General features: G+C 33.3%; 9 protein-coding genes, 1 long non-coding RNA gene and 1 pseudogene across 22 annotated transcripts; 6 read left to right on the forward strand and 5 right to left on the reverse strand.

The window, feature by feature from the left end:
* Nucleotides 1–5,329: 5,329 nt before the first annotated feature.
* Nucleotides 5,330–8,616, forward strand: LOC120117387 (probable LRR receptor-like serine/threonine-protein kinase At1g12460). The gene is made up of 2 exons (XM_039137666.1): nucleotides 5,330–6,837; nucleotides 6,924–8,616. Exons 1-2 carry the CDS (start codon nucleotides 5,660–5,662, stop codon nucleotides 8,404–8,406), a joined length of 2,661 nt encoding a protein of 886 aa, XP_038993597.1. The 5' UTR covers nucleotides 5,330–5,659; the 3' UTR covers nucleotides 8,407–8,616.
* Nucleotides 8,617–8,740: 124 nt separating this feature from the next.
* LOC120117389 (probable aminotransferase ACS10) lies at nucleotides 8,741–11,676 on the reverse strand. Its single transcript, XM_039137668.1, has 4 exons — nucleotides 11,082–11,676; nucleotides 10,862–10,993; nucleotides 9,699–9,859; nucleotides 8,741–9,623 (listed from the first exon to the last, which is right to left on the reverse strand). The coding sequence occupies exons 1-4, from the start codon at nucleotides 11,559–11,561 to the stop codon at nucleotides 8,777–8,779; spliced, it is 1,620 nt and encodes a 539-aa protein (XP_038993599.1). The 5' UTR covers nucleotides 11,562–11,676; the 3' UTR covers nucleotides 8,741–8,776.
* A 4,791-nt stretch (nucleotides 11,677–16,467) lies between these two features.
* On the reverse strand, nucleotides 16,468–19,077 carry LOC120117390. The gene is made up of 3 exons (XR_005515620.1): nucleotides 18,924–19,077; nucleotides 18,742–18,823; nucleotides 16,468–16,753 (listed from the first exon to the last, which is right to left on the reverse strand). It is a non-coding gene; the product is annotated as an uncharacterized LOC120117390 (long non-coding RNA).
* Nucleotides 19,078–21,253: 2,176 nt separating this feature from the next.
* Nucleotides 21,254–23,144, reverse strand: LOC120117388 (guard cell S-type anion channel SLAC1-like). Its single transcript, XM_039137667.1, has 3 exons — nucleotides 22,595–23,144; nucleotides 21,697–22,502; nucleotides 21,254–21,617 (listed from the first exon to the last, which is right to left on the reverse strand). Exons 1-3 carry the CDS (start codon nucleotides 23,126–23,128, stop codon nucleotides 21,269–21,271), a joined length of 1,689 nt encoding a protein of 562 aa, XP_038993598.1. The 5' UTR covers nucleotides 23,129–23,144; the 3' UTR covers nucleotides 21,254–21,268.
* Nucleotides 23,145–27,286: 4,142 nt separating this feature from the next.
* LOC120117391 (probable sugar phosphate/phosphate translocator At1g12500) lies at nucleotides 27,287–28,634 on the reverse strand. The gene has a single exon (XM_039137671.1). The coding sequence runs from the start codon at nucleotides 28,527–28,529 to the stop codon at nucleotides 27,459–27,461; it is 1,071 nt and encodes a 356-aa protein (XP_038993602.1). The 5' UTR covers nucleotides 28,530–28,634; the 3' UTR covers nucleotides 27,287–27,458.
* Nucleotides 28,635–36,357: 7,723 nt separating this feature from the next.
* LOC120117221 lies at nucleotides 36,358–38,229 on the forward strand. Its single transcript, XM_039137510.1, has 7 exons — nucleotides 36,358–36,474; nucleotides 36,556–36,642; nucleotides 36,729–36,935; nucleotides 37,029–37,184; nucleotides 37,271–37,324; nucleotides 37,418–37,564; nucleotides 37,870–38,229. Exons 1-7 carry the CDS (start codon nucleotides 36,361–36,363, stop codon nucleotides 38,227–38,229), a joined length of 1,125 nt encoding a protein of 374 aa, XP_038993441.1. The 5' UTR covers nucleotides 36,358–36,360.
* A 3,219-nt stretch (nucleotides 38,230–41,448) lies between these two features.
* Nucleotides 41,449–61,293, forward strand: LOC120117393 (protein NONRESPONDING TO OXYLIPINS 2, mitochondrial-like). Of its 10 annotated transcripts, none has more exons than XR_005515623.1 (5): nucleotides 41,449–41,471; nucleotides 58,811–59,009; nucleotides 59,123–59,296; nucleotides 60,349–60,413; nucleotides 61,221–61,249. XR_005515623.1 is itself a non-coding variant. In XM_039137675.1 (4 exons), exons 2-3 carry the CDS (start codon nucleotides 58,843–58,845, stop codon nucleotides 59,271–59,273), a joined length of 318 nt encoding a protein of 105 aa, XP_038993606.1. In that variant the 5' UTR covers nucleotides 41,449–41,471; nucleotides 58,811–58,842; the 3' UTR covers nucleotides 59,274–59,296; nucleotides 61,221–61,293. The 10 variants fall into 10 exon arrangements, 6 of the variants coding, with proteins under 6 accessions (XP_038993606.1, XP_038993608.1, XP_038993609.1 ...); XR_005515625.1 differs by having other exon boundaries at nucleotides 59,123–59,241; XR_005515622.1 differs by lacking the exon at nucleotides 61,221–61,249 and adding an exon at nucleotides 61,014–61,153.
* LOC120117392 (stress response protein NST1-like) lies at nucleotides 47,730–51,968 on the reverse strand. 3 transcript variants are annotated; one of them, XM_039137673.1, is made up of 8 exons: nucleotides 51,457–51,968; nucleotides 50,722–50,784; nucleotides 49,909–50,583; nucleotides 49,620–49,754; nucleotides 49,450–49,533; nucleotides 49,090–49,149; nucleotides 48,904–48,990; nucleotides 47,730–48,102 (listed from the first exon to the last, which is right to left on the reverse strand). In XM_039137673.1, exons 1-8 carry the CDS (start codon nucleotides 51,877–51,879, stop codon nucleotides 47,917–47,919), a joined length of 1,713 nt encoding a protein of 570 aa, XP_038993604.1. In that variant the 5' UTR covers nucleotides 51,880–51,968; the 3' UTR covers nucleotides 47,730–47,916. The 3 variants fall into 3 exon arrangements, 2 of the variants coding, with proteins under 2 accessions (XP_038993604.1, XP_038993603.1); XM_039137672.1 differs by having other exon boundaries at nucleotides 49,909–50,628; XR_005515621.1 differs by having other exon boundaries at nucleotides 48,050–48,102; nucleotides 49,090–49,133; nucleotides 49,909–50,628.
* Nucleotides 61,294–69,702: 8,409 nt separating the features above from the next.
* Nucleotides 69,703–71,310, forward strand: LOC120117395 (WAT1-related protein At5g47470-like). 2 transcript variants are annotated; one of them, XM_039137680.1, is made up of 6 exons: nucleotides 69,703–70,030; nucleotides 70,109–70,174; nucleotides 70,264–70,380; nucleotides 70,474–70,867; nucleotides 70,951–71,102; nucleotides 71,163–71,310. In XM_039137680.1, exons 1-6 carry the CDS (start codon nucleotides 69,831–69,833, stop codon nucleotides 71,308–71,310), a joined length of 1,077 nt encoding a protein of 358 aa, XP_038993611.1. In that variant the 5' UTR covers nucleotides 69,703–69,830. The 2 variants fall into 2 exon arrangements, with proteins under 2 accessions (XP_038993611.1, XP_038993613.1); XM_039137682.1 differs by having other exon boundaries at nucleotides 69,831–70,030; nucleotides 71,181–71,310.
* A 20,961-nt stretch (nucleotides 71,311–92,271) lies between these two features.
* Nucleotides 92,272–93,479, forward strand: LOC120117118 (zinc finger protein ZAT9-like). The gene has a single exon (XM_039137450.1). It carries the CDS (start codon nucleotides 92,382–92,384, stop codon nucleotides 93,345–93,347), a length of 966 nt encoding a protein of 321 aa, XP_038993381.1. The 5' UTR covers nucleotides 92,272–92,381; the 3' UTR covers nucleotides 93,348–93,479.
* Nucleotides 93,480–99,585: 6,106 nt separating this feature from the next.
* LOC120117396 lies at nucleotides 99,586–101,885 on the forward strand (annotated as a pseudogene).
* The last annotated feature ends 17,984 nt before the right edge of the window (nucleotides 101,886–119,869 follow it).

Here is a 119,869-nt window from a genome sequence, read left to right on the forward strand (position 1 = left end):
TAGTATTTTAACTATCATTTTTATTTTGTTTAATAATTCAATTTTTTTTTAAATCATATCTATCATTTAGTTTTGATTTTATTTTAATTATCCATTATTAAAAAAGTAATTGTGATGTTGACATATCATTAATTATGGTTTCCTCGACTATGTAGAATTGTGGGAAAAATGATTTTTCCATACAAGACATCCACCATATTATTTCTTAAACTAGGGTTTCTTATTGGTATGAAGACGCCATGTACTCCTAGGTCTTCTCCATTTACTTGAAAACGTCATGCAGTCGTGGAGTTTTCATATTTAATTTGAAGACGTATGAAACACCTGATGTCTTTGGGTTGGTACTGTGCAATTCACCCTAGATGAGGAAATAATCCCCCGTTGGATTATATTGGGAATTTTCCCCCAAATCATTTACTCAGTCATTTTGCCCAGTAATATCACGTCATTATCAAGAAAAAAATTTGGAAAAAAATTAAAAATATCATATTGATAGATTTGTTAACATTTTAATAGTTGATAATCCAAAAATAAAATCAACACATAACTTTGTTAACATTTTAATAGTTGATAACCCAACATGAAATCAACATATAACTTAGATATGATTTTAAAAAACAATTAAACAACCAAAATGAAACAAAAATGATGGTTGAAGTACTAAATGTATAATTATTCTTAATATAATTTAAATATTTTGAAATATATATATATATATATTGTATACTTACATACTCTCACTACTCTTTAAAACATTTTTGTGAATTGTTAAATATTTATTTTTTGGTCTTTTCTATTTTTATTGCTTTTAACATTTTGTCAAATAAATTATAGTAAATATTATTAATAATGATAATAAAATTTAAAATTAGTAAAATAATGATAAAAATTGTAGATCATAAATTTAGCTTAATAAAAATATTTTTTAAGATAAATTTAATAATATTAACATTAAATCATTCACTCTAAGTAACATTCAATCTCACCATATAACCTATAAATTTAAATAAATATTAATATATTAAATATTATTTAAATATATACATTATTATTAAAATATTTAATAAATTTGTACTACAAACAATTAGTTATCTAATTAAAAATCTCTAAGCAACATTCAATCTCACCATATAACCTATAAATATTATAAATATAATATTAATAAAAATATATTAAATATTATTTAAATATATACATAATTATTAAAATATTTAATAAATTTGTACTACAAACAATTAGTTATCTAATTAAAAATACATCAAATGATACCAACATGGGTTGATTTAAGTGGTAAGCAACTTGATATTGCTTAAATAAGGTATTGAGTTTGATTCTTTGTGTATGCGGAAAATCTCTGTTGGACACTCGCACACCAAAATCAGGTGTGCGACGGGGGTTGGTCTTGATTAATCAAGACAAAACCTTAAAACTGGGATATCAACAAAAAAAATACAAGAAATGATATATATATATATATATGAACAAAACTTTTTTTATTTTGGAAGCAATATGATCTAAACTAGTAGAAATTATATAATACCTAATAGAATGGACATTTAAGGCAAAAAGTAATGTTAGTAAAAAAATTATTACTTTTAGAATTAAATATAAAAATGCAGTTTCACAAAATATTATGATAATAATTTCTCAATAATATATGCGGTATACTTGAAGTGTAAGATTCATTTTCTTTTTCTTATTTACAATGTGTACCACATGTGAGCCTCCATTCTTGTGAATATACCATTCGTGCAAATCTCTAAGAACGTAGATGTAATATTGACGCGAACTCTCGTATGCGCAAAACATATTTCACAAATCACTGGAGACGATCACGTGTCAATTACTTAATGCTCCGTGAGCATTTCTTGCATATGATCTTAAACGATTACGCATTGATACATGTGATCTCTTTTGATGACTAAGTTTAAACTATCACTTCTTAGGACGTTTAATCAACATCAACGCCACAACAATTCTTAATCAATTCTTATCCAGTACACGGTAAATAACCATGCAACAAAAAGTAAAGACACGTACAAACTTTCACTCAAAAATACTAGACTCATACCACCAAAAAATATCCGACCTCCATCTATGGTTGTTGACTATTTTACTAGCCAACACAATGTAAAATAGTAAAAGAAAATTGTAGATTTTAAAATTCAAACTTTAAATTTATCAAGATATACATATCATGATTTTAAGTTTTTGTATGATGTACACTCGTTTAGAGTTTATGATTATTACATCTATGGGTAAAATTTTAATTATTTTAAACAAACATAGTGAATTACAACTCAAAGATTAAAGTCCAAGTGCAGTCCAACTAAGTACCAAAACTCGCATCAAAAAAGCAAGTAAAGTTGCAATTAAGAATGGGAAAAAAAGTTACCAACGTGTTAATTTAATTGGTAATTAGTTTGATATTGTTTAAATAGATTTCGAGTTTAAGTTCTTGTGTATTCAAAAAATCATCGTTAAGAGACTAAATTACCAAAATTAAATGTACTACTTGAGTCAATCTGCCTTAATCAAGACGAAATCTTAGAAATCGAAAGTAGAACGAAATAAAATGGGGAAAGGGCCCTTTTAGAGTTCAAATAAATATGTCACAGATGTTTGGTATTCTGTCTTTTAATACATCTTCTGTCATCTTTGCTGGCATACCTGAATACTGAAGAAATATTTAAATCCTCTGATTGATTTATGGTAATCAGAGAGAAAAATAAACTAAAACATAGAGAAATTTCATGGTTCTAAACAACAAAAATTGGTAAAAGAAAAATTGTTTTGCCAGCTAGGAGTTTCCCATTAAATACATGAAATATATCCAAGAGAAATACAAACTTGACGATTAGTTGGGTTTGTATCTATTTTGGCTATAAACAAGTAGATTCAAATTCTTTCAAATTTTCTCACCAACATTCATTAATGTTGAAAACTATTTTTATTATCATTAATATCTATGACACACATTTATAAGGGTTTTTTTAAACAAATTTTAAATCTAATTTTAATTTTATTTAGAGAGAAGGGGAAAGAACTCTTGAGGAAGAAATAAAGATGAACAATTTGATCATCCGAGTAAATGTGCTTGCTCAATTTAGATACTTTTTTTACCAAGAGATTATTTTGTCACATGTTTAGATATCTAACAATATCGAGTTTGCTTATGGCAAAAACATATATAAGAAACAATCTTGTATCAATGTAATGAGGTCATTAAGTTTTATATAATTTTATCATTAAATTTTAAAATATTTTAATTGTAGAATAAACTGTGATGTTAATTTTAATGTATGTATTGGGCAGTTAAATCATTAATAATATATTGTGGTTATTTTTTTGGGTGAATTTTAGTTCATACATGGATTTTATCATTAAATGTTAAAATATTTCATCACCTATCATTGATTGTTATTTGCAGTAATAACGATCGATTTTTCACGAAATCTACTAAAAATCAATGAAAATACATCTTAATATTCGATGTTCTCATACTCCAATCTCATATGACGATGGTATGATGAGATTAGTTTTGAGATGTTCATCTTAATATTCGATGTTCTCATACTCCAATCTCATATGACGATGGTATGATGAGATTAGTTTTGAGATGTTTTTTTTATTATAATATAAATATATTATATTTTTCGTAATATTTTTTTATTATAATAAAAAATATTTGATTATTTTTTTTGGGTGAATTTTAGTTCATACATCGATTTTATCATTAAATGTTAAAATATTTCATCACCTATCATTGATTGTTATTTGCAGTAATAACGATCGATTTTTCACGAAATCTACTAAAAATCAATGAAAATACATCTTAATATTCGACGTTCTCATACTCCAATCTCATATGACGATGGTATGATGAGATTAGTTTTGAGATGTTTTTTTTATTATAATATAAATATATTATATTTTTCGTAATATTTTTTAATAGTTTAATGTGTGGGTTCAATTGAGATTCTAGTTTGGTATTTGATTATAAAAATATTTTCTATAAAGTTGTTGGAAGAAGCTCTCGTGTTCAAGCATCTTCTTCGTGTCAAATTTGAGCAAGAGTGAAGTGGACAGCAAAGGTAATACCGAACTCAATCATATTTGCACTAATAACAAAATATATGTTGTTATATTTATTCCAAATTTCTTTCATAAATAATTGTTTTGTTGATTAAAATCTTCAAAATGAAAGTTTACAAAAAAATTCTTTTCATCAACGATTAGTACTTGAATTTGATCCGTTTGTGAAAAGTTTACTAAAGTCTAGAAAGATCTTCCTCTAAAGACTTTTTTTTCAAGTCAAAAGTCGTCTAAATTAGAAAGGATAAATTATTTATAATGTTCACAACTAAAATGTTGCTAGGAAAAATTACACATATAGTACATCAACTATCACTTTTATTCCGGTTTTGTCATTCTATTATCTTTTTTAAAATTATACTCAACGTTATGTTTTAGTTTCATTTTAGACATTCATCGTTAAAAAATTAATAGAATTATTGACGTGGTATTTTCTTAAAGGTTTTCAATGATGACATACCATTATTTTATGATTTTAAAAAAAATAGTTTGGTGACTAAAACAAAACAAAACGTATAGTTTACACGGTTACTATCATAAACAACTGTTAAGATTTTTTTTCCATTGTAAAATTCTGATGACAATATTGTAAGGTCCATGCTAATAGGTTGTTGGTATACGTTAAGGTAATCGGGTCCAAATATATTAATATCAACGGTTAATAGATAGAGTATACATATCTATAATTAAAATTAAATAAAAACTTAAACAACTTCACTCTATTCGACTTGTGAATTTTTAAATCAAATTTAGATTATAAAATTGAAAAAAATAAATCAATATGTCCTTCCAAGGTCTCAATCAGAACGGATACAAAGATAATTCGATATAATAAACAATATATAAAATTACAGCTCAGTCAACAGAAAGCCAAAAAAAGAAGAAGAAAAGAAATCGCCATTTCTTCTTAAGACAAGCTTGTATTTTGGGTTTTGCTTAATTTCCTGTATTTTATTCCTCTGCCAATAATTTGGTGGCGATGGAAGGCATGGGTTGGTGAGAGAGAATAAATGCTTGTACTTCACACGCAAAGCCAAGGCCCTGCCCTTCCTTCCATGGCGGTGAGTAAACCTAGCTAGACCATTGTGGGATTTTCAATTTTTCTTTATACCGTCTTCAAATTTATTGTAATCAAAAGACGAGAACTTTGAGACACAAAGAAATGCACATGCATGTGGTTCAGCTTCCGTTGGTGGCAACCGTATAGATATAAATATTTACATATTTGTTGTTGCCCTTTGTAACTCTCTCTTTTCTAGACCTGGAAAAGCTTCAACATTTTGAGATCCTTTAGCTGAAACCCCCAAGGAAAAAGATTAAACCTTTGTTTCTGACTTCTGGGTCTATTGCTTTTTAAGCTTGTTGAATTTTGTCTGATAGGAGGAAGTGAAAAAAATGGTGGTGTTTAACCATGATCGTGATGTTTTGTCTCTGGTCCTCGAGATTTTTACAAGTGCAAACAACAAGCTTTGCAATTGGAAAAGAAGGATAGGCTTGAATCTAATTCAATAATGCCAAAAGTGGTAGGCTCAAATTTTAGTGTATTCCTGCTTTTGTTTCGACCATGACAAGGATCCATCAATTCATTGTTTCCCATGCTTTGCTCTTCCTGGTTCTCGCTTCATTTGGGACGAGAATCCTCACCATTTCTTTAGCAGCAACCGAGAAGGAAATCTTGCTCCAATTTAAAGGTAACATCACTGATGATCCTTACAACAGCTTGCATTCCTGGGTCCCAAGTGGTAACCCTTGTGTAGATTTCAGCGGCGTGTTCTGCAATCCAGAGGGATTTGTGGACAAGATTGTTTTGTGGAACACTAGCCTCAGTGGACAACTCTCAGCTTCACTGTCAGGTTTAAGCTCCATCAGAGTCTTGACATTATTTGGCAACAGATTTTCAGGTAATATCCCCCCAGAGTATTCTCTGTTACAAACATTATGGAAGATTAATGTGAGTTCAAATGCATTGTATGGTCCCATACCAGGTTTCATTGGTGATTTGCCTAACATCAGGTTTCTTGATCTTTCAAAGAACGGTTATTCTGGGGACATCCCATTTGCTTTGTTCAAGAATTGTTACAAAACAAAATATGTTTCTTTTTCACATAACAGGCTGTCGGGTTCCATTCCGGGATCCATTATGAATTGCAGTACGCTTGAAGGGTTCGATTTCTCATTCAATAATCTTACTGGTGGATTGCCTTCTGGAATTTGTGAAATCTCTGTGTTGAAGTATGTATCTGTTGGTAGCAATGCATTAAGTGGTAGTGTGGTCGAAGAGATGTCGAAATGCCAAAGCTTGCTACATCTGGATCTTAGCAGAAATTCTTTTACAGGGTTGGCACCATTAGGGGTCATTGAATTTAAGAACATCACTTATTTCAATGTTTCACATAACAGGTTCTTTGGTAAGATTCCTTCGATTCGAACCTGTAGCGAGACATTGGAATTTATCGATGCTTCATGGAATAGTTTGGATGGGGAGATCCCAACAAGCACCTCAATCTGTAAAAGCCTTAAAGTTCTGGACTTGGGGTTCAACAGACTAAACGGGACGATACCGGTTAATATTGTGGATTTGGGAAGGCTTGTGGCAATTAGCTTGGCTAATAATTCACTAAGCGGGACGATACCAACCGGATTTTGTAGCATTGAGGTGCTACAAGTCTTGGATTTGCACAATCTCAACCTTGATGGAGAGATTCCTGCAGATGTAAGCAACTGCAGGTTTCTTCGCAAACTGTGAGTATTAACACTATCTTGATATCTTTCAGATTTTCATCTGCATAGCATTTTACTAATCGTTCGAAACTTACATGATGTTGTAGGGATGTTTCTGGGAATGCTCTAGAGGGACACATACCTGATACCATTTACAACATGTCACAACTGGAAATCCTAGACTTACATGGAAACCAGCTAAATGGAAGTATTCCATCTAGTATTGGTAACTTGTCAAAACTCCAATTTCTTGATTTCTCACAGAATTCACTTTCTGGGTCAATCCCCTCTTCGCTTGTGAATCTGAATATGTTGACGCATTTTAATCTTTCCTACAACAATCTCTCGGGTACCATTCCTACCATTCAAACCATCCAGTCCTTTGGTCCATCAGCATTTTTTAACAACCCTGGGCTCAGTGGTTTCCCTTTGACATCCTGCTCCTTAAGTGGCAGGTCTCCCACATCTGGTAGAACCAGAGTCCTTAGTGTTTCTGCAGTTATTGCCATCGTTGCTGCTGCTGTGATCCTTACGGGGGTTTGTGTGGTGACCATCATGAACATCAGGGAACGTAGGAGTAAAAAGGAGGAAGTGACAGTGGTTGTTGAGAGCACACCGCCAGATTCATCAGACTCAAATGTTATAATTGGGAAGTTGGTCCTCTTTAGCAAAAGTTTGCCATCTAAATATGAAGATTGGGAGAGTGGCACCAAAGCTTTGCTTAACAAGGATAGTCTAATAGGTTGCGGTTCAATCGGAACTGTCTACAGAACTAGCTTTGAAGGGGGAATCTCAATTGCAGTGAAGAAGCTGGAGACTCTGGGAAGAATTAGAAACCAAGATGAATTTGAGCAAGAAATCGGACGCCTAGGTAACATCAAACATCCGAACTTGGTTGCTTTTCAAGGGTATTACTGGTTGTCAACGATGCAGTTGATTCTATCGGAATTCATTCCAAATTGGAATCTCTATGATAATCTTCATGGACTGAACTACCCGGGTACCAGTACAGGCGTTGGTAATACTGAACTAAGTTGGTCTAGGAGGTTCCATATTGCCCTTGGAACTGCAAGAGGACTTTCTTACCTTCACCATGACTGTAGACCTCCAATTCTCCATCTCAACATCAAATCAACTAACATACTCTTAGATGAGAACTATGAGGCCAAATTGTCTGATTACGGATTAGGAAGATTGCTTCCGATTTTGGACAACTATGGTTTAACTAAATTCCATAACGCGGTCGGATATGTTGCACCGGAGTTGGCCCAAAGTTTGAGACTTAGTGAGAAATGTGATGTGTACAGCTTTGGAGTGATTCTTGTAGAACTGGTAACCGGGAGGAAACCAGTAGAGAGTCCAACTGTAAATGAGGTGGTGGTTTTGTGTGAACATGTTAGAGGATTGTTGGAAAGGGGCTCTGCATCAGATTGTTTCGATAGAAGATTGAGGGGTTTCACAGAAAATGAGTTAATACAGGTTATGAAATTGGGGTTGATTTGCACATCAGAGGTTGCTTCAAGAAGGCCTAGCATGGCTGAGGTTGTTCAAGTTCTGGAGTCCATCAGGTCTGGCATTGAATCATGGTGACCATGTAGAGAACTTGTGCAAAGGAGACAGTTGCTGGTTAGGGTAAAAATGGAGGCAAAAAGTAGAAAAAATTAATTCTTTTGTATTGATTGAGCTGACCATAGTAGATTGTTTTCTTCATTTGTAATTTTATGCAATAAAAAAAGGTATTCATTTATATGTATTTTTTATGTAATAAAAAGCATTTGTGTATGCATCTATTCAGTTCTTTGCCCTCTCTGCAATCTCTTTAACTGTATCTTGCATTTCCCTTTCTGTACATGAAGAAACTATCAGATTTCAAAGAAAAGAGCTTCATACCAGAAAGAAGATAAATAAAAATCTGGGGATTGTCTAAAATGACAGAATTAATCAACAGCATTTCAACTATTCAATTTACAGGTTTCAAAACTTTCTGAATCCTTTCCATAACAACAGGGATATCTTTCTCTGTCAAAGTGGCAAAACAGAAGCGGAACCATCCCCGTTCGATACAATGACAACAGGATCCTGGAGTTACATTGAGCTTGCCTATATTCAGCAATCTATCCCAAAGCTCAAATTCTCCTTTCTCACTGTAAGAGCTGATTAGCCCGCTCATGTCAGCCCAACAGTAGAAACCCCCACTGCTTTTTATGGACTTTATGCCCATTTTTTCCAGTCCTGCAACAAGCTGAACATACATCCTTTGAAGCCTCTCCCTGTTTGTGGTAATGAATGTTTGAATGAACCTCGTATCAGATAGCATGGCAATAAGCAGACGTTGGCTTGGAGCTGAAATGGCCGAGAATCTTGTCAACTTTTTAGCAGCAGCCATAACGTCGTCATTAAAAGAGTAGATAACACCAACCCGAAAGCCTGGAAGAGAAAGATATTTTGACAAACCATACACAATGTGGACTCTTTTCCTGTCAATATCTTCCTGCTCAATGATTTCTGCCATGCTTATGAATTCTTCATTTTCATGAGTAGAACCAGCCAATATTTCGTTAGAGACAATATGGATGTTCTTCTCTCTGGCAAAGTCTAGCAGGCTGTAAAGCGTTTCCCGACTTAGAAGACTGCCAACAGGATTTGAGGGGTTCGATATTATAATCCCACGCACTTTCAGCCCTCTTGTCTTTGCCTGGTTGAAGGATCTATCAAGAGCAGCTATACTTAAATTGAAGTTGTCAGCACTTCGGCAAGGAACATGGATTATTTCAACCCCAGTTCGCCATTTTACATCCCTGTCCAAACTGCATATTTCATCCAAAAGCTTACTTGACAGATATAGCTGGTTACCAGAATGAAGAGTGTGGAAAAAAAATTACCCGGGGTAACACGGTGTTGGAACAAGAAATGCATTTCCAGTATCTGCCAAGCAGAAGCTAAGAATCTCAATTGCAGGGTTTGCACCAGCAGTCAGCACTATCTGTGAAGGATTGAATGAAACATCTTTCTCCATGACTTGAGACATGAATCCTGCCACAGCCTGCAATGTAATAACAAGTCAAACACAAGGGTAGATTGAGAATTGAATCTATATCAGACAACTTAATTCTTCAAGTTAAGCTGGTTAATTGTGCCGTTAAAGGTGTTTTCCTCATGTAACATACAACCAAAAAATTTAATTTCTTCATATTATTCAATGCATGTAATCAAAATGCTTAATAAACTTTGGGAAAAGGAAAAAACATTTGTTTGAAGAGGTGAACTCAACTTGAAACTACAATATCTCAGTGCATGGACATGTTTTTAGTGAGTTATTCTTCTATCTACCAACATGTATATGTTACTGAATAAGAACAAAGAGCAAGTGCAGGTAGATTTATTGTGTTTCTCCATTAATCCCCTTTTATATACCTATGTTGCTTCAACACATGTGTTTCTCCATTTTTATTGTGTTGTGTGTGGATATGACCTCGAAAGATCCTTCAAATCCATGAAAAAAAGAAAAAAAAATTATACTCCGCGCATACCCGTGTCCGACAATCACAGCCAAATCTGAGTAACATACATTACAATCTTCTCGTAGTCTCCAACATTAAATTTATATATTTGGTGTTAGCAACTGAATTCTCACAATCAGGGATTTAAATAGCAGTCTGCTATCAGAATAATAACCATTATATAGCAGTAATGGTGTCGTACGAAACCGTTATTGTATGATCGCAATGACCGCAATAACATCCATTATGTCCGCACTCGCGATAAACACAACACAACCGAAAACGTGACTGCATCGGATATATAAGATATCTTATCCAGACTCGACAAAGGAGGTTCAATTCCAAACAACTAAATATAAAGGACTGCTAAACCATTTGGTGCCACCATTATTGACAGAGATCAGGAACTGATGACCATGGTCCATGGCAGCTCGGTTAATCTGGGTGCGATAACAGTTAAATCCCAACATAACATCTTCAAGCCACCTAAAACTGAATAATTGTTACTTTTATAGATGAGTTGGAAAGATTTTCACAATTTTTACCACTTTAAACTCCATCGATCCATCAAAAGGCTGGTAAGTTGCAATGCCGCTAATGCTCAGCTCTTTTCCGTTTCCCAATATCGCTTTGCTCGCATTCTCAGCTAGCCAGTCCTTAACCAAATCCAACGACAACTAGAAACGAAAAAAAAGTCAATCAATAATTGAAGTACTGAACCACGAAGCATGTTGACAACTAAAAGAAAGAAGTAAAAGAACCCACCTTGTTTTCTGCTAAACCCAGTTGGATGACCCCATTCGGATTATCCAATTCATCATAAGGATCCTCCTTGACCCGCCTCAATCCTATATAATATGGAGAATCCGCACCCTTCACAATCCCACTAACGCGAGCTGCAATCGGAACAGGTCCACTTGGATTTCTCGGCGACAGAAAAGCCCGAGACAGACTACGTGTTAGCGTAGGAAGCTCCGTCAGCTGGTCGGACGACGGCGTTGGGTTCTGGGGCGGGGAATTGGATTCGTTCTGGTCATTCGTGTCATCGCGGTTTCTCTTCAAATAGAATTGGAGAAAGTAAAAGAGCGCGCAAGGGATTAAGGAGCCTAAAACTAGACCTCCTCTTCCTTGAACAACGCCTTGTAGAGGAACTATTACTCTCATGGCGGTTCCCCCTCCTCCCCCTCTGCTTTTCTCCTTTTCGGGTTCGGGGCTCCGAGTTAGATAATATCGGGTTTGCGTCATGGCTGTGAAGTCATGATCACATATAACTAAAAAAAATACCGGAAAATGGATTTTTTTTTCTGCGTTTCCCGATTAATGTTTAATGGACGAATAGAAGCAATAGTTTTGTGGTCTCTTATTTTTCTGGGATTTAAATTATTGTCTTCTTCTTTTTCCTGGTTATCTGGGTTTTGAAGTTTGTTTTTTTCATTTTATTTTAGGGTGAAATATACAAATGGTCCCCAACTTTATAGTGATACTTTGTTGAGTCCCTCAACTATAAAAATTACAAAATAGTCTTCTGATTATAGAATGATTTTTTTTAGTCATTCGACTATTAAAAGTTACGAAATGATAACCTAACTATTCATATGTTTCAAACTCATTCTTTTTTTTGTTAAAAAATTTATGGTCGTCTGAGCTGGACGTTAACATGTTGAATATGATATGATAAAATCATACTTTAATGATGTTTATTGGCACAACCATTGTTTTAAACACTAGCTTGACTACATAATATTTTAAGCAATGGTTTGACGATATAATATAAACATAGATTCAATCAATAAAATGTAGTTCAAACAGTTTTGGGATAATATTTTATCATATATTAGCCAACAGGTTAGGTTAATGTTCAACTCAGACAATCGTTAATTTTTTAATGGAAAAGGATGAGTTTGGAACATATGAATATTCGAGTGATTATTTTATAACTTTTAATAGTCGGAAGCAGGGACAGAGCCAGGATTAAATATTGGCAGGGGTTAGAACATTAGACTATTTAAGAAAAATAAAATGACTTATAAGATATTTATACTCAAAATTCAACGTGAACCAAGAGACCTTAGTGATTAAAGAATTGTTGTTATCCTTGAGGTTTCAAATTTGAGCATTGCATATGTAAAGGTACGAGCGTTCATTGTCAAATGGTTAAGAGTCTTTGTACATATAGTACATTGTATTAATATATATATATATATATATATATATATATATATAAAACTCAAAATTCAAAAGACACCGCTTAATTTGTTTAATATTTAAACTTAAAATGACTTAAATTGTTATTAGACCAAAAATTTGAGAACATGCTATTATCATTCTTTAGTTCAGCCTCTACTCAATTAAATATTTAATAAATTTTTATATTTTTAATTTAAATATTTATTTTTACATAAACTAAAATACTATTAGAATAAAATTGTATCGAATATACTAAATTTTAACAGGGTCGGGGCCCCTCTGGCCCCAATATAACTCCGCCCCTGGCCAGAAGACTCAACAAAGTAGTGTTCTACAATTGAATGATCATTTTATAATTTTTAATAGTTGATGAACTCAAGAAAATAATATCATATAGTCGGGAGATCATTTGTATAATTTGTCCTATATTTTATTGGAGGGAAGTGATGGATGTAGATTATTTCTAAGCTGTTCCTTGATAATAGGTTGATATTTTTTTTGGAAGTGTAAAGGCTGTGAGATTACTGAAATAGCCTAGATATTCAAGTCGAAACTTTGTTCTCTTCTTCAATAATTATTGCGTAGGTGAAATTATTTGAATTCCACGTTCGTCTGCAAAAACAAGACAACAGATTTACTGGTAATGAAATAACATTTGCTTTCGAGAAGACCGAGGAGGATACCATTTGGTTTCTCATTTTTCAGTTAAAATTTAGTATAAGACTACAAGAATAATCATTTTGTTTTAATTTTATAAAATTTTCACTAAATTTTAAAAAATAATATTTGATCGTTTTATTTTTATTTATTTAATACATTATCACTTTTATTTAATTTTCTCATTTTTTTTCATTATCGACAGTTAAAATTTAGATACTAAGCATTTAAAAGCCTACCAGATAAATGATCACACGTTAATAAAAATCGAAAGTGATCAAATATTATTTTTTAAATTTAATAAGAAATGTATAAAACTAAATAGAAAATAATTAATCTTGGAGTTTACCCTAAAATTTATCTCAAAATGTCAGAATATTACCACATATCGCACATGATTAATATTTTGGGATCTAACATTGCCTGCAATTAATTAAAGTTAATATTTGTGTTGTATCTAATCTTATTAGCCAATGATGGTTATATGATAAGATAAAGCGGATCTCCTTGCTTTTATCAACTCATTTACTACTACTAACTTTACTCCAATATGAAGCTAAAAAATAATTTTAATATTATTATATTTCCTACATTTTTCTCGATGATGATTTACAGTAAGAGATGTATGATTCGTGAAAAAAATAATTATCAAGAAATATAATCTTTCTCAAAATAACATACTCACGTTTGATTTTGGAACATTAGTTAAAATTAATACAATTAACAAAATATTATTATTATCATAAAAATTATTCATAGAATATAAAATATTTATATAAATTTTCATTCAAATATTTATAATTTAATATTAAAAGTTTAACTTGTTGAAAATAACGTATATCACAAGTATAATTTGATAAAAATATGCATTCAAATAATCTTCTATTCATTTAAATGAACATTATAATCTTATATTCCTACTAAATAAAAAAAATAGTACAACATTCTAAGATTAATATTACATTCCAATAATCTTATTCCCAGAAGTAATCTTATATTATGCGAATCAAATGCCCCTCAAGAATAATAAAGCATTTCCTATGGTGGTATTCTTTTTGTTTTTCCCTTTGTTTTTCTTTTGCATTTTAATAATATACAAATAACACATTAAACATTTTAAAAATATATATATCAAACATTACATTATGACTTTTGTTTATATAAATTTCAAAAATATTAAAATACGATATGAAGTGTTAATTGATTATCATTTATCGAGAATAAGAGATTTGTAAGTTGTATGTAGAGTCGTAAATGAGACAAAACATATCATGAGCTATTCAAGATCAACTCGATTAAAACGTGATAAATATTCGGTTTGAATGAACTTGACTCGGGCTCGATTTCGACTCGAGTTCTTAATGAGCTGAAACTAGTTACTTGATAATTGACTCGAAAAGATCACGAGTAACTCTAAAAATAATATATTAAAATTATTTTTAAATAAATTAAATTATTAATAATATAATCATTTATGTGTTGATTTTTTTTAAAAGAATACTATATAAAATTTTCATGTACTTAATGTTCAAGTTTGAATTCGAGTTTGAGCTTCAGTAGATTTAAGTTTAAGATTTTTTTTATTCCGAGTTTTTTCGAGTTTCAATTATGATTTTGAGTTCGAGTCAAACTTAAAAATTTTAGACTCTAGTTTTAGAGCCTAGCTAAAATTTATTTTAGATTTTTTAGTCGAATCGAGCTCGACTTAACTCATTTACAACCTTAGTTGAATGAAGAATGACAATGAATAGAAATTAAGAAAAAGATTTATTATTAATGTTTAACTTTGAAGTATTCGGAGATTCATTAATTGATTAGGTGGTCAAATATTAATGTTATGTCATCTTACATAAGTTCAAGGTACGATGTTTACCTTAAAAATATATTAATTAGTCAAAAAGAAAAAACTTCGGAGTATTGTGATGATAACGGATAGGGATGTGTGAGGCTTGCATGTAGAGTTTGATTGCGTGCGTTATAGAATTAGAACAAGGATGCAGCCATTTATGTTTGGGTTGGGAAGTCTGAATCTCGACAACTTGAGGCCTATGTGCTGCATTTGTCAGACAGTGATGCCCCTGGATTGACCTTTTTTCACCACAAATAATTCTAAATATACAAATAATTCTAAATATACAAATAAATCTAAAAATATACAATAGTTTTTGGACCCAGCCATAATAATAATAATTACTTTTATTATTATTATGAAGTGACTATAATATAATATTTATTAGAAAGATTTTTAATTATTTAATAATGAATACTTAGATACTCTTGCAGATAGCATGCTCGAACTTAAAACCTCAAAAGATAACAATTATACTTTTAACCACTGAAATCATCTAGTTTGTACTTTTTATTATTTGAAATACATGTCATGTAAAATTATAAAATTTATCTCATATAGTATTTAACTTTATTATTAATTTTTATAATTTTAAATTTTAAACTTAAATTCTAAATTCTAAACTATAAATTTTAAATCTGAATTTTAATTTCTAAATCTTAAATAAAATCCTAAAACCTTTAATAAATATTCTTGTGTAAACTAAGGGTCTGTTTGTTTCATTAAAACAGTTTTCGAAAAATGAAATCTGAAAAATGTTTTATAGAAATCTAAATCATTTTCCAAAAAATATTTTCTAGTGTTTGGATGGTACATTGTAAAATGTTTACATTGTTTGGGTAATTTTCCTATAAACTGTTTTCAGAATCTGTTTTTAATGAAGAATGTGTACATATTGGATATGTTTAATCATTTATTAATTTTAAAGGTTCATTTTTTATATATAATTATATTTTATAAAAATATGTATTTTAGATAATATTAATAATTGATTAAAAATTTATTATAAAAGTTTATAAATCCTAAGAATGTTTAATTAATAGTATACCAAATTAAAACAACAATATTACATAACATTGTACTAATAATAATAGTGTCAAAATATATAATTAAAGGATTTATCACATTAAAACAACAATAATATCCAACCGTAATAATACATAGTCTAATTCATAATTAGTGCTATAACACATCAAATCAATAATACAAATACTTAAGTCTATACTACAACACATTAGAGCTAAAATATTGTCTAAGTCATAAATAATAATACACCAAATTAAAGTTCACATCTTAACATTGGATAAAACTTTGAATTGTTTATTATTTTAGGAATAGTTGACTCATCGGGTAACCTAATAGCTAATTTATATAGCTTCAGAATAGCCCTCAGCACAATCCTAAAGTAACAGTGAATTGTCTCAATTGATGTATAATATCTTGATCCAATCACTCGAAATCTTACATTATGACCAATTATATGTTAAAAAAAAAATTGTTCCTAGTAAGGATGTCACACAAATTAAAGAACGCAAGTGGTTGCATTCGTATTATGTCGATACAATTTTGATCACCTGTATATAAAATATTATTGATGTAATTTTCTCTTTCATCATCTCAATTCACATGACATTGACGACTTATTTGCTTTTTAGATTTTTATTCTGTGAATCCAAAGAGCCCCAAAAGCCAATGCTGAAGCAGCAACTCCCACTATTGTTTTATGCATAGAATTATGTTCCATCTACAAAGAAATGATCGTAATAATTTATGAATACTTGAACTGTAAAATAAATACTAATCAGTAAATTATTCACAATCTACATTCATTGTAACATACAAATCATCGGGTCAGTGACCAAAATGTAAGATAAAGAAGGAGGTAAAAGTAGGAATAAGTTTTTGGTAAAATTTCGAAATGGAAATGGTAATTCCGGGCATGGAGTATCGGTACTGAGTAGTTGAGGATGGTATCGATACCATTTCCATTGAATAAATTTACAGAATGTCAAAATGGTATCTGTACCGAAGGGGGTATCGATACCATAGAAGGGAAGTATCGATATTCTATTTGGAGTACCGATACTATTGAGCATGAAATGAAGTGTTTCCCTGTTAATGTGTGTTCCATGACAATGAAGTAAGCCCTTAGACAGAATCTAAAGTTGCTTGCTAAGGGATCATGAAGTTTATGTGGATTGAATGTGGCTTGTTCTATGTAAAAAGGGTTTTTTTGTGTCATTTATAGTAGCATGTATATAGGGGTTTTGTTCAATAAAGCCAATATGATTGTAATGAGGAATCTGTTTCAAGAATTTTCAGAATCTGACTGGTCATGCTCTAAATGAGATTTTGCATTTATTTGTGCATCTGCATATATAAAGTTTTTTATTCCCCCTAACAAAGCTACTGAAACATGCTTTGATTATTTATTTAATGCTAAATAAAGAGAGAACAAAACCAAAGTAACTTTTGTAAGCAATATTTTGATTGTTTAAATAAAATCAAAATGTAAAATAAACAATATTTGCAATTCAATTTTACTAAGGAGAAAATCTGAGTGATACATTTGCAGAAGAAACAAGCAATATTACTAAAAAGGAACAAAATAACATATGAATTTCGATAGTTCAATAAAGAAAGATAATCTACCATTACCCTATTGAGAGAAAGAAGCAACGAAGTTATCACAAAACTCGACAGCAGAGGATTATTTATCCCCATCATAAAACCTTATACTCATGTTTTCATCATTAATTGTTGAAAATCTGGGCTCAAGAGATTGTTATCTTTAACTTCTTGCAGAAGTTCTTTGCATTCTTTCCTCAGATTTATGATGATCAAATTAGAGTTTTCATGTAATAAAATCCAACAAGCTTTTTGCCTATCATATTTCCTATGCAATTTCATCTATTGCTTGCCCAGAAACAAATCAAAAAGGTACAAACGAGCAAATGAAAAATAAAACCCAATCAATTAAACTAACAGAGATCTAGAAACCTAGGCTTGATATAAGCAGGCTAACGATTCTCCAGTATAATGACTTCAAGGAAGATAGCATATTCATGCCTAGTTTGTTGAATGGAATGTAAACTTGAGAAAACAACTTATAACCATAAAATGTTTTCTATAGGCAGATAGATCGCTTGGTTGAGTGGACATTTGAAATTGACCTACTAAGACTGCTTTATAAATGATGAGCCTTGACCATAATTTCAATTTCTATGTGATAAACAGGTCCTCTCTGTGTATATGTAGTAAAGACGCAATTCAGTGACCCTTCCCCTGATTCTGCTACAGGTTTCTCGACAGTAAAATACTAACCATGGCTCCAGTATAATATTAGAATTACCTCCTTGTTTCCAATACATGCCATAAAAAATAAATCAATTTGTAAAAAAATGTTACTTCAAATCTCAATAGAACCATTAAGTTGCTTCACTCCAATGTTCATTACAACCAGAAATTAATCAATTTATTCAATTTTCCGAAAAGATGGAGCGAATTCTATATTCACAAAAACGTCCTTTAATTACATTCCTCAAATTTATGATGATCAAATTAGAGTTTTCATGTAATAAAATCTAACAAGCTTTTTACCTATCATATTTCCTATGCAATTTCATCTATTGCTTCCACATAACAAATCAAGAAGGTACAAACGAGCAAATGAAAAATAAAACCCAATCAATGAAACGGAGAAAACAATTCAAAGAGTGAGGGAGAGATAACCTCTTGGAAAGGTTGTTCGGTGCACCGCCGGTAGCCTTTAGCAACACGAAGAAGACAATTTCAGCTTTCAGATATTTGATTTCTGCATCGTCGGTGAAATTGAAAATGGAAAATGAGGGAAAGATGAAACAAGAAAAGGAGATTAAGGAAAAAGAAAAGGGAGAAGAAGAAACAAGACATACCTGAGAAGAAGACCGCCCGCCTCGCCGGTGAGAATGATTCCAAACAGTCGTCGGTGTGGAGCAAGGGACGTAAGAAAGTTCTGTGTGGAGCAAGGGCCGCGAGAAATTTGGAAAACGACTTACCCTTTTCCAAATGGTAAGTCGAAATATTGTGTTTAAGGATCAGTTTTCCATTGACCGTAAAACGTTTTACGTTGACCCAGGTGTTTTACGCGAACCAAACAACAAAAATGGGAAAACATTTTTCGTAAATTGTTTTCCCTGTCCAAACGACCCTAAAATTAATTTAATATCTATATAAAATAATTTTAAAAACTTAATAATTAAGATATCACTTCTTCAGGATAACAAGCGGTTGCATAACTTAATAAAAAGTGTTTATTAAGAAATTAGAGACTGAGATTTTATATTAGGAACAAATTTATACAATTTTAAAAAATAAGTTTATAAATTATATGAAAAACATAAGTTATCAATAAAAAAAATTATATTATATGAAAATTTTGGATGATCACATAATCTCACGGTGAACCCTTCTTGGTCTATTCAGTATGAAATAACCTTTTATTCGAAATTGCAAACTATAGGGATATAAAAAAATTGACATGGCCTATAAAATTGACTGAAATCGATTTAAGTTAGATTTGCTTGTGACTTGAGGTGATGATGATTCGAAATCGATTCGAGTCCAAATTGATGTTAACCTGAACCGAGTTGGACCTAATAATTTTGGATCTGAACATGGCTTGAACTTTGACCTGAAAATAACATGAACCCGAATTGAACTTGATAATGTGATAACCGAACTCGACCTGCATCATATCTGAACCCGAGATTAACAAATTAATAATTGTGATTGATAAAGGTAAGAAAACCAAATCTTCACAGTTATGTATGTATATATGTATAATTTATGTATGTATAATTTATTAATGCATGTATGTATGCATGTATCATGTTTGTATTTATGTATGTATAATTTATGATTTATTAATGCATGTATCATGTATTTATTAGTCCTTAAAATTATATTTTTAATAGAAATTACCTCAAAATTATTTCTATATTTTTTAATTTACTCCAAACCATATAGATTACATCATAAACTTTAAACCCTATAAATTATATCATAAATTCATAATCTCCAAATCCTATAAACTTTTGTTCACCAACTTTTCAAATGAATTTAATTTAGTCCATTATCATATTAATTTCAACTTTATATTTTACAATTGTTTCAATTTAATCCACGTGTTGTTTAATTTATTTAAATTTTGGTTTTTAATTTCATGTTTGTTCAATTTACTCCTTAAAATTGTATTTTTATTTCGAAATTGGCCTATAATCATTTCTATTTTTTTGTAATTTACTCCAAACCATATAAACCACATCATGAACTTCATTTCAAACCCTATAAATTATATCATAATCTTCATACCCCATAAACTTTTGTTCACCAACCTTTTCAAATGAATACAATTTAGTTCATTTTGATATTAATTTCAGTTTTATATTTTACAATTGTTTCGATTTGATCGATTCACTTTGTTTAATTTATTTAAATTTTAGCTTGTAATTTCATGATTTTTCAATTTAGTCATTAAAATTATATTTTATATGAAATTAGCCCATAATTATTTATATTTTTTTGTAATTTACTTCAAACTCTATGCAATTACAAGTTACAATTAGACGTTCGTGAAAGGCATAAAATAATTCACTCGAAAATGACTGACTTGAAGTTTACTCGAAACTAATATTACCCGACCTAAATTTTTTCCATCAATGATGTGATCCGATCTGAATAGGAATTGACCCGAAGTCCATCCGAACCTGAATTAACCTGATATTTAACCGATTCAAACCTGAAGCATTTTGACCTGAACTGATATTGATTCGAGTTGAAATTAACCCAACCCAAACACAAACTAAATCTAATTAAAATCAATCTAAAATAACAGAAACTTGAGTCGACTTGGACCCGACTTGATCCGAGTTGAACCATTGAATTAACATAATATAACCCATATCTGATTTAATCTAACCTAACATGATCCGACTTGAAACCTGAACAATTACCTCTTATCCCTACCAAACTATATATTCAGTTTCTTTAAAAACCCGCCCATGGCTACAGTATGAGTGAAGCTATAAAATATTTAAGGAATGAAAGAGTATATTATATATAGAATTCAATAAAATATATTTATCATCCATGAACTATTTTACTGTTTACATTCCATACATTGATTTCAATAAAAAAGATGATTTTTAGATGCAATGGTCAAATCCTTTGCATCAAGACTGCAGCCTTCTATCTTCTGTTAAATTATAGATTGAAGCTATTAAGCTACTTTATTTTCTCCATTGCATTGTTTTTCCCCAGAGTTGTTCTTGGTTAGGGCCTGCTTTGTCCAGCGTTTTATATCATAAGCCTTTTTGAAGGGCTTCTTCTCCTTGATAGGTCTTTGCTTTGTTATAGCAATGGCGAGATCGTTCGGAAACAACGTCTTCCAAACGAATGCGTGAAGAAGGGTGGACACGAATAGTACTGACACCATTGCTGATGACATGAATGAAAGGGAGAGAGCAAGCCCCTTGCTTATAACAGATGGTACCTGTTCGGCGTACTTGATCGTCGCTACCGACGCTGTTGTCATCGGGAAGGTGTATGACCACCATGCTACGGAGAATCTTCACAAGTATTGAAAAAAAATCAGGTAAATTTATATGACATGATGAATTTGTGATATTGATTAGGAATCTTGCTGACCTGAATCCTGTGAAGAAGTTGATCCTGACGACTAGTGAAATATAGAGGAACAAGGCAATGAAAAAGCATGTCCTAGAGCAACCATCAAACTCACCATAAATGCTTCCCCAAGCGATGCTAGCAGCTGATGGAGCTGCAATAAACATGGAGTACACAGGGTGTAACTCTTTAGGCAAAGTTTCACTTGTGGGCAATCTTTGATACAATGTCACAAACACCACGAGATAATGTGCGAATCCGATAGACCACAAGAACTTGGCTGGTTCCATCCATCCCACTTTTGATGCTAAGATTGCTCCGACGAAGTTACCGACTACAGAGAGATGGGACGACGGATTCGCAACCTTGCAAAGACGCCTCTTGCCACCGGAAAGCCATTGACCATAAATTTTAAGCTCGAGCAAGAAATAGGGTCCCATGAAAGCGCACCATACGGCAGGGTGCAGTTTCGCAGGTGCTAGCACTGGTGGTATGCCAATGGCGAGGAACATGCATACAACCCACGGAGCAAAGAAGAAATTGACTCTGACAGGATGGAAATATTCTCTTTTAACAGCTTCGAAGTAGTGAATGCATTTGAGCATGTAGGTGATGGAGACAGAGACAAGAACTGCAAGGGATAATAACCAGATGAAAAGATTGATGAATGGTGTAACGTGGAGAAACTTGGTTGCAGGGCTAGTTGATAGTGCACGCCATAGAACAGCTTGGCTGCTAAGTCCAAGACAAATACCAAAGCAATTAATTGGGAAACGAAGAAGAAAGGGCCATATCTCATCTTTTGGAAGGAGAATATCCTCATAGTCCTGCACAACAATGAAAAAGGAGTCATCATGCATATCAAATTCATGGCATTTGCATATATACATATATATATAATGTTAAATTATTAACTTACCTTGACTTGGTCTAATTCGGGGCCTCTAAGAGCAGCGAAGTATCTTCCTGCAGGAACACTTTTATTGGCAGACTCGTCAAGGCCAGTGGCACCTTCAGGTCTTTGGGTCTCCATCTCTTTCTCTTTCCTTGTAGGCAATAGAGAATTCTGCTTACTGAGAGTCGACTTGGTCCTGAAGATATTGAAGTCTCCTTTCCTTGCTTCTCCATTAACTCTGTTTGTCGAATCGAAACCTCCGAAACTACGACCACTTCTCCGAAGAATCTTCCTTTCATCTTTGGCTTTAGACTCCGTGTCCAGAACTGAAAATCCAGTCTCCAATGAAACTTGCCTACTAAAATTCCTTTGTGGCCTCTTTAATTCTCTCAGTTTAATAGGCTTCTGCAAACCCTTCTTGCCCGCCACTTGATTATCATCCGTTTTTATTACCCCTCCTCCTTCTTCTTCCTCATCTTCGTGTAAAACTTCATGGATATCAAGAAAATGAGTCTGAAATGCATTACGAGGAGGAGTCGCAGTTGCACCATTGTTCATTTTGTTTTCTTCAAAGATTCAGCAAATGAAAACAAGCAACTCATACAGGGTTTTATATTGTATCTTGCTGTTTAAAAACATCACGAAAAGTTGAAAAGATGCATGATTCTGGTTTAGGTAGTTGGGCATTTGGTTGATGAAATGGGAACCAATGCTTTATTATGGGGGAAAAGTGGGGTTGAATTTGGACGTTTCTCGTGACAGAAAATATATGAAGAAAGTTATTTGTGGTAAACTCATGGACCAAACAAGGTGGATGAAAGATAAACAAGATTTTGTTTGTTTTCAGCTGCTCACGGGAGGTGAAGAAGAAAACAGACAAGTGGATTTTACTTTGTTTTAATCGGACAAACAAAAAAAAACAATCCATGAAAAAACTATTACCTTTATTCTGATTCATACCTAAACTTTATTTTATTTTAATATCACGTTTAGATTTCAGTTGGTATAAAAACTTAACGGTAACATAGACGAGTCATCATATAATGTTATATTATCATTCAAAAAAATAAAAAAGTCATATAAACAGTTTTGTTAAGGTAGACTTGTCATATACTTACGAAAATTAAAATAGAAATTAAATAAAGTTCTACATAAATTCTAAGATAGTCATATTTAAGATTGTAAATGAGACGAGATAGATCGTGGGCTACTCGAGATCGACTCAGTCAAAGTTCAATAAATATTCGACTCGAGCTCAGCTAGAGTTCTTAAAAGTCGAAACGTGCTACTTGATATTGAATTCAAAAAATTCATGAACAACTCGAAAAAATAATATATTAAAATTTTATTTTTAAAAAAAATAGATTATTAATAATATTAACATTAATATATATATATATATATATATATATTGATTTTCATCTCAATTCTCACAAATCTGACACATACAATTAAAAAAAGAGATACAAAAAATTGACGATATTATCTTAGAGATAATTAAGATTGTTAAAATCACTATTTAGGGTTTTAGATAATTTCTAGTGTTCTAAATTGAGAGGTTCCCACACACCTATCATCTGTGAACGTGGGAGTAATGAAGAAGATCCATTTTGAAAAGAAAGTACTTTATTATGGTTTGATTTATTGTATTATATATCATATTGGCCCATTTTGAAAATAAGTTTTTTTTTTTTAACTTTTTCTTTTATTTTTTTCTAGTTTTTTCTTAAAACCGAACTAATATTTGCCCTCCGAGCTAGGCCATTATTATCTAATACATAAATCTTATAATCTTTACTCTATCGTCTTTATATAGATTCAGTTCGATAGAAAATTATATATTAAGAATTATGATAAGTTTATATGAAAGCATGTATGAATGATTTTTTAATCTCATAATTCTCACAACATAAGCTCGGAACGTAGAATAATATTTAAAAACAAGAAGCTACATTGACTATCAAAGTGATCCAGATTTAAAGATTCAACTACATGTACTTTTATCACATGACACTTCAAGAACTAAAAGAATTAAAGATTCAACTACATGAACTATTAAATCGAAGTTTTATACAACTGAGTGTACCGCCTTAGGTAGCTCTAGCCTTGTTCATGGAAAATGAAAATAATACCTTGCAATTTTTCATTGATTAACAAATTGATTGTGAAGAAAAAGTATATGTTACCTCGTATCGATGATTTTTTCTTCAATTTTAAGGTGACATTATTTTTTAAGATTTATCTAAAATCTGGATATTACCGATTAAAGGTGAAGGAGTTTGATGTCGCCAACTATTTTTCAAACTTGATATATGCATCATGAGTTTCTGATCCTTTGGTTTTATTAATGCACATGTCTTGTTCATGTGCCTACATGTGGAGAAGGATAAGACTTTGAAAAATCTAAAAATATGTTAACATCAGACATGGGCAGGCCTATGAACAAGTGCACATGTAGCTTTTGTTATTTCAGTTTAGGCTTATAAACCTCTACATACCTTTCTAGGTAAAAATGAAAGCGGGTCTCAAAAGATAATACGTAAAATATACGAATGGTTTTCGATTATAACGTATTGTTTTATTGAGTCTCGATTATTAAAAGTTATAAAATGATTCTTTAATTATATGATGTTGTTTGTTGAGTCTCCTGACTATTAAAAGTTACAAATTATCATCTGACTATTCATATGTTCAAAATCGTCTTTTTTCGTTGAAAAATTGATGGTCATCAGAATTGGACGTTAACCTGCGGACTGAGATATGATAAAGTCACATTTTAATGATACTGACACTGGCGTTGCTTTCAAGCATTGGCTCGACGATATAATGCTTCAAGCACTAACTTAACAACATAATGCAAATCATAGAGTCAATCCACAAAATACAATTCAACCGATTATGAGATCAGATTTTTATCATATCCCAATCAAGAGGTTAACATCCAACTTAGATGGTTGCCAATTTTTTTAACGGTAAAGGACGAGTTTGAAACATATAAATAGTCTGGTGATCATTTTCTTACTTTTAATTATCGATGGACTCAACAAAACAACCCCTATAGTTAATGGATCATTTTGTAACTTTTAATAGTTAAGAAACTCAACAAAACACCACCTTATAATCGGGAGAGTATTTGTGCACTTTACCCAAGATAATAAAGCTAACGTCATTACATCATCAGATTCAAGAGTCATGATAAAGTGGGATGAATCCTTAGGTACATGCTGCAAACCTTGCTAAGTTAGTCGCATACTCCGTTGCAGTATATACATATATAAAGGATTCCACACTGTTTCATGGGATGCATGTGTTGCAGGTGCAACAAAGTAGGAAAATTTGGTTCAATTTGGGGCGTCAATTGCTTGGTCTCTAATGTGTATACACCAAACCCTGAATTTTCCCTTCAACTAACGCAACAAGATTAAAGCAAGCCACTAGGAGAATAAAGTTCCAACAACCCTAATTACACGTCCACACTGATGCAACTTGCTGATTGCGAAATCCCAATCAACCAACACCAAGTGGAGATTTTGGAAAGCCTAGACCACTACTCACATATGTGGCAACCGGCATCGAGACTGATGAACCAACCATTCATAAATTCACAGTCCACTTCCAGAGAATTTCGTAACAAGCTAATAATCTATTATTGGAATGGTTGATGAAAAAATGGGATAGCGGTGATTTTTTAGTGATTTATTCATTTTAGTTTGGGTGATGAAGATGATAAACAATAAGAGAGATTTGAAGAGTGTCCTCTCTAGTCTTGCATGGTGATTTTTTTATTTTATTTTGGTGTCAAATCTAAGGTGAGATAACTATTTGTAGGTTGATAGTAAATATATTTAACGGTCAGATAATAGATTTAGTTGATATATCATATGACTATACCCGTGATAAAGTGATTGTAATTGACCGGATGATGCAAAAATCTGAAGACTTTGAAAAATTCCGTGAACTTTGAGATTTGATAAAAGAAAAAATAACAAAGATGGAACTTTTGAAAGGAATCTGGAGGAGGTACAACAAGAATCACATTTATTTGACCATAATAAAAAAAAACATTGTCCTAGTGATGCAATAAAAGCTAAGACTATAGGATCAAACTTAAGCAAGACTTAGAACTCTGTAATCAAGCCAAACTGATACACATACAAATCGAAAACTTAGCTTGCTTGCAAGATTAACTTGGTATTCCAAACTTTGCAAAGTTCTCCACAGTCTTATTGTAGCAGTAACAAACATCAATGGCTGAACCATGGTCCTTATTAGTGGCAGCAAATGACAAGCATGTTGAGAAATGAATTTGAAACGATTGACCAATTTTCATTGGATCGGATAAAACCACTTCATATGTCATAAAAATAAAAATGAAAACTCTCAAATGGTATACAAAAGAAAGTTGTATTCATATTCTCAAGACACCTGAAAATGCACCAATAATTCATTCTTTGGCTGTTCCATCATACCAGAAACATGCTTTTATGTTAAACCCAATTCAGAAGGTTGGACCCCAAAGTAGAATTACCAACAAATGAAGTTGTTCCAAACTCAGAAACAAAGGCTGACAATGTCAATAATCCAACATAAAGAAGTGGGAGAACTTTGTTCTCCAACAAATGAATATTATAAGATTACAAACAGGGGAAAAGTGAAAGAGAGAATTTTGTTCTCTTAAACCACCCCAATACCAAAAGAAAAAAGAGAGCATCTTTCCCTCCATTGTTCCTATACAATCCAATCACTATTTTCTTTTGTCCAAATTCGCTTTTTTTATTCTTTCCTTGCATTAAATCCAAATAAAAGCAAGAAAATATAAAGAAGAATTAAAAAGAAAAGGAAACAAAAAGAGCCCCACCCATGTTCCTGGCAAATTTTCAACTTCTTGTCAGTGTGTTGTGACCTTAGATCTTTTCTTTGCCTCACTGTAAAGCACAACACCCGTAATTGTAACACCGAATCCAGCCATCCCCATGACGGTCACCGGATTCCTGAAGATCATAACCGACACAAACGCTGCCACTGCAGCTTTGCCATTGCCCAAAACCTGCAGTGTAAGGGCACTTGTATGCTTGGTAACCAAAAAATTTGTTAGATTCACCAAATAGGCCACCGTAGCATTCCCAACCAACAAGTAAACAATGAAAGGATCAGTCCTAGCTTTCTCAAGCGTGATGCTTGCAACGTTCCCTTCAATGTAGAGAGTAAATGGTAACAAAATCATGGCTGCCATAGGCGCCATGTACAACAACAAGTTCATGGAATGCAGCTTCTCAGCTTCACTGGTTAACAAGATTCCTTGAACTACAGACTTTAAAGCACGACCAGCAGTAGACCCAACGCAAACCAAGAACCCAAAAAGGTTAAACAAAGGCTCACTGTTACTAGCCAATACAATCCCGAAAACCACAGGCAAAAGTGCACAATAAACCTCGGCGGATTCCTTCTTGCAAGTGATTAAGAAAGCGAAAATTGCAGTGAAAAAAGGGGTAGTCGCGCCAATAGCTTGGTTAAACGACACTGGAATGTACCTTAAAGAAGTGTTCCCACACACCACGGAGAAACAGAAAATAGCACTCAAAGCGAAGATCTTCAAGAACTGCTTCCTCGACACAATATGTTGCCTCGGAACTATTTCAAGGAAGTTTATGGCTATGTAACTGTAAGAGGCACATGAGATCATGTGAAGCATGGTGAGAAAGATTGGATAACGGTAGCCATAGAAGCTGAGGAGATACTTGTTGAGTAAAAGGACCCCAATGTTGGACATGAACCATGAGGCAACGATGAGTGCCGTTAAGAGGTTAGGAGAGAGATGTGATCCGACGCTGTAGATGCTGTTTCTAACATCCCCGGTTGGGGTTGCCGGGATGTCCAGAAGTTGGTGGTCGGCAGTGGCTGTGGAGTCCAACCTTGGGTTGCTCATCCTCCTTGTAGTCCATGTCTGCGCTTCCATCATTTGGGTCTTTCAGGATAACAGTAAAGATTGTAACTTTGAGCTCAAACTTTTTATATTGGAAAGGGTTCCTCTCTCCAAGAATGAGGAAATGGCAAGCAAAATAAAGCTGGTTAGATCTGAAGGAGTGATGGAAGAGTGAGGAGGATATGTTCGCTATGAGGATCTAATCAGAGGGTGCTGATTTAGATTTAAGAAAATGGAGAAATAAGAAGCGTTGGATGGGAAGAAAGCGTAATATAGGGAATAAAATTAACATAGCAGTATTGGTTAGATATTTGACATTGCTTCTGGTAATGGATTCGCACCGACAAAATAAAGACTCTTGTCTCAATCTGACCACATTTCTCCTCTTTTATTTTTATATCTTGAATTATTTAATCATCAAACTATAAAAAATTACAAATCAATCTTTAAATTATCAAAAGTTATAAAATGATAATTAATGGTTAATTTGTAGATAAAAAAACTGACGTAACAGGTAATCAATTAGCCTAGTAACAAATGTATCTCTCGACCTTTACATTTTGTTTTAATTTAATCTTAATTCTACAAAAAATAATTCTAAATATTGAAATATTATATCAATTTAATCTATACGAATCCATTTTTAACTTCTAATCCAATTCGAAATAATCAATGAATTTAAACGTGTCACATTGAATTATCGAGATAACTGATAATTAAAATAGTATCATTTTTAATTTAAATATGTCACCTTTTCATAAAACAAATCCAAGGCATTTGACTAATCCAAATAAATCGAGTTAAGAAAATTACTACAAAACCAAAGAGTTCCGTCAACTTAATAAAATAAAAACTCGTTATTTTAAAGCAAAGTTAATACACCAAATAACATGAAGGGTCTTAACAAATATACATGCTCAACAAAAAATAAATAAAGCATTGTACTCTGATAAATCTTTATATTAAAAAATTTCGATAAATGTTGTGACCCTGAATCAGTTATAAAAATCTAACAAACTATACATAAAAAAATAATTTTGAACATTAAACTGTACGGAGTTCATTGGTGCCAACTATGAAGTATATAAATCTATGTAGATTATGAGCAGACAATTCAAGGCTTTCATCCTTTTTAACAATTACCATCGTGGAATTATCAGTTCAGGCATGTATAAAACGACTAATACAATCGATCAATAATATAAGACTCGTTTATTTTATCTTAATCATGCCATTATTTACTTAATCATAATCGTTGCTATTTACTTATCTTTGAGTACGTTAACTTACCATTGCATACCTTACAATCCATAATTTACCTCTGATCTAAAGACGCTCAGGCCATAAAAAGTCACAAATAGTATTACAATTATGGTTATAAAATAGGTGTATCATCGCTAAGATAACCTATTATGTTTATCGCCAGTAAGGCCAACCTATGAGATGTATCGCCACTAAGACAACCTGTAAGATGTATCGTGTAATTTCCTAAACTCAACCCATTATATGCAGTGGGCTCAAGGTGTCATATTTTGATCTTTTGAGTGACTCAATTATTAAATCATAAAATTTTCGGTAAATAAAAATTTATTTATCATTCATGTGATAACTACATAAAATATGTTTTAAAAAATAACCCAAAATGACCTAAAAGAAATACAATTTTAGAGTTAAAACCGATATATAAGTAAGGTCTACATGAGTATGCATACCCACTTAGGCCAGTACATACATGTGTGTGTTGGTCAAATATGAATACTAGCAGCCGGTGGCTGCTTGATATTCAAAGGTGGGGGGGCTGCTTTGAATAAATGGGTGGCTGCCTAATTTTGTTGAATTTAGGTTTGGGTTAATTATTTTTGGTCACTAGACTTTAGAGTATTTTCAAAGATTAGTCCCTAAGTTTTAACTATAAATACCCTAGCTCATTTAGCTTCAAAATCATCTCAAAATCTTCTAGTTCTCTCTCAAGTGTGTTGTGTAAACACCTGTAAATTTTCTCTTAGTAAAAGATCTGCAGCAGCCCGGAGACGTAAGCACAATTGGCTGAACTCCGTTATCAATTTCGGGTATTATTTTTCCGCTTTTATTTCGCATTCTTACAAATCTGGTTATAGGGAAATTACTCGTACTCGGTTTATTTCCTAACAACTGGTAATCAGAGCTTTTGGTTGTGAATTTTGTCAATTTTTCTGCGAGGTTACTATTCATTACTAGTCACGTGAATAGTGAATTTCGTGAATAGTTAAATTCGGTCGGCGATACGAATTTGTCGACGGAGGTGTTTTAATACACGGTGGTTCGCAAAAATTGTCAAAAACGATCCAAACGAAGCCAGATTTGAGTGGGAGCGATGGCTGCAGACGAAGGGAAGGTGAAAATTGAAAAGTTCGATGGTGCGGACTTTGGCTTTTGGAAGATGCAGATTGAAGATTTTTTGTACCAGAAAAATCTATATCGACCTCTTTCAGGAAAGCAACCAGAGGGCATGAAGAATGAAGACTGGGCTCTTCTCGACAGACAAGCCCTCGGAGTTATCCGACTGACGCTATCCCGCAATGTTGCTTTCAACATAGCAAAGGAAAAGACCACGGCGGGTCTTATGGCGGCTCTCTCCAGTATGTATGAGAAGCCATCGGCCTCAAACAAAGTTTATTTGATGAGGCGATTATTCAATTTGCGGATGACGGAAGGGGCATCAGTGGCTCAACACCTGAATGAACTCAACACAATCACAACCCAGTTGAGTTCTGTGGAAATTGAATTCGATGATGAAGTTCGAGCTTTAATTCTCTTATCATCTCTACCAGACAGTTGGAATGCTACTGTTACAGCAGTTAGCAGCTCGTCGGGAAATAGTAAATTGAAATTCGACGATGTTCGGGATCTGGTACTGAGCGAAGAAATTCGACGGAGAGAATCGGGTGAAGCATCAACCTCCTCAGCCTTGCACACGGAGTCCAGAGGGAGAACTTCAGAAAGAAATTCAAATCGTGGCAGATCCAAATCCAGACGGGAAAAATCCAGAACGGGAAAGAAAGATTTTACCTGTTATAATTGTGGCAAGAAAGGTCACTTTAAAAGAGATTGCCGAGCACTGAAGAAAGATACCGGTGCACAGGAATCTGCCAACGTGACAGAGGAGACAGGTGATGCCATGATTCTAAGCGTCAACAGTCCGATTGAATCATGGATCTTGGATTCAGGGGCATCTTTCCACTCCACGCCATGCCAAGAAATCATGGAGAACTATATCAGTGGTGATTTTGGGAAGGTTCATCTTGCTGATGATGAAACCTTGAAGATCGTCGGAAAAGGAGATATCCGACTAAAGCTGCCAAACCAGACCACCTGGAAGCTGACAGGAGTGAGACATATTCCTGGCCTCAAAAGAAATCTGATTTCTGTTGGACAACTTGATGGAGAAGGATATAGTACAACCTTTTCAGGTTGTGAATGGAAGATTACCAAAGGAGCACTCGTCATTGCTCGTGGTAAGAAGACTGGTACTCTCTATGTAACCTCAAATTTAGAGAATATCATTGCAGTAGCAGATGCTGATGGAAAATCAAACCTATGGCACCAAAGGCTTGGCCATATGAGCGAGAAAGGAATGAAGATACTTCTGTCAAAAGGGAAGTTGCCGGATCTAAAGAATGTAGATGTCGGACTATGCGAGGATTGCATCTTTGGAAAACAAAAGAAAGTCAGTTTTGCAAAGATTGGCAAGGCACCCAAGGCAGAAAGGTTAGAATTGATTCATACTGATGTATGGGGACCATCCCCAGTTCCATCTCTTGCAGGCTCACTATATTATGTCACCTTCATCGATGATTCAACAAGGAAGGTGTGGGTTTATTTTCTGAAGAAGAAATCAGAAGTCTTTGATACCTTCAGAAAATGGAAGGCCATGGTGGAAAATGAGACTGGTTTGAAAGTCAAGAGGTTGAGGTCTGACAATGGAGGAGAGTACAGAGACAGTAGATTCAGAGATTTCTGCGCAAACAATGGGATTAAGATGGAGAAAACAGTTCCCATAACACCGCAGCAGAATGGCGTAGCAGAGCGCATGAACAGAACTCTGAATGAACGTGCTAGAAGCATGAGGATACATGCCGGATTGCCCAAATTTCTATGGGCTGAAGCTATCAACACTGCAGCTTACCTGATCAACCGTGGGCCCTCTGTTCCTTTGGATGGCGGAATACCAGAGGAAGCTTGGAGCAAGAAAGAAATAAACCTTTCACACTTAAGAGTGTTTGGTTGTATTTCTTATGTACACATAGACTCTGCTGAAAGAAGTAAACTTGATGCTAAGTCCAACAAATGTGCCTTTGTTGGTTATGGCGGTGATGAGTTCGGTTTCCGGTTTTGGGACTACGAAAATCGAAAGATCATCAGAAGCAGAGACATCATTTTCAATGAAAATGTGATGTACAAAGACAGGTCAACCGCAGAATCAAGTAATACCGAGGCTGAAACAAAGGAATTTGCTGTGTTCGAGGAGATTTCTAGAAATGATGTTCAGATCAGTCCTGAAGCAGTTCAAGAGGAAGAACCAGGCACACCAGAACTGAGACGCTCCTCCAGAATTCCTAAACCAACCCAACGGTATTCACCTTCTTTACACTACTTGTTGCTGACTGACAATGGTGAACCAGAGTGTTATGATGAAGCAATGCAAGTGGAGGATTCAGTCAAGTGGGAGTCTTCCATGAAAGATGAGATGGACTCGCTTATGTCAAATCAGACGTGGGAATTAGCTGAATTACCACCAGGCAAGAGAGCGCTCCATAACAAGTGGATTTACAGGATCAAAGAAGAGCACGATGGGAGCAAACGTTACAAAGCAAGATTGGTTGTCAAAGGCTTTCAGCAAAAAGAAGGTATTGATTACAATGAAATTTTCTCTCCAGTCGTGAAACTGTCTACAATCAGACTGGTGTTGAAAATTGTAGCTGCAGAAAATTTACATCTTGAGCAGTTAGATGAAAAGACAGCTTTCCTTCATGGTGATTTGGAGGAAGAAATCTATATGAGGCAGCCAGAAGGCTTCATAGAGGTAGGCAAGAAAAACCTGGTATGCAGGTTGAAGAAGAGCTTGTATGGTTTAAAACAAGCTCCTAGACAGTGGTACAAGAAGTTCGATAGTTTCATGGGTAGTAGTGGTTTTACCAGATGCCAAGCAGATCATTGTTGTTACATAAAGAGGTTCGACAACAGCTTCATTATTTTATTATTGTACGTTGATGACATGCTCGTTGCAGGCTCAAACATGCAAGAGATTATACACTTAAAGCAAAAATTGTCGAAGCAGTTTGCTATGAAGGATCTGGGCGCTGCAAAGCAGATTCTTGGGATGAGGATCAAGAGAGACACAAAGTCGGGGACTTTGATGTTATCACAGGCTGAGTACATCAACAAAGTACTCTCCAGGTTCAACATGCAAGATGCTAAACCAGTAAATACACCTTTAGGTGTTCATTTCAGACTCTCCAAAGAACAGTCACCAAAGACGGAGGAAGAACGTGCACACATGGTGAAGGTGCCGTATGCCTCAGCAATTGGAAGTCTGATGTATGCCATGGTTTGTACCAGACCAGATATTGCTCAAGCAGTGGGAGCTGTTAGCAGGTACATGAATAATCCAGGCAAAATACACTGGGAAGCAGTCAAATGGATCCTCAGATATCTGCGAGGTACCACAAACAAAGCACTTTGTTTCAAAGGTGGAGATACGATACTGACAGGCTATGTAGATGCTGACTTAGCCGGAAATGTTGACATCAGAAGAAGCACTACAGGGTATGTCTATACTCTAGGAGGAACCGCAGTGAGTTGGGTTTCTCAACTACAGAAGATAGTTGCTCTTTCCACAACCGAAGCAGAATATGTCGCTGTTACGGAAGCCAGCAAAGAGATGGTCTGGCTCCAAAGTTTCTTGAATGAGTTAGGCAAGAAACAAGAAAACAATGTCTTATATTGCGACAGTCAAAGTGCTATCCATCTAGCGAAGAATCCGTCTTTTCATTCCAGGACGAAGCACATACAATTGCGATATCATTTTATCCGGTCTCTTCTGGAAGATGGGATTTTGAAACTTGAAAAGATCAGTGGAGCTCAAAATCCAGCAGACATGTTGACAAAGATGGTGACCACGGACAAACTGAAGTTGTGTTCAACTTCAGTTGGCATGCTAGAGTAACAAGACTAGAAAAGCTGCTGCATCGATCGAGGTGTGAAGATAGATTAAAATCAGTCTTCAAGTGGGAGATTGTTGGTCAAATATGAATACTAACAGCCGGTGGCTGCTTGATATTCAAAGGTGGGGGGGCTGCTTTGAATAAATGGGTGGCTGCCTAATTTTGTTGAATTTAGGTTTGGGTTAATTATTTTTGGTCACTAGACTTTAGAGTATTTTCAAAGATTAGTCCCTAAGTTTTAACTATAAATACCCTAGCTCATTTAGCTTCAAAATCATCTCAAAATCTTCTAGTTCTCTCTCAAGTGTGTTGTGTAAACACCTGTAAATTTTCTCTTAGTAAAAGATCTGCAGCAGCCCGGAGACGTAAGCACAATTGGCTGAACTCCGTTATCAATTTCGGGTATTATTTTTCCGCTTTTATTTCGCATTCTTACAAATCTGGTTATAGGGAAATTACTCGTACTCGGTTTATTTCCTAACAGTGTGGCATGTGATACGTCATGGGGTTTCAAAATTTAGGGGATCCACACATGAATGTTATTTAGGCCTGTCCATGTACAACCTTTATACTCTAATGACATTTTCGTTTGAAGGAAAAACAAAATTTTCATTTGGTTCTCGGGAATGTGACAGAGAAAGTTACAAATGAAGATTTTGACAATATCTTTAATCGTTTTTTATATTGAATTTTAGTAAAAAGATCTCGTAGACCTCTTATAAATTAAATTTAACAAATTAATCCTTATTATAAAATATTTTAAAGGTCTCTTTTTAAAAGTAGCACAGTGTCGGTTAATCTTTTGGGACGAGGTTGTACCAACTAAAAGATCAAAGTATATTATGGATAAATGATTTTGAAGATTCTTTATCGGTAGTGCTCCCCTAAATCAAGCAAATTTACTAATTTACCTAGGGAAAACAATCGAACATTAAGCTTTATAAGCTTAATAATACACTTTATACTATTGTATTTTATATAAATCATAAATCATAAACATAAACATGCATATATATATATATATATATATATATATATATGATCCATGACATAAATGACATAAATACACATGGGTGATGAAGTTAAGTTTTCTATTATTAACCTTGTTAGAAGTTGTTTCTTTTCTCACTGCAGAAATTCGAACTCATCAATATTTCCTTGAATGGACCGCTCAATCGAGGTCAAAGGTGTATTTATGAAAAAGAGTTATGATATTATTGAGATACCGGACTATATGCTCAGGTGGATTTAATTATGCTGGCGTTATATTCAGATTGATATTTATGTTCTCCATTCATTATCGCTACCCAAGACTTACAATTGATTTATATAAAGCAGTAATTTACGGAAATTACTTGTTCAAAAAGATTCATATCCATATAATAAATGACACAACTGGAAGTCAAAAGCAGAAATGACTGACCAATTAAAGCACATTGATGTGTACGTTTTAGGAGTTTTAGCCAAGATTATCGATTTATATAAATGTCGAAGCCATAACATTCCATGTATTTAAATGACTAGACACTGCGAGAAGAACAAGAGCACTTGCGTTATTTGTTTCAATTGTAGTAATTTTCTGACAGAATATGGCAACTAGGTTCATGATAATGCCTGCAAGACAACCTAGAAATTTTGTTTTATTTTTTTTCTTCGTTCAGATAATGTTTGGTCGTTCACATCCAGTTCAAGAATGGCAGACAATGTCAGAAGAAGAAAACCTTGAGATGGAAAGACTACTCAATGTTATCAACAAACCTACCATTAAGAGCTTCAAGGTAAACCCTAAAACTTAAACCCGAAAAAAAAGCATTGTATTAGTATTACATGTTCCATGAGCTGTATTTTCATGTGAACAGACTGATTATGGGGATATCTTGGATTGCATTGACATTTACAAACAGCATGCTTTCGACCATCCTTTGCTAAAGGATCACAAAGTGCAGGTCACAATCATTTTTTTTCCTTGTAGCAACACCTTCAAATAATAATCTATTTGCATGATTTTTCTAACTATGATTTTTTAACGCAGATGAGACCAAAAAATATTCCAAAGTCGATGATGGAAGGCGAATCTCCAAGGTTATTGCCCGAGCACATAAAATGCCCACCAGGATCAGTGCTCATCAAAAGGACTACAAAGGAAGATCTAATTATGGCCAACAAATTGGAAGCTTTAGGATTGAATTATCCATCAACTTCCCATCTCCATCAAGCTCCAGCCAAAAGTGGCCATGCAGTAAGCAAATCTGCCATAAAATTCTTTTTTATGTACATACATATAACTTTACAAGTAGTATATTGTTTTGTTTGGATCCTTTTGTCTGCACAGTTTGCCACTCTTCACTACTACAGACACAATTTTGGAGCAAGAACAATCATGAACGTGTGGCGCCCAAAAACTTTATCTGATCAAGCTAGCTTGGCTAGTCTCTGGATTTCAAGTGGCCCTTTAAATAATCTCAACGTTATTCAAGCTGGTTGGGGAGTAAGTAACTGTTTCCTATTCTTTATATTGTACATAAAACATGCCATTCACATATCAGAGTTGATTTTCTGAATTTATTTTCCCAGGTTGAACCACAGCTTTTCTCGAGCAACTACACCAGGCTATATGCTCGCTGGACAGTAAGTTTTTTACTAATATTTTCCCTTGAAAATCTAAGATAATTCGAACCAGTAATATTCATAATGTTCTTTCTTTTGGTTTTTGTCAAACAGGTAGATAATTATAAAGCTACAGGCTGCTTTAATTATCTCTGTCCAGGATTTGTGCAAGTTCACCGTCAAATAAGTCTTGGTCTTGTTCTAAACCAGATTTCTGTTTACAATGGTAAACAAATAGACATCGATATCGCCATACTCAGGGTAACCCTTTTTGATCTTTTGGCTTCAAATTTGAGATAAGGTAAACAACATGTTTAGTACCTAAACTATTATATTTATTCCGTTTTAGTACCTAAACTTTATTTCTTTTTCAAAACTATACCTAATGTTTAGTTTAGATTTCATATTTGTACAGTGGTGGAACCACGTTAGGTATGATTTAAAAAAAATAAAATTTGAGTACTAAAACGGAACATAAGTAATAGTTTAAATATTAAACGTGTAGTTTACGCTAATTTTAAACCGTGTGAAAATCTTTAGCAACCAAAGGGCTTTGATTGTGATAGGATGGAGAATGGTGGCTCAAGTTATTTAACCAATTTATTGGTTATTGGCCTCAAAAACTGTTCTTTTATATGTATGGTGGTGCCAATAATGTTATTTGGGGAGGTCAAGTTATCAGCCCCACAAACAAGCCTAGTCCTTCAATGGGGAGTGGTCATTTCCCTAAACATGGCCTTCAAAACAAATCTGCCTACTTCAGGCAGACGCAAATATGGGACAACGTCCACTTGATTTACCCACGCTCAGACCGCCTTCAGTTAGTTTCATCTCTTCCCGCTTGTTACGAGGCTGTGGTCACTCATGGTGTTGCTCCTAATTCGATTGATCTTTACTATGGCGGTCCCGGCCAATGTAAAATTTAATTACGTGTTGACTGGTGAAATGGTCAACAATCGTGGATAGGATATCATCCGTCCCCTTTTTATGTCAAGACTCCCTTATAGTTGTCGATCATTTCACCAGTAAACATGACGAACAAAGTTGAGTTTAATGTATCTTTATGTTAGAAGAAGAAACGTTGAAACAACCATTTTAGTCTAGAATTAATGAATATGTTGGTTTTAACATTTGTGTGGAAGTTTATTTAAGATCTTTGAGCACTCAACAACATCAAATTTCAAGTAATTGACTATATGGTCGTAATTGTGGTTTTATTCTTCCTCACTACCATAAAATTGTTTGATTTAATTTTTTTTATTATAGTGTGGTATAATTTAATTTTTCATATTTTATTATTAGTATATCTAAATTGATAATATATTAGAGTGGTGACATGATTTTTTTAATTATAATAGTTTTAAATTTATTTAATATGAGAAATTGAAAATTTTGACAAAGTTTAAAATTCATGGGAAAAAACAAGTTTATTTCTCTTTCTCATTTTTAATATTATTAATCCCTTTTTTTACGAAGGCTTTTTACTTAAATATATCGGGAAAAAAATGCTTTTTTACAGGAAATGTCTTTTACGTAAGTGATAATATCATTGAAAAACACTTTATACAAGGAGCGTATTTTGCATGCATAACAACATCATTAAAAAGTGTTTGCTTCAATAAGAATTATGTAACATATAATAATTCTTATGTAAGAGAAAAAATCTAAAACCAACATCTCATTTGAGGCTGTAGTTTTTTTTTTATTCAATACGTCTGCTAATAATTTTGAGTGGAAAATGTGGTTGTTCTGCTTTCACCCTAGCTTTCAGAAAAGCTTACTCAAACGATAACACGTAGTTTTAACTAGGGCAGTTATAGCTAAGTTATAGGTAAATGTTGCATCCCCTTTGTAACACGATCTAGTCGTGAACTAGATCGGTGATATTATACTGATTGATCATAATAATAATTCTAATTTTATTAACCTAATTAAGCTATTGAATAATCATTTAATCCAGTTATGGTTTTAAGTATTAATCTACAAGTATTTCAAGATTTGAAGTCGTCATTATCAATCACATACAATTTCAACAAATTAGGAGGTTAAATCATAAATATTATAAAGTTTATGGACTAATTGCATAATTTAAACAGTTTATGTGGTTGGTATTAATATCATTGTATGGATATCGATATTGTATTCGTACAATATTGATACTATAGGATTGATAACAATACTCCTTATTAAAAGGAAACACTGAGCCTCAATCTAGTACTAATATCATTCTATTATATTGATACTCCTTAGTCCTTGCTTAAATAAAAACATCGAACTTAATTTTGATACTGATACCATTATCTAGTATGGATATCGTATAAGAATGATACTGATAATTGAGAATAGTATCGAAACCTATTTAGGATCTACAAACCTTGTCCCCTCTTTTAAATATTGATACTAAGTATTTAGTATTGAAACCTTATCAAGGCTCGTGTTACACACTATCTCGACGTCGTTACATTTTTTATGCAAATGTACACTCATCGTTCAAGTAATAAGTGACACAACTAAGCGTCAAGCTTGACGCTTAAGTATCGATGTCATAGGGATTGGGACCTGTAAATTTAGATCTAATGCATTCAATTAGTGATATAGTCTGTGAATTAGTTTATGACGACATTGGTTACAACGAAAGAGTATAAAAGTGGAAATCGGGTTTTCCACATACAAGGGCATTGTTGCGACGATGACTGAAACTTAGTGTAATGAAAAGTTTCAGATTCATTACTGATACCAATTTAACCTTACTGATGTGTCGAGTTTCACTTCGACAACCAACAGCGCATCAAAGATTCTCATTCTCTCGATGGCGAGAACATACAAGTTCCGCGGCTTCTCAGTGCCTCTAAGAGTTGTCGAGTACTTAACAGAGATGGCGTGAATATTCAGGGGCACTCAATCTTTCATGTTAGACATAGCTGAGCTGTGTTGCTCGATTGGTTGTAACTGAAGTAGTTAGTAGTTGAGGTTAGTAATGTTGTTAGGCTGTTCTGTTAGTTTAGTTAACAGCAGTTATTGTAGTTCTGCAAACTGTATAAGAACAGCATACAGAGTCATGTAAAGTGTGCTTGTGTATTCTTTGTTAATTCATGAAATAAGATGACTTTCCAACATGGTATCAATCGTCGGAGATCCTGGTGACCTTTTCTTGAATTTTCCGATCTGATCATGCCACTTAGTGAAGTGGTTTCCTTCCACTCCAGCAGAATCAAGATGTTTACGAATAAAAAGATCAACGTGGTGCTCGATGAAGTGAACTTCTTGCTATGGAAACAGCAAGTATTACTTACCGTTCGTAGTCATCGACTTGAACGACTGCTCACTGGTGCGTTGAAGCCTCCCCTGAGATGGTGGCTGATGAAAACAGTGTGATGGTCCCAAATGAAGAATACGAGGATTTTTTGGCCCAAGATAGCGCATTGGCTTCTTGGCTATTGTCAACGATTAGCAACCATTTGCTATCTCAGTTTGTTGGAGCAGAGACTGCTTCTGCAGTGTGGAATACCGTTTTACAATTTTTTGCTACAAGATCATCAACAACAATGATGAATCTGCATTGCAAATTGAAGTCTCTCAAGAAAGGTGAAGAGAGTATGTGGGTATATTTGTCACGAGTTAAAGAAACTTGTGATGCTTTGGCATCGTGTGGTAGTGTTGTTCCCATTGTTGGTCAGGTGGCAAGCATTCTAAAAGGCTTACTTAGGGAATACCAGCCCTTCATGGCAGTGATTACCACCAGTGGAGAAACTTTGTCTCTAGAAAAAGTGTCTACGATTCTTATTGACGCTGAAACTCAATTAGCAGGATTCACTACTCAAGAAGAGGTAGTGTTGGCAAGTGTGAATGTTGCTCGTGGTTTTGAGGCTACAAGGGATGGTTCTAATACATATTCGCATTATTATCGATCACATCAGCCTTCATATTCTGGTGGAAGATCTAATGGCAGGAGTGGTCGTGGACGTGGAAGGTCTTGGATTCAATGCCAACTGTGTGGAAAATCAAGCCATCTTGTTGATCGATGCTGGCATCGATATGATGAGAACTTTCATATTGTGTCATCTAATGCAAGTCAGTCATAGTCTTCAACCGATTCAGCCAGGGCTAATACTGCATCTTATGACAATGTTGCTTGTGAATGTTGTTCAAATAAGTCTCGATCTCAGTTGTTGACAGAGGGGGCTTTTCATGATCACATGGCTTCGATAACTATTCAAGATGATTGGGTAGTTGATTCGGGTGCCACTCATCATGTGACACCAAAGGCAGGTAATATCACTAATCGGATAGAGCGTGGTGGCCCAGGTAAGCTAATGGTTGGTGATGGTCTCTCTTTACACGTTAATATGACTAGTGATGCTACGTTAGAGACATCAACTAGGTCATTATCGTTGAATGGTTTGCTTCATGTACCTCAAATAACGCAAAATCTTCTCTAGGTGTCTAAGCTTGCTAGGGACAATAGAGTGTTCTTTGAATTCCATGCCCAGGAATGTTGTGTGCGTGATGTTGCTACTAAGGACATTCTGCTGCGTGGCCGTGTTCAGGATGGCTTGTATGTTTTCTCAGGAGATCGAGTTGCAGGTGCTTGTCAAAATGCTGCTGCCCATACTGTTGTTGTTGTAAATAGCTTAGAACTCTGGCATCATCGATTAGGACATGCAACGTATAATACTGTTGCTCGTGTTTGTAAAACACTTGATGTACTGCTTTCTAAAGATATGAATAACATGTGTGAAGCATGCTGCATTGGCAAAAACCATAAACTGTCGTTTCTTGATTATACTACTGTTTAGTTCACTGATATTTGGGGACCATCACATGTGTTGTCAAATGGTTATCGTTATTACTTATCATTTGTAGATGTATATTCAAGGCATTCTTGGGTATACTTCCTAAAGGACCGGTCACAAACTGTGGTTGTTTATAGACAGTTTCAAAAAATGGTATTGACTCAGTTTGGTGTGTCTATCAAAACTGTCCAAAGTGATTGGGGTGGTGAGTATAAGAGCCTCTCGTCCATTTTAGCTAAGAAAGGTGTTCTTCATCGTATAGCTTGTCCTCATACCTCTGAGCAGAATGAAGTAGTTGAGAGGAAGCACATACATATTGTAGAATTAGCCTTGGTACTTCTTGCTCAAGCTGGAATGCCACTGCGTTTCTGGTACTATGCTGCTATTACTGCTGTGTACATCATCAATAGGTTGCCAACGAAAGTTCTGGATGGTGTGTCTCCTCTTGAGAAGTTGTGGGGAAAGAAGCCAGAGTATGAGCTAATGAGAGTATTTAGGTGCAGGTGCTACCCTCACTTGAGGATGTTTCAAAAACACAAGTTGAATTTCAGGTCACAGGCATGCACATTTTTGGGGTACAACCCGCAACACAAAAGGTACATGTGCCTTGTTGCTGATGGAAAAATTTACATATCCAGGCATGTAATTTTTGATGATGCTATTTTTCCATTCATGAGTACTTCTGTCTCTACTACAACACCTACTGTTACGAGTTCGAAGTCAATCACACTTGAGCTTGTTGCTGATATTGGCAGATTAGGAGTTAGTGGTGCTACGGTAGGTATTCAATCGGGAACTGTCACTTCGAGGGAAGATGTAGCACTTGAAGATACGACTGAGTTAGCTGAGAATGAAGTTTCACATTTAAATAGTGAGGGTGGTCAGAATGGTGAAGAGGTTTCACATTTAAATAGTGAGGGTGGCCAAAATGGTGAAGCTGACAGTGATAATGTTGAGCAAGGTGGTGATGAGATAACTATGCGTGGTGAGTCTGATGCAGAGGCAAGTAGAGCTACTGAGAGTGTCATAAATCATCATCCCATGCTTACGAGAAGCAAATCTGGCGTTTTCAAGCCTAGAGTATTTTCTGTTGTTGGTGACTCAATGGAGCCAGTTAATGTACATGAGGCTCTTCGATCACCACATTGGAGGAATGTTGTGCATACAGAAGTTGAAGCCTTGAAGGCGAATAACACTTGGTCATTAGTTCCACTGCCTGAAGGAAGGTCTGTGGTAGGTTGCAAGTGGTTGTTCAAGGTGAAGAAAAATCCAGATGGGTCTATTAGTCGATACAAAGCTCGACTTGTAGCAAGGGGATATTCCCATGTGCCAGGCTATGACTTTAATGAAACCTTTAGCCCTGTTGCCAAATTTGCTACACTTAATATAATATTGTCTTCGGTTGTAACAAGGGGCTGGCAGCTTCGGCAGGTTGATGTTAACAATGCTTTCCTGTATGGGGATTTGCATGAAGAGGTATTCATGCAGCAGCCACCCGAGTTTGAGCAAGTGGCTGCTGATGGCACTATGCTGGTATGCAAGCTTCAAAAGGCATTGTATGGCTTGAAACAAGCCCCGCGTAGCTGGCATACAAAGTTGAAGAAGTGTTTGCTGCAAATCGGTTTTAAAAAATCCAAGACAAACGCGTCACTTTTTAAAAAATCGGTTGTTGAGTAATAAGTTTGCTCTAAAGAACCTTGGAGAACTCAGTTTTTTTCTTGGTATTGAGGTTAAACGATGTGGTGAGACTTTGATTCTTAGTCAACGCAAGTTTATATTAGAATTGTTAATGAAAACTAAGATGCATGATGCAAGTGTTGTAGCTACACCTATGTTGGTTACATCAAAGCTTGCACAGGATGCTGGTGAATTGTTAACTGATGCATATGAATATCGTAATGTGGTAGGTGCATTATTGTATGCTTGTCATACACGTCCGGATATTTCGTTTAGTGTTAATAAGGTTGCACAGTATATGCATAAGCCTAGACATGAGCACTTTGTGGCTGTTAAGTGGATTTTAAGATACTTGGTAGGTACGCTTAACCATGGGCTCGTCATAGCACCAGAAGTTGTAGGACTTCATGTTGTAGCTTTTGCGGATGCCAATTGGGGTGGCAATACTGAAGATAGAAAGTCTATCACAGACAATTGTATCTTTGTTGGTGATAATTTATTTATGTGGAGTTCCAAGAAGCAAAAATTTGTGTCTCGGTCCACCATGGAGGCTGAATATAGGAGTGTTGCAGATGCTACTGCTGAAACAACATGGGTGAGTGCAATGCTTGTAGACATGGGGGTTCAGCAGCCGAGGACTCCTGTGGTTTGGTGTGACAATAACAGTGTTGTTGTCATAACAGCAAATCCAGTGTACCATGCCAAGACAAAGCATGTGGAACTTGATGTTCACTTTGTAAGAGAAAAGGTTGCAGCTAAGCACGTATTGATAAACTATGTGCCTGCTAGTCATCAAATAGCTGATGGTCTCACCAAGCCTTTGCCAACTGCACAGTTTGAGATGTTTCGGGAAAAGCTTAATGTTCAGTCGTTCCTTGGGGGAGAAGAAAAAAGTAGGGGGAATGTTAGACATAGCTGAGTTGTGTTGCTCGATTGGTTGTAACTGAAGTAGTTAGTAGTTGAGGTTAGTAATGTTGTTAGGCTGTTATGGTAGTTTAGTTAACAGCAGTTATTGTAGTTCTGCAAGCTGTATAAGAACAGCATACAGAGTCATGTAAAGTGTGCTTGTGTATTCTTTGTTAATTCATGAAATAAGATGACTTTCCAACATTTCAGAATGTGTCTACAGCTCTCATGCATAGACCCCAAAGCTTCTTACGTAATATGGTGACAACTCTTTCGATATTGTTATGCTATTTAAGCTCGCTCGATACTTAAAGGATTTGGAACAAGCATCAAATAGAACTTATAAAAACCATAGCTATAAAAAGCAATAATTCAGTTCACCATAAATCCAAAACAGAAGAATACTTAAACAAACTCAATAATGAAGTTTATCGAATACAAATGGAAGGGTACAAACTCTCTAATATCATTACAAAGCCTATTCTATTGTATAATGAACGCACAAGGATTATTGTCGCGACATTATATTTAGTAAAATTTAGACAAAAAAATACTAAAAACTCACATATTAAAAATAAATGCAGTGCAAGATGAAATATGCTAATAAACCTAAATATCTATGCTAAGATGGCTTGATTCTAAGCAATTTTCTAAGAGAAATAATGCTTAATAATATTCCTTTTTAGAGTTATCACATTTTTTTTATCCTCAAGCAAATGTATGAATTTAAACCTACATAACAATGATGCGATGGTATCAAACTATATATTTTAACATTGTCTCAACATTACTAAATACAATCATTCTTCATTTTTAGAAACTTAGCATGGATCAAGTTTTAACAGGATACAGTGAGCACAAAGCATAAATATGTAAGCAATAAACTACCAAGAGGAATTTATTAAGCTACAAGACTAAAGAGGATACAAATCTAAAATTAGACAATTTTTAATCTCAATTTACTTAAGTCTTTTGTTTAATCCTTTTTATTAATAATTTTTTAATGCGTCGAGGAACTCGTTGCATCGTAGTGCTTTCTCCTTGAGAAGTAACGATAGGGTGCAACAAACCCTCAAATTACTCACACTACCATTGCATCAAGTGATGCACATTCATATGGCAACAATATTTGGCCTAAAAGGAATCATTGCAGAGAACACCATGCCCCTAAGTTATTTCATTTAGCCACAGCGTAATGTCCAGACATTATTCTTTCTATATGCACTCTCACCTACCTATTCAGTTATCGATAACGTCCTAATACGGTTTATATTTAATTTATTAGGTCTAGATTTTTGTACAACCTTAAATAAATTATTGCATCTTAATTGTTAGATTACATTTTACTTCATCATATTTAGTTCATGAAATAAAGGGGTTTAATTTGGCTTTCTACGCTTTTGTCTCTACATCATCGATACTTCCAATTCAAGATTACTGCATGTTTACTTAACCATGTTTTGAGTTTCATATACATCATAGTAAGTTGATGGTTGCCTAGGGATCGGGATTGGATAGAGTTGAAAGGACGAATTTGTTATGAGGGAAAATCCAATTATCTTGATTAGGGTCCAACTGTTACAAAGGACACCAAATTTGTTATGCCAAGACAGTGCTATTCAAAGGATGCCAAAGTCTGACATGGAGGAGTATATAGGACGATGCAAATATCTTCTTCTCTTTGGGCGTAAATGAAGTTGAGCCTGTGTTTCATAGGACATTATGCAATACTCGAGAGAGTTGGACCAATGATTTACCACTTAACCTTATCGCCAACGATGGAGTGCATTCATAATATGTTTGATGTGCCGATGCTTTGAAGGTATTGTTCCGACGCTTCTCATATTATTCTGGTGGAGTACATTGAAGTAAGTCACGATTTATAATACGAGGAGGAGCCATTGAGGATCTTGGCCCGATAGACCAAAGAGTTGAAAAACGAAAGGATTTCATTGGTGAAAGTCCTTTGGAAAAATCACGGTGCCAAGGAGGTATCATGGGAACCCGAGAAGGCTATGCAACTTCAATATTTGCATCTATTTCACTCGGGTAAAATTTCAATGATGAAATTTTTTAGGAGAGAAGATTTATAACACCCTGAATTTTGAGTTAATGATATTGGGTTGACCCGAGTAGGCTATGAATGGATATAATTATATAATTGGTTTGATTGGGTTAATTTTGGGCTTAATTCGGTTAGATTTGAGCCTAAATAACCATAAAAATTAGATTTTTATTTAGGTTCAAATGAGGAAGTATCAAGTAGGTAATTAACCAATCTAGTATTTTAAAGGTTGATTTCCATTTACTATAAATAATATCAATGTGTAACATCCTAAAGTTTGGGTTAGTAGTTCTGGTCGATAATTGGGTAATTCTATATTTTTTGGTAAAATCGTATTTTTGAAAAAAAATTCTAAAATGATTTTTAATATATTTTAATTGAATTATAAAGATGACCAAACTGAATTATTTAAAAATTGGATTTTAGTGATCAAAATGTAAAAGGATCAAGATTGCTTATTCATTTTGATTTATATTTTATTTTGCAATGCTTCCGTTGATGTATGAATAATAATAAAAGAATAGATATGCATGATTTTAAGTTTGGTTTGTTTCGAGTCACTTAAGTGACTAATGTGACAATTGATATTCGAATTAAACCATCCTAAATCAAATGTTACACAAATATCGACGATATGAGCAACAACAAACCGAGCAACAATGGAAATATGCAACGATGGTTCTTTTGGTTTGAAAAACAGTTTTCTAAAACCTATTATGAAATAAATGAAGAAAAATGAAAAAAATAATTAAATTAATATTTTATCTAAATTTTAAGAGTCAAATTATAAATTAATCATTCTTCTGTCATACCACGTCAACGCCAACTAAGGTAATGTACTATGTCAACTAGGGTAACGAGAATTAATGATTATGTGACCAAATTGTAACATCAACAAAGTGACTGAAACATATTTTTTTAAATTACAGTAGTCAAAATTGAATAAAATCAATATTGGTCACAAAGCCTATATATTGAGGTCATTCTATAAGTAATATTGGTCGATTCTACTTGTTTCAGCATTGATCAAGAATTCCTGCTGAAATCTCAATGCCAGACTAACCTTGATATGGATGTAATATATGTACTATGATGTACTCTGGGTCCAACTATCACTAGGGTCACCTTTCAACTGTACAAATGTCAATTTTGCTCCAAGCACAGCAAATTTCCTACTCTTCCTGAACTGTAGATCGCAAGTCAAGGGCACTAACCAGCTTCTTCTCAGGATTTTTGGGCTTAGTCATGGCTGAACCTACTGTACCAGCAACCTTTGCAGAACTTGAAGTCTCTATTGTAAGTGAAGATGCCTCATCCCTAGAAGCATACCAGGAGTTTCCACAGGCAATACATTCCAACTGAAACGAGAGTGGAAATTCAAAGAATGTTAATGGTTTCTGTCAACAAACCAACTAATTGCTTGGAATACTGTCATAACTCATAATACTCTTCCTTGAAGTTAGATAATATGCTAGCCATTCCAGTCATAACTTTCATCCTTCAAGTAAAATCATAATTATCAACTTTTTCAATTAAGTTTCAGTGTCTGTTACTCCATTTTTCCCCACCCTGAATATACTATCATCTCTTTTGATGTGTATTATGCACTTTATATATGTCTTGTCTCATCAAATTTTTAAACAGGAGCATATAGAGATTCACAGATGCAGGTTTCATGCCTGTATCCAGTTCAGATTACAATGAATGAACTATAACATCTTTTAAGTCTGATATATTAACTGAGCCTACATTTGCTCTAATAAAATGTAATTTCTACCTGAAAATATTTTCTTGTTCAATATCGTTAGTGAACCTACATTTGCTCTAATAAAAGTGATTTCCAAAAATATTTTCTTGCTCAATATGGTTGGTGAACTGTCATTGGTATGAAATCTTGATAAAATTCTAAAACTCGACATATGCAGACTAATCCACAAATAAGCTTGCATGATGCATAGCAATCCGAGACCCATGTCAGCAGGCTGCAGTTTCACATTAATGCTGCTGTTAAATAAACAAGTTCAATAATCTGTGCAGGTGCATGTATGACTACAGTACACGAGGAACATGAACAAAAAAGTGCTAGCTCAATCGAGTCCCAGCTTTCTTTAATTAAAATACTATCAATGACTGAATGGAAGAAGAAAATATGAGATTACCTGGTAACGGTCTCCGTGTCCTGCTTGGATAATGTCCCGTAGACCAACTTTAAATTCCATGCATCTTGAGCACCGAGCATCAGTCATCTGCTTTCATAGTAATAGAACCAGAGAGTACAGGTCAGACACATTACAAAAAGATCATTACATTCTATGCTTAAACAAAATTAGGTAGAGAGAGGTGACCTGCATGTGCTCTGACTCATCAGGCTCTTTTTTACTTGTTTCTTCTGCAGTTAAACCCTCCTAGTGTTGAAATCATTGTTATATATTTTTCCACTCAAAACAAATCAAAATCCTAGTATCAGAAATGCAATGAAGTGGTGAGGAGTAATAGTTACATGACATTGTTCTGAAAATTAAAAAAAAAAAATTGAACACATGCGTGCGAAAACTTAAAACGCAGGAGTACAGAAAACCATATTATGTTTCATGTGTTCAAGAGTCAATCAGATTTGGCACATTAAACATTTCCACCAACAAAAGGCATCAACCAGTCTACTCTCTCTCTCTCTCTAAAAAAAAGAATATAAACTCAGACTATACCTTTAACTCATTTGGTGACATGTTTAGTATTGTTGAAGGTTCTAAATCTCCATTTAGCAAACGTTGAGCTAGCAATGGGTTATTCTGCCAAAAGAAATAAGAATTAACCTCATAATAAATGCAAATAAGGCAAGCTATCTGCAGAAGTTTACAAGCAGAAAGCCCTCAACCTTCAGATTGAACTCAAGCTGCCGTAACTTCTGGTTATATTTCTGGAAATCAGAAGAAAGTGCATCATGTGAGGCCTTCTCAAGTGCAGTTACAGCAGGAACAGCAGCATTTGGCCATGTAAAAGATTTACCCATCTGCAAAGTGAGAAAGATATTAATAATTGTGCAAACCATTACATCTGATCAATTAAATACCTATTCTTATTAATCATAAATTTGCCAAAAATAAACATATTCCTACCATAGAAACTACTTACAGGCAAAAAAAAAAAAAGAAATCACTACACACATTTTTACTCTTCTCTTGAGATCCATTTGCAGTTTCTGAACTCTTACTGTCTCTTTGACGTTCCAAGCCATGAGGACTACACATGTAATGAACTCCTTGGAGAAGCCTCACCATCCACTTATCACGATGGGTTTCTCCGGTTAGCATGTTAGATTTTGACAAAATTGTGTAGTATTCAGTGCTATTACTTGTACAACTTCCAGGTGTTTCAGCATTCAGATTTTGATCAGACCTGGTAGTTCCTTCATCATTCCTCTTAACATCAAGAGGTGAAACGTTCTTTTTTCTGAGAGATCTTTTTGTCTTCAACTGCTCTTCCTGATCAACAACTGCACCAGCAGCATCAATCTCAATGTCAGCAAGCTCTCCCAGTCGTGATAAAGTTTTCTGAACAAGAAGATCAATCTCATGCTGTTTACTATCCTCGTAGTCTTTATCAGTTAGATTCCAAAGCTTTTGTTCCACTGTGTCATAAACTTTCTGCACAATAAAACCTGGATGCTGTTTACGATTTGGAAGCTGCTTGTGTGTGGGAACAAAGTGCACCACACACTTGTGCATCACAGATTCTGCAGGAACCTCATCATGGTGGAAACTATAGAAAAGCTCTCTTGTATCATTTAACGGCCAGCTTCCACCACCTTTTCTCTCAGCCTCTTCAGGGCGATAAAACCACTGCCCAGTAACCATAATGCTCCCTTCTTTAGTCTGACTAATGTCCTATTAATAGATAAAAGCTCCATTATTTGCAAAGGAACATGACTAAAATGTCTTTTGGAAATAAAGAAATGCTATAAAAGGAAATCCAATTACCTTAATGATAGCCACATAAGGTTTTTGTTTTGCATCTTCAGGAACTAAAAGAACTGGATCCTCCTGTAAACCAACACTAATAAACATAAATATTGACACAAAGATCAAAAGGTATAAATCAGAAAAATGGACCATGTATGGGAACAAATAATTAATATCAAGTTACCAAATACTAGCAACAAACAAAATAAAACAGAATACCAGAAAAATAGACCACAAGAATCTTCATTAACGAGTCTAAGCAGCTACAAACATAAAGTTATTCTTAACATTCACAAACAATTAGTTCTACTACCAGCATACAAAAAGACCAAATTATTTCCACCCCTACTACTACGACACAATCCAAATCCACCAAAAACACAATAAAATAAACATAATCCGTTAATTCTTGAGAAGGCACGGAAAGTATTATCACTCTTCATAAACAGAGATAAAAACCAAACCCTTCTCTTTCAAAATTTTAAAAAGGAACCTTGAGCAAGCACGAAAACTGCATTAAAAATACTACAATCTCCGGGTCTATCATACTAATTGTCCGGTGACCAGTAAATCAGACCATAAATTCATATAACAATAAGCAAAACAGGAGGAAAAAAACTAAAACCTAAAATTAGCAAACAACACAAAAACCACAAGCCTAAGAAAATACATTACTAAATTCAGAATTCAAACACATAAAAGCTATCCTGAGAAATAAAACCAAAAAAATCCTAAATGAAAATAAGAACTGACGAGATCGTATCGGATGCCATCAAACTCAAAGCTTCCATAATGGCTCCTCCTTAATCTCCCTTTCCCAGAAATCTTAACAACCTCTCCTATCGGCTTGGCATCCTCCATAATTTCCTCTTCCTCCGGGTACTCTTCTTCTTCCTCCGGGTCCTCTTCTTCTTCCTCCGGGTCCTCTTCTTCTTCCTCTGGGTCCTCTTCTTCCTCCGGGTCTTCTTCTTCTTCCTCCGGATCCTCTTCTCGCTTCTTATTCCTCATCCTCTTTGATTCCATCTCTTCGTCATCCTCCTCATCTTCTTCTTGTAACTTCATTTTCTTCCTCTTCCTCTCTTGCCCATTATCTTCGGACCGGGAGCGCCGGCGTGTCATCAGTATTTCATCCTCGTCATCGCTATTGGACACCTGAGCAACCCTTCGGTTCCCCATTTAGAAACTAGGTTGGTGGCTTCTGCCGGTATTTGATCGAGTGGGGTTTTCTTTCTTCGGTAATGTTTTAAGCGATTCTTAGAGGGAAATTTTAGAATCGAGGAGATTAAAAACACGCTCGCCACTAGGGATGGACATTGTAATTTTTTTTTTATTGGTAAGAAAATGAAAACTACTTAATTACTTACTTAATTCTAATTATCCTCTTCATACAAGAGTGTTGGGAAATAAACGAGTAACGAGTAATTTTCCTATAACCAGATTAGTGAGAATGCGAAATAAAAGCGAAAAAATAATACCCGAAATTGATAACGGAGTTCAGCCAATTTTACTTACATCTACAGACTGCTACAGATCTTTTACTAAAGAGAGAAATTTTACAGGTGTTTACAAACACTCAAAACTCACAAGAAAGTTATCTAGTATTGGGAGAAAGAAATGATTTGTGATGATTTCGAAGCTAAATGGGTAAGGGTATTTATAGTTGAAGTTTAGAGACTAATCTTCGAAAATACCCTAAAGTGCAATGACTAAGATATAATTAACCCCTTTATCAAATTCAACAAATGATGCACCGTTTTTTGACAATTGCACCGAATTCTTCTGCCAGCAAAACCATGATCCTTTTGTTGAAAAACCATTGCCCCCATTGTTGAAAAACAATTGCCCCATTTGTTTGACTTTTCCAACAATCTCTCACTTGAAGATTGATTTTAATCTATCTTCACACCTCGATCAATGTAACAGCATTTCTGGTCTTGTTACTCTAGCATGCCACACAACTTCAGTTTGTTCGTAGTCACCGTCTTTGTTAACATGTCTGCCGGATTTTGAGCTCCACTAATCTTTTCAAGTTTCAAAATCCCATCTTCCAGAAGAGACCAGATAAAATGATATCGCAGTTGTATGTGCTTATCCTGGAATGAAAAGACGGATTCTTCGCTAGATGGATAACACTTTGACTATCGCAATACAAGACATTGTTTTCTTGTTTCTTGCCTAACTCTTCCAAGAAACTTTGGAGCCAGACCATCTCCTTGTTGGCTTCCGTAACAGCGATATATTATGCTTCAGTTGTGGGAAGAGCAATTATCTTCTGTAGTTGAGAAACCTAACTTACTGCAGTTCCTCCTAGAGTATAAACATACCAAGTAGTTATTCTTCTGATGTCGACATTTCCAGCTAAGTCAGCATCTACATAGCCTGTCAGTATCGTATCTCCACCTTTGAAATAAAGTGCTTTGTTTGTGGTACCCCGTAGATATCTAAGGATCCATTTAACTGCTTCCCAGTGTACCTTGCCCGGATTATTCATGTACCTGCTAACAGTTCCCCCTGCATGAGCAATATCTGGTATAGTACAAACCATGGCATACATTAGAATTCCAATTGTTGAGGCATACGACACCTTCACCATGTGTGCACCTTCTTCCTCTGTCTTTGGTGATTGTTCTTTGGAGAGTCTAAAATGAACACCTAAAGGTGTAGTTACTGTTTATAATCTTGCAAATTGAACCTGGACAATACTTTGTTGATGTACTCAGCCTGTGACAACATCAAAGTCTCTGACTTTGTGTCTCTCTTAATCCTCATCCCAAGAATCTGCTTTGCAGCGCCCAGATCCTTCATAGCAAACTGCTTCGACAATTTTTGCTTCAAGTTTATAATCTCTTGCATGTCTGAGCCTGCAACGAGCATGTCATCAACGTACAATAATAAAATAATAAAGTTGTTGTCGAACCTCTTGATATAGCAACAATGATCTGCTTGGCATTTGGTAAAACCACTGTTACTCATGAAGCTATCGAACTTCTTGTATCACTGTCTAGGAGCTTGTTTTAAACCATGCAAGCTCTTCTTCAACATGTATACCAGGTTTTTCTTGTCTGCCTCTATGAAGCCTTATGGCTGCCTCATATAGATTTCCTCCTCCAAATCACCATGAAGGAAAGATGTTTTCACATCTAATTGCTCAAGATGTAGATTCTCTGCAACTACAATTTTTAACACCAGACTGATTGTAGATAGTTTTACGACTGGAGAGAAAATTTCATTGTAATCAATACATTCTTTTTACTGAAAGTCTTTGACAACCAATCTTGCTTTGTAGCGTTTGCTCCCACCGTGCTCTTCTTTGATCTTGTAAATCCACTTATTATGGAGTGCTTTCTTGCCTGGTGGTAATTCATCTAATTCCCACGTCTGATTTGATATAAGCGAGTCCATCTCATCTTTCATGGAAGACTCCCACTTGATTAAATCCTCCACCTGCATTGCTTCATCATAGCACTCTGGTTCACCATTGTCAGTCAGCAACAAGTAGTGCAAATAAGGCTAATAACGTTGGGTTCGTTTAGGAATTTTGGAGGAGCGTCTCAGTTCTGGTGTGCTTGGTTCTTCTTGAATTGCTTCAGGATTGATCTCAACATCATTTCAAGAAATCTCCTCGAACTCAGAAAATTCCTTTGTTTCAGCTTCGGTATTGGAGCTATTTGATTCTATGGTTGCCCTGTCTTTGAAAAACACATTCTCATTGAAAATGACATCTCTGCTTCTGATGATCTTCTGATTTTTGTAATCCCAAAACCGATAACCGAACTCATCACCACCATAACCAACAAAGGCGCATTTGTTGGACTTGGCATCAAGTTTACTTCTTTCAGCAGAATTTATGTGTACATAAGAAATACAACCAAACACTCTTAAGTGTGAAAGGTTTATTTCTTTCTTGCTCCAAACTTCATCTTGTATTCCACCATGCAAGGGAACTGAGGGCCCACGGTTGATCAGGTAAGCTGCAATGTTGATAGCTTCAGCCCATAGAAATTTGGGCAAGCCAGCATGTATCCTCATACTTCTGGCACGTTCATTCAGAGTTCTGTTAATACGCTCTGCTACGACATTATGTTACGGTTTCATGGGATCTATTGTCTCCATCTTGATCCCATTGTTTACGCAGAAATCTCTGAATCTACTATTTTTGTACTCTTCTCCGTTGTCAGACCTCAACCGCTTGACTTTCAAACCAGTCTCATTTTCCACCATGGCCTTCCATTTTCTGAAGGTGTCAAAGACTTTTGATTTATTCTTCAGAAAATAAACCCACACTTTCCTCATAGAATCATCGATGAAGGTGACATAATATAATGAGCCTGCAAGAGATGGAACTGGAGATGGTCCCCACACATCAGTATGAACCAACTCTAACTTTTCTGCCTTGGGTGTCTTGCCAATCTTTTCAAAACTGACTTTCTTTTGTTTGCCAAAGATATAATCCTCGCATAGTCCGACATCTACACTCTTTAGATCCGGCAGCTTCCCTTTTGACAAAAGTGTCTTCATCCCTTTCTCGCTCATATGGCCAAGCCTTTGGTGCTATAGGTTTGATTTTCCATCAGCATATGCTACTGTAATGATATTGTCTAAATTTGAGGTTACATAGAGAGTACCAGTCTTTTTACCACGAGCAATGGCGAGTGCTCCTTTGGTAATCTTCCATTCACAGCCTGAAAAGGTTGTACTATATCATTCTCCATCAAGTTGTCCTACAGAAATCAAATTTCTTTTGAGGCCAAGAATATGTCTCACTCCTATCAGCTTACAGGTGGTATGGTTTGGCAACTTTAATCGGATGTCTCCTTTTCCATCTTCAAGGTTTCATCATCAGCTAAATGAACATTCCCAAAATCACCACTGACATAGTTCTCCATGATTTCTTGGCATGGGTGGAGTGAAAAGATGCTCTTGAATCCAAGATCCATGATTCAATCGGACTGTTGACGCTTAGAATCATGACATCACCTGTCTCCTCTGTCATGTTGGCAGATTCCTGTACGCCGGTATCTTTCTTCGGTGCTCGGCAATCTATTTTAAAGTGACCCTTCTTATCACAATTATAACAGGTAAAATATTTCTTTCCCGTTCTGGATTTGGATCTGCCACGATTTGAATTTCTTTCTGAAGTTCTCCCTCTAGACTCCGTGTGCAAGGCTGAGGAGGTTGATGCTTCACCCGATTATCTCCGTCGAATTTCTTTGCTCAATACCAGATCTCGAACATCGTCGAATTTTAATTTATTATTTCCCGACGAGCTGCTGACTGCTGTAACAGTAGCATTTCAACTGTCTGGTAGAGATGATAAGAGAATTAAAGCTCAAACTTCATCATCGAATTCAATTTCCACATAACTCAACTGGGTTGTGATTGTGTTGAGTTCATTTAGGTGTTGAGCCACTAATGCCCATTCCGTCATCCGCAAGCTGAATAATCGCCTCATCAAATGAACTTTGTTTGAGGCCGATGACTTTTCATACATACTGGAGAGAGCCGCCATAAGACTCATCGTGGTCTTTTCCTTTTCTATGTTGAAAGCAACATTGCGGGATAACGTCAGTCGGATAACTCCGAGGGCTTGTTTGTCGAGAAGAGCACATCCTTCATTCTTCATATCCTCTAGTTGTTTTCCTGAGAAAGGTTGATATAGATTTTTCTAGTACAGAAAATCTTCAATCTGCATCTTCCAAAAGCCAAAGTCTGCACCATCAAACTTCTCAATTTCCACATTCCCTTCGTCTGCAGCTATCGCCCCCACTCGATTCTGGTTTCGTTTGGATCGTTTCTGACAATTTCCGTGAACTGCCTTATATTAGAACACCTCCGTCGACAAGTTCGTATCGCCGACAAAATTTTTACTATTCACGAAATTTACTATTCATATGAATAGTAATTAATAGTAATGAATAGTAACCTCACAAAAAATTGAAAAAATTCACAACCAAAAGATCTGATATTAGTTGTTGGGAAATAAACGAGTAACGAGTAATTTCCCTATAACCAGATTAGTGAGAATGCGAAATAAAAGCGGAAAAATAATACCCGAAATTGATAACGGAGTTCAGCCAATTTTGCTTACGTCTCCGGACTGCTGCAGATCTTTTACTAAAGAGAGAAAATTTACAGGTGTTTACAATCACTCAAAACTCACAAGAAAGCTCTCTAGTATTGGGAGAAAGAAATGATTTGGGATGATTTTGAAGCTAAATGGGTAAGGGTATTTATAGTTGAAGCTTAGTGACTAATCTTTGAAAATACCCTAAAGTACAATGAATAAGATATAATTAGCCCCTTTATCAAATTCAACAAGCACTATTTTTTGACAATTGCAATGAATTCTTCTACCAGCAAAACCAGCTCCTTTTTTTGAAAAACCATTGCCCCCATTGTTGAAAAACAATTGCCCCATTTGTTTGACTTTTCCAACAAAGAGGTGGTTTATATTAGCAGGAGCTTACTGTATGAATCGGTTTGATTATCTTTAAAGTTGACGCTCCTTACTAGTTTATCTACGACTTTGAATTCGATTTATTTTTTTTATCTAATTTGATTTACTTAGATCGGTTTTTATTCGAATTGATTCATAATCAAATCAAGTTTTAAAAGAATAAATTTGGATAGGATTTGATTTACAAGGAAAACATATTACCCAAAAAATAATATAATTATATTTTATATATTTAGTAATAATTGTAATAATTTTTTTTATAATTGCAATAATAACGAGTCAGTTTGATATTACTTTTAAGTTAAATTACATCATTCCTTATTGAACTATGTTCTCTCTTTTATTTTTCCTCACCTAACTTTCAATTTTTCTAATTTTTCATCGAACTTCATAAATTGAATCACTTTGCTCACTCCCCCATTATCTCTCTAACGAATTGATGGCATTGCATTATTTATTTATTTTTAATATAAAATAATTAAAAAAATAACAAAAAGTTGAAGGTGGCTTGATACCACTATCAGCCACCATCGACTACCGTAGATGGTGGTCGTTCGGTCTTAAATTTCATGGGTCGCTTCACCTCGACAGCATGAGTCCGAATCCGATCTCCATTTTGTCAGAATTTGCTCTGAAGCCGAAAAGTTTCAATATAGATTCACAGGTTTTAAGATATTTTTCGGTGAAACAACCACCAAATTTGGACTCATGGGGTTTAGATGAATCAACACATGAAATTTGAGACCAAATGGTCACCATCAACAACGGTGGACGGAATGAAAATGACATGGTGGCTGACATCAGCAACTGATTGCAAAGTAGAGAGAAAATAAGGGGAAGGAAAATGAAAATAAATAAATAAATGAAGAAGAAGAAGAATAAAGGTTATTATAATAGATTCGAAACGACGTCGTTTTTGTATATATTTAAGTTTTTCAAAATGACATCATTTTGATGCTTATGTCATTACTCATGCCATATCATAACACCGTTAAATAGTTAACGGCAGAGTGAGCAAAATGATTCAATTTGTAAAGTTCAGTAAGCAAATTAGAAAAATTAAAAGTTAAGTGAGAAAAATAGGAGAGAGAATATGATTCAGTGAGGAACTATATAATTTACCTTACTTTTAAAAAATATAATAAAAAAGTACTTTTAAAAGTATTTTTAAAATGTTCAATTTAAAATTTATTTGTTTGAGATTGTTATTAAAAATTATTTTAAAAAGATAAAAATTCCATTTTAAACATTATATTGTAAATTAAAATTAAATAATTAAGGGTAAAAATATAATTCCACTCCCAATTACTTTGTTAACCATGATTTTAAATCAATTTTTGAGCATTTAATATTGTTGAAAGGGTGAAATAAATCAGTTTTCCATTGTCAAAAGCATTTTCAAATTAAGCCAAAAATATTAAACACATACTATGATCGAAAATAAACACCTAAAATGAATAACTGATATAATTTAAACAATTTTTTTTAAGTCAAACTAAAATATATATCGATCCATTTCTGTTTTACCACTCCAAATGGTTACCCGACCCGGCCCTATACTTGATCAAATATGTTGGTTCATATCGCTAAAAACCTAAACCCTGTTGTTCTAATTTCCTATCGCCTTGGTAGATTTCCCAAGTTTTTCAGTTCTTCATCTCCTTCAAACGCTTTTCTTCCTAATGGCTTCAATTTGCAGCAGATTCATCACTAGATCATCACCCTTCATCAAATCCGCCGTCAGATTTAACGGTCCAAAATCCCCTTTCCCCGGATCCGCCGCTGCTCCCTCCACTCCGTCACCTCTCCCCTCTCGTTCCATCTCTCCTCTCGGCCGTTTCTCCTCTAGGTACAAGAATTCACTTTTTGATTTCGATTTTCTATATTATACTTGAGCATTACCAGTTTTCTGGTACTTTCTTCTTCTTCTGAAGTTTAACTGTGTTCCTTTTATGGTGGCAGGTGTCCATCGGAACTGGGATGTGCGCAGTCACTGTTGCCTCTACACAGTGCGGTGGCGACGGCAAGGATGACGTCATGCCTGAGCACAACATCGAGGAGTTGCCGAGCACTTTCTCAGGGTACACTCTGCTGCACCTCTCCCGGCCTCTAGTACTGTTTTAACTGTTTTCTATAGTGAGTAGCTTTTTTTTTTGCTTCTTTTATTAATATGAAATTATACATTTGTTCTTTTAATTGAATTTTTTGTTTAAATAGATGTATTCTCTGTCCTATTTTTACTGTTTCGGTTATAAAGAAGTTAACTATTTTTCTTTTATTCTTTTTTCCCCTTTTTTGGCTTCGGAAATGCTATCTGTGCTAAATTTGTCATGGAAAGCGTTAAGGTCAATTGCAGGATTGTTTCAATAAGCAAAAGGTTAACTGCAGGATCATATTGATCAAAATTTGCTGATATCTTACTAACAGCAACTCAAATTAACGATTTGGTGAATGTCATATTTATTTTCTAATTCTTCAAATGTCATATTTATGGAAACTCATTCCTTGTAGAAGTAAAAAGCATGTTGCAAAATCTCTATTTCTCTCTTCCTCATTGAGATGAGTATTTGTGGTAGACCGTAGATCATGCACTTGTCAGAAACCAAGGAATATTGCGATTTTTTCTTCTAGAAATAGAGTTATGGAAAAGATGGATAACTTTATCTTTATAGCTGTTCATTGAATTACTTCTTTAGGCATAGGGGTAGTTTTTCTTCAAGGTTGTTTGACAAAAACCAACATTGAATTGGATAGGTATTTCACATACCCTTAAAAACGTTTTTTTAATAAAAAACCAGGCTTATGATTAAAGAAGACAACCACAAAGACTATATATGAACATGTTTAAGGTACAAGCTTTCATGAACTGAACTGTCTGGTTCCGGATTATATTTTGATGCTACTTGAATATCATATCACTAATAGTTTCCATCTGATTCTTATAATAGTTAAAATTGATGTTTCACTGAATTTGGTTGGGTTTAAAGTTGAAGGTGTCAGTTCCAATTGTAGATAACATAGCTAATTAGGAAGTAAAATTCAAAACTTTTGGTGCTCAAAACTTGTGGAAGCCATCAAATCATTGAGCTTGCCTTATCTGAGTGAAACAAAATAGGGTCTTGGAAATGAGGTTGGCGCTTTCATAATGTATCTTAAATATATCTGACTTGAATATTTGGTTCCTGCAGGCACATAAGTTGAATAAGAAAAATAAAGTGGGAATTTACAGTGACAGAATCATCCTCATTCTCAAGTATGAAACCATGAGTGTTTTTTTAGTGATCATAAAAGTATTTAATTATGTCAGGATGGAGCCTTAGTTTTATGGTTCTTTTTATATAAATCAGATCTGCTTTTGTACTATTTCCCATTTTTGGCAAAGAAAAACCTAAAATAGATGTAACATGTTGCTCTCAGTTTTCCTTGTGGGATTGGAACCCTTCATCTTGCTCCTGCATTTGTGCAGTGTCTGGACTGTTTCTTCCTGCATTGGTGGTAATTAGACTTTGCTTATGCTATAGAGGAAAAGATATGGCATTAAGATTTACATGTTGAATCTGCTACTCCGCTGTGTTCTCTCACCCAGCTTTTTGATGTGATCCTACAACTGCTTCATTCTTTGCCAACTTCTTCTTTCCACTATCTGCTTAAACATCAGGGTGGATCATTAACTTATCCTCAAGTGTAGCAGGCGCGTTTAGATCGAGTGGTACATTCTAAATATATGGGTCATAGAAGTCAGGATAGGGTTAAATCATCTTTGTGGAATCACATATTTAGATTTATGCACTTGAAAGTGATCCATTTATAAGTGATGTAGATCCAATGGTAACATAATTGCTCCTTTTCCCAGATGGAATTGACGGAACATGAGATATGTTGCTGTTTTCGGTGGTGGACCTGCCATCTAATCTTCATTTGAGTTTTATACATTGATCACCATTGAAACTATTTTAGATGATCTATTCGTAATAACTTTTCAAGTGATTGAGGTGGAGAGTAATTGTTATTATTATCTCTGCTTTGTTTTCACTTTGTAGAACGATTTCCGTGTCGCCAGAGTTTGGTCAATCGGTTCCAAGGTGACTTGTTAAAGACTGTTCAAATGATGAAAGCATCCAGCAAAGACATGTAGATCGTTATTTTAAAACAAATGTCACTTCTCCTAGCAGCAGTAAAGCTGATTTTGATTATTACAAGTTGTGAGATTGTTTTGTCTAAAGTCTGAAATAAGTATTTTTGTTGTGTTTTACGTTGATCCTATATGATCTCAATAGACTTGACCATCATGATCTTCCGATTTACTTGCTTCTTCCTGTGATTCTTTCCCTTGTTTGCTGATGTGTCATTTTCGCTTAATGTTTTGCTGATGCGTTTTCTTCGCAATTCCGCCAGGAAATGTGAAGATAACACCCAAATTTCACATGAATCCAAAGATTCATTCTCCCTGATGATCTCTCAGTAAAGCCTCCTGTTCTAGCTTGTCGATCCATCAGTGTTAAGCTTCATCCATTTGATGTCGATCCATCTGTGTTGAGCTTCATCCATTTGACTGGCGGTGGTTCGGTCCCTGTGTCGCCTTCATTGATTCTTTAGGAGATTTCATATAGCATCTTTGACTAGTTGAGGCTTTGCTTCCACCACGTCTTTCGCACATGTTCAACTTTTTGGAAAGTTAGTATGTTCCTTTGGGTCGCCAGCATAAAATACTAGCCCACTTCATCTCATGCAATTGAACAAAACAACTCCTTATGTAACGTATGTGGCACAAGCTTCTTCGAAGGTGTTTTTTGCCTTTCCACATGCGCTCATCATTTAATTATGAATTTTGAGGCTAAACAATCCCAATTCCAATCTCTGCTTGGCAAAACCATATTTATGTCTCAACACCGAGACCCAAAGTGCATCTTGATTAGACAAAAGAGCTAAACCCGATTTCATAAATAATGATTTGATTAGTGCTCTCAAAAGTTGCAAACCAAGCCTACCATTGTCTAAAGAGCTTGGCAACAATCTGACCACTTCACCATTACTGGTTTTCGAGATGGATGCATCTGATAACCCCAAAAACGAAGTTCCTTTCCAACTTCTCAATTTCATCGCAAGCACTTACAGGTATCATCACAGTTTGCATAGAATAATTAGGTAAAGCCAATCGTACAAACTTAACGAGTGTGTAATACATGTTCAAATTTTTCTTAACCAATTAATAACATACACAAACCCTGCAGACTGAACTGTTAAAACTTGTGACTTTTAGGGAAAATAACATTCCCTTTAACTACTGAGGCCACTTAATGAGTTATTTCCAACCACTTTGTTACGAATGATGGAATCATAAAATTATGATAATATTAATAACATAAGATATAACATATAAATCCATCAAGAAAAAATTAAATGTAAAAATGTCTAAATTTATTGGTAATAAAAACTTTAAATCTTAACGTTGAAATCATGAATCTTGTGTTTTTTATATTCTAAATTAACACACGTATTTTTAAAGACGGCGTCTCTCTTTTCTGAAGATGAAATGTCAAAAAAAATTACCTCACATGTAATTTAGAGACTATAATCCTAATAAATAATTATGCACATTAACATATTAGTCCATAAGAAATTAGTTATTTGAATATCTACACATATGTTACCAAAGTTTATTTGATTACTAAAGTCTAAAAACCTTAATCATATCAGAACACTTTTAATTTGAACTACCCAGTTTATTATAGTAAATAAGATACAGTTATTATATTATATATATTGTCTATATGATCTAATCCCACCCCACCACACACTTTTATTGGTTGTATATTGCCTTATCATTAAGTTTAGCTGCAAAAACAAAAGCAACAATAAAGTAAAAAGATCAATTACGCAAGTTTTGTAAAGTACTACTCTTAGAATTTGACCCGATTAAATAAATTCAAGGGTAAACTACACATTTAGTACCCCAACTAGCACTTTTGTTCCATTATGGTCACCCAACTATTTTTTTCAAATCATACCTACCATTATATTTTGGTTTCATTTTGACCACCCATTGTTAAAAATTAGCAGAACTGTTGACATGATATTTTTAATTTTCTCAATAATAAATTGGCATTACTTTATGGTAATATTTCAGCATCAATGTTAATTTTTTAATGGTAGATGACCAAAATAAAACCAAAACTAAATATTAGGTGCGATTTAAAAATAATAATTGAATGATCAAAATGGAACAAATGTGATAATTACGGTACTAAACATGTAGATTACCCTAAATTCAATTTGCCCACCCACAGCGCTCTTTGTCACAACGGTTATTGTGTTTCTTCTATTGATATAAAGAGATTTTAAATATACATTTTCAGTTTGCGCTCTCTCTCTCTCAATTCTCAAGCACCCACCGTCGCATATCGTCGGTGCTTGGCTTGAGAACCGAGGGCTACTCTTCTCGGTCCCCTCTCCTGCCAAGTTTACCAAAGGACGTGACTGTTAATACGTTTTCTTCGACAAAAATTGAGATTTCATATTTACAGTCACAGTAATACTAATTATATTTTGGCATGGCAGATCCAGGTTCCTTTGATCCCATTGACATCGAGTACACTCATGAAGTTTTGAATTTTCTGGACATTCAGAATCCTACTCTTGACGATTTGACCACTAATGAATTACCCTTTTTGTACCCTCAGTCCACTGATCCAGTCCATAATAATGCCATTGATGATTTTGAGGATCCGGTCATTAGTGAATTCTGTAACGAACCAAACCCTGAGATTTCTCAAGTGGCTTCTTTGGTGACAGTGAATGATCAAAGAGAAACAAGGTTCGGAACTAATGCGAATTCGATGCCGCTTTCGGTTTGGCCAAGTGATGCAGTCCCATTTCGTTGCAGTTGTTGCCAATCATTAAGAGAAATCGTTCATACTAATGGTTCGTATGTTTCATGTTAAAATGACATTGTTTTTTAAGACATAATAATCTCATCTTTCTATGTTTATTATGGAAGGCATCGATGTTACGAAACTTGAAATTCATGGAAGACTTGGAATGATTTATCATGCTATTCTTACTATCGAACCAGATAGTTCTACTTCAGACCCTCCATATCAAATGTTTGAGTAAGTTTCCTGCTTAATTTCTTCTTCAACTATTTGATTATAACCTTGGTTATGACATGTGAAACTCATTCCAATGCCATTTTCGATTCCATAGTTTCTGTCAGAAGAGCATAGAGGATGTGAAGCAGTTCCTGATCCAATACTGCATCGATCGAAGTCAAGCCGGATATATGATGATTAAGGATCCGCTCGAGAATTTCTACGAAGCCTTATGCATCGGGTTCGAGTGGGACGAAAATTTGTACAACGGTGATCATTTCATCCAACCATTGTCATCGAATTCGGGTACGTTTCCGTCTTTAATTAGTTGTTATAAAGATGTTGAAAAAAAGGGCATGAAATTTCAAGATTCAAATGCAGGGGGGGTTCAAATGGTTGAAGAAGCAGGGAACAGTAATAACAACCAAGAGAAACCTACTAAGCCTTGTTTGGCCATACAGGTTGTTCAACACTGCCAAATCTGAAGCTTATAAGTCATATATATATATATATATCCACTGACTTGGTTATGTTATTGTGATGCAGAGAGAGAGGACGAGGAAGCTGACACTGAAAGAGATTGAGAACTATTTTCATCTGCCAATAGAGCAGGCCGCCAAGAAGCTGGAATTTTCTGCAACTGTGGTGAAGAAGATTTGCCGTAAATATGGCCTCACCAGATGGCCCCATAGAAAGGCATGCTTTCCATCCCATATTATTGTCTCTTTCTTCATCTTCTTCTCTTTATATATACATGTATGTATGCATGCATGTACGTCTTTTAATCTGAAATTGGTGCTTGTGATAATACAGATTCAGAGCATGGAAAAGCAAATATGTAATTGGGAAAGTAGGCTGAGTTCAAATGACCCTGAAGAAAGGGGTCGTGCTGAAATTGAAATCCAGAACCTGAAACGGGAGATTGCCAAATTTAGGGATGGATCCGGCAAAGCTACCTCGTGATTGCTCATAATATACTTTTTTTGTAACAATTTGAAGAATTAATAAGTCAGCGGATGCAACTGTAAGGGCCTTTTCTTTAGCAAACGCTGTGAAGTGTGTTGTTGGCAACTTATTATAATAATCCGACGCTTGGGAAACTTTATTTATTATTCTCATTTCTTATCAATGCTTCAACAATCAATTAATTGGTCAACAAACACCTTTTAGGCACTGATTATTATTGAAATCCAATTCTAACCTGGTACATGTCACACTAGAGTTAGATAGGGATTCCAATAGAAGAGTAGAAGTTCTTTCGATTCGTCTTTGACTCCGAATTGAATGAATAAAGAGATAAAATAAACATAAAATCGAAGAAGTTAGAGTAAAAGAATAGGTTGAAAAAAGAAAATGGACGAACAAAGTACATGCGAATTCACAAAAATCCAATGAATAGGAAGCAAAAATGATAGCTGTAAACACCGTTATTTATTCCTTAGTTTTAAAAGTAACATTTCGTGTGTCCCTCACCGTTTTTTAAAATTAAGCTTCCTTCTTTTATTCAGTTGTGTGGACAAATTATTGTTTCACGTGGTGACCATCTAAGCTTAATCCACTTCCACTGATCGTGCCGCTTTAGAATAAGTTTCCCTCATCGTTCTTTATTATTTTATTCAGTTGGGTTGACAAGTTTAAATACTAACTAAATCAAAATAAATAATTTAAACTCGGAAATCAAAATACATCACTAACATTAATTTATACATTAAATTCTACAGACTTAAACATGAAACCATTGAATTTTATCAAAATTTCTTGTCGTCGGTCGTTACCCAACATAAAATTTCACTACTGACAATCGTTGAATCTTAAAATTTCTGGTTGACTTCTTTTTAACTTTATGAAAGTGAATCCAATATTCGTCTCATAAACATTATTTCAAACTCTTTAAATTTAACCTTACCTCTTTTGATTTCCTTTGAAATTAAATATAATAATAAATTTACATTATTATTATTATTTAAATATATATTATAATCAAATTCATAAAAAAATGTGTTATCTAAAAATTAAAGGTAAAAATATTAATATGGAAAAAGCTGACATGACATTACTTTAAAAAAAAACTAAAATTCCCACGTCGGTATGATGGTTTTGATCTTAACTTTTAGCTTCTAGAGTTTCAGTTTTATCCGGTAGATGTTTGTTTTACACTTAATATAAAAAAAAATTGTTCAAATTATATTTAAAGTTAGATTTAGGTGTCTTAAAAAATTTCGTTAGAAATAGGTGTTTAATATTTTCAACGTTATACTTTTAGGTGTTTAAACCATTAACAACATTAAATTCAGGAGTTAAGTGTCATGTGTCAGGTATATGAAATTTAAAAAAAAATTAAATTTTTATAAGCTTGACTCGTGTTACTTAACGGCTAAATTTAACAACAGAAATCTAAAAGTATAACATTGGAAACGTTAAAAACTTATTTTAAACAAAAACTTCTTTAAGCATCTAAAGTTAATTTTTGGATATAGTTTGAACACTTATTTTTACATTAAACATTTGTTTTATAATGATTGCTTAATTAATTATATATATGTACATCAAACCTTCTTTAACAAGACTATTATCAACTTCTTTCTCTAATTTTTTTTTCTAGTTTCTCTCTAAAAGTTCTTCCAGACCTATTGTTTTTACTCTGGTGGTGGCCATTTCCTATCGAATAAGTAAATACTTGTTTTGTAGGAAGCGTTTTCTACTAATGTGGTAAAAGGCGGTTAAATTAGACTGGAATGAAAGAAAAGGAAAAATAATAAGCCAAAATATGAAGGGAAAAAAGTATACAAATTTTATTCAAACAGAATAAACGTATGTGGAGTGTGTTGAAGACACATAATTGCATGAATAGAGTCATGCGATAGTGACGTACTTGTATTAACCTTAAGTTAAATAATTCAATAAATAAATGTTTAAAAAATTATATTTAAATACTTGTATACTCACATATTTAAATAATAAAAGATTTAAAAACCCCTCCGAGCTTTTCAAATCTCACGTTGTCTAGAAATGTAGCTTTTTAAGTGTCTAGCTATATTCTTTTAAATATGTATTTATTGAGTGATAGATTATAAAGTTAACATACACATGCCATAATCGTCGTCCGATTTGTGTTTGTATTCATCTTTGACACATACTGCACACGTTTAATTCTTTGAGAAGAAGATTATTTGCTTCCGAAATGAAATGCGACAATTCTCTCTTTCCCATTTTGGTTCGAGTTTTTGAGGCTTGTATTCTTCTTTATTTTTTTATATGTGTTTTATTTTTAATGAAATTTATTTGAGCAATATGTGTGTATATTTCAACTGATTTTTTTAATATTCTAGAATAATTATAAGGTAGTATTTGCTAAAGTTTTTTTTTATAGTTATTGACAACACATATACACCATAAAGACGCAGCTACTTAAACCTAATAGCTTAAAAGAGAATAACACTTTCATTTATTATTGAAATTACTTGATTCAACTGATTACTACAATTCTATGTGCGAAGATAAGACTGAAATTAATTTTAATCTAATTCTCCTATCAAGTTAAACCCCCTTTTTACTATTTTATTCAATGAACCAAGGTTTAACCCTACGGGAAATTGTTGAGACATCACGGTTGAAATAATAATGGAATTTCACAAACAAAATTTGGTATTGTAGGAAAGGAAGGGTTAGATTTTGGGGTACTTGGTTTTCTACAAATGGATTCGATTTCAAAATAATTGCCACTTGAAAAATTAAAATTGTCATATATTTTTCATTAAAAATTTATTTTCGTACTCTAAAATTTTATAATTTCGTCACTACTAAAATTTTAAATGTTTATCCTCCTATCATAAAATTCTGTAACTGTTCTTAAAAATATCGATATATGGGATTATCAATTCTGTATGGGGATATATTGTGAGTAACTGCCAAGTCCCCAGGGTTGCTTATAGATTCAAAAGGAATCACTTGCTAACTACGCCTCTGGTTGGTCTTGAAACAAAAATCATAAACTTGGAATCAAAACTGTTTGCATATTATGAAAAATCAACGTTCGAAAAAAATAAATCATTTAGATTTTTAGTGTATTTAAAAAAAATAAAGTTATTAATACAATTTTTTTAAATCAAATATATATAGATTAGATTTATGGAATACAAGATACTTTTTGATAAAAATAGTCATCAAACTCACGTTCATAATACTAAAAATAAATAAACTTAAAAGTTTAGAATTCAGTAATCATCGCCGATAACAACCAATGGCAACTGATGTTAAACGAAACCAACGACAGAAAATTTTGATCAGATTCTAAGGTTAAATTTATATTTTAACTAAGAGTAAACAAGAAGAGGAGTGAACAAAAATAACTGAATATTAAACCTAACCTACAATATCATACTTCTGAATTTATTGAAAATTAAAATTAATTTGGCCAAGAAGAACTTAAAATCTTTAAAATAGATTAATCTGACAAAATCAACCCGCCCCGTTCAATTCTCCCCAAAATTCATAAAATTTCCCCGAGAGTGCTAGAAAATTGAATTGTAGTAAAATAACAAATAGCTTGAGATAATTATAAAGTAATATATGTTCATAAATTTTTTAATCCATTGACAACACACATCCAGACACAATTATTTGAACCCAAAACTTCTAGAGAGATTAATATTTTCCTTGAAGTCACTTGATAAATTCGAATATACTAACAAGTTAAATAAATGGAATGAAATCTAAAAATAATGTGAACATTTATTAATGGTTAAAAACTGAAAACTGAATAAAAGAATTTAGACTTTAACCAAGTGAACCGGTTATAACATTTTTATTATTTTTAGTTAGGGCTAAAGTATACAAACGGTCTCTCGATTATATGGTGTTGTTTTGTTGAGTTCTTCGACTATTAAAAATTACAAAATGGTCTCCTGATTATATGGTGTTATTTTATTAAGTCCCCCGACTATTAAAAATTAAAAAATGGTCACCCTACTATCCATATGTTCTAAATTCATCCTTTTTTTTCGTTACAAAATTGATGTACGTTAACTTGTTGACAGAGATATGATAATATATTAGCATATCTCAGTCAACAAGTTAACATCAAACCTAGACAACCGCCAATTGGAAAATGATGAGTTTGGAATATATGAAACATTGGGTGATCATTTTGTAACTTTTAATAGTCAGATGACTCAACAAAGTAATGCCGTATAGTCGGGGACCATTTGTATAATTTACCCTTTTATTTTATTATTGTTTAACTTGTGGTTACATAGAAACCGGTACGTGAAGCTGTCAATATCGAGAGAGAAGGAAAAGAAGGTATTAAAAAAGAAAGACGTGTATGGTTAATTCAATATTTAGCAATCTCATACGAATAACATGGAAGAAGACTGTTAGGAGAATCTTAGCTATGAAAAAAAGAAGAAAAACGGTTGCTTTTGCTAACAAATTACATAATTTATAACCCAAAATTAAAATGGTTTGATTTAAAATCAAAGGAAAAAGAGGAGAGGAGAGGGTTTGATCATCTGTAGGAAAAGAAATCCAGGCACCCTATTTTCTTTTCTTCTGTTAGGGAAGAAGGAAAGTGGGAAAGTAAGATGATTGAACACAATAAGAGAGATGAGGTTGAAGATGTGGCAATATATGGAGGATTGACAGGGGTCCAATTTGTTTATGCAGGGAATTCAGTTTTACTTGGTTATCTCATGTCCCTCGGCCTTACCCCTTTCAGCATTGTTATTTTCTTCACTTCTTCCACCTTCCTCATTGTCTCTCCTTTTGCTCTTTATTTTGAAAGGTAATTTAGAAAACAAAATGTACGTATTCTCTGTTTTTGTCTGCGTTTTTCCATGGTGGGTTGATTTACATTTTGCAGGAATAAATGGCCCAAGCAGTTAACCTTGAAATTGATAATTCAGCTGATTTTGATATCCTTTGGAGGGTAAGATTTTAATTGTGGATTCCTCAAATTGAATAATCTCTGTCCTGTAATCCTCAGAAAATGAATATTAAATTAATGTTTATTTTCAGGGTCACTCTCTTCCAGTCCTTGTTTTTCAAAGGGATTAATCTAACTTCACCAGCAGTGGCAACAGCCATGCCAAACCTTGCTCCAGGGCTTATCTTTATAATTGCTTGGGCTTGCAGGTATCAAAATTCTTTTGCTTAGGTTCCCCCCCCCCCTGAAACCAGATGTATAATCAAAGCCCAATGGTGAATTTTGGTGCCATGTTAATGCAGGTTAGAAAAGGTTGCTCTAAGTTGCCTGTACAGTAAAGTGAAAATTGGTGGCACTTTGTTGTGTGTCTTAGGTGCACTTACAATGAGCCTAATGCATAGCACTGTCTCACCCAAAACTACAAGCATGTTCTCTGCCCCAACCCACGATGCCATTTTCGACAAAGATAAGATCACCGGTTGCATCTACCTCATGGCTGCAGTCCTAGTTTTATCGACCAATGTCGTGCTGCAGGCGGCAACTTTGGGTGACTTTCCTGCTCCCATGTCCTTGTGTGCAATAACATCCTTGATCGGAGTGATTATAACAGTAATGGTTCAGTTGGTTGAAGATGGTGATTTGCAACAGGGTTGGCCCCTCCTCAGTGTTAAGCACCTACTTGCCTTTTCCCTGCTGGTATGTTTTCAATAATTTGGCATGCTTATGATCTTATACGAAATGGATTGCAGTTAAATAGCCCTTAATTTCCAACCAAGCAGGAAGGTGCTGTGGGGGGAGCATGCGTAAGCTTCAATGGATGGGCACTGAAGAAAAGGGGACCTGTTCTGGTCTCAATGTTTGGCCCCATTGGAACAGTTGTCACAGTTGTTCTCTCTTTTATTACTTTAGGGGACACTATTTCATTCGGAAGGTAACCATATTCACCAATTTTATGTGCTAAGAAAATCTTTATAGTGTTGTATAAAAGAAGCTATCTCTATGAATGCAGCCTTGGTGGGATGCTCGTCATGTTCACTGGTCTCTACTTTGTCTTATGGGCTAAAGGAAAAGAAGTTATTTGCTCCGATGAAGACGGCTCGGAAAGTGAGTGGGTTGTGGAGAGGTCTCTATTATGTTAACATGCTTCTAGACTACCTTTTTAGTTTAACCCTGTTGATAAATAGAGACGGATACAAAATCTTATATGTTAAGATGATGAATTTCTAAAATTTTAAGGGACGAAAATAAATTATCAATAGAAAATGGACATGATATGAATGAAGCATTCAATGGTAAAATATACTATATTTTCAGCTGTGTTTTGCAGAAGCTTGAGGCTGTAGGGGATGATAGAGGTAGCTTGTGGAACAGAAACTGAGGACATTGCACAAAATTTAATGGATTTAATCAGCTTATCAGATAAGATTTGGAAAACTAATGGGGCTGTAATATTAGTAGGGCCACTTTTTTTAATTAATACTAATGTATGTGTTTATAATATGGAATTATTAAAAGTAGTAGTATTCCATGTGAGCATGACACCTAAACCCCTAGATTCTTTACTTTTTGCCCTCTTGACTTAAATGATTTGCCTTCATTAATTATGGTTGTGGATGGATTCACATGTCTCATCGACCATTTTTATTTATTTGTTGGATACTTTTTGTTGCTTCAGCAGGGATAAATGAATAAAGTATTTGTAAATCGTTTATATAATATTTGTAAAATATTTATTTATTTTTATTTATTAAATTAAATAAATAAGTATGAATAAAATTTTTATATTCATTTAATAAAAGAATGAATACGAATAGAGACGTGTTCAGTTCATTTATGAACACGTACATGCTCGTTTATAAACTCTTTTATTGATTCGTTCATTTATGTTCATGAACAAATTTGTTTAAGGGCTCGTTCTTTTTATTTTTTGTATTTTATATATCGGTTAATGTATGGGCTAAATTCAACACATGGTTAAATTTGGAGTGTAAACTATGAAGCTTAAGGAGTTCAAGCACTAGTGGCGTAATTTTACCATTTTTTATTTTACAAATGAATATGTTCGCAAACGCTGAATGAATATATTTACGAACGTACAAATAAACACTAAACGAACATATAAACGAATGTTAAACAAATATGTTCTCAAACATATAAGCGAAAACTAAATAAACCAACACGAACACTTCAAAAATATATAAATGAACACGAACATTATATTAAAAATTTTAACGAACACGAACTAAATATGAATATCTTTAAAAATGAACAAATAAACATGAACACAACCTTATCCATTCAAACTTTGTAAATTTACACTCATGTACCTCACTCCAATTCTACTTTGTCATTTAGCGTTTTTTCTGAACTATCGTTACGCTTACTTCTTAGGTGTATTTCCCGAAAAATCACAGGTGATCGATATATTTACCAATCTAACGCTGGTCAGATTATATTTTCCGATCTAACACCCGTAACAGTAAAGCGCGCCCCCTGAACCGCGCTATATGCTGATTTGACGTCACGTGGGGTATAGCGCACCCCCTGAACCGCGCTATACGCTGACATGGGTTACACGTGTGTATAGCGCGGATTAGGGGCCGCGCTATACGCCACGTAGGGGTGAATTATATTTAACGCGTTCCCTGGTCCGCGCTATATCTTTTATTTGAATAATTACATATAGCGCGGTTCAGGTACTGCGCCTTATATGGTTATAAATACCCTCCTCCGCCGGTTAAATTTCTCACATCTCCTCGCATCTCTCCTCTCAACTTATAAATTAATACAACAATTCCGTCAACGAGTAATAATTCTAGCAATCTTCTCATATTTGATTTAGAAGTTCGTGCGATTTTTCGTTATAAGGTAATTTTGTTATAATTTTTTAATTATACTTATTGTTTATTATCATTATTTGAAAAAAAAATATTATACTAATTATTTTCAATTAATTTTTATGTTTGTAAAATTGAAAAGCGGGAGCATACGTCAAAATAGTTTTGCGGTGCAGGTAATAATATAAAATAATATTATTTAAATTATTTATGTTGATGTGTAAAAAAATTATTGTGTTATATTTTCGTTCATATATAATTTATTTAATCAGGTTTGTTTCAGTTATTTTTTTTGCAGATATAATATTGCCGCACTTTTAAACTCAAAGAATGGCGCGACTTTCAGCTATTGTTTATTATGATGGTGAAATTCGAGAAGATGAAACCGGCGTTGTTTTCGTATCAAATGAGCGTGTTAAAATATCATTCAAGAGAAACATAACTCTTGAGGAGCTGATAACGAAGATTTCGAGGAAGATTCGTTGGAAGTAGTAGAAGAATGTCGTCGTTGCAGTACAGATTTCCAACATCATTGTTGCCATTAACTTATATAGCGTTCGAACTTTCGAATAATAATAATGTTCAAATGATGGTTGAAGCTCAAAGTAATTATTCAGACGCCGCTATTGAGATGTATGCACATTTTGTTCAAGTGCGTATTGTTCGGGGTCAATCATTAAGCTCCCACTATGGGCTGGCTAAACAAGTTGATCAAGTTGACAGCCCGGCTACAGTAATGTGTAATGATTTTAATGCCATAATGGGGAGACATTCATCCGTAACTCCTTACGATATGTACTGAGGTGGGTCCACAAATAATCTGTATGGCAACACCGCGTCCAATTTAAGGGGAAGACATTCATCTGCAAATTTCTTTGACCTTAATATGGAGATATCATCGACGCAACAATCTGTGCAGTTTTCATTTGACACGATGGCTTCAAGCTCCAGGGGAGGCATTCGACTGCGAGCTTTTTCGATCTCAATGTCGATATGCCTTCTAGTTCAAGGGGAAGACATGCAAATAGTAGGTTCTTCGACCTAAATGTGGAGCGCATGGAGGAACCATCATCTACACCAGAAGAACCGCTTCGTGAGCCTGGTACGGATGGTGCTGAGACCGGACTATTCATTCACCCAGAATCACCACAATTCAACTCCGATGATGATGATGTAGATGAAGTTCCAGTAAATGTGACACAAACTGACCTTCCTGCACACATGTATGAAGCTGATTGTGGTGCAATGTACGGGCCAGAATTAATGGTGAGTTATCTTTAGGCATGAAGTTTTCAAGCAAAGAAGAAGCGATGATGGCTATCAAAAATTACAATATCCGTAATTTTGTTCAGTCCAGAGTCAACCGATCGACGACCGAAAAATATGTATGCTACTGTGCCCGACGCGAAAATGGATGCAATTGGATGGTTCGCGTATCAAAAAATGAAGAGGAAAAACAACATATGGGAACTAACAGTGTACAACGGTCCTCATACACGTTGTGCTGGAGGGGTCAACCAAGATCATCCCAACTTGGACTCTGAAATGATATGTCAAACCATCATGCCCATAGTAAAAGCAAGCTCTCATATAGTTGTTGCAGTGTTGATTTCAGCTATACAATTGCAGTATGGGTACACTGTCTCCTATAAAAAAGCTTGGTTGGCAAAACAAAATGCCATTGTCAAACTTCATGGCGAATGGGATGCATCTTACAACGAACTTCCAGGTTGGTTTAGGCTGGTGCGGACGTTGAATCCTGGGATAATTGTGGACTTTGAAACCTCCTATACATACCATAATGGTCGAGTTCTTTGTGATCGAAGCCAATTCTACCGGGTTTTTTGGAGTTACCCACAGTGCGTTAATACTGCCAAATACTACAAGCCTATGGTCCAGATCGACAGGACTTTCTTGTATGGAAAATACAAGCAAGTTTTATTATTGGAAGTTGTCCAAGATGACAATTGCAACATTCTTCCAGTTGCTTTTGCTCTTGTCGAAGGAGAAGATACAGATTCTTGGGCTTTTTTCCTCCGAAACTTACGTGCACATGTTATCACGAGGGAAAACATTTGTGTCATTTCAGATCGCAGAGATGGGATCAAAGCATCAATAGAGTATTTGGGTCCAATGTGGCAACCACCTTTTGTCCAACATAGGTATTATCTCCGACACATTGCTGCAAACTATCATGGAAGGTACAAGAAGAATGATGAGTGTCAATTAATTGTGTGCATGGGTAAGTGAAAGCAAGTTAGTAAGTTATACATTTTTTGATCATTTTAATTTTGCAAAGAAAGCAAGTTAGTAAGTTATACATTTTTTGATCAAGTTACGAACTACTTCCTCGAACGTTTGAATCAATGCTTCAAGATTTACGGGCGAAGAACGAGGAAGGATACGATTACATCAGCCTCATCGATAAAGAAATGTGGACGAACGAACATGATGGTGGATATCGATATGGACACATGACGACTAACTTGGCTGAGGCAATCAATTCAACCTTAAAGGGTGCACGTCACTTACCTGTATTGGCTTTGGTAAAAACTACATATTTTCATTTGGGGGCACTTTTTGCGAAGCTCGGGGGACAAGCTCAAACCTGGATGCAAGGCGGTCATGTCTATCACCCTAGATTAGTTGCAGATCTATAGAAAAAAAAATACTGCATCAAATGGAATGTTTTTAACAAACTTCTCTAGAAGGCATGAAATGTTTCGTGTCACGGAGTTGCCGCGACCTCTTCAAGGGATTGAAGCTGTGTCGTTAAGAGTAAATCTAAGGGACAGAACGTGTGACTGTGGGTTTTTTCAAGCTCTGAAGTATCCATGCTCTCATGTGATAGCAGTTTGCTCGCATACACGTCAAGACTATAATCATTTTGTGGATCTCGTATACCTACTATCTGAAGTTTTTAAGGTATACGAATTTGAGTTTCCCCCATAGGTAATGATAAAGACCCTGATGAGGTTCAAGATTGGCTTCCGTTTGTACCAAATCCAAGTTTATTGAGGGAGCGTGGTCGTCCAAAATCCAATCGAATTCATTGCGATATGGATATTCGAGAAAGATCTAGACAAGACAGAAGATGTGGTCATTGTAGAAACCCATGACACACTAGAAAAACATGTCCACTTCTGTTTCCATCAAGTAACAATTGATGAGGAAATGATGTATTTGTTTATCAAATAATAATTCTTGTATTTTAATTTGCATTTACTTCAAGTTAATGTCATTCGATAATCGCTAATGAAGATTAAAAAAACAAACACAATCATTAAATTTTATCAAACTAATAACAATTTGGTATTTAAATACAACAAACTTACAATAAGAATTAAATGGTAAATGATAACCAAATTACAATAACTGATATTAAATGGTAATAAACAAAATTAACTGAAATATATTAAAAAAAAGTCCAACAAATTTAACAAAATAAAGTAAGTATTAAATGTGAAATAATAAAAAATTACAATTAAACAAAATAAAGTAAATACAAATATAATAAAAAAAATCTATCGATGCCTGCGTCGCGAATGTGTTCCGCAGGGCGGTGGCTGTCGGTCTCGAGGAGGATTTCTTCGTATAACTGGTTCTGACTCCTCGCTGTCATCATCGTCGTCGTCATCCTGAGCAGTTACATTAGGTTGATGAGGAGCTGATGACGATGAAGCACCTCCATAGAATAAGGACCCTGGATGTGTATGACTGACTATCCCACTGGCCTGCGAAAACTGGAAAACCCAGACATCGCTGAGTGTGAAAACTGTACAGGAGGTGTCTGTGCTGCGGCCATGGGTGATGAGGCTGAACCTGCCAAATAACCAGAATATGAACCCCAAGTCGAATATGCAAATATAGACCCATAATAGCCTCCAGGAGGGGTCATATGTGACGGTGGCGGCGGCGGGGTCATAAAACCAGGTGAAGGCGGTGGCGGCGACATCTGGTAATGGAAAGGCGATGGTGGTATCATATATGGCTGCGGCATCATAAATGGTTGTGGTGGCTGCTGTGAAGGTCCTGTTGGTACAACTGAGGATAAATCGGAAGCACCTGCTCTCTGTCCACGAGTCGGGGGATGATGGTGCTGTGTTGGTGAACGTCTCTGTCGACGTCGTGGAAAGGTCTGCCCTCGTGCATCCTCAGGAAGTAGAAACAGTTTCCCATTACTGTTGAACCACTCATAATAATCCTCGGCATACATCAAGAAGTCAGTAAAAATGGGCTCTCTACGTGGAAGGCGTCGATATCGATCCTCCCACAACATGACCTACTCATGATTCCTCACCAGCCAATCTATATCTGTCTTGCCGCGTCTATCTAAGCTATGAAACTCGTCCATATTACGACGTGCTTCCGGAATTGGTTGAAAATAACCAAACTGCCAGAGCACGCGATCAGTAGAGTGCCACTCGACGGGCATAACAGATCAGAGGGACCATTGCCCTCAACTCAGGTGGGATCACCGCCCTCACATCATCAGTAGAATATGGCACCCATTCAAACTAAAACAAATAATATATAATTTTTATCAAAATAATAATCTAATTATATAACTATAATCTAAAATCGATTTTTAAACATTAAAATTCATACCTGTGTGCCAGCCTTCTGATCGATTAGCACCCTAATTTTTTCTAAATCATCATGTAGCTCCTGATGATTTTTCCTATCAGTAGACCACCTATTCAAGGAAAAAAATTTATTATACGTTGTATAAAATTATTAATATACAAAATCATTTTTATAATTACCTCATAAGTAGTGGAAATACGAATGGGTTCTTCACAACGGGACATAAAAAGGGCAATCGATACCATGCCCAAGACTGCAGTAGTAGGAGACATCCGCCGATAGTATTACGCCTGTAGTCAGTGGCTCCACACATCTTCTGTACAACAAACACAAAACTGTCGAGCCCCAACTGAATGATTCGACGAGACGAAAGTCGCTAAGATGTCGCAACCACATGCAGTGAACTAGGTTGCGCGATTTGTCCGGCATCAGCAACCCTCCTATCAACTGCAATATGGATGCCCGTGCATATATCTTAACCTCATCCTCAGAGACGTCTGCGCTCAACTCCTGAAAATTGGCATCTAACCAATTTAACGGTATCCTACGTCTGATAAAACTTTCCGGGACACGTCCTAGATTATCCCGACACAAAGTAGTCCAAGAACCGAAAGCTATGCCTGATATCACATCTCCATCCACCGGAAGCCCCAGGTGCATAGAAACATCCTCAAGCGTGATCGTGCACTCTCTGCACGGAAGATGGATTGTGTGGGTCTCCGGCCTCCACCACTCTACTAAAGCAGAAATAAGGTATGGTTCTATCTTACAGTGACCCTGATATCTACCTATGTAACCAAATCCAGCCTCTACTAAATACGGCAAGACACGACTAGGTATCACTAACTTAAGATTCCTAATAAAAAGATCTAATACACTGTCATTCTCCTAAAAATAAATAATTACAAAAATTAATTCTTAATCTAATAATCATGCAATAATAAATCAACTAATTATTACTAATAATTTAAATTAAATTAAAACGTTAAAATGTTGCCGTATCAGCAAAGTGTCGAGATATATGATTTCCATCCAAGCGAAGTATACTGCCTTTCATTATATATCTGCAAAAGAATTATATTAGTAAAATATTAAATAAAGTAAAATACTTAAATAAATTAAATATATAATATTAAAAATATTATAAAATATACCTTAAACAGAGAGAATATTTGAGAGAATTTGAGAGAATTTTGTGTGATAAAAGTAATTGAGGATTGGTGTATTTATAGGGAGGATTGGGGTGTGGACGGGTGGGTAATTAAAAGTATAGTGCGCCCCCTGTACCGCGCTATACTCCACGTGTCAAATATCTAGATATAGTGCGACACCTGATCTGTGCTATACCCCTATGTGGCATATAGCGCGGATCAGGGGTCGCGCTATACCTACATGTAACCCATGTCAGCGTATAGCGCGGGGCAGGGGCGCGCTATACCCCACGTGGCGCCAAATCAACATATAGCACGGGGCAGAAGCGTGCTTTACTGCTACAGGTGTTAGATCAGGAAATATAATCTGACCGGTGTTAGATCGATAAATATACCGATCACCGGTGATTTTTTTTAGGAATTTCACCTATTTCTTAACTATATCGTTCATTTTTTTTTCTTTTTTTGGTGAAAAAAAAAAGGAAAACGCTTCTAACTCTATACTGGGTTACAACTTCATCTTCGGTTTTACTTTTCAACTCCTTATTTTCATATCTTCACATATTTTGACTATTTTTAACTTTTTTTTATACATATATAGAGAAACAGAGAAAAGAAAAGTAGCTTACAATTTATGACCACGTTCATTGCCAGATATTAATAGTCTCTTTTAAGATAATTTTTCTTAATTTTTTATTATTATATTTACTAATAAATTTCAAAAAATTGTGATGTGCAAATATATAAATTTGTTAGTACCTGTCTGTCATCTTCAATGTAAATGAATCTCCACCTCTATGAGTCTTCGTATAAACAAACATTTTACTTATGTGAACCTTTAAGGATGTAAAGGTACGATCCAAACAAACTTTCAGATGTACGAAGTGCACCTTGTAAGTAACCACACATCGACCATTTACTATCTTTACTAATACATATCTGTAATATCACCAGTAATCATGTGTTAATATATACGAACCTTTAGTTTAAGTAATCATTCTCTAAGACATTTAATTAAGAGAAAATAACGTGACCGAAAATGTCTTATAATATACGATTTTAATCAATTTTTTTTGGATTTGCCAAATTGACCAACAAATTCGCAACGCGAACTCCAATTTCGCAACCCAGTTTCCATTTTCGCAACGCGAATTTGTAAATCGCAACACAGAAGTCAAATTCGCAACGTGATAGTCAAATTCACAACACAAAAGTCAAATTCGCAACGCGAATTTGTAAATCGCAACACAGAAGTCAAATTCGCAACGCGATAGTCAAATTCGCAACACAAAAGTCAAATTCGCAACGCGGAATTTCAAATTCGCAACTGAATTTCAAATTCGCAACACGAATTTAGTTTCGCAACGCAAATGTTTTGGGTATATAACAACGCAGCAGCATCAACTCATAACCTAAATCCCTAAATTGCAACTCATTCCATCTCCATCTATCACTCTCTCCGACAACATCTGTTCCTATATCCAACGACATCCTTCCCCATCTCTAATTTTTTTATACATAATTTTATTTCTATATAATTTTTCAATGATTTCTCTCCCAAATTATCAACTTAATAAAGGTATGTTTTTCTCTAAGTTAGTGATGATATCTAGTTTATAGCTCGTTTGTTTAGTAAATTAATTTACAATTTGTACAATGAAATCATCTAATGTTGATCATGTTTGGATAGATTTATGTTTTGGAGGGTCATGGGAAAATGTTCATGGTGTTTTACAATATGTGCCTTTACCCATGAATCTTCAACTAAAATTGTCATTAAAAAAGTTAACTTATGAAACTCTAATGTTACGTGTTACAAAGAAATTGAATTTAGAGCCTCTAAGTGGATTTAGGCTATCTTATCAGAGAAAAGGTAAAGTTTATTTGTTAACCGACAATGAAGATGTTGAACGATTCATTGCTTACATTAGTGTTTCGCAAGAAGATGATGTTACATTGTATGTTGTTGAACCTAGAAGTAGTGAAGTTGGGTCACTAGCGGGTAGTAATCAACTAAGTTCTTCAACCCAAAATTTAATGGTTCCAACATAATTTCATCACCAAGCAAATTTTGTTTCACCACATTTCTAATACCAAACACAATCTCAAACACAATCTCAAAACCCACAACCTTTTCCTAATCCAAATCCCAATCAACTTTCAGCACCAAATTCTGGTTTTCGTATTGACCAGTTAGACGATTATGAGCCAACAGAAAAAATTGTGAGTACTAGTCAGTATTCGAAATTTGATCTTGGTCAATACCCGGACTTTGATCTTGGTCAATACTCAGATTTTGATGATGTGATGGAAGAAGAAACAGACCCTGCATGTAATGATTTTGATGGTCAATACCCGAATTTTGATGATGAAACAGCCGCTGTCGTGGAAGATGTTGTTGATGATATTGAGGAGGAAGTTACAACTGTGAATGAACATGTTGAACATCCATTCTATAATTCATATAACCCTGAAGAAGAAAAATAAGAAGAAAAAGTCCCCGAAGAAAGGAAAAAGAAGAAAATGCCACGGGAGTATAACTGGAATATGCCAAAATTACTTCAGATACCGGAAGAAGAGTTGGTAAAGATAGCAGTTGATTGTTACACAAAAGTTATTCTTATCAAGAAAGATGATTGTTTTGATATAAAGGAAGACTTAAAGATAGCTTTGTATACGAAATGTGTGGAAGATGGCTATCAACTAAAAGTTAACAAATCAAGCAAATATCGTTTTGAAACAAGGTGTATGATTGACAAAAACTGTACGTGGCGTATGATTGCAAAGAGGGTAAAAGATTGCGAAATGTTTCAAGTTAGGACTTTTATTGATAAACATACATGTTCAAGAACCCAAGGTTTTCCTCACCATAGACAGGCAAACAAAAAGGTGTTTGGTGGTTTTCTGGTTGAGTTAATATTTTTGAATGGAAGGGTATATCGGGGACATGAAATTATGACTGACATGAATGCTCGGTTCAAGATTAGTATCTCATATTCTCAAGCTTGGAGAGCCAAATGTTATGCCTTGGAATTGTTGAGGGGGTCGCCAGAAGCATTGTTTGCCCAACTGTCGGCTTATTGTCACAATTTAAAGTTGAAAAATCCTGGGTCAGTAACTCATATCAAAACAGATAGAGATGGACGCTTTGAGTTGCTGTTTATCGCCATTGGTGCTGCGGTTAGTAAATAATTATAATTTTGTTGACTCATTTTTATTAGTTGCATGCATTTCACATTTAAATGATTATATTTCTTGTGTATATGATTTTGTAGATTCGTTCGTTTATTACTTACATGCGCCCAGTTATTATAGTTGACGGAGCACATTTGAAAGGTCAATACCTTGGAGTAAACTTATTAGCAGTAGCCATGGATGCTAACAATGGGATATTGCCAATAGCTTACGGGGTTGGCAAATCTGAAACCTCTTATTCATGGACATAGTTTATGGGACATCTTAGGGATTGCATATGTCCTATTAGCAATCTGACAATCATATCCGATAGGGCAAACTCAATTGACAACGCTGTTAGAAGGTGTTTCCCAGATGCTTTTGATGGACTTTGTGGTGTTCATTTGAACAGAAATTTAAAATCAATGTCTGCTGGTATAAAAAATCACAAATGGACATACTGGAAGGCTGTAAAAGCTTATCGGGAAGTGGATTTTAATAAGCATATAAATTGTTTAAGACGTGTTTTGCCTCAATGTTCTCAAACACTAGAAGATTTTGGGTTTGAAAGATGGTCAAGAGTACATCAACTTGGAGTAATATATGGTTTCATGACGTCTAATAGTGCAGAATAAATCAACGCTCTAAGTCATCATTCCCGAAAATTACCCATTACTATGTTAATGGAGTTTTTTCGAGCCTCTATTCAACAGTGGTACTTCAAGAAAAGAAACCATACATGTATTATTTCTTTAAATTCGTAACTTATCATATTTAATATATTTTACTAAGTATTATTTATTTAAATTTACAGGAGCATTGGAACGTCGTGTTACACCATGGACTGAAAAAAAGATAACGAAACGTGTTGTGAAGTCAACGTCATGGAAAGTTGAATCATGTTCAAACACTTTGTTTGAAGTATTGGATAATAACTTAAATGGGCTTGGCGATCTAAATGCAAAGACGTGTAGTTGTAAGAAATGGAAAACATCTGGTTATCCGTGTGGCCATGTTATAAAAGTTGTTCTTCATCTAAACCAAGATGATTCAAGCGCATACGCTATGGATTGCTACACTACAGAAGTATATCGACAGACTTATGCCGAGATTGTCTACCCATGTCCATATCCTTCTGAGTGGGACATACCAGATGACTTACAAACAATTTTGCCACCAGTCATGGACAGCAGACTACCTAGCCGACCAAAAAATCACGATCGTATACCGTCTAAGGGTGAAGAGAAGAGGATATTGACATGTAGTCGGTGCAAGAAAAGTGGTCATACAAGGTTGACCTGTGGATCACCAGTGCCATCACAATCATATTTTCATCTACCAAAAAATGGATCCTCATCAAAATCCAAAGCTCATATGGTGCCAAGCAAAAGGAAATCAAAATCGCAATCAAAATAAAAATCGCAATCACAACCGACTTCACCTTTTGGGACTTATTAACTTAGGTGATTTTTAAATGCAAACGTTGTATTATGTGTATTTTATGTGTGAATGCATACATTTTTATTTAGACATTCATTAGTAACTTGAGTTTGAACATTGCTATGATATGTTCAGTTGTTATCATGTTGGGATTTTCTCTTGTGTTTGATTGCTTGGATAGTTGTTCTCTTGCTTCTTCAAGTGTCCTTAGCTTGTATTTATAGCTTGGAATGTGTTTGATGTTGTATATAACTTGATGTTATATGTTGCGATCAACGCGAAAGTCAAATTTGCAACGTGAAATAAGCGTTGCGATAGCCAAATTTGCAACGGGAAAGTCAAATTCGCAAACCGAAAATCGCGTTGTGAATTTGACTTTCGCGTTGTGAAATTAACTTTCGGGTTGCGAATTTGTACCTTCAACATGTCTTTTTTGCCTTCAAACATAATGCAGATTGAATTTTTTAGAAACGACATATCAACTTTTACAAATCAATTAAACAAGAAAAAAAATAATTCTTATTTACACATCAAATTAAATAAATCAACTTTTACAAATCAATTAATCAAAAAATAAATCTTATTTCCTCATCAATAATCAACTTTCAATGTAAAATTCAATTAAACAAAGCAAAAAAAGTGTACCCCAGACTGTTGTTTATGCAAAAATACATCAATTCCACGCAGCTCACTTCAGGATTAACCTGCAGAAACCAAACATTTGCTCAAACAACACTTTCTACACATCTAAAACCAACAAACAGCAAATTACTGAATTCTAGGTACTTAACCAAATATTTTCAAACCAATTAAAGAGTATATATGTTAACAACACTTGCTTAAACTTACCAATTATTTATGCACACTTTTAGCATGCGGATGCAGGTAGGCAGCGTCTCGTATATATCGATCTGGCCATATAATGCCGAAACAACAATCCTACTGCACCTCTATCTCTATCTGTGGGAGGTAGATACTGTTTACTTCCTGTCGTCAAACGTTCCAAGCACAAGCATACGAGAGGACCACAATCCCATCTGGCTCCCTGCGTTTGTTGTGGCACAGTCTCGTCTCTGATAATTGTAATTTTGAACTTCTTTGGCTTCTTGTTTCCAGAATTTGTCCAATAATCAATCGCATCCAAGTATTTAGCCAAATGATCGCTCCATCCCTTTTTAATATTATCTTTCAAATCAGACAATGATATGTAATTCAACATGTTGTCATATACCATTGTCTTCAGGGATGGGAGCTGAAGCTCGACGAGAAGCCAATGACGACGTTCCAAAATAGGGATAAACACCTACAATCATAAATAATTGCGCACATCAAATAAAATTTATGAAAACCTTTAAAATATTCAAAAAATAAATACTAACCTTATCGACATCCCACCACGCAGGATAAAGTTTAGCTTTTCCATTACCCAACGTATATGAAACATCTCTTTGATCCTTCAAGTGAGCTGCGTGAAAAGACGTCGGCATAATAGTCCATCGAGTATTTCTTTTCCTAAATTTCCTTATTATTAGAAGACGTGACACCCATACATCAATATGATGTTTTATAAAAAATAAATATATTAGTGAATTTATTAACAATTTAAAAAAAATAATCAAAATGCAATATAAGAAGAATATAAGACTTACCACCCCTTCGAGATAACCATTATCTTCAACCCCTAATAAAACACCCCACCAAGACCGATCAAGAAACAAATGAATAGCATCGTCGATTTGGCATAGGTCAGAATAACACCCCTTGCTCCGCTCATATCGATAAAAATCAACTGCGGTCTTAGCCCAAAGGGTATTATCCGTAATTATGTCCGGTAGTGTTTCCCTCTCCTGCTGAGGAATGGTACTGGTCGGTAACACATACGAAAGCCAACTCGCATCTATTATATCAGGCACGGGAGGTGGTTTATCAATATGTCGACATATGACGCCATATAAATCGAGCTCTTGAATGGCGGGTGGGACCTCTTGAACGATGACGGGGGCCTCTTGAACGGTGGGAGGGGCTTATTCGATGATGAGAGGGGCCTCTTGAACGATAGGAGGTGCCTCTTGAATGATGATAGGTGCATCGGGCTTCTTCTTACAGAGTCTTGGCACTAGTGGGGTGAACGGAGACGTAATGGAACGTGCACGACGTCAGATGCGTGAACCCCGTCGTGCAAGAAAAACCCGACGTAAAACATCTACCTTATCGGGCCGCTGAAAATAAATTAATACATAAATCAATAAATAAATAATGCCGAAAAAAAGGTTATTTGCATTTTTAGTATAGTATTAAACAAATTTACCTCATTACGTATAGTATGAACCTCATTCTACAATGATAAAACAATCTCGCATAGAGCGGCAACCTCATCACGTAAAGTAGATACCTCACCACGTAGCGCACCATTGTCATCGCGTAAAAAATCTACCACACCACGTAAAGATCAAACCTCATCACGCCATGCACCATTATCTTCACGTAATTCCCCTAACTTATCCCGTGGAGGTGGAGAACAGGGAAATAAATGTCGTGGCCTCTTTGCCGGTCGCCTATCATGAGGTGATGGTGGAGAAGAGCCTCGATGATGTGATAGAATAGGTGATGGTGGAGGTGGATAAGAGGCTCGATCAGGTGATGGCTCCGGATGTCGAGCTGTAGAATCGGCCTGATCAGGTGATGGCTCTCGAAGTGTGGGGTGCTCATCATCCGTCCCATCAAAAAACCGTTTACTAGCTTGCCACTAATCAGTGGCAAGCTCAGCCTCTGTAATGGATAATTGGCCTCCTAACAATATAAAAGCTCAAACAAAGTTAAACTTGTACTAGTAATAGCTTATTTATATATGGTATTATTTGTGTGTTAACTTACATCATTCATCGTCGTATATGGGAGTAAATCTTCCCAATCCAACATACGGATCCTCTTCCAGGTAATAGCCCTAAGAATATCATTTGATCTTTTTATTACATATGTCCGCATGCTGGGGAAAGCCTCAAATATCCAAATCTACAAAACAGTATAATACACAAACATTAGTAATTATTAAATAATTAATTATAATTTTAGAAACATTATATAGAAATTCTTACCTTAAAGGCCCAAGTAAAGCATGTCAAAGAGTATTTAGAACCATCGCCCCGTAAACTTTTTCGGTCCTCAAAGGCAGACGATAACTTCTTCTAGGTAGCTTTCCATAGATGTGAACCCCACGGAAACAAGTTCCATGCATTTAGGTCCTCTACCAATAATATTAGGTCCTCGGAGATAGTTTGTATGCCTTCTTTGCCTAAAAAGCTGGCATGCAAAAGTAATAAATGACATACTCGGACAACATCAAGGTCATCCATCAGAGAAAAACCATCTTTATCAAATAATCTCTTCAAGTCATCGACCTGTAAACTCGACTTCAACTTTGCCAGCTCAGGAAAAACCCGAGATAACCATGATGGGTGGGCAATATGACTAGTGTACCAACTTACATCATCGTGTTTAAAGCGTAGACCAGTGATTAAGCAAAACTCCTCCCGCCCAAAACAAGTATGTGCCGGAGGAAAATGAAACCATATCTTCTCATCACCACGTTGTATCCCCTCGGGTAGATCGTTAGTCATGGTCTGAAGAAACAAATGTGTCAACATAGCATCTCCACCCGTATGTTGCACTTTCAGCCATGGCCTGAAGCAAGTATCCTCAAACAATTTTCTTTGTAGAGGTGTAAGCATCGACGCAATTTTAGTGGCTAGGCTTAATTTATTCCTTAAGGTCAATGCAGCCGAAAAAAATTTCTACAAAATCAATAAACATACAGTTAGATATACCAAAAACTACAAATTATACACTATAAACAGACATGATATTAAACAGTGAAAACAAAGCCAAATATGTTTCAAACTAGCACGGTATTCACCCAAGTCATTATTCCATCATAGTTCACAAAATGCATCAAATAACATTTCAGAAGTAAGCACTTAAATTAGCAACACTGTGAAGTTAGTATTTGTCTTTGTTTTTTGGTTGAAGTAATGCAATTCATTCAAGTTTCAATTTGCAGAATAAAAGAAGTTTATGAAACTTAAATTCGCAATGCGAAAATGAAAATCACAACGCGAAAATGAAAATCGCAACGCGAAAATGAAAATCGCAACGCGAAAATGAAAATCGCAACGCGAAAATGAAAATTACAACGCGAAACTAAAATCGCGTTGCGATTTTCATTTTCACGTTGCGAATTTGGTGTTGCGATTTAGGGTTTCTTCAACAAAAAGACAAAACAAAGACAAATACTAATTTCACAGGGTTAAAGACTAAACAGTTTAGTAGTATTAGCAGCAACCGAATGAATTTACTAAGCAATCTCAGTGAAATGGTTAATCTATATATATTGAAATTACCAATAAATGTATCATCAATATAAGAAAAATCTAATAATAATACAAAAATTTCAAAATAAAAATAAGAGATTAAAAAAACGAACCCTCGGTGGTTGATTTTTCATTTCTAACCGTGAATAGTTGTGAGGGTTGCTCTGAGAGATGGAGATAGATGGATTTCGTCGGAGATGGGGACGGATGTCGCCGTAGAGAGTGAGAGATGGAGATGAGAATGAGTTGTGATTTAGGGTTTTAGGTTAGAGATGATTTGCGATAATACTGTTTACATTTGTGTTGTGAAATTAATATTGTGTTTCGCGTAAAAACATTTGACTTTCGCGTTGAGAATTTGACTTTTGTGTTGCAATTTACAAATTCGAGTTGCGAATTTGACTTTTGTGTTACGAATTTGACTATCGCGTTGCGAATCTGACTTCTGTGTTGCGATTTACAAATTCGTGTTGCAAATTTGACTTTTGTGTTGCGAAATTTGACTATCGCGTTACGAATTTGACTTTCGCGTTGCGAATTTGACTTTCGCGTTGCGAATTTGACTTTCGCGTTGCAAATTTGACTTATGTGTTGCGATTTACATAATCGCGTTGCGAAATTAGAAACTGGGTTGCGAAATTGGAGTTCGCGTTGCGAATTTGTTGGTCATTTTAGAAAATCCAAAAAAATTGGTTAAATTCGCATATTATAAGGCATTTTCGGTCACTGATGTTATTTTCTCTTTAATTAATGTCAATGACACGACAACTCCTAACTGACACTCATCCAGGGCATTGTATATCTATCCTATGAAAAGCATAAGGTAAACACACTTCTCCATTAGAAACCATCAACATCAGAGGTGGAGCTAGGACCACGCAACGTGCTCGACGGAACATGGCCCCGAAATAGTAAGGGTCTCAAAAAATTAGATTTATTACTATTGTTTCAATAAAAAAACAAACAAAATATTATGAATCAGTAGTAAAATTTGTTGGCCCAAAACCACATAATATGTAGTCGAATCTTGTTGAAGTTATATGGGAAATACCAATAATTGGTAATGTGATACAACTGTAAAGCTTATCTCATTTTTTTGTCTAACTCTACTTTACGAGCCTCTTTTTAAGAATTTGCACATGATTTACAACGTCCTAACCCCGACCCTGATCAACATCCTAAAAGTTATCATAATTATTATTAGAGTCACCGCTCTATCATCTTATATCACATTCTACGGTTGTTGATCATTTTATTAATAAATAAAATTTATATATACAAATTTAATAATTAATATACAAGATATTTATTATGTTATACTTATATTATATGAAATAATCTTTTAGAAGAAAATAAAATAAATTTATTTTGTATCATATTAATGATTAAGAAAAAAATATTTAAAAGTTGGAAAGAAAATTAGGTGCAGACGTAGTTATGGCGCAAAACTGTGAGCTTGGGAGTTATCGTCCATTAAACGGAGCTGCCGGCTGCAAAAGATTGTCTTAAATTTTCTACATTACAAAACCAGAAATATTAAATCAAAGAATAATTATTTGGTATTTTAATTTTACAAGTGGATTATGTCAGGGACAAAGTAAGGTTCTATTTTAAGGAGAATCAACTATAACTAACTATAAAAAATAAGGGAGTAAAGTATAATTAATCATATAAAATAAGGAATAAATTCAAAATAAACTAAAATTAAAAACTCTAATTTAAAATTTACTAATATATATTTTTAATAAGAAAAAATAGAGAAAATGGCCATCCAAGACAGACATAGTTTTATCCCTGGTTATAACACTTTTAACTGTCATTTTCATATTTTATTAAATATGATTTAAAGATTTATATAGCTATATAAATTCGATTTTTTTAAAAAAACATTTTATAATTAGAATCACTTAATAAAATTTAAAAAATACGTATTTAAACATACATGGTAGTATTATAATTTCGTTTGTAAAATTTAAATTAATGTATTTAATAATATTTTTAAGATAAAATATTAAATAAATATGAGAAATACGTGTTCTCATATAATATCTGGAATACAATTAACTAACCTTGAGTAAAAGAAACTGTTGGATGGAAATAAATTCGTAAAAGAATATATACGAATGCGGAAAGATAATTATTTTAGGGTAAACTACTTCAAATACCACTCACCTTTAGGTTTGAGCTCGTTTATATCACCAACGTTTAAATTTTATTAATTTTAACACTAATGTTTAAGTTTAACTATAATTATGTCACTTCATCGTTAATAACCTAACGGCATGATGACATGTCATTTTTGTACTATGACGTTGCTGATGTGGCTCCCTCACCAAAATAACATAGTTTTGTTAGTGAAAATTTAGTAAATAATGCATTTGAAGGTATTTGAACCCAAAACCTTTTGAAACAAAATTTAAGTATTAACCATTGTGCCAACTTAATTCTTTTGATATATTTTTATATACACAATATACATAACATGAGTCAACATACTAAAAGATACTTTCTAAAAAATCCATGAAATTGTTAAAATCCCAAAAAAAAAAGAAGTTAAATCTTAAAAATCATAAGATTTATTTTTAGGGATTACGATTTAGAGTTTATGATTTTTTGGTAATCCCTAAATTCATTCTAAAATGAATCTAATAATTTTTATGGATTACGATTGAGAGTTTATGAATTTTGTATACCTAAATTCATTCTAAAAATGAATCTTATTATTTTTAGGGATTATGATTTAGAGTTTGTGTATTTTTTTGGATTTTTAGGAATTTTGATATTTTTTGAGAATTTATGGAATTTAAGGTTTTTTGTGTGGAAATTTTAATAATTTTAGGGGTTTTAGAAAGTAACTTTTGGAATGATGATTCATGTTATGTATATTGTGTGTGTGGATTTATTACAAAAATTTAAGTTGGCATAGTGATTGAGCCTTAACTTTTGATTCAAAAGGTCTTGGATTTAAATCCCTTCAAATGCATTATTTACTAAATTTTCTCAAATAAAATTATGTCATTTTGGGTTTTTAACATTAAACATAACCATGTCAAAATGATGTCGTTTTGATGAGGAAATCACGTCAACAACATCACGGCACATAGATGTCGTGTCATCGTGCCGTTAAGCCATTAATGATAGAGTAACATAGTTGCAGTTAAACTTAAACGTTGGTGTTAAAATTGAAAAAATTGAAATGTTGGTGGCATAAACGAGTCCGAGCATAAAGATGACTTGTAGTTGAAGTAATTTACCCATTCTTTATTTAAAAAATACAAAACAATGATCCGGCTTGTTTGGCCACGTGGTTTTATCATGGGTTTTCTCCTATGCCTATTGTCCTCGTTTCACCACTAATTTTGTAACTATCCATTATATTTTTATATCATGATTTATTTATTTATTTATTTATAATGATTATTATAACAAGTATTAAGCGATTTTAATAGTTAAAAGATTTATTATTATTCGTCGATATTTTGAGTTCGAACATCACGTATATTAGAAGTATGATTGTTTATTATCAAAGAGTTAAAAGTCTTTAAATATATATTACATTATATCCACCTCAGATTTATCAAAAGAATAATAATTATTATAGATTATTAAAAATATATTTTTAATGATAAAAATTATGTCACCTTAGAAATTTAGGATTAAAACAATCACATCTATAACGTATGCATACGTTGTTAATAACAAAAAAAAGAACAAATAACTATTGTATAATCACTTTTAAATCGTTATAATAAAATTAGCTTTTTTTCAAAAAAAAATTGATTTAACTTTAGCATAAATATTTAAAGTTAATTTATATATCATATACGAACCAACTTACCTCAGTGGTTAAATGAATCGTTGTTATTCGAGCACCAGAGACTGCAAGGGTAATTGAACGTTCACTGTCAAATAGTTAAAAAATATTTAAAATATATACTACTTTATAATCTCCTCTAGCTTAATAAAAAATCATTCATACTTAATTTATTATTAATCTTTGATCTAGTGATTATCATTATTGGTATATATTAAAAAATACTTAATTGTCATTTTATTAATCAAATATATAATTCAGAGCATTTATTTTGAGGATATAAACATATATCTATTTAATTAAAAAATACACATAATATCGATGAAAGCAATTTGGCAAAAGGGGTTGTACAATTGCCTAACTAAGTGCCGACTTATGGTTTATTACGCAAATGGGCAAAGTTTGAATGTTATTTTTTTCTCTTTTTCCAATCTCCATTCATTGGTAATACTTTTTTTTATATTATTTTCTAATTCTAAAGATATATATTTTATTATACTAATCAAATGATATCAGTGGTTAAATGATAATTTTTATTTTTAAAAGTCTCAGTTTCAAATACGACTTTTGCACAGAGATTTAAACGTTTATTATCCAATTATTTAAAGAATTTCAAACATATATTAAATTATAATATTCTTAGACTAATCTAAAAAAATGTTATTATTTTAATTACTTTATATAGATAATAAATCGTAATTTTGGTGGAGGAATGCTTCTCGCATACTCCTTTTTAAGTTCCAAATCTGCCTTTCAATCACTTTCTCACGCTTTTTACAAAGAGAAAAAATAGGGGAGTGAGAGAGAGAGCTTTGATCTTTGCTTTGCTTGAGTTTGGCAATGGCGACAATGGAGAAGCACAAATGCAAACTCTGTACTCGAACGTTCTCTAATGGCAGAGCTTTAGGGGGTCACATGAAAGGTCACTTATCAAACCATCCACTGTCCCCCAAAACAACTCCTCACCAACTCAGTAACCGTACCGACTCAGCTTCTTCATCATCAGGCGAAGAGCAAGAGAAAAGCAAGGAAACAGTGCTCCAACACAAGTCTTTGGGTTATGGGTTAAGAGAGAATCCCAAGAAGAGTTTGAGGTTTGCAGATCCTGAATTCTCATTTGCACCTGATTCTGGGTCTGTTGTTCAAGACAGAGAGAGCGAGACCGAGTCAAGAAACCCGACACGGAGACGATCCAAGAGAAAATCCAAGGTGGGTACTGCTAACAATGCAACACCCGACGAAATCAAGAAACCGAAGCTGTCGATTTCACCCAGTTTGATCGACTCACCACCCACCGAACCGGAACCGGTGAGTTCAGTTTCCGATACTTCCCCCGAAGAAGACGTTGCTATGTGCCTTATGTTGCTGTCTAGAGATGCTTGGAGTAGGAAGAATGTGGAACGGAAATCACAAAAATCGTTGGTAGACATCGAGTTGAGCAACAAGAAAAGTGAGTTAAGCAAGAAGAAGAAGCATCGATGTGGGAGATGCAACAAGGCATTCGGATCTTATGATACATTGGATGAGCACAAAAGGGTTTGCTCTGAAACTAAAAAAACCGCCGCCGTCGCCGTCGTAATCGGCAGTGACAGCAAGAGATTCGAGTGCCCATTTTGTTACAGAGTATTCGGGTCGGGACAAGCACTTGGCGGTCACAAGAGATCTCATTTGATTGCTTCAGCTTCTTCATCAAACAACTCTGCTGCTGCTGCTGAAAATTATAGTAAATTTGACAACAATTTGATAGATCTAAACTTACCTGCTCCGCCGGAAGATGACGAGTTTAGCGTGGTATCAGATGCATAAAAATTGTTTCTAATACTATTTGTTTCATTCATGGATGAATCATGAATGCTTTCTTTTGGCTGCTGCTGACCCAAAATTCATTTCTTGAATTCTCCTGCAAATTGTTTCTTCTTTTACATCTAAAGGAAAACTCAAAATTGTTTCTGGTTTTGTTTTGTTTTTACTTGGGAAGTACATTTCCTTTTGTTCTTGTTCCAAGACTGTCATTGTATGAGTGATATTATTACTGTTTGGTGAAAACTGTTGATTAACTGAAGCAGCCATTGTTGAGGAACAAGTAGAATAGAAATGGAGTTGGATCAAGTTTCACTTAAAGCGCGCCCAATGTCAGGGGAAAAAAAAAGCATTTTCTTTGCTTGCTTCTGAACCAAGCACTGGTCTTTGCAGATGCAGGTACCAAAGGTTTTGCAACTGTTGCGTAGTACTATTCATTTATACACTTTTAACAGAATCAAATGAATGGTAGATGAAACATTGGGGCTTATTTTTAAGTCGAAGGTCATTTATCAAAGAATAATTTTTTTAGGAATTATATTTTGATATGTGGTTCGATATCGTTCTTCTCAGTGTTCTTCTCCTCTTTAAAACAAGAATGCCCTTAAATAATATAACTATTTTAAAAGGATCATTTTTTTGTATGATTACATTAGTATACTTTTTTTTTGTTATGATTCTAACTTTTTCAATACTTATTATAAAATTATATGATGTATACTAAATAAAATAAAATTTTTATTTTATCTTAAGTATTTATTATGTATGTGTTTGATTCAAGTTTTACTTTTATGTGTTTTATTGTATTTATTTTTTAAGATTAATTTTCATAAAAGGTTTTATATATTATATTTTTATGGTCTCCACTTAATTTGTCAAATAATTTGATATGATATTTTATTGTACAACTCATACATGTAGCATGAGCACATTAAGAAAAAAATGTAGAAACAAACACATACTTATACCAATGTAAGTATGCATATCTCTCAATATTCTAGTGTCTATAATTAAACATATACTTACACCAACATAAATATGTTTTTGTATTTTTTTAAAAATAAAAATAATAGAAAAATATATATTAAATTATTTGTATAAAAATTTTATTAAAAAAATACATATATAAATTAGAAAAAAATTAAAAAAATATATTTTTTATGAATTTTGTTCACTTTAACATTGAGAACTAAACTTGTTAAAAAAATACATTTTAAAGATAATTTGGTAAAATATACATTCTTCATATCTTATATTCCTTCAACCCAATATTATAATTTTATATTCCTGCCAAATAAATCAAATAATGTAGTACAATATTTCAAGTAATATATCATATAAAGAAGGTGCTTTTGGCTATTCTTATCAGAGAATCAGCCATCTATTCAATTCAATTTAATGATTTTTACGTAAAAATCGTAAAGGGGTGATTGTCGCAAAATTAGGGGAAATCAATGTTCGAAAAAAAAGGGGATTTAGAGATGATATAGAATTAATTATGAAAATAATTGATTGACAAATTGCTGATAGATTATGATAATTTTGACAAAGTAATTAGTCACTGAATTTGCTTTTATTTTTTTTATTTTAGTATCAAATTGTAAAAAAACCAAAATAGAAGACTAAAGTAAAGTCTTTTCATAAATCAACATTAGATCAATTTTGGGCATCTTCATAAAATTTACCATTTTATTTTATTATATAGTATTTTTATAAAATTTTATTTTAGTCTTTATATTTTTGATTTTTTTCTTAATTTAGTCTTAAAAATAAATAAAAATTAATTAATTCCTCATCTACCAACGACTTAATCAATCAATAAAAGAATATATTTAGTTTTCTAATTAATTCTATACTATTCTTAAATTTATATTTTACTTTTTAATATTATTTTTACCCTAGTTGAGTCGAAGATTGTAGAAGATAGTTTTTTTTTTCTTTCTAAAAAAATTAATTAACCACTATTATAAAGAATGATTATTTTTAATTTAACTTATATTAAAATGATGAAATTTATTGAGCAACTTTAGTGATTAAAGAGAGTGTTGTTGTCTTTAGAGATTTTAAGTTTGAACTGTTATATTTTTAAGGTGTGTTCATTTAAAAAAATATAAATAAATACTATCTTAGAATTATTTTAAACTATTAAAAGAATTATAATTGTACGAGTTAAACAATAATAAAAATTAAAGTAAATTAGAAAAGTCCAATATGTGCTTATATTTGTATATATAGAGCGATTAGATAATTAGTGGGTAACCAATATCCAAAATTGGTTAATCTATTCTAATTATATTTGTAATATTATAAAATTAATTCATAATATCTAATGTATTATAAATTTATATAAGGGTATTTTAGAAAATTATTATCTTATTACTTTATTGAAACTATTAATTTAGATCTTAGGCCCAAGTCGAGACCTAAAAAATAAAGAGATTATTAATTTATCGAGTATTAATTTATAAAAGTTATATTGTGTGTGTATATATATATGTTATAGGTTAGGATCTAATTATATTGTATAAATTTCTTTTAGTTTTGCACAAATTTAAGACTATTGGATAAGTGAAAATAAATAATTGAGATTAACATTTGCACAAATTTAAGACTATTGGATAAGTGAAAATAAATAATTGAGATTAACAATAAGAATGAAAAGATATTCACTAAAAAAATAAGAAGTTAATCTCAGTCATATATTTTCACTCATCTAATGATCTTAAATTTATACAAAACTAAAAGAGTTTTACACAATGTAAGTGAATATTGACCCATTATAGGACATGATCCAATTACATTGTGTAAAACTCTTTTAGTTTTACACAAATTTAGGATTTTTTTATGAGTGAAAATAAATATGAAGATTAACAGTAGAAAATGAGGAGATATTCACTAAAAAAAACAACGAGTCAACACCCCAATCTAAAATTATAAAATATATTTATACTATTATTTTCAAAGAAAGTAGATTGAAGATAAAATATTGAAGAGTGAAGGAATTAATGAGAAAAAAGAATTATAAAAATGTTGTTAAAAGATAAAATTAAATAAAATGTAAAATTGGGTGACTAAATTAAAAAAAATAGAATAATTTGTATCTTAAAAATATGTTCACATGTATTCTATAATAGTGACTGGTGTGCAAAAAAAAAATGATCTGATTATTTATATCTTAATTTTCAGATAATTTGAATAAGATATTAAAAGAATAAATAATCAGATCAGTTAAAATTTAATTCCAAATTATCTAAAATTTCAATAAAAATAGACCTTTAAAATATTTTACACAATCCTAACTTGTCATCTGGCCTAATCTAAAATGTTCAACACCCCAACCTTGCCTGTCAAAATTCAAAATTTCACTGTCCAAATTAATTAATTAATAATAATAATAAGATAAAATAATCTCAATGACCGAAAATGCCTTATAATATACGATTTTAACCAATTTTTTTGGGATTTACCAAAATGACCAACAAATTCGCAACGCGAACTCCAATTTCGCAACCCAGTTTCCAATTTCGCAACGCGAATATGTAAATCGCAACATAGAAGTCAAATTCGCAACGTGAAAGTCAAATTCGCAACGCGAACTCCAAATTAGCAACATGAATACTAAAATCGTAACGTGAATAGTAAAATTGTAACGTGAATAGTAAAATCACAACGAATCTATATGTAAATTATCTCTTATTATCCATCTATAATAATTTGTTGAAAAAGTACATAAATAATTTTTATAAAAAATATTCGTACACGTAAAAAAAATTATATGTAAATGAACAACAAATTTATTTCATTTGTCAATCTCCATTACAAATTATTCTAAATTCAATTAATTAAAGTTTGAAATTTGAAAGAATCCTTAACTCAGACTAATGAAATACATTTAAAAAATTAAATTTTGAATTATATTAAGAAAAAGCTGATTCTTGTACACATGTAGATAAGTTTTATTTTTCACTTAAAATCCCAGTCTAGAAGCAGAGAGTTATCATTTGAAATTCGCAACGCGATTTTGCGATTTTCTAAATTTGTGTTGCGATTTTTCAATTCACGTTGCGATTTTACTATTCATGTTGCGATTTTTACTATTCACTCTGCGATTTTAGAAACTGAGTTGCGAAATACATTTAAAAAATTTAAAAAAATTAAATTTTGAATTATATTAAGAAAAAGCTGATTCCTGTACACATGTAGATAAATTTTATTTTCCACTTAAAATCCCAGTCTAGAAACAGAGAGTTACCATTTGAAATTCGCAACGCGATTTTTTAAATTCGCGTTGCGATTTTACTATTTACGTTGCGACTTTTACTATTCACGTTACGATTTTTACTATTCACGCTGCGATTTTGGAAACTGAGTTGCGAAATTGGAGTTGGCGTTACGATTTTGTTGGTCATTTTGGCAAATCCAAAAAAATTAATTAAAATCGTATATTATAAGGCATTTTCGGTCACTGAGGTTATTTTCTCTAATAATAAACGACGGCTTTCCCATTTCAATTGATTATGTTTATAATTTTTCATGTGATTATATTCATAATGACATTTCTATAATGAAATTGTTTCAAATCCTTTATGTTTTCCCTTTTTAAATTGTTTCCATTTTCATGTGATTACTTGGCTATTTTTAATGCCTTTATTTTTATTTAAAAAAAATATAGAGTAAAAATCAAACGATCTTAGTGGTTAATGAATTATTGTTATTTTTTATGTTTTAGGTTCGAGCACCATATATACAGGAGTATGAACGTTCAATATTAAATGATTAAGAGACTTTAAACATATATTACCTTATATTCACCTCAAATTAAAAAAAAGAAAACGTAAAACACCATACTTTGATCTTTAAGATGTGGTAGGAGCTGTTTCTATAATTGTCTAAATGTTTACTCTCTTATATTATTGTTGTTGTTTTTTTTTTTGTTACATAAAATTTAAATCAGAGGTGACTCTTCTAGTCTAAGGTCAAGATATACCTAAAATATTATTTATTTTTCTTTTATATTGTATTGTGTTGTGCGTTTTTTTATAATACTATATTTAATAGAAACTATTATTTTATGGTGATATTAGTCTATGCATTGTTTCGTAAATCATAGATGAAAGGATTTTTTAACCAACATCTATAATTATTTTTCGTAAAGTCACAAAACATTAAATTTAAATTTTTTCTTAAAACTAAAGTTTATAATTGGACCCATATATTTGTCTAAAATTCCGGATGTCTAAAAATTTGGATATTCAATTTTTTGAGTCGGACACGAATCATAACTTTATTAATTTGAATTTTCAGATATTTGAATTTTAAATCGAATAATATTCGATATCCGAAAATGAATACCCCTATTAATGATAGAGGAACATGTGATTCGAATTTAATCAAAAATGAATTTAAAATGAAGGATGACAAGAAATCATACAAAATTCAGAGATTAAATTAAAAAATTAAAAAAACTTATTATTAAAAAAGAAATATAAATATTCTACAATAATTTAGGAACATTTGATTCAAATTTTGTAAAATAAATAAACTTAAAATGAAGGAAAAATGAAAGAATAAAGAAATTCATGATCAAATTGCAAAAATAACAAAATAGTCTACTAAAATTTCGGGTTTTAGGTTGACTGAAAATTTCACATTTTCAACTTAATAATTTAAGTTGACTTAAATAACTCGACTCGAACAACCGAACTTGAACAACTTAAAATTGAAAAAATATATCTTTTAAATCAAACTGAATTTTACTCATTTAAAAGAGGTTATTTGTATATATTACTCTTACCTAAAAAAATTAACTCATTTTGAAATCAAAATTTAATTCAATAATTCGAGTTGATTTAAATAACCCGAATCGAACAATTGGATTCAAACAAGTTGAAATTGAAAAAAATATTTTTTTTAATCAAATTGAGTTTTACTCATTTAAAAGAGATTATTTGTAATTTTGTATATCTTACTCTAATTTATTTTAGTGTTTTCCTTCCACCCAGTTGATTGAACATATTAAAGGCAAAAGAACAAAAATAAGCAGCCCAAAAGTCCAGCCTGTGTGACTATGAGAGATTATTTGTCAAAAATGAGTCAATCCCTTAAAGCAACCTCCACCGTTGGATGTTGATCCTCACTCCGCCCACATCGATTGCACCGCCTGATTGCTCTTCCATTTCCAATTCAGCTCAACCCAGATTCCCTAAAACCCAAAACTAATATCATTATTTTCCAACACTGGGCGAATCAAGAGGATTGTATAGCAAAAATGGCTGACCAATCCGATGATTTGGACCAACTTCTTGATAGTATATTTCTCTCTCTAAAATCTCTGTAAACTTCTGAATTGAACCCTCTTTTTTTTTCTCTAATTGTTATCTCAGGTGCTTTGGATGATTTCCAGAATCTCAACCTCACCCCTCCTCCTCAAAGGCTTCCTCTTCTCTCTCATGGATTTTTATATTCATATTTGGACATCAGTATCCCTTTATGTTTTAGGTTTAGAATTTTGGCCCCAAGTTGAAAAATTCCATTTCTAACTTTATCCTTAACAGTCAGGCATTTGATTAGATATGTTGGATGATACTCTGGTGTTTTGCCCGAGGTTTAGTTTTTTTTTTTAGCTTTATATTTGGTTGATAGGTCAGGTGGAGGAGATGATGGTGAAGCAAAGAAGAAAGAATCCGCTTCTTTACCAAGTGGGGTTCAAGGGTTAGGAATGGGATTACCTGACTTGAAGAGCAAGAAAAAGGGAAAGCAAAAGGTTTTGAAGGAACACCATGTCACTGAGGCTCTTGATAAACTCAGAGAACAGACCAGAGAGACTGTGAAAGGATTGGAATCAATGTCGAAACCAGGCAGAGATGATTTTGCTAAGGATGCAATGATGGAGGATTGGGTCAAGCAGTTTGAGGAGCTTGCTGGCTCCCGGGTATATTTTGCTTCAATTTTTTTTCTTCCTTTTAATGCTTTGGTTGTCTATCTTTATAATTTTTTGGTATTGTTGTTTTTATCTTCGACCACCAAGTAGATATTGTATAGCTCAGTTTCATTTTGTTGTAGTTGTGATTTTTGTCTCATTAACTTTAAATGTTGCAAGTGAAGCAGATCTTTATTCTTAACTTGGAGTATGATTATTTCCATTATATATTTGAATCTTATCCAACTATCTGAATGAGATTTGCAAGCTTGATCGTTAACTCGGGTTACTGTTCTCCAGTTGTAAGTTGATCATCAAGACATTTTCCTTTTGTTGGTGTGGTGAGGGGCATGGAATGAGTTCTACGCATTTGAGAAATGTACATTATATGATAATGATGTTCTTTATATCTGCTCAAAGTACCTCAAGTTGAGGGAACTTTGAAATTAACCTCCCCTAGCCCCCTCCGTACCCACCTCTCGGCTCTCACCACCCTAGAAACATTCCTAAAGGAAAAGGGCTAATTTTTTTAATGCAAATTGCATGAGAATGATATCCAGTCTATAAGGGATTCAGTCTATAAGGGAGTGGGAAAAGCCCTGAGAAATATGTTGACTTTAAGTAGGAGGTAATTGCATTTTTAGCACTTACCACCCTTAGAATTTCACATGGCTGGAAAGCCTGGCATGCTATAATGCCCGGAATAGATAGGTTTTCATTCGTTATCACGTCCTAGTTGAGTTGCATCCGAAACTTCTAAATTTGTTGAGTTATATTGCCGGTTGAGCCAGCCATCTAGTAATAGAATTGTAAGTTACTGATTATTGAATGCATTCTTGCATGGATGTGAATATACCTAATACATACATACATACATACATACATACATACATACATACATACATACATATGGACATATATTACTTTAAACAATCAAGGGCGTACTTTTGTTCAGTTGTATGCCCTATCATCTAATATGTTGATCACCGTCCCTTTATGTGTGATAATTTTTTTTTTGAGGTTTTAGGTTTCACGAGTAGCATATGCCAAGGGATGCTAATTATTCCTTTGTTTTGACCGGGACAAGTAATCGATTGTGGAGACTATGATGCAACAACTTTTATCTAAGGATATTCTTCATGAACCTATGAAGGAAATTGGAGAAAGATACCCGCAGTGGTTAGAAGAGCATAAAGCTAATTTGAGCAAAGAAGAATACGAACGTTACTCCAATCAATATGAACTGATGAAGGAGCTTAATGGAGTTTACGAGAACGATCCTACTAACTTTACCAGGATTGTTGACCTCATGCAAAAAATGCAAGAGTGCGGTCAGCCACCAAATGATATCGTCCAAGAGCTTGCTCCTGAATTTGATTTATCCAATCTTGGCCAACTGTAAGTGCTCTATTCTTTTGCTGCAATCTTAACCAACCATTCATTTGATGCATCTAACAGCCACTTTTAACTCTTGCAGACCCCCTGAAATGCTCAATTCACAGCAAAACTGTTGTATAATGTGAGACAATATCATGTTCTCTTCTATGTAATAGATATTCTTTTAAGTTTAATAAAGTATGTTTCCTTTAACTTGTAAGTTATTAGACCCTTGAAGAAATGACATTTTCAATATCTTGGACTTAGTTTCTTGTTATGATTATGGCATGGGATAATAGTACTTGTTTATTGATGATTCATGCACATGGACTCTGGTGGGTCAATCAAAACCCATGACAAGCATGACCAGTGTTGATAGATAGGGAAATTTTTGTGTTAGGCCAAGACCACCAATACCATGGCTTCAACCATAGATCACCAAGAAAAGTGATGACACTGTTAGGTCCACATGGTAATCTCCAACGAAGTTTAATGGAGACCCGAGACCATCAGAAAACATAAATATAAATTGGATCGTCACTATTTTACTCCCAATAATACGGGACATCTATTTGATAGCCCATAGGAAGTCTGTATTGTCCATCCAAGGTGGTGCCATTTAGGTTCGGATAGAACATTGGGTGGCAGGGACGGAGTCCCAAGGGGTCCAGGCCCCTATTAAAATTTATATATTCGATATAACTTCGGTTTAATAGTATTCGATAAGTTTGTGTTCTCAATTTTTTGGTCTAATTACAATTTAAGTCATTGTAAGTTTAAATATTAGATAAATTAGAAGTTGTCTTTTGAGTTTTGAGTTTTTTTTTTTAATTTAAGGTGAATACAAGGTAAAATTTGTACAAAGACTTTTAACTATTTGACAATGAACGCTCACCTTTACATACGTGCTTGAACTCGGGACCTCAAATATAACAACAATCCCTTAATCACTAAGATCACTTGATTTATGCTTAATTTCGAGTTTAAAACCTAATAAGTCTATATATTTTTTAAATAATCTAATATTTTCATCCCTGCTAATATTTAATTTTAGCTCCGGCAAGTAACGGAAGTAGGCACCAAATGAACCCCTTGTCTGCACCATCAGGGTTTTCCTTACCAGTTTCCAGTTGCTGAATCATTTCATTGGATACCTCTAACGGTGGCTGCAGGTAATAAATCTTTTAGAACCGAATAAAATTTGGTTGAAATGAATGAAATTAATAGATGAAATAAAAAGCGAGCAGTGTAAAAGATGCAGGGGTTATTAATGTTGACCCTGTCATAGTCCGCTAAACTCCAGCCGTGTAATTTGTTGACCCTTCCTTTTATGGGTTATTAATGTTCTCCACTCTCACCACCTTTGCTCCACCTTCTTCTTCCCTACAACACACGCACATCTTTTTCATCACATTAAGTGACATTGCTTGTTTGGAACTTATTTATTGATATAAATTCGCCCTTAGCATAAAATTTTGTGTTTGTTCATCTCTGATTAACACAAATCTAACAGCGGACAACGGGGACGGGAGGGGTTGGTTGGTTTTGATCATCATGCTTTTGACAGGATCAAAATGAGGGAAACCCCAAGGAGTGCAGAAAACAAAAATGTTCAAAAAAATATTAGTTTCTATCTCAGAAAATAAAACTTCATTCAAACAATAACAAAATTTTACAGCTGGATCACTGTCTTTGCTTCACCTAGAACATGGATGATTCTACCAGCTGGGTTATTAATGTTCTCCACTCTCACCACCTTTGTTCCTTCTTCTTCTTCCCTACAACACACACAGACATATGTTTCATCACATTAAGTAACATTGCTTCTTTTTTTACATATTTATTGTTAGAAATCCGTCCTTAGCATAAAATCCTGTGCTAATCTCTGATATAATAATAATCAAACTGGTTGAGATATATTCCCTTTCTCACTCTTAATTCAATCACGGCCATGCAAATTAAACTATGGAATAAACGAATTAAAGGTATGAGACCAGTGAGAATTTGCGTTGCTTCCACGAAACTCTACAACGGAATTTCAAAGACAAAATACTATTCATTTAAGGGTTGTTTAATTCACGTAATAAATTATTATAAAAATGGAGTAATCTTTTTTAGAATCTTTTTTTTTTATGTTTGATTCGTCATCATTCCCATTAGGTATAAAAAGATTGTTACAAACACTAGCATTTTCCAACAAGAGTATGTGAATGTCATTTCCACTCATTTAGGTATTATGTAGGCTATTCTGTAGACTATACAAGTGTAAACCATCAAAAAAAAAAAGGAAATTGAACTTCTGAACCTTTACGGTAGCATTCCTGATACGGCTGTAGAATCTAGATCGGGTTAGGGTATTACAATTTGTTTGATGAAATTGAGAAACATGATAATATCACTTCTAACTTTTTATTTATTTATGTGAAATATAAGGGTTAAGAAAATGTGAGGGAGTATTTTATGGAGGTGTTCTATGTTACTTCAAAAAGTAAATCACTTAAGAAAGAGTATCTTTTTAAGAAGTATTTGTTCTTATGATTTTAGTATCACTTCCTGCGTAGTTTAACCAGCTCAAAAACTAGTTACAACTTTGAAAAGATGAAATGAATTCTAAATAAACTATGTGCTATAAGAAGAAAGATTGAAGGGCGACAAATCTGAAAGGTTCATTTGTCCAACACCTCTAAAGATAAAGTCAAAGAAAAAAAAATGTAAAAATGAAACTACTAGGGTCCAACTTTAAAAACAATATCATATTATATAGTGTTGTTTATTCTGTACCAATTCATGACACATGATAAGGACTTTGACTGCAATGAATCATTATTTTGAACTATCATGATCAAACAATTAGGAATATTTTCTAGATGAAATCTGTAAAAATCTATATGATAACTTCCATTAAAGACAATGATGTATGATACCTTGCTTCATTTTCAGGAGGTCTGAAACTCATTGCTTAATGATAATTAAGATCATCAGGGATTTAAAAGGCAATGTGAAGAGATAGAGGCATGTCTTGTCGTTAAGGGCTTCATACGAATAAAAAAAATCGATTTTAAAGAGACTTTCAATTCAATTGAATTAAAAGATTATTTTAATATTATAATAGATTTGGTGATATATTTTGATATTGAGCTATGTTAGATAGATGAGAAGGTTTTATTTCTCAATGGTGACATTTATTAGAAAATTTATATGATATATTTAAAAAATTATATCTAATGATACAAAGTCAATGATAAATAAATTAAGAAAATTAATTTATGGGTTTAATCAGGTTTCTCATCAATAATATTACAAATTTCCCCAACTAATTGTCTCATTCTATTTTGAGATCTATTTGATTAATGATCGTAAATGCTACAAGTTCAATGAGAGTAGACTATGTGATGCTTTTATTGTTAGAAGAGACAAGTTTAGTCTTGATTAGTTTCTAGTAGTTATTTGAAATTAAGGAGATACAAAAGTTTTCATAAGATTCAGAAGTGGGAAATTTAATGTATGCTCAAGTTTATATGCATTCAGGTGTAATGTATAATTTTGGGACATTAAATAAATACTTAAGCAATTCAAGTATGGATCGTTGAATAGAAATTAAACGATTCATACAATATCTTTAGAAATAAAATATTACATGCTCACATACAAAAAATCTGATAAGTTAAAGATCGTCAAGTATAAAAAATCTAATTTTGTTGAATATGAATGCATTTGTTTTTACATAAATTAATAATAGAAAGATCACTTAAATTACTTTGTGACAATAAATTTATAGTATTTTATTTTAATAAATATATGAACGCATCAAAGTCGAAGAACATATATAGAAATTAAGTTTCTAGTTGCTAAAGTAAATTCAGAAACGTTAGGTGTCTATGGAGCATATTGATACAAACTCCATGATTATACGCTTACTAAAGGATTATCACCATATGCCTTTTATGAGAAAACTACTTATGTGAGTGTAATGTCATCTAAAGATATTCAATTTTAGTGAGTGCTTGTAATTTTAAAATGCTCATCTATTAATAGGCATAATTTTAGTTACTTCATTTTAAGGTTATTTTATGTAGAAATAAAATTTATTTTGATTTATATTTACTTTACTTTCACTAACATTTGATCTCTCTCAGATTTAAGGAATGTTAGTTGAAAATAAGCATATTTAGATCAACAAATGGGAAGCTTGAAAAAGTTACTTCGTAACCTCTCCTTACAGTCGAGTAACTTTTCTGCAGTTGAGTACTATACATGCTTGTTTAATGAGCAAACTAGCTACCTTGTGTAGCCCTCAGAATCAAACTTCATGTGTGAACAACCTAACTAACTTTACATAACCAGCTTACGTGGATATTACATGTAATTTTCATGCTACACATTCAAACTTGATTTATGTCGTTTGGTTATATTAATATATATGTTCAAAAATGATTTAACCAGAGACGGAGTAAGGATTCTAGTTTAAGGATTCTATTTATCGATGAATTCAAATACACTTCTATACATAATTTTTATTCTTGATGATTTTACATAATAAATTCTCAAATATTTAAGTTTTGGGTAAAGTACACAAATGGTCCTCTGGTTATAGGGTACTGTATTGTTGAGTCATCCGGCTATTAAAAGTTATAAAATTATCTCCCTACTATAGGGAGTTGCTTTGTTGAGTATCTCAACTATTAAAAGTTACAAAATTGTCACCTAACTATTCATTATGTTCCAAACTCGTCATTTTTCGTTAAAAAATTAACAACAGTCTAAGCTGGACGTTAACCTACTGATTGAGATATGATAAATTTTGACCTCATAATCTCAAATAACTATCATATCTTAGTCAACATGTTAACGTACAGCTCAGATGATTGGTAATTTATTAACGAAAAAGAACGAGTTTGGAACACAATGAATAATTAATGAGTGTCCATTTTATAACTTTTAATAGTCGAGGGAATCAACTAAGCAACTCCTTATAGTCGATGGTGTAACATCCCCAAATTAGGGCTAGCGACTAAAATATAAGTTTTTGAAATTTGGTGATCAATTTAGGAAAATTGAAAAGTTTAAGGATTTAATTGGGAATTTATTAAGGAGGATTGACTGGTAAAGATGAAAAGTTGAAGAGCATAATGGTCATTTGGAAGGAAATGAATTTTAAATTCATTCCCTTGGGTATTATATTTACACCTGGAAGAGAAAAGAAGGTAAAAGGATATCTAGACAATTATATTCTTCTTTCTTCTTCTCCTCTCCACCGTGACTCCATAGCTTGAGGTAAGGAATATTTCAGTTGGTTATTTCTTGTAAATTATGTTTGGTTTTGATTCTTGGGGATGTTAAAAAATGTATGGAAGCTTAAAGAGTGATAAAAACTTAAAGGAATGGCAAATTATGGGAATTAATATAAGGGTTTTTAAGTGAATTGTTGGGAGAGAGTTTGTAAGTGGATTTTGAAGTCATATTTGACTTGTGAAGGGTATAATTAAGAAGATAGAAGTAGTAGAAGTGGATTAAAAACATGTTGAATAATTGATATGATTTTTTGTTACAAGTGTTCTATGAAAAGATTGGATATTGAAGTGTGTTAAAGTGAAGTAAGTTAGTTTGGGAGTATATAGTTGAGTTTAAAGGCTTTATAGAATAGTAAAATGAGAAAGATAGCAAAGTTTTGGTAATTTTCAGGTTTAAAAAAGTGTAATATGGGTTAGTAGTATCGGTACTGGTTGAGTAAGTACCGATAATACAAGGCAAAAATAAGTGAAAATTAGGTGTAGGTATCGATATTGCATGAACAGTATCGATACCATAAGGCAAAAGTGAAATTAATCTTCATGGGTTATCGATACTGAGGTGATAGTATCGGTACCATAGGTATCGATGTAACATCCCAAATCAGGGTCAGTGACTAAATTACAAATTTTGAAAGTTTTGTGCTTAATTTAGAAATAAATTAAAAGTCTCGGGATTTAAGTAAAGAATTTTAATATTGGATTAAATAACAAAGATGGATGAACTAAAGGGGCAAAATGTTCTTTTCATGGGAAAGATCTTTATCTTCCCTTTTTGAGTATTATAAAACGTGGGAAATATGAGAGAGTTCCAGACTTCTCTTCTTCATTCTCTTCTTTTCCACCGTGAAGCCATAAGCAAAGGTAAGATCTCTTGTTAGTTGATATTTAGTTGAATTTAGGATTTGGTTATGATCATTGGATGATAATTAAGCTTAAGGAAAGCTTAAATCATCTTAAAAACAAAGGATGATGGAATTAGGAGAGATTAAAGATTAAGAGTTTTTGAATGAAATTTTGGAATAGAGTTCATTACTCAAATTGGAAGTTGAATTTGACTTGTCATCTATGAGAATAAGAAGCTAGAAGTGTTAGAATTAAGTTTGGGTAACATGGAAAAATTGGTATGATTCTTGAATGCTATGTGGAGGAGTGGGTTTTTAAGTTAAAGAGATATTGAATGAAAATTTATTAGTTTAAGTATGTATATTTGAGTTAAGAATATTAAAGGAAGTGAAATAGGAAGTGTGGAACTGAAAATGAAGTGATTTTCGAGCTCAAAATGTGATTTATGGGCTAGGGGAATCAGTACCCATTCAAGGGGAACCGATACCCCCTCAAACGAACCAGAATTTACAGAATGTCATGGGGGAACCGATACCCCCACAGGAGAGAACCGATTCCCCCCTAAAGGAAGAAATTAATATTAGTTTATTAAGTTCGTTTAAGTTGTTAGTATCGAATTACAAGATGTAGGTATCTAATAATTGTCTTGAAAATGTATAATTATGTAGATTCAGAGTCTGAACGAGTTCCGGAATCATTGTCAAGTAAGATCGATCAAAGGGAAAGATAAGAGATTGGAATTGACTAGTGAGGCCAGGTGAGTGCATATTCAATAGTATATGATGGGTGATGGGAAGAAGACTTGCGATGAGTTTATTTCCTGAAGAGTTACATATGAATTCATGATTAAAGGCATGAGTTGAATATGAGTGTATGCATGCTTGATTATATGAATTGATATGTTTTGTATGTGCTATGTGGTTTATGTACACACACTATTAAGTGTTAATGAGAGAATATCAAATAAGTTATGAAATTATATGAATATAGAAGATAAGTCAAGAGATGTAGGGAAATGGAAATAGAGGTTTATGAAGAATCATAGGAGAATAAATATAAGTAATAAGATAATGAAATATAAGACTATGTGAATACATGGTTATGAGAATTAGTAAAATAGAGTTATTTGATTTAATTAGAATTGAGGAAACTAAATAAGATTGAATTATAGAATGGAATGGGAATAATATATCAATTAGGGAAATATAAAGCGATGATATGTATATATATATGATAAATTATATGCTAAAGATCTATAGAGTTATATGAAAAGATTATAAGGAATATATGAAATTGAATTAATTAAATGGATTAAAGTAGTATATAAATAAAATACGATTAAGTGTAATAATATATGTTAGATATACGACATAAGTTATATAATATAAGGGAATACAAGGAAATAAAGCATAAAGTAGACGAAATGAGATAAGTTATTATATACCTATATGATATATGTTAGCAGGTAATATGAAAGGATTCAGGAAACTTATATAAGTTATGTGAAAGTGATCTAGGTGTTTATATGTGAATTATTCAGTAATAAGTTATATGAAATAAGTGTAGTGATTACCATATCATAAGAGATAAGTCAGAGAATGTGAATAATATGACCAGAAACTATGAGACTGCGTGATGAAATGAATATATGAAAACATGACTATGAGATATGTGATAAGAAGTTGTGATTAAATGATCAAGAGATATAAGCTAAGGGATATCTGTGAATTATATGAAAATGTGCTATGTGTAAGTGAATTACGTGATTATATGAATATGAAATCATATGCGAATTGATATGAACTACGTGATTACATGTATGTGTGAATGAAGCTACGAGCTTATATGAATTTGTGATATGTTACATGAATATGTGCAAGGATATAAAACATAGTGCCCATGTTATGTGTCTTGAGAGCTTTGGGGTATAGTTGGCATGCCAAGAGTCGAGGGTCTACGCGGTCCTTCGCGGCATATAGGTATCCTATGGAACATCTATGAGGTCCTTTGCGACACGTATTTGGTCCTTAGCATATGTATATGATTCTTAAGGAATTTTTTACGTGGTCCTTCGAGACGTATATGTATTCTTTGGAGCATGTATGAGGTCTTTTGAGATACTTACTTGATCCTTGGTATATATATATATGGTTCTTAAGGAATTTATATGTGGTCCTTATGGACAATCTTATATGGCACTACAGTGCAAATTCTACGCGGAACTTCGGTACAATTATACGAGCTGTGGTGAAAGCATTAGTGCACAACCTCTATAGACTCACATACCTATAGTTCTCACATATGTCCATGGGCTAATCATGAGATAATAACAACAAATATATGTTTGTGATATGATAAATGTTGTAGAAATGATATGATGTTGTGTGTGTGTATATTGTTTGATTAAGGGGTTTAAGTATAAAAGTATGTGATTAAAAGATAAATTGTTAATGATGCTTTATGTGTATGTAGGTATAATTTGTTAAGTAATCTGATATGATTTTGTATGCTATGATGAAATAAGGTGATTTAGTATAGCATGATGGAATGAAACATGCATGCATTGTTAAATGTTATTAAGTGCATTATAAGTTTTATTTGCCTCACTAAGTCATCGACTTAGCGTGTGAGTGTTTCACACGTAGGTTCCGGAAAGCTAGAAGAAAAGCTAAGAGAGCAAGACATGTCAGCATCTCCCTTACAAATTTCAGATCAGAAAATAGATGTTTTAAATGATTTTGGTTATTTTGAATATAATTGGCATGTACTAAAAAGATTGAGTTAATATGCTCTGATTAATTTTAGTTATTATGGTCAAGTTATGTAAATAAGCTGCTTTTACTTTAATTAAAGTTTAAATTTTCTTTGAATTTTGTCAAGAGTCAAAGTTTGAAAGTCAATGTGACACCTCGGACTCGTATCCGGGTCGGGTACGGGTTGGGGGTGTTACAATCGATACCAATGGGGAGGTATCAATACCATTCTTGCGATGAAATTACAGAATCCCGAATAGGTATTGATACCGTGGGATGGTATCGATACTACAAGCATGGAGATATCGGTACTGTAACTGTAGTACTGATACTACTTAAGTTGGAATTATGAAATTAGTGCTTTGTTTAATTTATATTAGTAAGAATCTTTTCGAGTAATTCAAACTTTGATATTCATATAAGTCATATAATTGTGTAGATATCGATCGAAAACGAGTATTTGATGAGTCAACGAGACAAGATCGAACAAGAAAGAGATAAGTGCATGACTTGGATTAGTGAGGCTAAGGTGAGTGCATATTATTATAGTATATGATTATATGGAAATTAAACTTGAGAATAGTCTATGTCCATGATTTGATTTTATGAATACATGAAAATAAGTGTAGTTGGTAACCATGAATATGTATTGTTATGTTATTTGCTATGTGATATGATTTATGCGATGATGTGATTCTGTGATATAAGTTATATGATCATGAACTATGTAAATAATAAGGACTTATGTCATAACAAGAGAAAATGATGTAAGCTATGTGTTATAGATATAAATGATTATATGAACATGTAATATAAGTTATATGACAAATATCTATGTGTTTATATGTTTATGAGAAGATATAAGAACAAGATGTAATCCATGTGATATGAACTAGGTAGCTATGTGTTATCAATCTAAGTGAATTATGTGAACATGTAACAGGTGAATATGAATCCTATGAAATGTTCTAAGTTTAAGTGAACTATATGACATATGTTATATTGTGTGATAATGATCTAGGTGAATATATGACGACCATGTATAAGTTATATGAATCAAATATAGGTGAACTAATAAAATTGATTTATGAGACTAAATGAAGAGCAAGCTAAGTTAAGTAACATTGACATATATGATAGTATGAGAATATGATATAAGCTAGGATATACTGACATAAGTGATTATACAAACATGTAAGATGAGTTGTATGGTATATATATATATATGAAATCATAGGAGAATACATGCATAGGTGACAAACTACGTGAAGCTGAACTAAGTGAATATATGAAACTATTATAACATGTTATGTGATATAGGTGATTATGTAAAACTGTGAAATAAGCTATATTGTATTGATATATGGACTATGTTAAAATGTGTACATGAGTACCTACTTAAGTTATATGGGTTGATATGTGAACATAAAAGAATAAAGGATAAGTTATATGATGCAAGCTATGTGATTACATGTATATATTAATATACCTTGCTTGCATTACATGTTATGTGATATGAACATATGTGATGTGTGTTATATGACAATTATTTATGAGACCATACAAGAATGTTACATGAGCTATGTGACGATAAGCTATAAGATTACATGTCTATGCGATATAAGTTATGTGAATTGTGATAAATGGTGAAACTCATGTTATGTGATATGAGAGTTAGGGTTATAGTTGGCATGCTAAGAGTTGAAGGTTCTATGTGGTCCTTCGGGATATATATGTAATCCTTTGGAACATATATGTTGTTCTTCGGGACATATATTTGGTCCTTTGGAATACATATGTTATCCTTAATGAGTGGTCCTTCGGGACAATCCTATGTGCACTTAGTGGGAATTTATACGAGCTGTGGTGATATCATATGTGCACAACCTCAATGTACTCACATATCTTTAGTTCTCACAATTGTACATGGGCTATTAAAAAGATATAACATAAATAAATTCTATGTGGTGTTATGTGTTTTGATGTATGAAATGTATGATATGAGGTGTATAAGTGTTAAGTAGAAGATTAGATGATCAAATGGATTAATGAGAATAATATATGATAATGTTAAGAATGTGAACATGATGATATATGTGCATGTATGTATTTGTTACATGAAAGGGTATATGATTTTGTTTGATATGATAGAATTATATGTTCATGCATTGTTAGGAGTTAAAATTACATTATATGTTTTATATACCTCACTAAGTCATCGACTTAGCGTGTGAGTATTTCACATGTAGGTTCCGAGAAGCTACAAGAGGAGCATTGATAGGCAAGACAGGTCAGCTTCTCCTTTCCCAAGATCAGATCAAAAGAGAATTTGAATAATATATATTTTGTTATATGGAATACAGTTGGCATGTAATTAAAGATTTGAACAAGATTTGCTATGATTGGTTTTGTAAAACAATATGATTGTATTTGATATAAATTATTCAATTTTGTTTTCAATGTGAACTCGAATTTTAGTTATTTTGTAAAAGTATATGTTTTGAAAAATAAATGTGACACCTCGGATTCGTATCTGGGTTGTATCCGGGTCGGGTACGGTTTGGAGTGTTACAGATGGATTATTTTATAACTTTTAATAACTAGGGGACTCAACAAAATAATATCATATAGTCAGGGGACCATTTGTGTACTTTACCCTTAAATTTTATATGATATATTTTATTTTGCGGACAGCTACAATACATCTTATAGTATATGAACTGGGCTGATCATAGAGTAGGATCATTCGACTCAAAGAAGCCAACAATTCTGACATATTCACTCATTAGCCATGACAGTGTAAGAAACAAAGATCCATAGCCTTGATAAGGAAGAATCATGAACATCAAACATTTCTTCATTCTTACAAGGACATTAAAAACTAAATTAAAGAAAAATATATATAGATAATAGCCGAACATGTGTTTAAAGTGAAAGTACAGTGAGAGTGTGGAAGTTATCCTCGTCAGACTGCGCCACTTGAGATCTTGTCGCATAGGTCATCCTTTGGGAGACTAACCGAAGAGCTCGGCGCCATCGCTCGCCATTGCTCGGAGCTGGCAGACGAGGGCCATCAGCGACTCCGAAGGCTATTTGACTCAGCTGAAAAAAGAAGAGCCTGGTGGCATCAACCATATCAATGTAAACCCCACGAACAATCCTCAAACTGAAGGCTAGTTTGATCATAAAAGGGCAAATCAAACTTCCAAGTAAAGGAGTTAAACTATGGGTGGGAGATAAGAAGTGGAGTTTGGCTAATGCTACCAAGAACAACCCCATGGAAGCTAATGAACTGAGAAAGAAAGGGGGAAAAAAACAATCTATAGAAAATTAAATATGGACAAAATGTAAGACGGAGCAAGTGGAATGTTGGCGGCTTTGTCTGTGACGATGTTTGAGTTATTCAGAGCTTAAAAACTTGTTTTCTTTGTGGGGTTTGAAGCTTTGATAAGCATTAATAATTTGTTAACGTAAAGAATTTATTTATTTTAAAATAGGGTAAAGTATACAAATGGTATCTCGACTATAGGGCGTTGTTTTGTTGAGTCTATCGACTATTAAAAGTTACAAAACAGTCACCCGACTATTCATATGTTTCAAACTTGTCCTTTTTTCGTTATAAAATTGACGACCCTCTGAGCTAGGCGGTAACATGTTGATTTTGATATTATAAAATCATGTTTTAATGATGTTTACTGGTACTGTCGTTGCTTTCAAGCACTAGTTCGACGATATAATATTTCGAGCATTGGTTCGACGACATAATGTAAACAAAGCATTACATTAATCCATAAAATACAACTCAAACGATTATGTGATCAGATTTTATCATATCCTCAGTCAATAGGTTAACGTTCAACTCAGACAATCGTTAATTTCTTTTAACGGAAAAGGACGAGTTTGGAACATATGAATAGTCGGGGTGATCATTTCGTAACTTTTAATAGTCGGGGATTCAACAAAGCAACACTCTATAATCGGACCACCATTTTATAATTTTTAATAGTTGGGGACTCAACGAAGCAATATCCTATAATCGTGGACCATTTGTATATTTTACCTTTAAAAATAATATTATTAGAAGAGGCATAGAAAAAATTATACAATATAATAAGTTAAAATAGTATTTTTAAGAAAAATATAACCTTGTATTTTAACTCAAACAATCAACAAATTTTAAGTATTTAAATAAACTAATAACATATAATAATATAAAAAGTACCATTTTTTTTGTGGAAACTTTTGGCCGCATATGAACACTCCATGGTAATATTAGGTTAAATATGTAAATTATGGTGGAGGAATTCTTTTGTGGAAACCATTTTCAGCATTTATCATTCTTTGTTTTGTCTTTTTTCATCAATAAGTGCTTAATAGTACCGTACATTGACTCCTAACTCATACCACACATATCTTCTTTTTTGCATATTCGAATGAAAAGTGGGCCTTCTACGAAATTTCCTTGAAGTTTCGCTTCGTCTATAGAGAAAATGATGTCTCGCCCTTCTCTTTTATCAACCAAGGGATCATCGATTTTTTTTTAATAGTAGGAGGTAGTTATAATATAATATTTATTTATAATTATATATATTTATTAATAATGCATATATATTTTATAAATATAATTACTGAATATGAAATTTTAAGAGTAAATAACACTACCTTTTATTATTAAAATCACTTAATAAGTTCAATTTTTAATTTTCTTCAATTATTTATTTATTTTATTGATTGTATTATTGAAGTTTTACTTGTATTGTATAGAAAATTGGGTAAAGTAAGTAAATTGTCCATTGATTATATAATAATGTTTTGTTGAGTCATTCGGTTATTAAAAGTTACAAAATGGTCCCCAATTATATGTTGTTTCTTTGTTGAGTCATTCGACTATTAAAAGTTACATAATGGTAACCCGATTATTCATATGTTCCAAATTCGTCCTTTTTCATAAAAAAAAATTGATTACAGTCTGAGCTGGACATTAACATGTTGACTAAGATATGATAGTTATTTGAGGTTTTTAAATCATATTTTATCACATCACAGTCAGCTTGTTAACATTCAACTCAGAATGCCGTCAATTTTTTTAATAGAAAATAATGAATTTAGAACATATGAATAGCTGGTGACTATTTGTAACTTTTAATAGTCGGTGAACTTAACAAAGCAATGTCTTACAGTCAAAGAACCATTTTGTAACTTTTAATAGTCAAATGATTCAACAAAGCAACATTATATAATCGGTGAATCATTTATGTAATCTTAAAAACATTTCTAGGCCCGTTATTAAATGCACACGACACATAATTTTATATCTTGATATTATTTGATGTTGAGCGCCCTAATCTGTGTCTTGTTTCCGCCATGAAATAATGATTCATACCTCAATTATATTCGTCAAAAAAAAAACGATATTCCTTGATATTATTTTAAACTTGGACTACCTTATCGAGTTAATTAATTTGATTATGACTGGAATAATTCTATTTTTAAATATTTTTATACAATTTTTGTTAATTAATTTATATTAGATATTATAAAATTTATTATGAGATTAATTTTTTAATTTAATTCTGATTTATTTTGATTAAAACGAGAAGAATTAGAAAGAAAATAAGCCCTCAGAACTTATCTGTCGATCACCATGCATGTAAGGCGACTGCATATTATATGGTTTTTGTGACATATTCGGTCCATATCCTTTTGACAAATAACAAAATCAAAATTTTGTGTATTATGTATATGCATTGGAAATGATTGTTTGATTTCAAATTTTGGCCCTTCTCCTTTTGACAATAACAAAATCAAAATTCTATATATTATGTATGTAGGATGATGCTTTGATTCCGACTGTGTTATAATATTCTTCATATTTAATTAGAAAACATCTCTTCAAAAGAATAGAAAACCTAAATTAATTTGAATTTTTTTTTTGATTTCGTTATTCTTATTTCATAAATTCCAATAATTAGTAGGTAAACTACACATTTACTACCTGAATTATTATTTTTCTCTCATTTTGGTACATAAACTTTTATTTTTTTAAATCATACCTAACATTTACTTTTTGTTTCGTTTTGGTACCTTACCTTTAAAAACTTAACGAAACTGTTGTACACGGCACATTTTTGTGGGTAAATTACATCATTCATCACTCAACTATTTTCTCACTCTTATTTTTGTCACTGAAGTTTATTTTTTAAATATAATTACTTAACTTTTAAGTTACTCCTAATTTAATCACTCTAACTTTCAAATTTATTTTTTTAATTATATATTAACAAAATAATAATAATAATAAATGTCATTTCACAACATTATTAATAAAATAAATTAGAGTAATTAAAATATGAGCAATTTGAAATTGAGTGGTTAAATTGAAAATTTTAAAACTTTAGTGACCAAAATAGGAGTGAGAAGATGGTTGAGTGATGAATGATGTAATTTACCCATAAAATTGTCACGTACAACAGTTTCATAAAGTTTTTAACGATGTGATACCAAAATGAAACTTGAACTAAATGTTATGTATGATTTTAAAAAAAAACATAAAGTTTAAGTACCAAAACAAAATAAAAGTAATAATTTTAGATACTAAATATGTAGTTTCCCCTAAGGGGGTGTTTGGTTCAAGGATTGTGAGATTCTCATAGGATGAGAATCCCACATTCCCATGTTTGGTTGGCCGGGAATCTCATTCCCGGTAATATTTTATTACCAATAGTAGATTTTTTTGGGTATATTACCGAGAATGTCATTACCTCACTTCCCTTAGGTATTGTAACATTACCGGCGTTTTGGACTAGAATGGTTTTAAAGTTTTATTTTTTTTTCAAAAATATATTTCTTCTGTCATTGAATAATAAAAATTCTACGAAGGTTAAATTACAAATTTATCCTTAAATTATTTTAGATTTACAAAAAATATATATATAATTAAAATTTTATATGAAGTTCAGGGGTTAAAAAAAATTTACCCTTTCATTAAACTTTTTTTATATTTTTAATTTTGTAAAACAAATTATATAAATATTCTGAATTTAATTTTTTAAAGAAAATATATAAATATTTTACAATTTGTAATATTATACAAATATATAATAAGGACAATTTGGTCAAATATACATTCCAATAATCTTTTATTCCTTTAACCAAACACGGTAATCTTACATTCCTGCTAAACCAACCAAACACAAAATACAACATTCTCAGTAATCATATTCCCTGGTAATCTTTTATTCCCACTGGTAATCTTACATTCCGTGAACCAAACGCACCCTAATTAGTATCTCAAGCCTTAACATGAACTTCACATATATATTAATGTGGCCATCAACAACTTTGGGATAACCAAGCTAAGGTCTTGGATAAATAAATCCAAAAACATCTTCTCCATGGGCTTCTATCAAAAGCCTTCGTACCAACTATCATCAATGATGTTTTCAGTCTTATGTTGGTAATCGATAATTGTTTTTTTTTCCTCTTCTAATTCTATCATACTTTTTGTCATATTTTTATTTTATATATTTGAGTTATATTTTTATTTTGTTTAATCAATTTTCCTTTTTCGTATAAAATGATAAATGCTTTTGTCTGCTTTTATAATAATGCATTTTCTTTTTAAGGTTGAATTGATGTTCTCTCTTTAATTAATATCTATTTAGTTATATTGCCAATCTACCTCTTACTTTGGATCCTTGAACTGCTTTTATTTTGTTGATAGATGATTGTAATCATCAAAGATAGGTCGAGGTTGAGTTGTGACAAAATCAATTTGATAATATGTTGTTATTGTTATATATTTTTATTTTTTAAATAATTTCTACCTAGGAGAGAGAAAAGGAGAATTTTGCTCCTAATGTGTGTTGAACCTACAACCTAGGAAAAAATAAGAGGTGTCAACTTAGAGTTTTTAACCACATGCTCTAGAGATTGTTGACTTGTTAAATTTTGTTTATACTACGATTAATGGTGTTTAACTGTTAATAATGGTGTTTGTTGTATTAAAATAATACTATGAAAAAAATTATTGTGTGTTTTAAGTGTTGTGCAATTGTACAAGTATACACATCGACAAGTAATAGAGTAGTGAGTAAAGTCATATCAACAGGGATTGGTGAAATTGAATCCTTTGTAATACCTACAAAAATTATGTTAGTGATCAAAATGAATAAAACGAAAATTTAACGACCAAAGTATAAACTTAAAAAATTTAGGGACCAAAGTGATAATTTTTTAGAATAAGTATTTTTTTTTTCTCGGTAATGAATATTATAGAACGACTAACTTACAATTTGTTTAGTTTGCTATGTTTTAATGTATTTAATGTGGTAGAACTAGGATAAGCTTTGAGAACCTTTTTGTGGTGCTTTATTAAGTTACATTATACTTACAGTCAATATGGAATTATTATGTATAAAAGCATATTGTAACCATTCTAGCCTTTTACATTTGTACCTATAGTCTTGCTTATTATATCAAAAATTTTCATTGTATTTCACTAATGGTTTTAAAACATAAGCTTATCGAATCAGTTTTACATAAATGACATTCATAATAATAACAATAACCCATATATCAATGGAATTCATATCCAACAATACTATCTCTACATCAAAGTAATAACTTTATTACAACAACAATTAGACATGAAATCAGTCCAACCTTGTACAACATAGCTTGATTATTAAACTTTGTCATTTTGACTTTACATGTTCTTAATAGATGTCTTGTCTTCATAAGCTTCTTCTCCAACCTTTTCATTTCACCAATTTTCACCATTTTCTTAAGTTCAATTTTTTCTATTTAAATGTCCCTATTTTCAGACAATACTATTTGTTCTTTACTTCTTAATTCATCAACATCAATCGATCTTACATACTTCTTTTCAATTCATTGGAAGAAATCGCTAAACATGAAAAAAAAATCAAATTAAAATATATAATATATTTCAAATTAAGAGTGAAATGGAAAAATAAAGAACCTATGAAGGGAAAAAATACCTCTTTTTTGGTACAACCACAAAATTTCTTTCATTTGCTCAAAGGGAGAGTTGAAGTGCAAATCGATGCTCTCAACCCACCGTTGCATTGAATAATATTTCCCCCACTATTGATTTCAAACTTCCAATAGATATGTTTCAATATAAAATTAAAATCTCAAAGTTATGATTTTTTTAAATAAAAAATAAGATTTTCAAAAAAGAAAATCTGGTGCAGAATAAAATATAGGGTTTAAGGTGAATGGAGAAGAAATGAAAAGATTTGGGATGAATGAGAATTAAACCGGTTAATATGTTCTATTAAAAATTAATGATTAAAAAATATTTTATTTTCTTTTTTAATT

This window comes from Hibiscus syriacus, unplaced genomic scaffold (assembly GCF_006381635.1).
Source record: "Hibiscus syriacus cultivar Baekdansim isolate YM2019G1 unplaced genomic scaffold, ASM638163v2 tig00110319_pilon, whole genome shotgun sequence".
Taxonomy (NCBI): Eukaryota; Viridiplantae; Streptophyta; class Magnoliopsida; order Malvales; family Malvaceae; genus Hibiscus; species Hibiscus syriacus.

Bases quoted from the DNA above. Each gene is read 5' to 3' on its own strand.
- LOC120117389 (XM_039137668.1), bottom strand. From the start codon at position 11,561: ATGACGCAAACCCGATATTATCTAACTCGGAGCCCCGAACCCGAAAAG. The intron at 10,994-11,081 runs GTGGGTTCTTTT...TTTCGTTTCTAG, and splicing joins TGGGTTTAGCAGAAAACAAG to TTGTCGTTGGATTTGGTTAA. The intron at 9,860-10,861 runs GTAAAAATTGTG...ATTACATTGCAG, and splicing joins GATCGATGGAGTTTAAAGTG to GCTGTGGCAGGATTCATGTC.
- LOC120117393 (XM_039137675.1), top strand. From the start codon at position 58,843: ATGGCTTCAATTTGCAGCAGATTCATCACTAGATCATCACCCTTCATC. The intron at 59,010-59,122 runs GTACAAGAATTC...TTATGGTGGCAG, and splicing joins CTCGGCCGTTTCTCCTCTAG to GTGTCCATCGGAACTGGGAT.
- LOC120117388 (XM_039137667.1), bottom strand. From the start codon at position 23,128: ATGAACAATGGTGCAACTGCGACTCCTCCTCGTAATGCATTTCAGACT. The intron at 22,503-22,594 runs GTAAGTTAATAA...ATTGTTGTGCAG, and splicing joins CCGAATTAGACCAAGTCAAG to GACTATGAGGATATTCTCCT. The intron at 21,618-21,696 runs GTCAGCAAGATT...ATACTTGTGAAG, and splicing joins AACTTCTTCACAGGATTCAG to ATTCTCCGTAGCATGGTGGT.
- LOC120117391 (XM_039137671.1), bottom strand. From the start codon at position 28,529: ATGATGGAAGCGCAGACATGGACTACAAGGAGGATGAGCAACCCAAGG.
- LOC120117395 (XM_039137680.1), top strand. From the start codon at position 69,831: ATGATTGAACACAATAAGAGAGATGAGGTTGAAGATGTGGCAATATAT. The intron at 70,031-70,108 runs GTAATTTAGAAA...TACATTTTGCAG, and splicing joins TTTGCTCTTTATTTTGAAAG to GAATAAATGGCCCAAGCAGT. The intron at 70,868-70,950 runs GTATGTTTTCAA...CCAACCAAGCAG, and splicing joins TACTTGCCTTTTCCCTGCTG to GAAGGTGCTGTGGGGGGAGC.
- LOC120117118 (XM_039137450.1), top strand. From the start codon at position 92,382: ATGGCGACAATGGAGAAGCACAAATGCAAACTCTGTACTCGAACGTTC.
- LOC120117221 (XM_039137510.1), top strand. From the start codon at position 36,361: ATGTTTGGTCGTTCACATCCAGTTCAAGAATGGCAGACAATGTCAGAA. The intron at 36,936-37,028 runs GTAAGCAAATCT...TTGTCTGCACAG, and splicing joins CAGCCAAAAGTGGCCATGCA to TTTGCCACTCTTCACTACTA. The intron at 37,325-37,417 runs GTAAGTTTTTTA...TTTGTCAAACAG, and splicing joins GGCTATATGCTCGCTGGACA to GTAGATAATTATAAAGCTAC.
- LOC120117392 (XM_039137672.1), bottom strand. From the start codon at position 51,879: ATGGGGAACCGAAGGGTTGCTCAGGTGTCCAATAGCGATGACGAGGAT. The intron at 49,755-49,908 runs GTGTGTAGTGAT...CTCACTTTGCAG, and splicing joins CTCAAGAGAAGAGTAAAAAT to ATGGGTAAATCTTTTACATG. The intron at 49,150-49,449 runs GTATAGTCTGAG...TTTCAACACTAG, and splicing joins TGTCACCAAATGAGTTAAAG to GAGGGTTTAACTGCAGAAGA.
- LOC120117387 (XM_039137666.1), top strand. From the start codon at position 5,660: ATGACAAGGATCCATCAATTCATTGTTTCCCATGCTTTGCTCTTCCTG. The intron at 6,838-6,923 runs GTGAGTATTAAC...ATGATGTTGTAG, and splicing joins TGCAGGTTTCTTCGCAAACT to GGATGTTTCTGGGAATGCTC.